General features: G+C 41.4%; 2 protein-coding genes, 1 long non-coding RNA gene and 1 other non-coding gene across 9 annotated transcripts; 3 read left to right on the top strand and 1 right to left on the bottom strand.

Annotated features, from left to right (window-relative positions):
- The first annotated feature begins 18116 nt into the window (after window positions 1–18116).
- MRLN (myoregulin) lies at window positions 18117–31051 on the top strand. Of its 4 annotated transcripts, none has more exons than XM_059395817.1 (5): window positions 18117–18258; window positions 18362–18505; window positions 22519–22649; window positions 29206–29316; window positions 30823–31051. In XM_059395817.1, the coding sequence occupies exon 5, from the start codon at window positions 30843–30845 to the stop codon at window positions 30981–30983; it is 141 nt and encodes a 46-aa protein (XP_059251800.1). In that variant the 5' UTR covers window positions 18117–18258; window positions 18362–18505; window positions 22519–22649; window positions 29206–29316; window positions 30823–30842; the 3' UTR covers window positions 30984–31051. The 4 variants fall into 4 exon arrangements, with proteins under 4 accessions (XP_059251800.1, XP_059251799.1, XP_059251798.1 ...); XM_059395816.1 differs by lacking the exons at window positions 18117–18258; window positions 18362–18505 and adding exons at window positions 18711–18835; window positions 18983–19069; XM_059395815.1 differs by lacking the exons at window positions 18117–18258; window positions 18362–18505 and adding an exon at window positions 18711–18835.
- Window positions 31052–38884: 7833 nt separating this feature from the next.
- LOC132015196 (uncharacterized) lies at window positions 38885–45014 on the bottom strand. Its single transcript, XR_009403580.1, has 3 exons — window positions 44879–45014; window positions 43818–43860; window positions 38885–39475 (listed from the first exon to the last, which is right to left on the bottom strand). It is a non-coding gene; the product is annotated as an uncharacterized LOC132015196 (long non-coding RNA).
- A 2399-nt stretch (window positions 45015–47413) lies between these two features.
- Window positions 47414–101665, top strand: SLC16A9 (solute carrier family 16 member 9). Of its 3 annotated transcripts, none has more exons than XM_059397456.1 (6): window positions 47416–47646; window positions 70682–70915; window positions 82581–82724; window positions 95386–95481; window positions 98192–99109; window positions 99533–101665. In XM_059397456.1, the coding sequence occupies exons 2-6, from the start codon at window positions 70720–70722 to the stop codon at window positions 99709–99711; spliced, it is 1533 nt and encodes a 510-aa protein (XP_059253439.1). In that variant the 5' UTR covers window positions 47416–47646; window positions 70682–70719; the 3' UTR covers window positions 99712–101665. The 3 variants fall into 3 exon arrangements, with proteins under 3 accessions (XP_059253441.1, XP_059253439.1, XP_059253440.1); XM_059397457.1 differs by lacking the exon at window positions 47416–47646 and adding an exon at window positions 76690–76778 and having other exon boundaries at window positions 70834–70915; XM_059397458.1 differs by lacking the exon at window positions 82581–82724 and having other exon boundaries at window positions 47414–47646.
- Window positions 55263–55369, top strand: LOC132016984 (U6 spliceosomal RNA). Its single transcript, XR_009404074.1, has one exon. It is a non-coding gene; the product is annotated as a U6 spliceosomal RNA (small nuclear RNA).
- Window positions 101666–109421: the final 7756 nt, after the last annotated feature.

The following is a 109421-nucleotide window of genomic DNA, read 5'->3' as shown; positions in this document are numbered from 1 at the left end:
GCAGGGCCGCAGGAGGCAAGCCCTGAAGCGGCTGTGGAGAGAGGCCTCCCTGCCAGTAGGTCCCGGCGGCGCTCATCCAGCCCAGAACACTGAAGCGGGACATCAGCACCCGAGGGCCTGCGGTCAGCCGGTCGGTCCGGTGAGCCTCACAGGGAAGGTTGGCCCAAACTGGAGATAGTTAGGATTAAAGCGCTCCTGGGTTCCCTTCGCCGTGGTACTACTATGCCCCTTGCTCTCTTTAAATTCAGTACCCAGTGCGCTTTCCACAAGCTGGGCTGAGGATGTCCCCGGGGGTCTAGAATCCCGGACATCAGTCAGACAGGGGTGTGCTGGTAAGTGTTTAACTTTCTGCTCTCGAGAGACTATAAGCCTTTCTTCTTCTTGTGTGTCAGTTTTTGTTGTGTAAATGCTCCCCAGCAATGTGGTTTTGGGCCCTCCGTGTAAAGTCCCCAAGCTTGGGGGTCATTAGGCTGGCGGGCACCATTTCTGTTGTATTTTCACCGTAGAGACAGGTTTGTTGTAAATAACCTTAGAAGCACAATAATAGTAAAATGTAGTAAATCAACTAAGATATATGATGTTTTCAGTATTTATTAGCTGTTTGTACTATAATCTTTTAAATCATAAATTTATATAATGTAATTTTTAGTAGTGTCAGTGTTCAACAGCCAGCTGACAAAATTCCTGGACATTTAACAGTAATCTGTAGAGAGCCTGCTGATCCTCTGGCTGGGAGAGGGTGCAGTGGGGTGGCAGGAGGTCAGAGGAAGCAAGGGCCTCAGCTGCGTCTGTATCCTGTTGCAAAGGAGGACATAGTGACAGTGGAGAAAGTCATTTACTGGGGGGACCTCAAGCCCCGAGCCCAGCTGCTGGCTGAGAGCAAGTTTGGGTCTGGACTCAGCAGAGGACAAAAGGTGGTGAGGCTCTCTTGGGAATCTCAAGACTAGTGAGGCAGCCTCTCTGGTGGGAAGGCTCCGGTGTGTCAGGTGTAATACCGTGGCTTAGAACTAGCGCGCTCCTTTCAGGAGCCCCAGCACACAGGATCTCTGGCAGCAGGGATCTTCCCCTCCCCTCCCCCCAACTCCACCTTTACCTCTCTTAACACCCCAGTCTACAGCCTTGACAGGGGGCCAGGACTTCCCTCCAGGGAAGCAGACAGATCACTCGGGGTGCAGGGGTTGGTGGTCGACCTGAGGGCTCAGCGGGGAACTCGTGTTCACCCAACTTTTTGGAAATCAGTCCAGACTAGAGGGGCTGTCCCATAGCTCACCCTCCCTTTGTTGGACTATAAACTGACAAGGTTAATGACCTTGGAGCGAATCAAACAGTAAATCCTCGGGCTCCATAACATGGGATCTCTTGATGGAAAAGAAATGTGGGGACAAAAAAAATGTGGGGGCAAAATGAACGGATTGTTGGGAGGCATGCCTCACAGACAAGGAGTTCCAGAAGCTGTGGCCCTTGGAAGCTGCCACAAAATCCTTGGGAAGCTGTTGGGGATATGGTGGCAAAAAATGTGAAGAGCATGGGGCTCAGACTAAAGGGAAGGGAAAGCTGCGAACTTCATTTGGTGAGATCCTTTTTTTTTTCTCTCTCTGTCAAATAAACAAATTTCTAAAAAAACTTAAAAAAAAAAAAGATTTTATTTATTATATGACGGAGAGAGAGAGAGAGCTGGAGAGTGAACACAAGCAGGGGGAGTGGGAGAGGGAGAAGCAGGCTTCCCGCTGAGCAGGGAGCCCGATGGAGGGCTCAATCCCAGGACCCTGGAATCGTGACCTGAGCTGAAGGTTTAACGACTGAGCCACCCATTTGGTGAGCTTCTTAACCTATTTGTGTGTCTGCCAGGAGACTGCTCTCAGAAGCAAGGCCTGTCTCTCTCCAGGCTCAGTCCGGCATCTGAGAGTCCAGGATGCTTGGATCAAAGGGGAAATGGATTGAACTCTCACTGCTTAGTTGTATGAAAGATGTACTGTGAATTTCTTTCCAGCTATGATAATGATACTATGGCTAGTTCCTTTTTTCTTTTCTCTCTCTCTCTCGCTCTCTTTTTTTTTCTTAGTCAGAGGCTATTTCCCTGAGAACTTGGGGCTCCGATCCTTGAGAAATGTCAGGACCCTGGAATGAAGGTGTCAGAGAAGGCCATAGGAACAGAAACCCATCTGGCCAAGATTCCGGGTCTACCATGAGACCTTTCTTGAGGGCTTTAGACAGATTATGTACCCGTGGAGCTTTCTCCTTAAATCTGAGTCCAAAGGCTTACTCTGCAGAGCAACCCCATGGGAAGCACAGGTTCCCAGAGAGGTCACAGAGTACAACTAGAAAGGGCAAAGCCTGAAGCAGCAGAAGATGCAGGTTTGAGGTGAACTAACTCTTGCCTGACTCATGGCTTCACAGAGTTTCTAAATCTCTCCAGTCTTGCTTCGTTATGTTTTCTGACTTCTTACTGATGCATATAACACATTCAGCCTATTTTTTATCTGTAAATAAAAACAATATTTCTAAAAGATCTGCATCTTTGAGAATTAATAAATAAAATATTTACAAATGCAATGATAAGATGTTTTGGGTTTGCTTTTAAAATAATTTAGTGGGGGGCGCCTGGGTGGCTCAGTGGGTTAAGCCGCTGCCTTCGGCTCAGGTCATGATCTCAGGGTCCTGGGATCGAGTCCCACATCGGGCTCTCTGCTCAGCGGGGAGCCTGCTTCCCTCTCTCTCTCTCTGCCTGCGTCTCCATCTGCTTGTGGTATCTCTCTGTCAAATAAATAAATAAAAAATCTAAAATAAATAAATAAATAAATAAAATAAAATAATTTAGTGGGTACCTGGGTGGCTCAGTGGGTTGAGGCCTCTGCCTTCTGCTCAGATCATGATCCCAGGGTCCTGGGATCGAGCCCTGCATCGGGCTCTTTGCTCCGTGGAGAGCCCACTTCCTCCTCTCTCTCTCTCTGCCTGCCTCTCTGACTACTTGTGATCTCTCTCTCTGTCAAATAAATAAATAAATAAAATGTTTAAACAAATAATAATAAAATTTAAAAAATGAAATAATTTAGTGAGGGAGAATGAAGAAGAGGATGTGAGCATAGATAAAAGAAGACGGGCCCTACGCTGACTGCCTAAATTACATGATAGATTATTCTCTACTTGGGTATGTTTAAGATTTTCATAATACATTTTTCAAAAATAAAGGAGGGGGAGGGTATCAAGAGATTTTAAGGATGAAAAGGAAGAAGGGAGTTTTGAGGACAGTGCTGGAGATGTCACCATAGGAAATTCTAATTTTTGCAAGAAGGTTTAAGTATTTCATTCACCACCGCCCAAAATGCGAACCATGGCGAGAAGTTGCTCTGTGGTGAAAACAAGTTTATGGCTTTGTGAACTGTGGACTCCGAGCAAGTGAACTGATAGCCTGGTCAGGTGAAACACAAGGACATGTTCTTTCCTTTATTCCCTTTTTGTTCCCATGTGCACATTTCAGCAGACAATGGGGCTCACCTGGTGGGGTGTCCCCGTGGCTTGGGAAAGGACAGCTTGTAGCTGTCCCAGGGTGTTCAGATTTTTTAGTTGAGATGTGATGTTTGTTGTCATAGTTTAAAATGGCCTTATGGAACTCCGGGACCGTAAGAGGCCTGGGAGTCTTGACCAAGGTCCATCAGTGATGAGGCTTCCGAAGCATCAGTCAAGTATCAAGACACTCACCAAGTATTGAGAGAGACCCCCAAGCTCAAGAATGACACAAGAGAGAGGAAATCACTGGGCTTTGTTTCATTTTGGCTTTTCAATCTCTTTTTTGGAAATATGAGGCTCAACTTTGGGGTGTTTTTAAAATTCCTGGCCTTGCTCTGTGGTGAGTGTTCATGACTCATTGGATAACCCCGACAGGTTATGGAATGTATAACCCCAGGCTGGGTAGCATGATGGGGTGTAAATCAAGGTGTGACGCGCAGAATTCTCTGAGCATCCGGCTCTCAGGTGGGCTTCATACCCAGTTTAACAACAGAAGCTTTGCAGAAGCTTCTGACTTGCTTGTCTCACTAGCCCTAGGTCAGTACTTTTTAGAGGGGAGGGGCATGGGGGGGATGGGTGAGCCTGGTGGTGGGTATTAAGGAGGGCATGTATTGCATGGAGCACTGGGTGTGGTGCATAAACAATGGATCTTGGAACACTGAAGAAATAAAATTAAAAAATTAAATTAAAAAATAAAATAAAAATTAAAAATTAAAAAATTTTTTTAAATGGTAATTTTAAAGAACTTTAAATGGCCACACGGATGTCAGTAGGACATTTCTGATACTCTGAGCTCCAAGGGATCATCACCTATTAGTCTTGGCTGTGAGACCAAATGGTTTATTAAAACTAAATGTAAAGAAATGTGGGGTGTGCTCAGCGGGAAGCCTGCTTTTCCTTCTCCCACTCCCTCGACCTGTGTTCCTGCTCTTGCTGTATCTCTCTCTGTCAAATAAATAAATAGATAAAATCTTAAAAAAAAAAAAAAAAAAAGAAATGTAGGGTGGAGGAAACCTCTCATATTCTCTATTCTCCTCCTAACTTCTCCACAAGGGTAGAATTTTCTAATTTGGCCGGGTTGGAGCCTAGGACAGTGACAACTGAGCCACGAATCAGCAAAAGTTGGATGAGATTCTACTGGCACTCAGACTTCCAGTCATTTTCCTAATCCGAGGATCACCGTCTTCAAGTTCCAGCCCCTCATTTGAAGACATCCTAGGTTTCCTTGGTCCTAAAGAAAATACTTCAGAAACCAGTCTGGCTCACTTATCTGTAGTTGCATTACTGAGATGGGAATTACAACAGCCTGGAGGAAAAGAGGAGTGGTTTTCTTTCTAAAGCATTTAAAACCCAAGTACTTTTTTATGTTACTTATTCTCTGTGTACTTTAGGAAAACAAAGTGCCTTCAAGATGCATTGAGCATCAAGATGTTCAATGATTAAATGGATTTTCCTACCATTTAGACAAAGTGCAGGTTACTCATGTTATTGGCCTTTTTTATGCATTGAGAATCCCTCCAAAGGTGAAGGGGGAAATACCTACATTTCAAACCCTGAGCCAGGTTGAATACCTATGAACCCATACCCTGAGTTGCATTTTTTTTTTTTTTTTTTGCATGGTAAATGGAATTATCTATAAACTTGCATTTCTAAAGGAAAGTTGAGCCCACCTGAAAGAGGGTTCTAGCAACTCATTCATCTTGACCTCTCCAGGTTAATCAGTGTCTGAGAATTTTCCTTCTCAGGGAGGTACCATCTCATCAAATCTGGCAGCAGGGAGACCAGAATAAACAACTCAGTTGATACGAGGTGTGCCTCCTTTTTTTTTTTTTTTCTTTTTGCATCACAACGTACTTTTGTTTCAGCTACTCATGTATATCTTGTGAGCATCTGTGGACACTTAGATCCTTAGATCCTGGGGTGAATTGCCTAACCACTCGGCATCCATTCCCAAGACTTCCTCTTAGAGTGTGTGGGACAGGTATGTTCCTCTATATGCAGCTCTCATGGCAGGGACCTGGCACTTACGACAAGCAAGCCCTCAAGATATGAGAACTGTTATGATGTATTCCTCTGTTCACTTCATCACACCAGGATCATCATGATCCTAAATTCTGATGATAGCTGTCCATCTAGCTTGTCATCTCTCTTCAGTTTTTCCCTCTTTCTGAACATGCAGTTAAAAAAAGACAATGGCTTCCTTCCAAAGCCACTTATTTTCTGTTGGCAATAGCGTCGTCGTGTGAATACCGCATCTGAAATATGTAAGATCCCTTTCAGGATTTTTCTGAGTCATTTATAATCTCCTCCCCTGTGCTTTCTCAACGAATTAGTTAGGTGCTTGATTCTTATGAAGTTCCCGTCTTCAAAATGTGGTGATGTATCAGTTCAGAACACTGAGCAGAACTCTCCATGGCTTGCCTGCTGTATCAGCCACGTCACTCTCCTCCAGTGTGTCCAGAAATTGAAACTGGGCCAAAAAAAAAAAAAAAAAAAGAAAGAAAGAAAGAAAAGAAGAAAGAAAAAAAGAAAAGAAAAGAAACGGGGCCACATGGAACATGGAGCTGACAGGGCAGAGACAATGGGCAAAGGCTTTTGATTACTGTTCTTTGTCACTTCCTCCCCACTGCCCCCCACCATGCCCAGGCCATTCTCATCGCTTTAAAAAATACTGGGCTGATTAAGGACAGGAAGTTAGCTTCCTGACAAATATTATCAAGGACTGAGGGTCAGTTGCAAGTTGCCAGCCACCTTCCCTTTGGATGAAGCTTCCTGCTAGAAGCCGGTCTGCCTTCTTCAAACAAAGCTGTGCTCACATGGGACCCTGCGCATTCTGCCACGTAAAAACACACACAGGCTCTCTGCGACTCTAACGGGATTGTGGAGGGATGTTCGGAACCTGGAGTTGGATGAACTCTTCTGCTGCACTGAGGGGCCATGGGCTTGTGAGAAGGGACACATTGGTTCTTTTTTTTTTTTTTTTTTTTTTTTTTTTATTTTTTTTTTTTTTTTTAGAGAGAGAGGGGAAGGGAGAGTGAGCACAGGCAGACAGAATGGCAGGCAGAGGCAGAGGGAGAAGCAGGCTCCCTGCCGAGCAAGGAGCCCGACGTGGGACTCGATCCCAGGACGCTGGGATCATGACCTGAGCCGAAGGCAGCTGCTTAACCAACTGAGCCACCTAGGCGTCCCTACACATTGGTTCTTGAAGGTTACTGTTCCAGGATTTTTGCTTTTCACTGACTTCTTCGTTCAACACACATTTATCAAGTTGGGTTCTCCTTACTAACAAGAGCCCAAACAGCTTCTTGAGATGAAATTCGGGAAAAGTGCTTGAAAAACTGCTTGAATACATAATTCCAATAGGATTTTTTTTCATTACGTCACCTCAATAGCAGTTTTAAACTATAACCCTTTTTGAAATTTAGAAAACAAACAGTAGAGATCTGATAAAAATGGGAATTAGAGGCAAAGTGTATGTAAAATTTTTCCATCAGAATGAATGGGATAAGAGAAATTTGCCAGAAGGAGGGGGCTAGAGGTCAGGCGCTATTTTTGTTTTGGCATGAACTGCCCTCGCCAGCCCATAGTGCTCCCCGCCCCACCTCCCTCCATGCTGGGGCGTTCCCCGTGGCTCCTCCGGGATGCAGAGCTGTGATGTGCGGGTCAGAAGTCTTATCCGTGGGAAGGACCCATGTCTTGGATTGCATGAGGGTGTGTTGGAAAAGTGCACAACCTGGGAGACTGAACTTCAAGTCTCCTGTGGCCACAGGCTGGCTTGCTGTGTCCCTGGACCAGTTCCTCTGCATCTTTGCTTCCAAGCCCAGCTCTGGGCCTGATACATAGGAAGGGCTCAGAGACTCTTTGAATTTCTGGACCTCACTCACCCAGCTACCTACACCAGGAATCGGGCGCGTGTTCTGGACTTATTGTGGTCTCTCTCCACCCAGTCTGAGCGAGGCACTAAATCTTTCCAACTGTATACCCGCTGCAAGCAACTCAACCCTTCTTCCCTGTTCCACTCCTGTCCCTGGTCAGGTCTGTCCTCAGCGCCCACTGGGCTGTTTTAAGACATGGTTTCCCAGCTCCTTGTCTGGCCTCAGGTCCCAATCCACCAAACTCTCCTCCTTTTGTCTTTCTGGACAAAGCTGACCCTATCTCGCCCTTGCTGAGAAGAGAAGTGTTAGCCTCCTCCTGCCCATGGGGTGATATGCTTTACATAATATAAGACTGGCAAGCATGTCCCTAGTTCTTACTCTGGGCTCTTGTAAGTGTTCCACCCATGTGAGCCCATTCGATCCTTGCAACAACTTTACAGGCAGATGACTACTATGATCTTCAGTTTATGAGGGGGGAACATGATGCATAAAGAGCTTAAATCACTTACTTGGAGTTAAACTGCTAGTACGCAATGAAGCAGAACATGAAGTTTTCTACAGAGCCCTGCTTAGTCCCGTTTTGTAAAAACTTGAGTACCGTTGAGACACAAAGTTGCATTAGTCTCAGGCTTACAACAACTAAGTGCTGTGCTATGCTCCCCATGGGGATGACTACCATGGGTCACCATGCAACGCTAGACGATACCACTGACTCTATTCCCTATGCCGGCCAGTCAGTCGTCCCCATGACTCGTTCATTCCGGAGCTAGAAGCCTGTGCCTCCCACTCCCCTTCACCCATTATGCCCATGCCCCTGGACCCCACACATCTCAGTTCCATCTATGGTCGCCTCTGCCTTGTCCCTTTCCTTCAACAATGCAAGCTGCAGGCCATTCTCATCCTCCCCGTATCCACCCCCTGCCCTCCCCAGGCTTTTGCTCCTCTTCATAGCTCGGCCCCAAATGCCTTCCCCATTGACTCTTGGACAAGGTCCCACCTCTTCTTTTGGACTTGGCCCTGGCACATCTCCTCCATCAGCCAAGTCTTTCTAACACACTTCCCCTCTGTGTTGCACACCTCCATATGTCTGAAGGGCTGCTTAGTGTTAGGAATGAGATAGACAATAGGAACTAAGTCGAGGGGTGTTCTTCAGGAGTTATGATTATTTGGGGCAAAGAGGCTAAAAGATCTGGAGCAGAACAGAATATGCCCTCCAGGAAAGGTGAGCTCAGGGCACTCTGTGGGGGCATATGTGTGTGTTGAGGAGTCTGGGGTGTGGAAAAGTATTCCTAGAGCTAATGCTACAGCGAGGAACTGAGGGGCAAAAGGGAATTCACACTGAGGAATTAGGGAAAGGATAGGTTTTTCAGACATAAGGAATAGCATTTAGGAGCTCAGAGCTGAGGCCGTGCATGGTAGGTCTGGGAATGTGTGTAGTGTGTGTACTCATTAATCTCACCCACTGGCTGAGCTCCTTGAGGACATCTAGTCCCCCCTGCTGCCTCAAGGAGGGCTCAGCAGAATTAGACTAGAACCTAAGCACTGTAATCTCTGGAACTCTCTCTCCCAGCCTGCTAACTATGAGGGCCATGTGAGCAGGCTGCTGAAGTCCTTTGGCTTTTCTGAGATTCTGTGAACCAAGAAGCCATGGAAGGCAAGGAGGTAGGTCTTAGTCTGTGAATTGTCCGAGAACCCTGGAAAGCCAAGATGATGCTCAGGCTCTGATTTTCACCTTTTAATTAAAAAAAAAAAAAAAAAAAAAAGACAATGTGGGGTGGGGGTGAAGACCATTGAAACACACTTAGCCTCTACATGCTTTCTCTGCTCTGCAAGCCTCTTGCTGCCATTTCTGGTGTGAGTGTGGGATCACTAGCGGGGCTGGTGTGAAGGCCTCTTATGAATGCAGAGTCCTTGAGAGACCTGAGAGGATGAATATACAAGGATCAGGCTACTTATAAAAATCGTATTCTGACCTACAACCTGCTGCAATCAGTCCAGAATGCCAACCGGCTACAACAGTAAGCAGTCCTGGAAGCCAGCTCATAACCCCCGTGGCCAACAGCTGCAGACGGCTAGGGCTCTGTACCAACATCTTGCCTCCAGTTTGCACCCACTTCTCATTTAGGACCAACGGGAGGAAGGCCAATATGTATTTCCTTTTTTTTTTTTTTTTTAATATTTTATTTATCCATTTGACAGAGAGAGAGAGATCCCAACTAGGCAGAGCAGCAGACAGAGAGAGAGGGAAGCAGGCTCCCTGCTGAGCAGAGAGTCCGATGCGGGGCCCGACTCCAGGACCCTGAGATCATGACCTGAGCTGAAGGCAGAGGCTTAACCCACTGAGCCACCCAGGCGCCCCCAATATGTATTTCCTAACCAGTTCCATAGGTTTCCCCAACTTTAGTTAGCCTATGTATGGCAGCCCCATGCCTCCAGCCTCCAATCAAGCCACACTTAGGGCCTTCTTTCTTATGCACTGTAAAGTGTTCCCAGTGTTCTGCCTGCCTTTGAGTCTCCACCCAGTGTATGTGAGGGCCAACTCCCTTGCCGGAGCAGCCTCTGAAGAAACAGATTTGGTGGTTCTCATTTGGATGGTTTTCATTCATTTCCATGGATAGAACGAAGTTCTGTTAAGCTGTGGGTATTCTGTTCAATTTTTTTCACTCTTGGATCCATTTCCCTTTTCTTAGAATTCTGGAGAAAGTTTTCGTCAACTACAAATATTGACCAAGATTAGGCACGTTCTTGCTGGAAAGGGCATTGTTTTGTAGGAGATCAGCAATAGCACCCAATTCCTACTCTGTCATGGTGCTGGGACTGTCAGCCTGTTCTTTGGCCTTCTTATAATTCCACCTCCTTACCTAGAAAATGGGATTAAGAAATTATTATCTGGGGTGCCTGGGTGGCTCAGTGGGTTAAACCTCTGCTTTTGGCTCAGGTCATGATCTCAGGGTCCCAGGATTGAGCCCCACATCGGGCTCTCTGCTCAGCAGGGAGCCTGCTTCCCCCTCTCTCTCTCTGCCTGCCTCTTTGCCTACTTGTGATCCCTCTGTCAAATAAATAAATAAAATCTTTAAAAAAAAAAAACTCTAAAAAAAAAAAAAGAATTTATTATCTGCCTAAAGTCTGGGACCACATCCATGGTTCTCAAAGTCTGTGTCTAGCAGTACACCTCTCAACATTTTCTCATTAATCCTGGTCAAATAAAAACAAATCCAGACTAACGTATGGAGAAATTTTATTTGAGAAGACTATTGCAATAGATAGATGGGACTATTGCAATGGTGAGAACATTCTGAACGGAAGATTGATTGGCAAGCATCTCATAAGTTTCTGCAGACTGGGGTAGTGAGGAAAGGCTGTTCTGTGTTCTAATCAAGGGCCTGTGGGAAGGGGAGAAGCTTGACTAAAGTTTAGCCATTATTTAATCCAGATTGGTTGGTAGGAGCGAACAATTCAGCTAATCATTTTATGAGACAAAGAAGGGGAAGTTGGAGAGTGTGTGTCTGGTCTTGTCTTAGATAAGTAGTTGGCCATCCATGGGTCTTATCTAAATCACAAAACAACTGTGGTTCTTTGCAGAAAGCCATTTTGAAGCACAAAAGTGTGAGGGGATTTTTTGACTACTGTTTTCTAGGAACATAAGGCTCAGGTAAAGTTCAACGTTATCATCCACTGATGGATGAATGGATAAACAACACATGGTAAATGCATTTAATAGAATATGATTCAGCCTTGAAAAGGAAGGAAACTCTGACATGCTACAACACCCATGAATCTTGAGGACATTGTGTAAATGAAATAAACCAGTGGCCAAAAGACAAATGCTGTACAAGTCCACTCACACCAGGTCTCTAGAGTGGTCAAAATCATAGAAACAGGGGTGCCTGGGTGGCTCAGTGGGTTAAAGTCTCTGCCTTGGGCTCAGGTCATGATCAGGGCTCAGGGTCCTGGGATGGAACCTGGCATCTCTGCACAGTGGGGAGCCTGCTTTCCCCCACCCCACCCCCGCCCTGCCTGACTCTCCACCTACTTGTGATCTCTGTCAAATAAACAAATAAAATCTTTAAAAAAATCATAGAAACAGAAAGTAGCAGAGTGGTTTACAGTGGTTAGCAGGTTGGGAAGAGAGGAAAATCGGGAGTTATTTTTGAAAGGACAAAAAATTTCAGTTTTGCAAGACAGAAAGAGTTCTGGAGATTGGTTGTCCAACAACGTGGATGCATTTAACACCACTGAACTGTACACCTGAAAATGGTTAAGATGGTAGATTTAATGTTGTGTGTCTTTTACTACACTCAAAAATTTTTAGAAATTCAGCATGGTCAGTCCCTACTTTTTTTTTTTTTTTTAAGATTTTATTTATTTATTTGAGAGAGAGAGAGAGAGGAGAGGAGAAGCACAAGCAAGGAGAAGGTGCAGAGGCAGAGGGAGAGGGAGAAACAAACTCCCCGCTGATCAGGGAGCCCGACTGGGGCCTTGATTCTAGGCCCCTGGGATCAGGACCTGAGCCAAAGACAGATGCTTAACTGACTGAACCATTCAGGTACCCCATGTCCATCCTTCTTTTGTTCAAGATGAATAGATATCATTTATCACTAACAACTCAGAGGCAGTCATAAATCTCCTGAGTGGAAAAACCATCTAAAAAGTAGTCTCCAGAAGACTCTCATTGGTGTTGTTTCTGAAACATCAGTTAAGTCATTTACTGAGAGGTAGTAGATGAGATTGGTTGACTAAGAATCCCACTGATCAGGCCTTTGAAGAGAAAGTTGACTGGAGTAAAATAGAGAAATATCAAAAATAAAGAGTTATTTTAGGTAAAGAGCCAGAAGTTGTCCTGGGGCTGTGTATTCCAGTAAGTTCTGAGAGGCAGGTGGTAATCTAGCACTGGTCATTGCACTTGTCGATGCTAAGATGTCAGTGCTCTTGGAAATGCTGTCTGTGGTCATGGTTGCCTTATATATAAAGGCATACATAACCTGAGCATTTCACCAGGTTTCTTTGCTAGCCCAATCAAGGCCCTTTCCAGGGAGAATTCTGGTCTGTGCATAGGCTGCTGCGGGGAATTCTTTTGAGGTCTATAGAGGTTTTATTTATTTTTTAAAGGAGTTTGTTTCTTTGACAGGGAGAGACACAGCGAGAGAGGGAACACAAGCAAGGGGAGTGGGAGAGGGCCAAGTAGGTTCTCCGCTGAACAGGGAGCCCATGCAGGGCTCGATCCTAGGACTCTGGGATCATGACCTGAGCCAAAGGCAGACACTTAATGACTGGGCCACCCAGGTGCCCCTACAGAGGTTTTAGGTTGCACTGCTGCCTCAGATGCTGGGGATGAAGCCAATGACAAGGCAACCTACAGTCCCAAGGAGGATCTGCTAAGTCATATTTTCGTTCTTGGTGATGCCAAGACAAGGTGGGGAGGGGGAGAAAAATTGGAAATATTAGTTTGGATGGTTGTACACAGATACTGAAGGAAAATAACAGATGTGAAAATTCAACAAGTTTTGACGATGTGTGCAAGATGATAGGATCGAGTTCAGTTTACAGAGGTGCATATTCCTCAGTTACAGGCAATTACAAAGACGCCCAGGCTAGCTCAGAAACAATGAACAGGGCCAGAATCTGATAACCCACAAGTTGTGCTACTGCTTTCCAATGAAACAAAATTCTCTCGAGAGTTATCTCCCTTTTGATCAAAGACAATCACAAGGAAAGATCATTCTCAATCATAAAATAAAGATAGTCTCATTAGATATGACTTGATTATTGGCAGAGGTTCAGCAAGAATGATGATTTAATGTGCAGGCCTTTTTAAGTTTGCTTTGTTGGAAGCTTTCATAAGAAATATCAGAATGGACTTTTAAAAGCTTTCTTGAGCCTCAACTCCAGTCATGATCTCAGGGTTGTGAGATGGAGCCCTGCATCAGGCTCTGTGCTGGGCATGGAGCCTACTTAAGATTCTCTCTCTCTCTCTCTGCCCCTCCCCACCCTGCAAATAAAATAAAAAATAAATAAATAAATAAATAAATATGACATGATCGTAAAGAAACGTTAGCTATTTCCAAAATAGGAAGATTTCATTCATCTAGCAAAGACAAAAGTTTAGTTTTGCATCAGTGTAATATTTGATACTAAAACTCTTCTCCTTTTTTAAGGTTTTACTTATTTATTTGAGAGCGAGAGACAGAGATAATGAGAGAGAGCACAAATGGAGAGGAGAGTGAGAAACAGCCTTCCTGCTGAGCAGGAAGCCCAATGTATGGCTGGATCCCAGCACCCCAGGGTCATGACCTGAGTCGAAGGCAGACACTTAACCGGCTGAGCCACCCAGGTGCCCTGAAACTAACGCTCTATTAAAGATAAACTTATAAATAAGCCCATCAAACTTTCACCAGCATTGACCATGACAAATGAAATTATCTTTCTATGAAACTTCTACACCTTTCTCTATCCATTCAGATTTTGTCCTACATGTTCCTCTTCCTCGGTCTTAAACACCCAGTCATTACTTTAGGACAAATCTACTCTCCTTTCCCTTAACAAGGGTGCATCCTGGTTATCTTGTATTATTTCTTTCTGCAATTGTGTGTCCCAGAGAGTTTCATTCAAGGGTAACATTTTTTTTTTTTTTTTCTTGAGAAAGAGAGAGAGGGAGAGATATGTCATTTTCTGAACTGTGAATAAAATTTTGGACAAAGGGCTGAGAGGGACCAAGTCGCCCGTCTAAGTGTCTTAAATACCCCATCTGTGTCCAGTTCGTTTTTTCAAGTGTCCTTGAACCCCTTGAGGACCCTGACAAGGGGAGGGCCACCTCTAGCTCCAGTGACTATAGAAGCTGATGGGCCAGCCTGGGAAGGGTAGGGTAGAAATAGAGATGGAAGACGGAAGAGTTTTGAAGGGGAACAGATCAAACAATGCAAGGGAATTTAAAGGAAGGTCAGACTTAGTAAAAAGGAGGAAGAAGGAGCCATGAGGGACAGGGAATGACAGGAAGGAAGATTTTAGGTGAGGACCAGACTGAGGAGTTGTCTCGTTTCCTCAAGAAGTCACTCGAGTTCTAAGGGGTCTTCAGGAAAATTTGGCCATTACTGAAGATATTGAACTGAATCAGTGTCATCGGGGCAAAGTAGAGGGAGGGAGAAGAGGAGGGGAGTGCCAGAGAGAGAATTATTGTCCTGGATCAAATTGTGTCCCTTCTAAAGACACGTTGATGTCCTAACTCTGGTACCTATAAATGTGGTTTTACATGGAAATAGGATGTTTATAGGGATAAACAAGTTAGGCAGAGGTCATTGGGGTGGGCCATAATCCAACATGACTGGTGTCCTTATAAGAAGAGAAGATAGAGACACACAGGGAGAAGGTGACTGTGCGGAGCCAGGGAGGGGTAAGGAGGGCTCTTCCCCTATAGCCTCCGGGGGAGGACACCTCCCTCCCTGGCCCCGGACCCTTGATTTCAGACTGGAGGCCTCTAGATCTGTGAGACAACAAAACTCCATTGTTGAAAGCCTCCTCGTTCTGGTATTTTATGATGACAGCCCAGGGAAACTAATATATCCAGTAACCCAGGGGATTAGATGATTTAATCAGGCATAAGACCTTAAAGAAGACAGAAAAGATACTACTTGTTTTATTTCTCTAGTTCTCCTTACACAATCCCAATCACCCTTTGTTCAGACCTCAGTGGAGGAGCTGAGGGTACTTCCTTACAAAACAAATCATTAGAGAAACAGGACAAATGGAAGAAGCCTCGCAGAGGAGACAGAGAAAATTCTCCTTGCATGAAAGAATCAGTGTACCTCCTTAGAGTGTTACAACACACAAATGTCCAGAGCCCTGGATCCACTCACCATCATGGATGCCACACCCCCAGGACGCAAAGAGTCCGAGAAGCCAGCATGAACACCAGGGTGAAGACGGAGGGGTCCGGCGGGGGGGGGGGGGGTCGGCGCACTATGTAAGACACGGCACCAGAAAACCGTCAAAGAAAAACAAATCTAGATTCAGGTAAGGGGAGACTTTATTTGAAAAGACTGTTGCAGGTGGTTGACAGGGTCTGGGGCTGGGGAGAAGGGGGAGGGGAGAGTTGCTGTTTAGGGGGTATGGAGTTTCAGTTTTGCAAGATGAAAAAGTTCTGAACCTCTGTTGCCCAACAGTGTAAATATACTTAACATTGCTGAATGGAAACTTAAAAGTAATTAAGATGCGAGGCACCTGGGTGGCTCATTCAGGTAAGTGTCTGCCTTCAACTCAGATCATGATCCCGGGGTGTTGGGATTGAGTCCGGCTTCGGGCTCCTTGCTCAGCTGGGATCCTGATTCTCCCTCTGCCTGCCACCCACTACTGCTTATATTGTCTCTATCTCTCTGATAAATAAATAAATAAAATCTTTAAAAAAATGATTAAGATGGTAAAGATTATGATATGTGTATTTTACCACAATTAAAGACATTTTAAATTATTAAAAAGAAGAGACATGATATGGCAGGGACCCATTAAAATTCAGAAAACAGTGATCAAAAGATCTACAAGCATCTCAAATTTCAGGCAGAAAATGGCTTTTTCGGGACACCTGGGAGGCTCAGTTGTTAAGCATCTGCCTTCAGCTCAGGTCATGATCTCAGGGTCTTGGGATCCAGCCCCACGTAGGGCTCCCTGCTCAGCGGGGAGTCTGCTTCTCCCCCTGCCTCTGCTGCTTCCCCTGCTTGTGCTCTTTTTCTCGCTGTCTCTCTCTCTTATTCAAAGAAATAAAATCTTTTAAAAAAGGGAAAAGAAAATGGCTTTTTTTTTTTTTTTTAAATAAAGAGGAGTAAACAAAGCTGAAAGGACTGGGTGTCCACAATTAGGTGAATTAGAGAATGTCTGTGGTCAACTTATTTTTAGAAAACATGCTAAGGAAGGGCTGTTCTGTATTCTGATGCAGGGGGGTCAAAGTTCAGGGGACCGTGGAGCAAGAAGCCTGAGTAGAGTTCGGTCAAGACACGTGAGCAGGTATTTTGTTCAGATTAGTCAGTGGGGGCAAAAGGCTCAGCTGACCGTTTCTGAGACAGAGGGCAATGGAGAGGGTTTGTGTCTGGGCTTGCTGCCGTGAACAAGGGAGTGACCCACCAGTCTTGTCGAAGTCATTTGTAGAAGGGTGGTTATTTGTGGTAAACCTCTTCCCGGAACACAAAGTGGTAAGGAATTTCAGGGGAACAGGATTCAGGTAGAGCCCGGCAGTATCACGCCACTGCCCCTTCTCCCCGTCCCCCACCGCCCCCACACGAGTTGCCGAGTGGCGAGTTTTTGAAGGAGTGCTCCACCAAAGTTGGCCAGCCCCGGTCCTTGCTCGTAAGGCTTCCTAAAGTGCAAGCTATTTTTTGAGTGTTCCTGGTGCCATGCTGAGGACAGGGCATGTCTTATGTCACTCATTTCTTGAAACAACCTGATCCCGTTTCGATTGCCATTTTACAGATGAAGAAAGTGAGGCACAAGAAGAATATGTCACATTACTAATGTCGCATTGTTAATATCACATAATTAATATATTCGTTTCCTAGGGCTGCGAGACAAATGACCACAAACTTGGTGGCTTAAAACAACAGAAATGTATTGTCTCCGTTTTGGAAACTGAAAGTCCAAGATCCAAGTGTCCACAAGGCCCTCCTTTCTCTGAAGTCACCAGGGGAGGATTCTTCCTTGTGTTGTCATAGCTGAAGTGGTTGTCAGCAGTGTTCCTGGCTCATGGACCTACCATTCCGTCTCTGTTTCCTTTGTCACATGGTGTCCTCTCTGGGTCCAAATTGCCCTCTCTTCTAAGTACTACCAATCTTAATCCAGTAAGAGCTCATCTTAAATGGATTATATGAGGATTATATAAGATCCTACTTCCAAATAAGGCCACAGTCTCAGGTCCTGGGAGGGAGGACTTGAACATATCTTTTTGAGGGACACAATTCAACCCATAGCAGGTAGTAGGTGAGAGCTAGGGCTTGGAACCACTCCCCAGTCATCTGCAGAGTGGGATCTCGGGCCGCAGTACTGGTCAAAATGTCCCTTGAGGAGGTGTTAAGACGATATCAGAATGTCTATTTTTTAAATTTCATCTTTAAGAAAATTCCATTTGTGTTTTAGATGTACGTCATGTATTCGCAATAGTACATGAATGTGTTCTATAAAGGTATGGATATTCAGTGGGTACTCAAGAATTGTAACTGATCAGTGAATGAAAAAGAAAATTAAGGCCTTGTACCTACTCTGTTCCCTCTTACCCATCTCTTAAACCGGTGGTCACTGGTATATTACTTTCTCTTTTTCACAGTTGCCTCAGCAAAGCAGCACTCCACTATTTGTAGTGAGGGGTTTTGAGTTCCCCTCACCCCCAGGATTTGGTTGAAAAGGGTTTAGTTTGGAAAAAGGACAGTCACCAGGCCTGAGCCAAGGTGACAGGTGGCTAGAACCTTAAGAATGAGGCGATTTGACGAGATTTTTTTTCCCTTCAGTTTGTATCCTTATGTATTTCAGGAACTTTGTCTAATGGTCAGTTTCCTTTTCAACACCCACACAGACAGGGAGAGCTAGTGTTTAATATAATTTAGGTCTGAAGACATGCTGTTAATGATCCAAACAATTTAACATCAGTTGTTGGGGACCGGGGAGGCGTATCTTTTTTGGGCTTTTTGTGAGATGCAGTTTTTCAAAAAGGAGAAACACTACAACCAGTAGCCAGGTTGTGACTCCCCTTCTTCTCGGCTTCAGACTTCAAAGCTGCAGCTTCCCTGTTGTGATACTATCCCGAGGCCTGCTTCCCTCCCCCGACACACTCACATACATACACTTCGCCAGGAATGCTTTCGGGTTCCGGTTCCGTAAGGGGAAGACAGGGATATGCTCACAGGTAACTAGATCTCAAAATGATAATGTGCGTTTGAAAATCCATTTGTTTAGTGTTTCTTTCTTTCTTTTTTGAAAATCCACTTGTTTATATATTTTAAAAACAGGAGGAAGTCAAGGTAAACAAGGCAAAATGGATACATGTGAAAAGATACTCAGCTATCCATGGACAAGGATCGCTCTGAAGAACAAAGGGTAGTATGACGTTGAATGAGTCATGGTGTTCTCCAAGAGAGTAAAACGGTATTCTTGTAAGTTATGGTTTGATTCTTAGAACATCTGACAGAGGGTCTATCGATTACTGGGGCGGGGGAGCGGTTCCCCTCCTCACGGGCTGTTTGAGCTCCTGTGGGGCCAAGCATATTTTTGTTGTAATTTATCCCACCTGTGCCTGTCAGTTCCTTTCCACTTGCCTCCTCCCGTGACAGCCTGGCTCATGTTTCTTCATGAAGCTCTAAGCCAGTTATTAATAACAGCCCAGCGCGTCTCCTGACCCACCTAAGAGCATATGGTGTTTTTCACAAAAGAGAAGAGACATCATTCTCCTTGGCTTTGGACTTCACTTACAGAGCCCCTGAGCAGTAAGTTTGGGTGTTTAAACTATAGGACGTTTTGCAATGTGGACGTGGGAGGGAAGTTTATGCAACTCCCGTTTGCTTCTGGTAGGGGGAGAATGCAGTAAGCCAAAACTTAGACTCCCAAAGCCAATTTCTCTCACTCTGTTTCAGCCTCCCTTCAATGTGGATGAGGCTGTTTGCACGACAGACGAATGCATTAGAATTCGCTTCCTCTCATGTGTTTCTGGCTAAGTAAAGGTAGGAGGAGAAGCAAGGGAGTAATAAATCCTAAATGACTTGCCCACACCTGGTGGTACGCTTGGTCTTCCCGTCGCTCCGGTGACTGCGAAAGGAAGTCTCCCCCAGGGAGAGTGTTCGCATGGAGGGCTGCCCAGGAGCTGTGGGTCTTGTCGTTCCCCCGTCCTGGAGTCTCCATTCAGACACGGCACCTGCCTTGTTCCAGCGATTCATCGCCTTCTTGTTTTCTTTTAGCCGAAGGCTTTGTCTTTGCAGCCTCCTTTATAATGGTTGCTTCTGAGAGTCCTGAAAAGTAGGTCACTGTGTTTTCTGTCTGGAAAACGAGGACCAGCTTGGTCCCCGCGAGCTCAGCTAAAACCAGACAATCCAGTCATTCTTCCGGACCGGGGTCGCATGCAGCTTCCTGCTTTGGTTACGATGTATTCGGTGCTCTTGAACGTGGACATCAGGCTTTTCTAAGTGACATGTGTGAGGGAGGCATTGCAGCGAACTGGAAGGAGGCTGGTGCTGGCCTGCTGTGGAGCCCTGGCCTGGAGCGCTAACCAACTGTGCGAGTTCAAGCAAGTCCTAAGCTCTCTGAGCGGAGTGGGGTTTTCTCATAATGTATATAAGTGGCCAAGTATACTAACGGTATTTATGAAACCCCTCATTTGAATGTCTCCTGAATCTTCTTAATCATCTCTTGTTTGTTTCAGAATCAAATCTAGACACTCCGGGGTGGGTCTTTGACAGAAAGTATTAATCTAAATGGTAGAGACGAAGGAGGCAGGTGGACCGGGGATGAGGTAAATCGGTGACGGACATTAAGGAGGACACGTGTTGTGATGAGCACTGGGTGTCATATGTAAATGATGAATCACTAAATCCTACTTCTAAACCCAAACTACGCTATTTTGTTAGCTAGCTTGAATTTAAATTAAATCTTGGAAGGAAACAACAAGGGGGACGAAGAAAAAAATAAATGGTAGAGACAATAATTGGTTTCCTCTTTAGGATGGGCAAGCCGTGTGGAGGTCGAGGCTGGAGCATACGGTTGGTTGGCAGTTCGGGACGTTAGGCTATAGCTAAGATCAAGGAAGATGCCAAAGCTTCCAAAACAATTTCAAAGTGTAAGCTAGTATTTTCATAAACTTGCCAGGTTTACCCGTATTCTAACATTTGTTTTTCGGTTATGTGTTTCTATGGCTAGAAGGGACTGGTTCCCCCCGCTTGCCAGATCGATTCTGTGCCTGGAGGAAACAGGAGATGAGATTCTTGCTTTCCTCTACAAGCTTTCATCATGCACACATTTATTTAATTCCTACTTTGTGCAAGGTTAGCAAGGCATCAGTGAGCTCTGTATTCAGTAGGAGAAAGAAGTCATTTTGTGAGTAACTCAGGCATAAGTCAGAACGGGCTTTTTCTGTGATACTTGAGAAGTTCAGACAGAAGACAGACAGGGCCCGGATTCCACAGGCCTTCGCATCCAAAACTGACCCACCAAAAACAGGCATTGTTGGTTAGGCTTCCCCTTGGAAGGCTGTAAATTCTTGGAAAATGATTCCGGAATTTTCAGGGTTCCTCCTAAGATTCACCTTCTAAGTAATGAGCTGGTGAGGCATAAAAGGACAGCACCTTAAAACGGCGCCTCATTCTTATCCCTCGACCTCCCACTTCCCCAGTTACTTTTTTAAAAGATTTTATTTACTTATTTGCAAGAGAGCGAGAAAGCCCATGCGTGGGAGAGCACACACGAGCAGGGGGAGGGCCAGCAGGTAAGGGAGAAGCAGACTCCCCACTGAGTGGGGAGCCTGACTTGGGTCCCCAGCTCAGGACTCTGAGATCATGACCTGAGCTGAAGACAGACACTGAAACGACTGAGCCACCCAGGTGCCCCCACTTACTTTGTATTAAACACATAGTTTTCTTCTAGGGCCTGTGCTAAATGCTGGAAGTATAATTCTGCCTTTAAAGACTCACAGATTTTCATTTAACTTAAAATTCTGTTCTCCCCCCAGCCACCTACCTTCTCAGCTAAACTTGACTCCAAAAAACACTTAACTGGTTTCAGAAATCAAATCTGTGCCTTAATGAATCCAAAATTGCCATCACAGAATTTATGCAGTGTGTGTGTTGCAGAAAGTAGTTTGAAAGGTTCTGCCAGATGCTTTTTAGAGCTCCAAAAGACCTCCAGACAGGCCTCCGCTCTCCTGCACTCACCAGCCCCCCAGCCTGGAAGGGCCATTGTGTGGCTGTACGAATTCTGCAGATAAAAAACGCAGACCTCACAAACATCACCCTCTGTCTCACTCCTGCTTCCTCACACCAGGGCAGGACAAATATGTGCTGGGGCTTCCTCCTAAAACCTTGCAGAGCTAATCCCCACCCAGACTCGGGGCAGTTCATCCGGCCTTGTAAGACGACACTATAGCTGTGATTCATGGAGGAGGTCGGGGAACTTGTCAGGGAGAAGATTGATAACATTTTGATTATTGTGGTTCCAGAAGACTTCTTCATGTTAAGTGCCCATTAACTTGGGGGCAAGGCACAATCTTCTATTTGGGGCAGGAATGTGCCAGTGAGATATCTTAACCTTCAGAAGTCTTGGTCATGGATGATTAAGAGACGTTTGTTCATGTGTCGAAAAATAGTTCATTTTAGGGCCGAGATATTTACTTAACAAAAATCTGAGGCATGGTCAGGATGGCCCGGGAAGACCCCAACTGCACAGGATCAACAGAAAGAAAACATGAGAGAGGGAGAGTTGAAGAGAAGTAGAGTAGATCCACCCAGGTTGGGGAGCCCCCTCCCACCAGCTCCCTAAGAGTCAGGGGGACCCTCGGGAGTGCTGCCAGGCAATCCAGCCCACATACCTGCACGCCTGTCTCCACCTCCCCTTTCCATCTCTAGATCCACTTGTTTCCTCTCCTTCATCGGAGTCACTATGCTTTCCACGGTGCTGGGCGGCGGGGAAGTGACCATGTTTCTAATTCCTCAGCTTCACTGCAACAACGACTGTTTGCTCGAGCACCAGGCAGCATGCTGGGCTCCTGGCTTCCCTTCTTCCTGATCCTGAGATACAGCGGCAGCGGCAAAGTCTGTGGGGTCAGACAGACCTTCATTCAGATCCCGGTTTATCCCTGGTGTGTGATGTGAAGTGGTTTATTTAACCTCTCTGCTCTTCAGTTTCTAGAACTAAGGAAATGGGAGTGCTAATTACTCATGGTATCAGGCTTTACGTGATGACAATCAAAGCATTCATAGGCTTTTCCTAATGATAGTGACGAATAAAATCCTTTCAATCCCCTGCAAGACCGATAGCGTCTCTGAGTAGCAGGTGAGGTTAAGGGCAGGGTCTGAGGCTACAGGGTTATACCACCTAGAACCAGGATCTAAAACCAGTTTGGTCTGGCTCTAAAACCTATATTCTCTCCTCGCTGCACTTTGCTGACCGACCATCTGTGACCAAGCGGTTTTTGTCCTCAGCGGAAGTCTACTTTGTCAAGTTGAGACCTGCCAAAAGTGCTCCAGTCTTCGCTTGTAACTTCCTTGGTTTTGGACTCGCTCGTCTGACCCTGGCCGGAATCGGAGAAGTTGGGAGGTGAGGAAGGTAGAGTGTCTCCAAATAGGCGAGTGAAATGCAGAAATGATTTATCTCAAATGTCAAAACATGGCTAAGGCCATCGTGATGGTCTTTGTGAAAGACAGTAGCTGTGGAGGAGCCTCAGACAAGTCTCTGGAATTCCTGTCCTTCTCTGGGCCTCGTTGGTCGGATGGGAAGTGTCAAAATCGCAAATACCTTTTCCAGAGCCAGCATTTCTGTCATATTTCAGACCTTTCACTGCTATTGTTTTTCTTAGCTGGAAAGAGAAAAATCTCTTTGAAATCCTATCTCAAGCAGGAAACAAGGTACAATGATCATGCCACAGTCATTTAAGTGCAAAGCCATATGCCATTTATTATGATTCTCATTCAACAACATTTCTCTCATACAAGACTCATATCATTGATGAATTAATTTTTCAGATGTGTGTTAAATTTCCTTTCTCACATAATTTGGCTTTGGGCAGAATCTAAGGGAGGCTTAGCTAGTTCAAAAAATGCAATTTGAACTCAAATTTTAGAAACTTATGTAACGCACAATACCGTTGAATAGGTCTGAGTTTTTGGTTAACTTCTAAATGACTCAAATTTGAAGGTCTCCTGCCCTGCCACAACCAGTGGCCATTTCTAGAGACCCCAGGGGACAAATCTCCATGATGCCATAGAAACGGTAGCCATCCTAACAGGATGTTCCTATCCTAAAATCCCCTATGGCTGCTGTCAAATTTTAGTTGCCTTCTAGCAACTAGACTCGGTTCCCTAATTACAAATAAAACATAAATACAGAAGCAAAACCACCAACGAGATATAACTCCCCTATGATTTCTGAAGTGTCTAAAAGTAATTTTATTAAACATAAACTTGAAAAGAGACATTTTCCATGTAGAAAGCATCCAACTTTGGGATTTTGGATGCTTTTCAAATATTGGCTAGAAAAGGTAGACTTAATACATGTGTTTTTCTTGTTGCAATTGTCATTTAAACCAAATGGCCTTCCAGTCTTCTGAAAACACTTCTACTTTACATGCAGCTATTAAATCAATATTTGTTGAAAATGGATTGGTGTCAGATACTGTGAGGCACTGGGATCCAGGGTGGGTAAAGCCATCCTCATCGCAGTTTATGCAGTGCTATACGCAAACCAATAATCATAATGGGGTGTAGTGAGTTGAAATGTGGGAGAGACAAGCTGGCTTCAGTTCTGCCCAAGGAAGTCAGGATAGATCACAGAGGAGGTACCATTGGGTTTCAAAGGTGTGTGACAGTTCTGTGTGTTTAGGTGTTTAAAGAGAGCCCGAGAAGAATGACTCATTCAAGGATACCCTCTAGGAGGTAATATGCTAGATTATAATTACAATAATATTTACCATTGCTTATGATGTGTACTTGCCAGGCACAAGAATCATCTCATTTCATGCTCATACTGCCCTAAGAAATAGGTACTTTATTTTCATCCCCATTTTCTAGAAGGGCTAATGAAGGCACAGAGGGATCGTCTAAGGTTTCATGGTAAGTAACAGATCTGAGGGAAACTCTATCAGTCTGATTCTACACCCATCGCTCAACCATCATGTGCAGAAAACATTCTTGTTATTTCTTTGTCTAGTTAAGGTTAAGGAGGTCAAGGGGGAAAAAAAAAAACCTATCAGTCAAAGGTTGATAAGTGGATCAAAAACAAGGTAATAATAAACCAGAATAAAATTGCAAATAAAAAAGCTAATAAATATGTTTTAAAACCTGTACTTTCAGGAAACCTGGCTGCTAGAGTAAGGTCACACTGGTGGTCTGTGACTGTCCCATTCACAAAGAGCAGGCTATTTTGATGTGAGAGAATGGACAGCTGACTGTTGTAGAGATTTTCCAGCAGATTCTGGGTTCTCTCTCCCAGAAGGGCCATTGCAAGACAGTATATAGCATTATTTGATCAACAGTTCACATACACAGAAAGGAGTTGGGACTGAAGAGGAAGAGTGGCCGTTAATAATTACATGCAGGTATTTCCACTTCAGTATGGTCAATTTCCATTGTAAAACAGATCTTTTCAAAAGTAACTTCTTGTTTGAAAACATTAATAAATCTATGTATTTGAAAGATGGTGCCATTTGGAGCCCTGGGCTAGGAGAATCTAGGACCCAGCACAGAATACTGAGTGGCCCTGGGTAGTTGCTCTATGTTCTCATGGCGTGTCGCCACAGCCTGGCACAGGCTAGCTCCTCAATAAATGGGAATTACTGTACTCTACTGGAGTGACCTAAAGGTAAAAATGGACAGATTTCAATTATGTGTCATTTTCAACATGTGTCTTTAGGCAACTTTGCTCAGTATTATTTTGACCATTAGATACTGATGGAAACAGGAGTAGGATGAACAAATTCTTGTCAAAAAAGAAAATATTTTTGAACTATGACTCAAGAGTTTAAGACTATAAGCTTGAATCCAATGAAAATTGTTTTTCTTTTGACTGAAAAGAGACTTTCCAAAGTATGTTCTGTTCTTTGTCTCGACCAAGAATCCATGCCCAGTAAGGGGAAATAGTAGAGGTTAAGAGAAATTGAGAAAATGGTGAGGTCTTACTTGGGGGGGGTGAGGTGCAAGCCATTTAGTAAATCCACTCTTCTTATGGTTGCAGAAGTCAGAGTTGATTTGAGAAGCCTCATTTTATATAAAAACAAATTCATGAAGGTTTTAAAGGCAAGAGCCTAGGGCCACCTGGGTGGTTCAGTCGTTAAGTGTTTGCCTTAGGCTCAGGTCATGATCCAGGGGTCGGGATCGAGCCCCACATGGGGCTCCCTGCTCGGTGGGAAGCTTGATTCTCCTTCTCCCACTCCCCCTGCTTGTGTTCATTCTCTTGTTGTCTCTCTCTCTGTCAAATAAATAAATAAAATCTTAAAAAAAAAAAAAAAAGGCAAGAACCTACAAGCTGATGGCAGGAGGAAAAATAGGGCATACAGTGAAATTCCATTCCCAGAGACCAAAGTTTATTGCTACTTTCTATTTGTCCAACTTTGGGGGATACCACTTTTCAACCACTGATAAACAATGAACAGGTCACTTTGAATTAGATTATTTGGACTCTTTCTGGAGTCAAAAGATAAAATAAATACAAATTTTAAAAAACAGATGAGAGTATTTGCAGTACAACAGTCTATAAAATAATAATTTGATTCCCAGTACCTTCTGAAATAGGGAAAAGAAAGGTAGGTAGAAGCATTGTGAATGAGATGATAAATTATTCGCAATCTTCTGAAATTTCTACACGAAGGTCCAAAATAATCGGGGATGTCTTAGATTAGAAATTGGAGATTATTTTAGTTATGACTTTTAAATACTATATTCAAGATAACCCTGTGGTCTCGAAGTAGTCACACTCAATATGGTCTATCATACTCTTAAAAGTGTCCTAATTTATTTGAAATTTGTTTTTTATTTATTTATTTATTTATTTATTTATTTATTTATTTATTTTAAAGGTTTTATTTATTTATTTGACAGAGAGAAATTACAAGTACACTGAGAGGCAGGCAGAGAGAGAGAGAAGGAAGCAGGCTCCCTGCTGAGCAGAGAGCCCGATGCGGGACTCGATCCCAGGACCCTGAGATCATGACCTGAGCCGAAGGCAGTGGCTTAACCCACTGAACCACCCAGGCGCCCCAAAATTTGTTTTTTTTTTAAAGATTTTATTTATTTGACAGACTGAGATCACTAGTAGGCAGAAAGGCAGGCAGAGAGAAAGAGAGAGAGGGAGAGGAGGAAGCAGGCTCCCCGCTGAGCAGAGAGTCCCAGGATCTTGGGATCATGACCCGAGCTGAAGGCAGAGGCTTTAACCCATTGAACCACCCAGGTGCCCCTGAAATTTGTGATGCGTGTTGTACCCAATAAAAAACACTAGGAATCTTTTTGCTCTGAGTATTGCTGTTGCTAAATAGCTTTCCCCCCAAAAGAATGTCCCTCCAATCCCAAAGAAAAAAACACCTGATTACAAAGCTTCTAGCCATGTAAGAATTAGACAAAACATAAATTAAGGTGCAGTGACACTCATAATTTTAATCCACAGTAAAATCTGAGCACATTAGTAAGCTTGTGATGATACAAGTCTGTGTCCTTCCAGTGACTGAGATCTAAAAGCAGATCTATCATCAAGCAGAAGAGCTAAACAGGAACCACCCATATTCCTATTGATCATGAGTGTTTTGGATGAGACAAGAACATGTTCTTTAGCAAAAAAGACTTACAATGAACTCAAGGAAAGTTAAGTTTATCAGTGAAACATTTTAATTGAAAATATCATTTGTACTGATATGTTTTCAATTAAAATGTTTCATGGATAAATCTAATTTTCCCAAGTTCATACTTGCTTATATGATCGGTTTCACAAAATAAAATTAGTATATGTTACTGTTATATATATGAAGAAAGAAGAAGACTGGCAGTTTTGAAACTATTTTCCAAAGTTATATAAGCAAGCAATGCCCCTTTAAATGAAAATGGGAGAAATGGAAACAGAAGGATAAAAAAAACCACATACTGTCCTTCCTTCCAAAATTGACCACTGTGATCATTTGTAGGTATTTCTTACTGTTCTTTTCTTTCCTTTCTCCACCCCCACCCCCATAGTCCCATTGTAGAGTTTAATATACATACAGAAAAGTGCATAAAACTTACAGGTACAGTTTAACAAATGGTTAAAAAGTGATTGCCAGTGTGGGACGCCTGGGTGGCTCAGTGGATTAAAGCCTCTGCCTTCAGCTCAGGTCATGGTCCTGGGGTCCTGGGTTCGAGCCCCACATCGGGCTCTCAGCGGGGAGTCTGCTTCCTCCCTCTCTCTGCCTGCCTCTCTGCCTACTTGTGATCTCTGTCAAATGAATGAAAAAACTCTTAAAAAAAAAAGTGATTGCCAGTGTCACCACTGCCCAGGACGGGAAATTAAACAGTGTTGGGAGCTCCTCATCCCACTTATCTCTTCCCTTAACCCTCACTGAAGTCACCCATCCTGACATGGTAGCCAATCCCTTGCTTTCCTTGATAAATTTACCTCCTACACAGCTGCCATTCACATTCACCCCTTAATTGTGCACTCTTTAAAAAAGATTTATTATTTATTTGAGAGAGAGAGAGTGTGTGCAGTGGGAGGGGCAGAGAGAGAGAATCTCAAGCAGACTCCATACTGTGTGCAGAGCCTGAGGTGGGGCACGATCTCGTGACCCTGAGATTATGACCTGAGCCAAAACCGGGAGTTGGACGTTTTACCCAACTGTGCGAAGCCAGGAGCCCTTTTGGGGCCTTGCTTTTTAAGACTTTGATATTATGATCATAAAATTTACCCCTGCTTTTGTATGTAGCTATAGCTTAATGTTCATTATTGTGCAGTATTCCGTTCTATGAATTTATCTATTTATCTGCTAATGGTCCTGTGGGTTGTTGCTGAGTGGAGAGTATGATGAACAGCGGGTGCCCTAATGCGGATATTCATGTATCTCGTATGTACTTTGGAGTGTATGGGTGGTCATAAGGTATGGGTTTCAATCATATTTAAATATTAAACATAATTTTCTTTTCTTTTTTTAAGATTTTATTTATTTATTTAACACAGAGAGAGAGAGAGAGATCACAAGCAGGCAGAGCGGCAGGGAGAGAGAGAGGGGGAAGCAGGCTCTCTGCTGAGCAGAGAGCCTGACACGGGGCTCAATCCCAGGACCCTGAGATCATGACTTGAGCCGAAGGCAGAGCCTCAGTCTGCTGAGCCACTCAGGTGCCCCTAAACATAATTTTCTAAGTAGTGTTTTTATTATTTTGTAGTTATAATAACCATCATTTTATTGGATAAATAATCTTCCATTGGTACCTTAATTTTGTAGCCTGGTCTTTTGTAATAAATTTACTCCTGCACTTTTTAATTTGTTCATAAAAGTGGTACAAAGTCCTAAAACTTATAGAATTTATAGCAGACATACAGTCACATGAACTATGGTCTTATGTAGACAGTGGCGTTTTGTTCATTGTCATAGAAGGTATTGAAGCAATTATATTTAAAACAACTCTTAGGGAATTTTTTGGTTGTGTTGTACAGTATGATTGCCGTAGTAGTAGTAGCCAATACCTATATCATACCACATAATTATTATCTCTTCTTGTGTTGAAAACAATTAAAACCTAGTCTTTTAGCAAGTTTAATGTTATAATACAGTTTTATTATCTATAATCACTGTAATGGGAATTAGGTCTTTAGAATTTACTTACTAGTTGCAAATGTATGTATCTTTAAACATTTCTCAGAGAGAGAAATGTTTAATCAGAGAGAGAAATGTTTAAAAGATACAGTGAATGTTTTCCCTGCCAGGAAAACCTTAAAATTCAGCTTAACCTTTCTGTTAAAGTTTTACTGTTTAGCTGCACAAATCTGTGATAAATTAAAATTAAAGTGTCATATTTTCCGAAGTCTGACCTTTGACATCTTCCTGACTTCTTTTAGAAGTTTCTCCAAGCAGGCTCCCTGCCCCTCTACTTTGTACACTACCTCACTATCTACTAAAACCTTTCAATGTGCTTTGACACAGGGACCAAGGTTGCTAAGAGACCACCTGCGCTGAATGCACTTTGTTCAAGCAAGAGCTTGCGGAGTGAACCCCAGGAGTGGGGTTATCTACCATTACCTGGGATCAAGTCAGGTGAGAAATGGGTTTCTACTCACTCATCAGTCCCCACCCGCTACCTGGTCTTTTCCAAACTTCCTATCTCAGTCTCTTGCTGTAGTTGGAGGAAAGTAAAAGTGTCCTTCAGAGCACAGATGAAAGAAACACAAGCTGGAGGCCATAGGAATGAAAAAATCACTTTACAAACTCGTATATTCTTCTCACCCATTGCTTCTGAAACATAGGTGAAAGGAATCTTTGGATGTCAGGGAAATTCTAGGTGTTTACTTTGCCAGTGACTGCTGCGTAGTTTGGGGCATGTCATTCCCTCCTCCAGGATCGGGGCTAGTTATTACAGAACTTAAACCAGATTGCTGAAATGGGAGAAGACAATACCGTAGAAACCTCGTCTAGTCCTCTCTCTTACAACTCAACCTGCCTTTTTGGTTTTTGAGTGAAAATAGCAAAAAGTATTCTTCTACTCCAACATTGCCACTTTTAAAAAGTATTGACACTCCTTTTGAGTGTATAAAAGGAACTCTGATGCAAGTCTTTGAAAACTGCTTGATTTATTTGACCTTGCATTCCTGAAAAAGGAATTCAGAACGGTTCTAAACGCCCTCCCTGACAGGCGTTCATTTGGTAAAATGTTCCAACAGTGTGCTGAACTCACATTAATACCTTTTAAAATTCCGTAATATTTTTTGAAATTGCTCTTGTTTGTAAAAACTATCTGATTAACACAGAAATGTGGAGGAAATTAAATGTTTGATATCTTGTTAAGTGACCAAAATAATGAGAGAGAGGATCTTGAGGAAAGATCAGGACAATGAAAAAGACCTTTTGTTGCTTAATTAAAAAAACATTTTGTCACCTGCCTTTTTCTGTGTCTTCTAATTCTCATTTCCTGGTGATGCCACCCATATAGGTGGGAAGAATGGCAATTTCACTGATGCCAGTAGAAATGATGGTAAATAACTTTGTAGATAAGATTTCATACAAAACTAATTACATGATAACATGACAAGAGAATGGCCATTCTGCTAGTCCCTTGAACTGTTTCTTTTTCTTCCTTTTTTTTTTTTTTTTTTTTAAGATTTTGTACATTTATTTGGCAAAGAGAGATAGAGCAAGAGCACACAAACAGGGGGGATCAGCCGGCAGAGAAAGAAGCAGACTCCCTGCTGAGCAGGGAGCCCTATGCAGGGCTCAATCCCAGGAACCCAGGATCATGACCTGAGTCTAAGGCAGAAGCTTAACCGACTGAGCCACCCAAGTGCCCCAAGCTGTCCCTTTTTAGAAAGAAAGGCATATTTGACATGTAGAAAAATGTCTGATTATGACATAAAGTGGTCAAAATGAGTGTGTAGAAAATGTTTTAATTAATTAGGGGGAAAAGTATTTTAGTTTATTGGTAGGTTACAGATGTGTACAGATGTTCCCTCATCACTATTTTTTACAGTGCAACTATTCCACTGAAGTTAAAAAATCAGGATTATAAATACGTTTATTTCAGGATACTTTTCTCTTTTCCCCCATCAGGGAGCAAGAGCATTCTGGATATGATGTATAAAAACTGGATATTAATGTCTACTACTATTCCTGCAAGTCCAGAAGATGAAATTCTTGGAAGACTTCTAAAAATTTTGTTTGTTATCTTTGTTGACTTTATGTCTATTATATATGTCATTATAACTTCCTAAAGAACTGAATTCCCTTGCTTCACATGTAAATTTCACATTAATTCCACTGAATAAAATTTGTAGTTTAATTTTTTGAGTGATTTTAATTTGCTAATATTCTAGAAGCCAAAAGGACATTACAATCAAAACAATACCGTGTATTGCTTAGTACCTTAAGGTTTATAAAGCATTATAAAAATTCATGTTTTTTTTTTCCCCAGAAATCTACACTACTGACTTATAAAACTTCTTGACTTTTTAATATGATTGTAATTTGGTATATTGACTAAAATTTATAAGTGTAAGTATGGGTGATTTTTTTTCAGGATGCATAACTATGTGAAATTTTATATGGTTCTATTTTTAACACACCAAGCTTAACATATGACAATCTTTCCATACGATATGCCAGTAAGTTATACTCATTTTCTTATACACTTATCTCATCTGTGTGGAGGTAGGTATGTTTTTCCAAACCCTGGACAATTTTATGTTTCTATCAACAAGAACTTAAAGTTAGGAATAGAAATACCATAAAGAGATTCTTTTAAGAAAACAGAAGTTACAAGAGAGGAGAGAAAACAGGAGCAACGTGTCGATTTTCTATTTGGGTCTAAAGGCTCCCCGTATGTCATTTAATGTAAGGCTCACAAAATTCTAGGAGACAGCTTTGTTGCCCTCATTTTACAGAAGGAAAAATGGGATGTTGGGGAGAAATATGCTAGCGTGAGACTAAAAAGAGGAAGTGACCAGAACCAGGTCTTGGGCCTTCGCAATCCAAAGGTAAATAAGAAGACGAGTGTGATTAAAAACCAATCTGCAGAGCTCAGCTTCTTCTCACAATGTTTTAGTTAAGTCTTTAGGGTTGTATTTTTTTTTTTTTTAAGATTTTATTTATTTATTTGGCAAAAAGAGATCACAAGTAGGCAGAGAGAGAGGCAGGCTGAGAGAGAGGGGGAAGCAGGCTCCTTGCTTTAGAGGCTTTACCCTACTGAGCCACCCAGGTGCTCCTTAGGGCTGTACTTTTATATCACCACTATTTATTTTCTTATTCTGCATTTAAAAATCTTTTATGAAAGAGACATCAATTACCCTGCTTGACAATGCATTCTCTTTACTTGTTTTCTTGATTTCCTCATTTTCTGACAGTGTTAAAATATAACTGTTGAACTTCTGCTTTTTAAGCTTCTGAAAAGCAAAGGTCACTCTGTCCTTTAGACTTTCTGACTTTTTACACTGGACACACATGCTTCACCAAATTCTGATTTCCTCCATGTGATGACCATTTTCTCAGATTTGGCCCAGTCATTAATGCAAGCTTTCATAAGAGGCCTAATGAAGTGTGAAAGGAATCTGGGACCTTTGAGACTTATTACTTAACTGACTCTTACTTAACCTTTCAGTGGTGTTGTGTATTTAACCATAAGCCAAGCAGAGTCAAACTCCTTGCACACTTGCTGTAACAGAAAATCCTACTTTTTCTACACTATACATTCACACCCTTCCTTTTGGATATAAGAGTCACGTCCTGGGTGCCTGGGTGGCTCAGTTGGTTGAGCGACTGCCTTGGGCTCAGGTTATGAGCCCGGATTTCCAGGATCGAGTCCCGCATCGAGCTCCCAGCACCTTGAGGAGTCTGCTTCTCCCTCTGACCTTCTCCTCTCTCATGCTCTCTCTCACTCATTCTCTCTCAAATAAATAAATAAAATCTTAAAAAAAAAAATGTCATGTCCTGTTGATGTATAACAGGTTTCTCCCCACTTCCCTGTATTTGGGATTTGTTGGGGCCTATATTATCAGGTTACTGACAGGAGAGCAAAGTCACTCCATCTTCTAGAAATTGTTTTTCTTCCACCCTGTCTGCTTCCAGGCAGTAGACAGTGTGGTTAGAAGCACTGACTATGAAGCCAGATTACGTGTGTCCAAATCTGGGCTATGCCTCCTACAGTTTAATAACCCTGCGTCTCCCCTCCCTGACCTATAAAACAAGTGCCTGTGTCCCAGGTTTTTAGAGAGGATGAAATGAGCATGCAAAACGCTTAGCATAGTTCTTGGTGTATGGAAAACAGAAAACTGTGACAGACTGGTGTTATCAGCATCCTCAGGGAGAAGCACAGGTGACTTGGCTTCCTTCAAGCTGAATGTTAGTGGGTCTCAGTCAACCGCCTGTCCTATATGCCCCCCTTGCTCTCAGAATGACCTCACATTAACCCATTCCCTGCGAGTGTGACTGTTTGCCACTGGGCCCAGCAGAGTTCTGGGCGAGGTGTAGGTCTAAACCTGTTGACAGTGCAGGCCTCCTTTGGGGATGTTATTTTGGGACCTGGCAATTACCGCTAGGTACAGTATGACTTGCGACAACAAAGAAACACTGGTAAATATCTTCTTGCAATAAGTAGAGTCCTGGCTTTATAATCAGAAATATATCTTTTTTTTTTTTTTTCACTCTTCAAAAATACTCATTCAGTTCCTTTTTGCCAGGCATGGTATTGAATAACCTGGGCAAAGTAGTGAACAAAGCATACTTTTCCTGCTCCCAGGGAGCTCAAAGTCCAGTGGGGGTGGAGGTGAATGGATACCCAAAGGGTTCAATTGCCATGGGGTGAGTAGTAGACAGAATATGCCTGGGAGGGTGTGGTGTTGTGGAGGACGTTCTCCAGCAGCAGAGTCCCGGGATCCTGTTAGACATGCAGAACCCTAGCTTCCCCGCAGACCTACTGAATTCAGAAGCTGCACTGTAACCAGATCCCTAGTGATTCATATGCATGCTACAGTTGGAGAAACACTTACGTGGAAGGAAGCTTACTGGACTAAGTGTTCCTACTGTCTGGCTAGTGGACAGATAACGTGACCTCTGGGCAAATTGCTTAACCTCTCTGGGTCTCATACTCCTCCTGCATTAAAATGGAACAGAATGAACAGAATGAAGAAATACCGAAAATGGCATAAATACTACCTGCTTTGCAGAACATGTAGAAATATTGTGAATTTTAAACGAACTGAATGGAAACACACAGAAATGCGTTACAGAAAACAGTTATATAAATCTAAGACTTCATAAACATCAAGAAAACAGGAATAGCTCTGGGAGGTAAGGGACCCATGACTCCTTTTAGGAGAACTGGAAATGGATTGTTCTTCTAAATGGCAACCATATCCACTGCACGGATGCAGGTCTGCAGCCCGGATTAGGTAACGTGTGTTTTCTTGGATGAATTTCTGTGGAGTTTCGTAGAACTTAACATCCACAGGCACTGTTATAGTCAACCCTCCAGCTGAACTGGGTGATGTTTTTTTTTTTAACTTGCCACTAATAGGTATGAATCGTCTGGCCATGCCTGAGCTCATGTGTCTACATGCTGTCAATTTCATAATCTCGGTATCAACTCAAGTGCCCTTGCACCTTTCCCAGTTCTGCAGTCCTTGGAGAACTTCAGAGAGACGTCAGAAGTTACTTGCTAGAATCCTCCTAACTCATCAATGGCAAAACCTGAAGTTGGAATGGGCTGTGCTAAATGTTTTGCATACATTATGCAATTTAATTTGTACTGAGAGATCTATGAGGTATTTCCACTCTGCAGATGAAGAGATGCCAGTTCAGAGGAATTAAGTACGATGGCCAAGTTCGCACAGGACATCCTGACGGTGGTCACACCGCTGAAAGTGAGAGAACCCAGACCCTCGATGCAAAATGATCTGCCTCCAGAACCCTGTTCTTGACCATGCAGTTATCTTCACATCAAGTCATAGAGGTTAATTTCCTCACTGGCTTTTTGCTTGGAAGGGCAAGAAGTTTGCACTAAATGAAGCAGTCTAATCCTACGCTGAGGGAGGCAACCTGTCGCATATAACCTATTGTATTGTGACACCTTGCAATGTGATGACTATTCACCTTACGGGCGCTGGTCTTTCTAAGGCTTCTGTCTATAATAAAAGGGCATATGTACTCTCTGGTCATTGAGTCCCATTGCTGCATGTTATCAAATATGAAGTCAGTCTTTATAAAAAGGAAGTCTTGGATTATTGTGCTGCATTTGGTACACAAAGAAATAGAAGTTGTGTCTATAAAATTATTTCATGTCAATTTCTTAATAATTGAAAAATCTCAAATACTATTTTGAGCAATCTGTCCCCAAAGAACTCACAAGGGACACCTTGGTAAATGTGCCAATTGCCTGGGCTTAGTACTAGCATCTTTTGAGTGATAAGCATTCTACAGTTTACGCATTAACTTCAGTGTTTACTTGACTGAAATGACTTACAAAAAACAATAAGCCAGGTAGCCCCTCTGAGTTAGCGCTCCAGGGTAGGACCGGGGTGGACTACTGCCGTAGAGACTGGGACCGAGGTTTGGGAGAGAATCTTCAACGTGTGGTGTTTGTGTGAGGACGCAGAACAGGTTTTTGTTCTGGGCTGCTCTCCGCGCGATGGTTATTTGCTAACCTGACGAGGAGCAGTCCTACTAACTGAGCAAACTGAGGGCGTGTTGCCATGTAGGCCAGTCTGGGATCAGCCATGAGCACAGACTTATTTATAAACCTACAGGAAAGGCCCCTTGAGTGTGCTCTGCCTTCCGACCGGGAATGATGGTGAGAGATTAGTGAGAGAGCACAGGAAGTCCTTGAGGGCCAACTGGGTTTCCAGCCTGGGCATCTGCCCTTTCAGCCAGGAGCTAGCTACAGACTGTTCTCTGGATGGTCAGTGTCCCTCGACTGGTGTGATCTCAAGGCACAGAGACTGACCTTTGGGTGTTGTTTACGAAGTTGATTATAACTTGCACTATGGAGATCATTTGCTCAATAAATATTTAACAAGCACTCATTGCCTGTCTGGTAGTGCTGTAGGCACGGGGCAAGATTACAGGTTCTGTCCTCGCAGAGCTTGCCTTCTGATGGGGGAGGCAGACAACAGGCTGATAAAGTCATGAGAATTTTGGATAGTTCTAAATGCTGTGAAGGAAATAAAACAAAGCAATGAAAGAGAGAGTTTATGTGGGATAAGACTACTTTAGCTCAGAGGATCTAAGAAATGTTTCCTGAGAAAGCAACATTGGAGCAGAGCCTCGACTGATGAGCAGCCTGAGCGTTAGGACTTCAGGTACAGAGAACAGTATGTACAAAGGCCCTGAGGTAGGCCGAGCTCAGCAAAAACATTACGAAGGCCAGTGTGACTACAGATCAGTGAACAAGTAGGGAGAGTTTTTTTTAGCATTGATAAAAATCAGCTTCTATATGACTTCTTTAATATTTGTTGCATAACCTGGATGGTTACTGAAACTTTCTCATGGCAAACTGGAGAAAGAACGTGAGCATAGCTCATGTTCTGTGTCCTTTGTATTGGCACACTCTCAATAAATATTGAGCAGACAACCAACCCTCTCTGAAGATTGTGATTTTTCCATGGTTACTCCAGGCTGACCATAACTGGCCCCTAACTTGTTGCAATGTGAGGGAGCTTCATTGCTTGACTCGTTAACTTTAAAAGTCACGTTTTTAGGACAGCTTTTTAAAAACCACATGCAGAGCAAAAATTGTATCTGCTGTGGTTTTTTAAATAACAGCTTTATTATTATAATTCATATACCATACAGTTCATCAACAATGTGTACAATTCTGTCATTTTTAGTATATTTACCGAGCTGAGTAACCATCAGCACAATTAATTTTAGAACATGTTCACCACCCTAAAGAGAAACCCCATGAGCACCCATCAGTAGTTATTCCCAGCTGCTCCCAATGACCCCTCCCCCAGCAGCCCCAGGCAACTACTGACCCACTCTCTGTCTCTATAGATCTCCTCTTCTGGGCATTTAATAGAACTAGAATCATCCAATATATAATATTTTGTATTGGCTTCTTTATGGTCATCCATTACATGGATACATCACCATTTAGTTACCTACTCATCAGTTGATGGACGTTTGGATTATTTCCATTTTTTGGCAATGATGAATGGTACTTTTAGGAACACTCATGTATACATTCTTTTGTGTGTGAAAGCATATGTTTTCATTTATTTTGGATATTTACCAGTTTGTGGAATTACTGGGTTGTATGATGACTCTACTTTTAAACTTTTTTTAAATTTTAAACTTTTGAGGAACTGCCAGACTATTTCACAGAGGAGCTGCCCCACATCTAAGTTTTTGAAAAGGTTTTCTTTTGATCTCTAGGGACAGAAAGAACATTTAAAAGATATATATACTTATACATATATATGTATATATATATATATTTTTTTAATTTTATTTATTTATTTTTTAATTCTATTTGAGGGAAAGAGTGTGAGTGGGGTGGAGGGGAGGGAGGTGCAGAGAGAGAGGGGGAGATAATCCAAAGCGTCAGGCTCAATTCCATGACTTTGAGATCATGACCTGAACCAAAATCAAGAGTCAGAGGCTTAACCAACTGAGCCACCCATATGCCCCTAGAGAACACTTTTGTTACCTTGATAATCCGTAGGATTTCAAATATTAAATAGGTGGATCATGAAATAAGGGCTAAAGATGAAAGCATCTGCCCTTTCCTCTAGATTTGAGTTTTAAAACCTTTAATAAATTTCTTTAAATCTCTATTTTATGCTATCTGCAATCACAACTTGTTATCTGTGTTCCTTATTATCCATTTCATTTCAAAAATTAATTACATAAAAAATTCCTGGGGCGCCTGGGTGGCTCAGTGGGTTAAGCCGCTGCCTTCGGCTCAGGTCATGATCTCAGGGTCCTGGGATCGAGTGCCGCATCGGGCTCTCTGCTCAGCAGGGAGCCTGCTTCCCTCTCTCTCTCTCTGTCTGCCTCTCCGACTACTTGTGATTTCTCTCTGTCAAATAAATAAATAAAATCTTTAAAAAAAAAAATTCCTGACATTTTCTTTAAGTACTTTAGGTCCAGTTAAAAAAAACCCAAGTTAGCATGAGATACTTTTTCACTGACGGAGGTTAGATTTATTTGATTACTCTTCATTGGATACCTACTCTAAGCCAGGCATGTTCTAGGTGTTGGATAGTTCCTCTCTGCTTTCTACTTCAGAAGGTTCACTTTATTAGTTATGTGGTTGGAGGAATACTCTGTAGTGTAATTGATTCTTTTTTTTTTAAGGTTTTATTTATTTATTTGAGAGATAGATCGTAGGAGAAAGACAGTGATCATGGGCAGGGAGGAAGAGCAAAGGGAGAAGCAGACTCCCCACTGAGCAGGAAGCTCGAGGTGGGGCTTGATCCCAGGACCCTGGGATGACAACCTGAGCTGAAGGCAGATGCTTAATGACTGAGCCACACAGGCGCTCTATAAATGATTCCTATAGTTCATTTTCCACAAGCAGACCCTTTGCAGATTGAATTTTTGGCTTTTGATATTCATTAGCTTACTTTCTCCAACATATACTATTTGGGCTGCACATAGGGAGTCAGATCTACTGCAGCGTTGTCAGCATGACGAGAATTCCAATAGGTGTTTCTTTATTCACCCCACAGCAATATTAATTTCTTGGCTTATCTGGTGGTATATTGTAACACTATTGGCTAAAGAATCTGTTGAAAAATAATCTTGGCCAGCCAAAGAAAAGTTCACCTAACAGCCTTCCCAAGAATTACACCTAAGCCAGGATTCAGCCCTTGAGTTCATTAAGACCATAGTTGACAGAGCATAGACCCATGTCGACACCGGAGGAAAGATTCAAGTCTTCTTGGTTTTAAGATTATTCTACTCATTTTCAGATGAGGGAACAGGCACAGGAAGGATAAGGAACCTCATCAAGGTTACAAAGCTATCTTCGACCACATTATTCAAACCAAGAATTAGAAAACTTGAATCTGATCAAAGAATTTTGTACCATTTCAAATGGCAAAATAAATCTCGGAGACATATTTTAGATCTGGAGTTTTGGGAAACTTTTCATGTTTTATTGGAGCAATGAATATAATATTTGAAATTTGGCCTATTACATGAGGGTCTTTCAGGGTGTCCCTTTATTTTCCTATTAGTGTCCCTAATTTTCCAACAATTCCCTATAAAGCTCTTAGGGGAAAACTGGAGGCCACAATAGCCTTTCCTTTTACCAATCCTCATGTGGTACTTCTTAATCTCTCAAATTGGTCCCCTTCTCCTTTCATAATCTCATAGGTTTTACAACTTCCTAAGTTTTTTTCCTCAACTGTTTAATCAGCCTCCTAACTAGTCTCTCTCTCTCAGTCTACCCTTCAGTGGTTTCAAAGATTGATCATGTTGAAACACAAATCTAACCATGTCACCCTTCTGTTTAGAATCCTTCAGTGCTTCCTCTTTATTTCCCAGATAAAGCCTTCATATGGAGACAAGAACTCGCATGGTCTAACCCATTGGAGAAGACATTTGTTGTGTTTTGGCTAGTCAGCAATCCAATTTGCTTTTGGAGAATCTTCTGCTGTGGGTACTCCATGGAGTGCTTCTCTATGTGCCCCTAGTTGAGAGATGGTTATCTTGCCCAAGCCAATGTCCATTTTACCTTTCCTCTGGAACTCTGAATCTTGAATAGAATCTGGCAAGGAGGGAGAAAATAGAGCCCATTCATTTGCTGATGAGACTATGAGTCCCTGCCAACTAGATCTCTAAGTGGACTCATGTCCACTTGGGTTCTCCATTTATGCAATCCTGCCAAGAGATGGGAACTACTGCTTGCAGTTAAAAGCTCTGTTGCTGTTTACTTTCTACTTCCCACAAATATGCTTACCCTTAATCCTTTGTAATTATCCACTGTAGTTCTCAGTGTAGTCCTTAACAGAGGAAGCTTTCATGCCATTAAGACTTTGTAAACGTAAAGACCTTTTAAATGCTCTTACCTCTGTCTTGGGATGCCTCCTTCTCTACCCAAGCTGTGTTTCTGTTTCTGTATTCCCTTAATGCAGCATGGGTACCTTAACGGAGGTACTTAGCACATTCTCCTTACTATTTACCTGTCAGTATTCCCTCCTAGATAGTAGGACCCTTTGTTTTGTGAAATGCCTGGCGCAAAATAAATGATTAAGAATTTTTGATGAGTGAGTAAATAAGAATAAATAAGAATTGACAATATATTTTGTAGTTCATGCATGAGGTTTTGTGTTATGGACAACAGATTTCAGAAAACAGATTGCAAGTTGTAGATCATAGAATCGACATAAATTGCAAGAGACTAACCATCAGGTAAATTGCTGATGAGATTAAGATAAATTTATCAGAATAAGGGTGGTGATCACTAAGTCTTACAACAAATAGATAGCATTTGTTTTACTGTTAAGCTTTTATTTTTTTTAAATAGATAGTAATTTTAAAACATTATTTTAAATACAGCTTAGTTAAAGAGTGTAGCAGTTAAGAGCACAGAATGCCAGAGTTAGACAGTCTGGATTTAAACTTCACTACTTCTTTTTTTCCATCTATAAAATAGGAGAAATAATATTCTTAAGTGCTTAGCACAGCCCCTAGTAGTTCTGGTCATCTCCATTTGCCAGTTTCTCCCATTCAATTCAGTTTCTGCCCTTCTTTGTCCTGCTCTGGACCCAGGAGGCTGACCACTTGTGGGGTTCTTGGTGCATGGCTTCACCTTGGCTTTGGCCAATGGTGAGCACCATTGAGAGGCGTGCAAGCAGAGAGTGGCAGGGGTATTCTCTCCACACTCGTCTTGGCACTTTGTCTCTGACACTCAGACTATGTCTCCTCTCAATTCCAGCTCCCTTTGGTGGGGGGGGGGGTGTCAGGGGGTGGGGTCCATCCTTTGCAAGCTCTGCTTTCCTAGGTACTGGTAACACTAGGTCTTCTTTTTGTTACTTAAGGCCCAGCAGCAGCAATCACGTCCCACTGTCTGGTCTTTGGATGCCTCTTGTTTATGCCTTTAACCCTGCCCACAGTGCTAAAATTATTTCCCTTAAGATTTCTTCACTTAATTATCTGAGATGTCTTCTGTTTCCTGCCTGGATCTTGACTAATACACTCTTATATATAAATTGCTTAAAAATGTGAACTATTTTTGTATTTAATTATTAATATTAAATGTTCAATTATTCGATTTTAAAATGAATATTAAACACCATTAATGGAACATAGGTAAGTTGCCATAAATAGATTATTGTAAATATTAAATATTGTTATGATATTAAAACATTTACGGCTATTGAGTAGAAAATAGGATTCACACCTTTAAAATAAAGCAGAGGACTTCAAGCACATTTCAGCTGTACAGTTGGCTGTTTTGCCTGTGGTTTGGAACAACTGCCAAGTACTCAGATGGAAAGTTGAAGAAGCTGTCCAGGGTGTGGGTAGGAGGGCGAGAGCCGAGCACACCTTCCCACGTGAGCACGCCTGGGGTGGTGGGAACAGTCTGCTCGCGCTGTTGGGCTGATCCCACCCGCACTTTTCCCGCCTATGCCCAAACTCTTACAGAACTTGGTTGACTGTACACTTTCGTCCCTCAAGGGTGTATTTTTTTCTTTATAACTTCGAGTTTCATAGGTTAGCTACCATGTTTGAAATCAGGCTCAACAAGCCAAAAGAGGTGACCATTTTTCAAACCCCAAAACCCCGAATGTTTACTCACTGAGACCATGTGGTAAACTGGTTGGATTGTCCACGGTCTTGGACCACATAGACCCTGTGCACAGAGTAGAGGTCAGGCATTCTCACCTCTATCATGTGGTGAGGAAGGGAAGACTAAAACTTCCCACCTGGGGGCGGAAACTTTGTTCCCAGCTGTCTGAAACACACAGCACGTAAGTCAGATATCAAGGCAGAGCCCCATGAACAAAATAGGCTCTGTTTCACAAAAAGGTTCAGTTCAGTGGCCTTAGGTTTATTTTAAAACAACATTAATCAATTCCACCTGTGTTTTCAAAAAAAGACATTGAATTCATTGGTACATTTGAACCTGACAGCCTGCCTTTGGGATTAAAGCCTTTTCTGGTGATCTATTATCCAATAAGATTACATCATAAATCATACAACCTGAATTTGTAACAGACACGATTCTGTGAGTCAATTAAAATGTAAGAAATAGTCTGAAACTGTCCCGGACACATGAGGGAGTTCTCTCCTTCCCTCCTTCAGTATAGTTCTGGAGACTCTCCTACGCACAAGCGCGGTGCTGGATCCTGAGCTAGTGCTGTGAACAGGAGAAAGGCAGAAGCCATACAGTCTCATCTCACAAGCGTGGTCTCTGCATTCCCGCTGCCTGTCTGCTTCCATCTCTGCTGCTTTGTTGCCTTCTGACTTTGGGAGTTCACTGAACCTAATGGGGCCTTAGTTTCCCATCTATAAAATGGAAACTCTAATTTAAAAAGAAATATCTATCTATTGATATCCCTGTGTTCACCACAGTATTATTTACAATAGCCAAGATATAGCAGTAACCTAAGTGTCCATCAATAGGTGAATGGATCAAGAAGACGTGGCATGTGGGCGCCTGGGTGGCTCAGTGGGTTAAGCCGCTGCCTTCGGCTCAGGTCATGATCTCAGGGTCCTGGGATCGAGTGCCGCATCGGGCTCTCTGCTCAGCAGGGAGCCTGCTTCCCTCTCTCTCTCTCTGCCTGCCTCTCCATCTACTTGTGATTTCTCTCTGTCAAATAAATAAATAAAATCTTAAAAAAAAAAAAAAGAAGACGTGGCATGTATATACACAATGGAATATTACCAAGCCATAAAAAAGAATGAGGTCTTGCCATTTGCGACCACATGGAAGAAACTAGAGGGTAGCATGCTAAGTGAAAGAAGTTATACAGAAAAAAACAAATACCATATGACTTCACTTACATGTATAATCTAAAAACAAAACAGACAAAAAAAAAAAATAAAACAGTAACAGACTCATAGATCCAGAGAACAAACTGATGGTTGCCAGAGGGGAGGGAGGTGGTGGATGAAATCGGTAAGGGGGTTCAGAGGTACAATCTTCCAGTTATAAAATAAATAAGACATGGAGATTTAAGGTATAGTATAGTTGTTACAATATTGTAACAACTTCATATAGTGTCAGATGGTAACTAGACTTATTATGGTGACCCTCTCATACTTGTATGTAAATACTGAATCATTATGTTGTACACCTGAAGCTAACATAATATTGCATGTCGATCATTCTTCAGTTAAAAAAAGTAATAGAATAGAGCTTGGCAGAGTACGGGCACTGTTGCAGCAAAAAAGCCACCAACAGTTTGAGCATGTATTCATGCATTCACGGCTCATTTGGCCACTCACTCATCAGCAAAAGTTCATTAAGCAAAGTGCTTCCCTACTGCTGTCACTGTGCCCTAGGGAGCAGTGATGAACAGGACAGACCAGGTACCTGCCTTCAGGATTTTATTGTTGCCCTGTGCAAACAATGAGTACATCATAGATGTCTGGAGTCCCATATGTGGATATAAACTGGGTGCTCTGGAAACTGGTACCTATAAAAATGTAATTTTTTTTTTATGGCCTTGAAACCAGGCAAAGCAGGTCAGAAGGCTGTAGAGTGGAACGTGTACACACACACACACACACACACACACACACACAGAGAGAAGGACACACATTCTATGTAGTTTTACATTTCTGATTTCCACTTCCATGAAGATAGAGAGTAGTGGTTCAGAGCATGGATGCCTAGATTAAAACTCCAGCCCTACTGTCATTCACTGTGTGATTAGAGGCAAATTATTTAACTTCTCTCTGGTTCATTTTCATTAGCAGCCAACGTGGATGATTATAATAGCGCGTACTTCGGTCCACTGTGGATTGTAGTGAGTTTAGTGAGCTGACGGTCCACAATGTCAGCTCTTACCAGCCTTGGATCATTTTCATAAGGTAGAGTGGGAAAGGCACAGGTTTAATAACCAGCCAGACCAGGGCCTGAGTCCTACTTCATCACTTACCAACCAAGCCAGTAACTCAGCTTCTGAATTCCAGTTTTCTCACCTGTAAAACAAAGATAGCAATACGTAACTCTATGAGATTGCATAGTTCTTGGCAATTACCAGGCACTCAAAGAACAGCATTCATCCCTCTTTATCCCTCCCCTAAGATTAAAAACCATTTGAGCCCAATAATGGGATGAAAGTAAAGGCAAGAAACAGAAGAAACAATATTTTGGAGAATTACAAGTAAAAATATGATGCAGTATGTTTTTTAAGGTCATTTTTAACATTTGAAAATGTGTCTTTAAAAACAAATCTCTGTAAGTATGTGAGAGAATGGCTTATCCACTTCTAGTTTTGTTTTTCATCTTTTGTCTGTTAGAGTGTGAGTGAATGAAATGGAATTCATAGAATGATCTCTAGATCTGAGCTAACTGCTGTAAAAAACTCTATTTTCTTTATTTTTATTTTCAAATGTAGTGTCTATGTAGCTATGCCATCATTCATAAACAGGGGAAGAGCAGCATGTACAAAAGAAGAGAAGCATGTCCTGCTGTAGTAAGTCAGGAAAGAAAGGCTGCTCAGCTGGGCAGGCTCTGGACGGATGACTCAGGTGTTGTGCAAGTGTCCCACCCTCCCCTGACCCCTGATGCGTCCATCCACCCTCCGCATTTCTGGCTTCCTGGCTGGTGTGAGGTCTGCACAGCAATTTTGGGTTAATTTCTCTGTCTTTTCTCTAAATGATTAAATCAGCAAATGGTCTACGTGGGGGGTGGGCCTTAGGCTGTCTCACAAATCACCAACTTCTTAGTAAGTGCTCCGAACAATAATAATAATGCAAGACAAAGGACCAACTTCTCAGTCCAGGGTACTGCCTTTATATCAATTTTTCTTTAAATGCACATTCAGGTTTTTGTTCTTCCCAAGGGAGTTTTATTAAATCCAGCTTATTTGATGACCTGTCTTTTTCTCTTACTCTGTCTTGCAAGTACATATGCTTCTGGGCCGAAGAGAGGCCCGAAGGGCAAGGCCTGCACACAGCTATAAAGCCAGAATACTGAAACTCATCTGACCCTTACCTCGCTAGCAAATCTTGCTTCTTCCAGTCAATGGGGACGAAAATTCTGGATGATAAGGAGGTGGTTTTGGTCTTGTCTTTGCCAACCTGCTCTCCACTTCCTCTGCACTGTGAGAGCAGTGTGGGAGCATGTGAGATCAGAACATCCCCAGCTTCTCTGGGTCAAATTCCACTCATGGGTAAAGTGTCAGGGTTGGGCTAGATTTCTGAGCTCTCTTGCATGTCTAATTGCTCTGCTGAGGTGTGACTGAACAATGAACCTTCACAAGCGGGTAGGGGCAATTCTTACATTCTAGTAATGGCAGCAATTCCCTAAGCCAGCATCCACTGCTCCCAGAGCCACCTTCCTAACTCCTGAAGTCCTCTGGGCTTCTTCTGCCCACTCTGTTCATTGCAGTAGAAGCCTGGACCCCCAGCCATGCGAGTTTTGGACCCAGTCTTTGGGATCCAGTCTTACACTAAAGTTGGGACCATGCTCCCGTGTGTAAGAATGAACTCATTTTCAGTTCTTACTTGATAGGTATGGACTGGCCTGAGCAGACATGGGAGTACTGGTCATACACTCTCCTTTAAAAAAATCTGGGAGGGGCCCCTGGAGAGTGCAGTCTGGCTAAGTGACCACCTCTTGGTTTCGACTCAGGTGGTGATCTCAGGGTCTTGGGATCAAGCCTCGCATGGGGCTCCATGCTCAGCACGGGGTCTGCTTGGAATTCTCTCCCTCTGCCCCTCCTGCTGGGGCTTGTTCTCTCTAGAAATAAAGGATTAAATCTTAGGGAAAAAAAATTCTGGGAAAACTTGGTGGAGATGAGAACAGGGACAGGCACCTTCAGAAACCAACTGGTGAACAAATATTTTCAAGAACACAAATATTTTTCCTTGTCCTCAAAATATAATTTTATATACATGGATTTCTTCAACCAACTAACTACCAAGATGACACTTTTTTTGGTGGTTAGAAGGTATTTGAATCAAAGATAAAACTTTCTAAAATATCTTTTATCAAAACATATGGAGAAAAAGACACATGCGATCAATGTGCAGGTCAATACATTCTTATAAAGTGAACCATTGAGTAACCAAAACCAACTCAAAAGTAGAACATAGTGAGAAGTCCTTATTCTATCTTCTCTCCTTCTCAGGAATATGTTTATGATCTTATTGACAGCATCACCTCTCTGTGTTCCCTTCCAGAACCATTCCTGGGGCCACCCCCCTCTCATTCTCACGGTTACTTCATTCCCCGCCCCCCATCTTCCGCCCTCTTAGGACAAAACAAAACACCCTGTATCAACTAGCACTGGCCATTCTCTTCCTCATAACCTGAAAGTCAGTAAATTGGGTCCAAAAGGAATGGTGGGGCGCAAAGGGGATGAACCACTGTTTTCCTATCAGTAAGAAAACTGGATATGTGCTGTCAGGGTCCTCAGGATTTCGGGGAGACCGTACCATGCAGCCAAGATGAGAAAAGAGAGGCTCAGGAAGGTGAGGCAGCTTAATCTCGATTTCAGAAAAGAAACCTTTGCAAAGTGTGGAGTCTTGGCCTAGGTCAGAACCAGAGGCTTCAGGGTATAAGGAGAACTCTCACCTCGGTAATGAATAGTGGCCCTAGGCCTCTTTGAGAAGCTGGTGGAAGGCATGGTGCTTTTTCCCAGAAAAATGTATACACCGAAAGCACCTATCAATTTAGGGGTTCCCCTCACCAGTGAGCCCCTGGTACTTAGGAACTGTCCCCCATCTGCTGCAGTGCCTCTCTGTGGGGATTCAGCACACATCCAGTTCAGCTCCCATGACCATTACCTTTCAGCCACAGACAGGTGTACTGTTAATGCAGTGCGCCTGCCCCACAGACGGAACTGTACTTAGATGCACCCTCTCTCCCAGCAGCCGTGCGCACTGCAGGGTCGCCCTCCTTTCCCATGGAGCTGTCACAAAGGACAGCACTTGGCATCCTCACTCCTCACTGCCCAGGAGCACCGACTCCACAAAGTTCTGGTGCCCGGTTCTCTGGGATCGCTGCCAGCTGGGTATACAGCTCTGGCCAGGAGGGCGCCCAGCGGCCCCAGGAGACTAGGAGACCGGAGGCGGCTTGCCCTCATCTCGGCTAGACCCCGGCTTCCGCAAATACACTGGGTCTTTGGCGAGCCGGTGCGGGCACGCGGTGGGCGGCAAGGGCGCAGAGGCGCGGGGGGGCGCGCGCGTGTGCGCACCGATAGGGCGCCTGGCCGGCGGTGCCCCGCTCTCCCGAGGCCTTGGTGGCCCGGGGCCGGGCGGGGGCCGGAGCCGCGAGAGCAGGAGCAGCGCCCCTACCGCCCGCTTTTCCGCCTCCATCTCCTCCGCCTCCTCCTCCTTCCCCCAGCCACCCGCGCAGTCACAACCGGTTCAGACTGGCCAGGGTGCCCCGCAAAGGAAAGAGGCAGGGGGCAAACTGCGGGGAAGAACTTCCCGGGAAGGAGTAGGAGGAGGAGGAAGAGAAGGTGGAGCCCCGAGGAGGGGGCCGGCTCCCTCTCTCCCTGCACGCGGCCGCCGCCGGCGCGGGGCTCGGCGGGGGCAGAGGGCGGCGGCTCCCGGGGCCGCGCGTAGCGGGACCGATTGCCCAATACTCCGGCAGGGGCCGGGGCCGGGCCCGGGCCCCCGGATAAATACCTCCTGCAGGCCGCGAGCAGCAGGGGAGAGCAGCGGCCGCGGTTCTCACCGCACCACCCGCCCGGCTCGCCCGGGGCTCTGCGCCCGCAGCTGCGCCCCGGAGCCCCGGCCGAGGCCGCTACCCAGGTAAAGGGCTGGAGCTCGCGGGAGGGCGCCAAGGCTCGGCGGGCGCCCGCGCTGCCTCGCCTCCCAGAGGCGAGAAGTACTCCTCTGGCTCGGAGCGGGAGGCGGCGGCGGCGACGCTGTCACCCGCGCGGTCAAGCACTTTGGAACAGGTTTCTGGTTTAGGGTGTGTACCGGGGGGCTGAGCGTCCTCCGTGTGCCCAGCCCTGGATACCCGCCCCTATGGAAAGGTGCTTCTCCGCGGTGGGCAAGTTTTCCCAGCAATCTCAGGGGGCATTTTGCGCGGAGGTGGAAGAGGGAGACACAGATATAAAGAAAGGGGTCCTGGAGGAAGGACCGTGCTCAGGTCCGGCTCAGAACTCCCGAGACAGCAGCTGGTGGCAGAGAGGGGCTTGGGGGGCAATGCGACCGGGTGGTCCCCTCTTTCTCAGAGAGCAGAGAGGACTCCAGGTACCTCGCTGGTGCACGCTGCCGCCCCCGGGAGGGTCGCGGCCGGGGCCCCCGGGTACTCCAGGGCTTGCGGGGGCGGGCGGGGGGCAGCGCGCGGGGCTAGCTGCTTCTACGCCGCCGCGCCAGGTTCAGCACCACCGGGTCAGTCCGGGCGACCGCCGCGGGAGGCACAGCACCTCTGCCTCCCGGACACGGGCGGGAATTGGGAGGACTTGGAGATTACCGCTCCATCTGTGGTTCGCGGCGGGTAACCTGCTCAGCTGTCCGCGGCGCCGGAGGCTCTGGAAAGTGCTGAAACCATTTAAAAACTTGGTCATCAAAAGCAAATCAATGCTTCTTTGGTTGCCAGGTCTAATTCATTCAGCACAGGTCAATCCATCCGGGCTGTTTAGGGGGGATTTACACTAAACAATATACTTAAACAATAAGTTATTTCATATAACATTTTGGGGACCAATTTCCTGGGTCACAATTAGTTTCGGTGTATTTTTTTTTTTTTTTAAATCTCCAATTATCTGGGTAGTAGTTCAGAACGCAGATGGATTCTTCCTTCCCCCCAGTAGGATATTTAGTTGTTCCATCAAATTGTGTTAATTTAGTATGTTCTGATAGTTTCTTAGATTCAGGTTGGCTTTAGCTCTGAGAAATTGTTCTGACCGCAAGAGTACTTATATTTTGAGCTAGTTGGCCTTTTCTTTGGGAGAGGCTTTGCAGATACCGGCATATTTCTTGTAGCTAATGAGATTGAGCAAGTATTTAACAACCGAGTTTAAGCAAAGAACACATGGTCCCTGCCTTCAAAGAGTTTAGTCTAGTGCGAAATGGGTATGTTTACAAATATCTACAATACAAGATAGTACAAATGGAGTCAGATGGCAGCAACATCATTAGTGTGCTGTTGATGGCAGAGAAAAGGGAAGGTTCATTCAAGGTTAAGAACTAAAAAAAGTTACATAGCAGGTGTAGTGTTTGAGCTGGTATTTGAAGAAGGAAGAGGATTTCCTCCATTGAAGGGAGCCTTGCTGGAACAAGTGAATGGCACAGAGTTCTGGAAGTCCAATGTGTCCAAAGGAAGCAGGGTAGTTTGGAGTGGCTGGAGCCTGGAATTTCAGATAGATAAGGCTGGGAGGTAGGATGGGCTAGATTGGGGAGAATATGACCAGCCATGTGAAGAAATTAAAAATGTGATTGAACATCATTATTATTGTTATTATTATTATTTATACCAGCAATGTTAGCATCCTTAACTATAATTTATACCTTGAAGTTCATTTTTGTTTATTTTTTATTTTTTAAAAGATTTTACTTATTTATTTGACACAGAGAGAGAGATCACAAGTAGGCAGAGAGGCAAGCAGGGGGGTGAGGGGAGGCAGGCTCCTTACTGAACAGAGAGCCTGATGTGGGGCTAGATCCCAGGATCCTGAGATCCTGAGCCAAAAGCAGAGGCTTTTGCCCACTGAACCACCCAGGCGCCCTCAGTTTTGTATATATCCTAAAATAAATAAAGGGATATAATCTCAATGGTATTTGCTTCCTATAAACATTACTGTAAAAGAGTAATATATTTCAAGTAGCCTTTAATGCTTTATATAAATCCAATAGTTTTCCCTCCAAGTCTGCAGTCTTATGGTATACCGACTCTTAGTTTGATGAAAATTCCGGATAGGAAGACACGTCCACTTTCCTGAGCAATATGCAGAGTAGAGCCACTGTCTGTTCTGTGTTTCCACTGCCAATAATAATAATTATTATTAATGTTTATTAAAGATGATATGTCATGTGAGCCACATGCCTTATTTTGTCAAGGAAGAAGGCATAATTTTGATCTTAAGCTGATAATGTTAATAAGATCACTCAGCTAAGTAGATGATGGGACCAGAATTTGAAGCCCAGAAATGTCTCTCAAAAGCCCATCCTTTGAACTTGAATCCTATTGTTGAACTGTCACGCAACAAGGGCATAATACATGATAGCTAGTTAAAAGAAATTAGAAATTGAGCCTGCTACCAGTAGAAGTGTTTCTGTATTTTTTTAAATTTGCATCCTCATTCACATCATTCTGATTTTATTATTTTAATTGTTATAAAGACGTATAGCATTGTATTACATTTACATGTACAGCATAATGATTCGATATATGTATATATTGTGAAGTGATTACGACTGTAAGCTTAGTTAACGCCCATCATCACACATACAGTTTTTTGGGTGATGAGAACTTTTAAGATCCATTCTTTCAAATATATGATATACTAGGTCATCATATTGTACATTACTCATCATTCTGATTAATTTCACTTTATAAATTAATGATGCGACATTAAAAAATTTTTTTTAAAGATTTTGTTTATTTGTTTGACAGAGAGAGACAGTGAGAGAGGGAACACAAGCAGGGGGATTGGGAGAGGGAGAAGCAGGCTTCCGGCTGAGCGGGGGCTCCGTGTGGGACCCCATCCAGGACTCTGGGATCATGATCTGAGCTGAAGGCAGACGCTTAACGACTGAGCCATCCAGGTGCCCGAGACATTTAAATGTTTTAACACATCTTCAAACTATTCTATGATCTTGTGTTTTTATGACACACCCAAAAGAAACTCTTTAGCACTTTGAGAAGAGAGAGATAGGTTATGGATGGGTAAAACATTAGCAAATATGACACAAAGACCAGATCTGCCAGATTCTCTGGAAGAGTGTTAATTTCAAATATCCTTCTCATTATTCCCAATAACCCTCCCGAATGCACCAGATATTTTTGTGTTTCAACATCCCATATAGGTTGCCTTGTGTCTTGAGTTTTTATTCTGAAAGTGATACAGCAAATATACTGGTTTATACATGACATACTCAATTGTGTGCTCAGACAACAGATTGGACTCTACATAATCATGTACAAATTATGCAAAACATATACTAAGCAAAAGAATACACCGGTGTAGATACTATCATCACGCGAACCATATCACTCAAAGCATGGCCCAAATAGTAGCTACCACTCCAGGGAAAAGCTAAAACAAGAGCCCAGTAGCATAGGACACATGATAAGAGTATGGGATGCTGCGAAATGATTATACCAAATTTAAGCATCTGTCTCTCACTTGCTTGTTCTTAACTCTGTTAAATCTAGATCTTTCCATCTTTTCTCAGACTCTGCGTGGTTTACAAATTTGGCCATTTTCTCTTCTGAGCCTGAGAGCGGTACTGGAAGTAGGTGACTGTTACTGGATTAGTCAGTGAGGGACCTGGGTACTGGCCTCTCCTCTAACCACACACCCCCAGATTGGTGGAAGCAAGTTCACAGGGTTCAGCCAGGGGAGACAGGCAAGGCAGATGATGGGTAGAGTGGGGAGAGCACAGGTGAAACTCTCAATGCAGGTCAACCTTGGTCTTGTGTCAGGGAGCTCTTAGAGAGTGGAAGGAACTGGAGAGAACATGGCCATTCCGTGACGATGAAAGCAACTCAGTTCCAGCCAACTGTTATGTGGGAATAAGGACCCAGTGTTGCTGGGTCTTCTGATGGATTTTCAAGAGAAAATGTGAAATCTTCCAGTTTTAAATTCATTCAGAATTTGCAAAAGTAAAATAAAAATAAAATAAAAAAATAAAAAATTGTGCAGGCCAACAAAATACCTTTGGAGATCTAGAGATCAGATCTGGTTTAAAGGCTGTCACTTTGCTAGATGATTCCTAAGGCTCCTTCTGGCTTCAGGCTTCCATGATCCTATACTCAATCCGTGTTATCTCTAACCTATTTCTTCCATTTTGGTGAAACATAACACCATATCTAAGTCATGCTTTGGAGGATAATTTAGCTTTGGAGGAGCTCTTTGCTAAGTGCTGGACTGTGATCGATTTGTAAGGCCTTAAAGAGAAAGAATGTCCTTTTTTGATGGCCAAGCTGTTTTCATAATTCATAGGTTCCAGCAGTTAATTACTTGTGTTAATTATCTCTTTTGGGGATGGTTAATGTGATTTAATTCGAGGGCCCAGAGTTATTTCTCTAAACATTTTCCTTCTCACTCCAACCTGAGATAATAACCCATCAGGAAATTGATCCTGGCTCCCCCTTGGGCAACTTGTACTCGTGGTCTGACTTATGGCCCTTGGACAAAGAAATCTTCATCGTCTTTACCCTGGCAAAGTTTCACTGTGTAGTCTGTCTCTCCTTTTAAACTTGGAAGTATTTGGGAATGTTCTTGAATTGCATACTGAATTAAGAGTTTAGCTTTTGAGTTGTGTTAATTCAGCAGTATAGGGCCTTTTTTTTTTTTTTTTAACATTCTTATATGGACCCCAAAGTAAAAATGAAAACAAAAAGTAATGCATTTATGTCTGATTCCAATTCCAAATTACCTTTAATAACTCTGGTTCCTCTGCAGTGAAAACTCTTTAATATAAATTTTTTTTAAAGCTCAGTGTATTGGATTTAACTGGCTAAGATGTGTTCCTCACTTTATGTCAATGAGCCATTTTACAAACAAAAGAGTCTGATTCTAACTGAAAAGTTCAGAGCAGATGTTGACAATGAGACGGAAGCATTTGAATAAATAACACAAGAATGGCATGTTTAGAGAAACTACATATCTTCTTGTGACGGAGCTGATTTCAAGAGGACAGAGGACAAACAGAAGGCTCTGGATGACAGTTGTGAGCCACAGTTTGTCCTTGTTCTGGCTCCAGGAATGTGTCGCCCACCCCCACCTCCCAAAGTGCCCCCTGCCCTTGCCCCCCTACCATGTTGCCCTTCAGTGTGTCAATCATGTTTAACATTTAAAACCAAATCTAGAATCAGGTAACTGTCTGGCCGTTAAAGACATAGCATTTGATATTATATTGGTAAAAAAGTTTGAATTAGAAAAAACCCTACAATTTCTTTATTTTTACCCACGTGTTTGGCTAGTCCTTCAGATTCAATGATGGAAGCAACCTCTAATCTCCATGGATGCAGGGACCAGGCCGTCTTGGTTCCACCGTGCCTTCTAATTCATTTTCTTCTAAATAAAGGCATGTTATCTTCTAAATGCACGTAATTCATTTTGTTGAATGAGAGATGTTTGATTCATCATTTTAATAGAGTTAGGTAAGTAGGTTTTTTTTTTTTTTTTAGCATTCATTAATTTCATAAAGATTTATTGAGCTTTTACTATGTGTCCAACACAATTCTTAGTGCTTGGGATGTGGGACAGGCTTGTAAGTTAACAAATAGTAACAAACAATAACAGTTTATTGGGATGAATGTTGTAATAGCAAGATTGTCCAAATTGGTGTGAGATATTAGGGGAGGATAGATTGACTGTTGAAGAGTCAGGATGGCATTAAGTAGAAAGAGACATTTTAGGCTAAGTCTTAGAGGAAAAGCAGGAGCTTGTCAGTAGGCAGGTTGGAGATAGGCATTACAGCCCCTCTCTAAAGGACGGAAGGAGCGGGGCTCATGTGCTGAACTGCGACAATGGCTTGGGGACCACAGGCTTGTGGGACATCCTAAAGGGGTATAGTTGGGAGTTGGATTGTTGCAGATTTTTAGAGGAAAACAAAAGGCATCTAGTAACTCGCTGGATATTTAAAGATGTAAATACCTAATGTATGAACAAAACATGGATTTCTAGAACAAATTTTTCATTTTTATAAGTTTTGAATACTCATTCATTGATGGGGGACTGTCAGCTCCATGAGGGCAGGAAAAATCTTATATTTTCTTATATGCTTTTACTAATGAATTAAACAGAGAGCTTGTGCCCTACTAGTGGATACACTGTGGGTGGTGAGGGATGGCTGAGAGATCTGAGAAGTTGGAGGCGGAATTTGAGATGAGGAGAAGCCTGGTTTGGCCGCAGCCTGCAGGTGCATTGCTGCAGGGAGAGAGCAGAAGCAGAAGGGTCTGTGAGCAGGCAGCTGTACGGATTTGCAAAGATGTAGAGGGAGGGTCCGACCCCAGAGCTCCTGCTTGGTAGGCCCAGTCCTGGCTGACCTGGGACCCAGGGGAGGAGGATCAGGGACGGGCTGCAGACGGCGCTTTCTGCTTGGTCCAATGAAAGCCTGGCTGTGTTGGTTTTCCAGATGAAATTCCAGATGAATTTGGGAGGAGGAGGTTGATGGCTGCATGGGGTGGGAGGGGCCTGAACCCAGCCAGAGGGGCATCTTGACATAGAAAATGATAAGAAATGGGGTAGACCTGTGGGTTTGGAGTTCTGGAGAGAGGTCAGGCCTGCGGATGGAGACTTGGGACTCCATCCTTTGCAGACATGCGGTCCCCCAGTGAGGCTAGAGAGCTTGTGGGGTCGGGTGGGTGCGGAAGACCAGGGGGGCGCTGGTTTGCAGAGAAGATTGGGGAGGGGGGCGGTGGTTGGGCACTGTCAGGAGGACGGTGGAAGGCAAGCCCGACCTGGCTCCGCGCTGAGGCGGTGGGGGCTCCACAGCCGGAGCATTTCTCTTGTGTGGACGCGTGGGAGCTAGACCACAGTTGCGGAATCATCAGGGGGTGAGAAAGTGAAGCCAGGGAGCGTGTTCTTTCGCGTTTTTCTCAGAAAACCTGTGAAAGGCGCAAGGACCGCGAGGAGAACGGTGCGCACTCACTCTGCCAAGCCCCGGGCTTTGGGTTGCGTGGATTGTGTCCTGTGTTTCTCCTAAAAGTCCCGAGACGTTGGAGTTCTTGCTCTTTCTATTCTGTAGATGAAGAAACTGGGAAGATCGTGAACTTGCGGTGAGTCTCGGGGCTAAGGGCCCGGTGCAACCACGAACCCCAGAGAAATGACTCCAGGGTCCATGTTCTAGCGCAGGGACTTGTGGCAATTTGACAGTGACCCGCAGTGCGATATGTTTGTGCGCCCTGCACACACACACACACACACACACACACACACACTCACACACCCCGAAGCGCAGTTTCCCAGACTGCCAGGGAGCCCTCACCACCCTGCAGGAGCTGTTCTTACATTTTTGATTCTTACCTGTTTTGTTCCAATTAAAAAAAAAAAAAAATGTACTCACAATCCACACTTGATTTCATGACCTGCGATGTATTGCAGAGTTTGGACAACACTGCTCTAGCCCACAGCTTGGTGGGCTTCCCAAACTGCTGCTTAATACTCTTTTCTGTTACACTCCACGAACATTGTTTGAGTGCCTATTGTATGCATAGATGCAGAAAGAACGTAAAGAAGATAAGTTGTGTGCTCGCTTCGGCAGCACATATACTAAAATTGGAACGATACAGAGAAGATTAGCATGGCCCCTGCGCAAGGATGACACGCAAATTTCTGAAGCGTTCCATATTTTTAAAAAAATTAAAAATCAAAATAAATAAATAAATAAAAATAAAAAACAAAAACAAAAACAAAAGAATATAAGTTGTGCCCTTTGCCCAGGAATTTTTGTTAGTGAAGAGGAAGGGAAGAAGATGAGTAAATGGCACACCAGAATGAAGTAAGAAGAAAAGAGTGATGTAAGCCACATCGCATGGAAGCCCAGGGCGCTTAATGCTGGCTCTAAATGTGTATGGATTTGACTAGTAGTGTCTGTTGTTTCCTGTGCTATGAAAATATTTAAAAAAAACTTTTATGAAATGAATACAAATGTCTCTGGTAAAGACTTTTAAGAGTAGAGGCCAAAGGAGATTTGAAGACCATGATATTCTGTGTATTTTTCTCAAAGCTCCTGAAGTGGTCAAAATATTATTTTTATCTAGACATCTGTTTGTTCAGTGTAAACCCCCTGGATGATGTTAGCAAATTCAGTCATATTAAAGAAATCCATTAAAGGGGCGCCTGGGTGGCTCAGTCGGTTAAACATTCAACTCTTGGCTCTGGCTCAGGTCATGATCTCAGGGTCATGAGACTGAGACTATGTCAGGTTCCACACTCAGCATGGAGTGGGCATGAGTTCCTCTCCCTCTGCCTCTCTCCCTCAGCTCTCTCTCTCTCTCTCTCTAAGTAAATAAAATCTTAAAAAAATAATAAAGTACATCCACTGAAACATTTTAAAATCCAAGAGCATCCGTTAAAAAAAGTTTACCATCAACTTCCCGAAGTAAAAGAATGCAACCATGCATTCTTCATGAACCTGCATTAGGCAACAGCTCCTCAGGTGGAATGGAGAAGCTTCAAATAGAATTTGACAGAAAACCTATGGATGCTGGGGTAGAATGGGAATTATTAATAACTACCTAAGTTTTATGTAGGGTTGTATGCAGATTAAAAAGATAACGTTTGAATGGCGCCTGGGTGGCTTAGTCAGTTAAACCTGTGCCTTCAGCTCAGGTCCTGATCCCAGGGTCCTGGGATAGAGACCCCAGCAAGGGTGACAGGGTTCCTGCTCAGTGGGAAGTCTGCTCCCCACCCCCGTACCCCTTCCCCACCCCTGCTCATGCTCTCGTGCTCATGCTCTCTCTCCTTCTCCTCCTTTCTCAAATAAATAAATAAAATCTTTTTTAAAAAAGATAATATTTGAAAGACCTTGACACTGTGTCTGACGTACAGGAGGTGTCAATAGAAAATGGCAATTAGAAGTTATTCCATGATATGGCTAAGTAGTAGTACATTTAAACCTTAGAAAACTTTCTTCAGTCTACTGTTTAGGGACTTTTTAGCAAAGTATGATATCATTTTTGGGATTAAGGACATTTTGAAATATTTTTCCATAGCTGTGATTGAAGTGGGGAAAAAAAAAGAAAGAAAATCTATTTAAATAACTAAAAGCAGCCATGCCTTTCATTTTATGATTGTACGTTAGGATGTTATTTAAGATGGCTTGTAGTGCTGTTGTCCCCTTCTTTTGCTCAGAATCACATGGTAAAATCACCCAGAGCTCTCTAACAACCTGGTCTCCCCTCCAGAGGTCCTGTTTTCGTTGCTGGAGGGTGGGCCCAGACATGGGTCATTCTTAAGCTCCCAAGGTGATTCTGCCAGGTAGTCATATTTGCAATATCCTGCAGGTCTTAGTGTGCTAAGTGCTTAGTATGTAGGTATGTGTTTCTTACTAAGTGTGCTTAGGATGGTTCCATCAAACCATTAGAAGCAAGCTCAAGTGCAGATATAACCTCAAAATAGGATTCTGCCTTTTTGCTCCTCGATTGCATGTAGATTCACCACCTTTCCTTGAGAACTGATTTAGAAAGGAAGATCTTAGGAGTCTTTGGAATAGGAAAGGGGGTTTTGAACTGGGACGATTAGAAAACTGGGGTGTGAAGAGTACAAAGAGGAGCTCGAGTTCTTGCAGTTCTTTGAGAGGCAAAGGAGCTGAGTTTAAAAGTTTCTGGCCCGCTCTGGTGATCAGTGCTTTCCTCCACTCTACCAGGTGCAGCAGCGGCTGGAAAAGGTGCTGGAAAGTTGTGTGGCTTCCTGAGTTGGGAAGAAAAGGAAGGGAGAAAATGAAAGGGAGAAAGAGAACAAAAGAAAGGAGATGAAAGCAAACCTTGTTTGGATTTCAGCACCTCCTCGTTCTGTCTTTTCTTGACTCTTGGTGACTGTCCTTTTCATTGTGTTCTTCCCTCACGGAGACTTCCTTCTTTCCATTTGCTGAATTTTTCTTACTGCCAGGAAATTATCCATGATGTGTCATTTCCATATCTTTTTTTTTTTTTTTTTTCCTGGAGGGAGGAATTTGGAAGTGGAGTGAGTGAGTGTGTGTGTGTGTGTGTGTGCTTGTACGCATGCACTATTGCGGCAGGGAAGGAGAGGTAGCTGTGGTTGTTCTGGTCAGCGGTATTTGTGGGTATAGTACTTTCAGATTTTGAGAGGATCTCTGCCAAGATAAAAAAAGAACGTTTTTATGACAGATGATTATATTCAAAAGGATAAGAAATAATAATGTACATTAAAATTGCTACGTGGGGCGCCTGGGTGGCTCAGTGGGTTAAGGCCTCTGCCTTCAGCTCGGGTCGTGATCCCAGGGTCCTGGGATCGAGCCCCGCCATCAGGCTCTCTGCTCAGTAGGGAGCTTCCTCTCTCTGCTTCCTTCCTCTCTCTCTGCCTACTTGTGATCTCTGTCCATCGAATAAAAAAACAAAAAAACAACAAAAAAAAAACAACCTTAAAATTGCTACGTGCCAGGCACTGTGCTGAGTGCTTTATGTAAAGTAACTCATGTCATCATCATAGTAGTCTGGCGAAGTAAATACTATCATCCCCTCCTCTATGGATGGAAAAAGTGAGGCACAGAGGAACTTGCTAAAAGTCACACTCTTGGCTGGTATCAGAGATGGGATGTGCAAACAAGCCACATTCTTATCCTTTATGCTAAAACTTCTAGAATATAGATCTTCCTGTATTTTTAGATATAAATATCTGTGTATGTACTTGTATGAAGCTGTAGCTTTTTTTTTTAAAGAAGTGTTTATTTACTGAACTTGGGGCAGATTAGATACACAACCAATTTTAAATGTACATCTTTTAATTCAATTTTGAAGTGTTTTCACACCCCCCCCCAAAAAAAATTGGCATTGCAACTGTTGTCTTAAGGTAAAATACAGTCACCTTAAACTGTTGCAAGTATTTTCACCAAAGGTTGAAAAACTGTTTATCCTGAACATGAAAACCTGTAACAAATTTAAATTAATTATACAAAACTCGTTACTTGTAGCTTTCCCCTTGTAAAGATCCGGAAAAAATGTACAAGTAACTAATATACATCAGTCACAACATAATCCTGGATCACCCCCACACCACGACCAGATGCTCCTTTAATTTTAAACCCATCATCAAAGACCAAAAAAAAAAAGTCATTTCATTTTATACAAAACAAAATCCACATGTGCCAAGAAAGACCCAAAAAACAAAAACAAAATCCTAGCTAACCAAAATCCCACTAACCACATTTGGGGACCTCACAATACCATTCCTAGAAGATCCCAGCTTCTCTCCCACTACCGTCCTCAAATGGAGAGGTTCCTTGACGAATGTGAACAAATCACTAGGTGACGCCATCATTCTGCGGGCAGATTATTAGAATTATCACCGTCTAGCATCATCATCATCATCATTAGAATCTGCTCAGAGTTTCACCTGCCAACCGCAGGCCTGCTCTGCTGGGGACTATCGAGGCTGGGGACTGCAGATGCCCTCTGTTGGGGCATGTGACTTGGACCCAGAGAGGTGGGGTGACCATTTTTGCACCGACTGCCTGGAGGTTTTTGGAGCTACTTCTCCTCAGGTTTTGGCTGGGCTGCTGTGCTAGAGAAGCGTGGCATTATGGGTGATTGAGTGTTCTCTACAAGGAGTGTGCCCGGGCTTGGCCATTTGGGTCAGAGGAAGAAAGAGAGGAAAAATTTTCTCTCTTCTGGCTGGCAATGGGTGCTTGCTTTCTCGGGAGCCACAAGGGTGGAACTCTGCTCATTCTCCAGCCGGAAAGCAGCCAACAGATTTTGGGGAGTTGCCACATCAAAGTGTGGGGTTAGTAGCATGGCCACCACCAGTGGGGACAGAGCCAAGTGTCACAAATGAAGAGAGAGCAGGCAACTGTCCATTCCTTTGTTCTCCCTCTGCACGCTGGGGTAGTTAAAAAATAAAAGCCGTGCTCTCCTGAGAAGGTCCAATTATTCTGCTCTTTTGTTTTGTCAAGTTAGGATTCTTTGGAGAGGGATGCTTACTTGTCTCTAGCCTTCGAATTCACTAGGGCACATTAACATGTTGGAGGTTGTTTTTTGAGTCGATACACTCTCTGACGCTATGTTCTCCTGTTTTCATTAAAAAAAAAAACAAACAACAAAACTTTTGCAAGCCTTCAGATAAATGGATGTAATCATCTTTTAAATTTTGTATCATAGATAATGATCCCCTTTTGCGCCTTCTCAAACATTTTATAGAAAATCAAGAAAATACCTTTGTCGTGGCCATCACTTCTATAGCAATTTTTGCTTTGGGTCAATGGAGCTTTGGGGGTAAATAAGCTTTGTCCTTGGCCATGTTATAGATGATAGGGCTGAGCCGAAAGAGCAGAAAAGTACTGGCGCTGCACTGGGACCAGCAGGCTCAGGTAAGAGTTTGCATGTGTTCCTGTCTCCCACTTCGTCCCTAGCTCTCAATCTTTTCTCTCCCTCGCCTGTATTCCTTCTCTGCTGGGAAAGAAGATGTGATGTTTGGTCAAAGGTTGTTCTCCCTTGTAGGACAGTGGTTCTCAACTCTGACTGCACAATGGAAGACAGAAAAGGTCAGGCCCTATCCCAGAGCAGTGTGTGTGGGGCCATCCATCACAGATGGATGATTAAACTCTCCAGATGATTCCAGTCAAGGACCCCAGTGGTTGGGCAGCCGTTTTCAGAGTGTGTCTGTGGATGACCTCCGTTAGAGTCACAGGGTGATTTTTTAAAAATGCAATTTCTGAGGTTCTAACACACTAAAAATGCTTAGGCCTTGAACCTGCAATAAAAGGAAACTAAATCTGGTAGGAAACACAATTTTTGAATGATTCAAGTTGGAATCTGGTAATATCCGGATCTTGGTATAACTATTATTCTAAATATTAAGAGATAACTGAGATTAAAAAGTCTTAGAGGGGCACCTGGGTGGCTCAGTGGGTTAAAGCCTCTGCCTTCAGCTCAGGTCATGATCCCAGGGTCCTGGGATCGAGCCCCTCATTGGGCTCTCTGCTCAGCAGGGAGCCTGCTTCCCTTCCTCTCTCTCTGCCTGCCTCTCTGCCTACTTGTGATCTCTGTTTGTCAAATAAATAATTAAAATCTTTTTTTAAAAATTAAAAAATTAAAAGTCATAGAAACCCTAGATTTAAATATGATTCAGTAAGTAGTTGCTATGAAACTCTTACATGAGTAACTAGTAACTACTTCTTGAAGAGGCTATCAAGTGATCAGGAATCCTTTATGGTTTTTAAAATAATGGCTAACATTTATTAAACCTTTTTACTGCGTGCTAGGCACTAGGTTTGCACTTGAAGTTCACTGTTATCCCATTTTAAGATGAGAAAAGTGGGGCCTAGAGATAGTAAGTAATTGGCTCAAAAACACATGGTAAGTAGCATAGACTAGGTTAGAAGCCAAATGTATATGTGTAATAACAAAGCTCCTGAAATTCTGGAACTACATATTGGAAAAATTTCCCTCTTCCTCTCTACCCCATCTTTATGGTAAAATTAAGAGGAATAAAGAGAAGCTATTATGCAATTGAAAATGTTAACTTGCTTCATACCATTTTCTTTACATCCTCCTTGTGTGTAGACATAAAACATCCAGACACCATGATGTACTCCAGAAACCCTGAATTTACGTTTCATTTTCATCGCTTAGATTCTTCTTTTATGATATGTGGTCACTCCTGCACCTGAACAGAAAGCAGCTTTGCTTTCTGTTATTCCTTTGTTCGAGGAGCTACATGTTGAAATAAGCAACACATCATCTCCTGATTTCATTTCCTTAGTATAACCTGTTTTCTAGGTTAAAAGTCTGGGCATGTGTGTTGGGGGAGTGTGTGTGGGGAGAAGGACTATATTGGCCCCGGGGAATTCCTCCCCTGGGTGGAAGACCTTCTACAAAGATTGTCGATTTTACCTCCAGATCAGATCATATATCTGGCGATTGTAACTGTGTGTGTGTTTATAGAATTATTTTTTTCCTTCATAAAGTCAGCTTTATTGAGGTATAATTTACCTATAGTAAAATTCGATGGTTATTAGTGTGTAATATAACGAATTTTGGCAAATATATACAGTTGGAGTTTACATTAAGTTTTTGATAAAGCTTTATCAAAAATGTAACCCACATACCCTATAATGCATATTTAAAGTTTGTTTGATTGTTTTCAGTATATTCACAGACTTGTGCAACCATCAGCAGAATTTTTTTTTTTTAAGATTTTATTTATTTATTTGACAAGCAGAGAGGAAGGGAAGCAGGCTCCCTGCTGAGTAGGGAGCCCAACTCGGGGCTCAATCGCAGGACCCTGGGATCATGACCTGAGCCAAAGGCAGAGGCTTTAACCCACTGAGCCACCCAGGTGCCCCAGGATTAATTCTAAAACATTTTCTTCACCCCAGAGAGAAACTTCATACATATTAGCAGTTACTTCCTGTCCCCCCTACCAAACCTCCTAAACCTAAGCAACCCCTAATCTACTTCCTGTCTCTAGATTCCCTATACTGAAGTTTCATATAAATGAGAATCCTGTAATAGGTGGTCTTTCGTGTTTGGCTCCTTTCATTTAGCATCATGTTTTTAAGGTTCATGATGTGGAAGCATGAACCAGCGCTTCTCCCCTTTAGACCACATTTCAGTCATCCAGTCATCAGTGGATGGACATTGGGGTTGTTCACCCTTTTTTAGCTGATAGCATTAATTTTTAAAGTGCAAACTTTTAACAGATAATCTTGATTTCTCTAACCTCATTTTGGCTTTTTTTTCTTCTGTATTTAATATACCAGAAGTCTGAAATGGCTTATTTCTTTTAACTTCTGAGACCGTCCGATTAAGGCCACCACAATTGATTTCACAGTAGTATTAAAGTTGTTATTTGGAGTTGACTTCCTTTTATAGCTCTGCCATTTTGTAGAAAATGCTTACAGAATTGTAAATATAGAAATCTGTGTGTATGTCTGTGTGTGTATAAAATAAGGCTATCTCAATATGACTTTACAAAGTGTTCTAATAGTTTTCTAGAAGGACAACAAGGTGGATTCTTTTCCTTTAAAAACGACCTTGATCTGGGACAAATAATACATTACATGTTTATTAAAAAAATGTTTATATATGTTAAAAAAAAGACCTTGATATATAACTAAGTTTATTTTACTTCAGAAGAGAAATCGTAAGCTGTACTGATTATGACATGTCATTGGAAAATGACAAAATTCATCCACTGACTATAACATTTAAAGGACTAACATTGGTGTTAATGTGTCTGTGTTCACTAACACATGAATCGCCAAGTGGAGTAGACTCACTTCAAAGTTTATATTATTGGCTCAGAGGGAATTTCTACTATTTTAAATCTTTATGCTACTCCCAAGTAACCAAAAATCAGTCATAAGTGTGTTGCAAGTGATGAGTACACATGCTACACTTTTCACTCCTCAAACACTGTAGAACGAAGCTACTTGAGAATAGGAAAGTGAAAGAGGTGGCGTCATAGGCGAGCTGGAGGCGGGCTCGAGCGCTGGCCACAGGCACAATTACTTGTACCTCTGAACTGCCTCTCTTTTGCTCGTGTCCCACTAAATGGAATTTAATTAACTTATAGTTGAATTATGAGCCTCAATATATGTTAAAGGGTATTTTTTTTTACCTATATATTTTTAGAATTCCCAAATAATTATTTCCTTGTCTTCATTTTTATTAAAACAAAGAATGATTTGTTTACTCACTTTTTTTATGAGAATTCCCCCCATTTTTTCCCCCTCAATTTCCAGCATCCCTGGACCCAGACTGCAGTGGTGGAGGATCTATGATGGATGTTTGGGAAAGCAGAAGTCACCGTTGTGCAAGTGCGGTGTCAGTGCTAGAACTGCTTCCCACAGAGCAGTAGTTTATGAAGCTTGTTACTTGCATTGGAGTCAGAACCAAAACCTAATATCCAGTAGCTTTCGAATGTGTTTTACTCTAAGAGCTTTGTGATAAAGCTCACCTACTTAATGTGTTCAGGTCTGTTGATTCTAACCAGGAGTTGTGCAAAGTGTATCATAATCTATTTTTAAAATACTTCAAAATAATTTGAAAACATTTCCATTACCCCAGAAAGAAATCTTGTGCCCTTGACAGTCCACGCTCATGCCCACTTTCAAACGCTTCTCAGTAGTGGCTGCCGTGTTTTCATCCCCAACAGTGACGTGCTAGGGTTTCAGGTTGCCTCATCCTGGCCTCTGGTTTAGAGCCTTTCATTTAACAAGAGTAGCATCAATGTAACTGAGGAAAGTCACAAAGCCCAGGTTGACTTAGACTTTTGACACAGCTGATGGATGACCAGGTCAAGACAAAACCAACCTGGAATCAACCATTTCCTCCACCAGGATGTAGTCATGTGATCCTATGCTCCTAATTAAAAAAAAAAAAAAAAGTGTTTCAGCATCAGGTAATTTGGCAGTGATTGAGATTGAACAAAAGAAAAAAAAAGTTCTCTTTTACCTCCTAAGATTTGAGCGAAAAATGTATCTAGGACTCTTTACTGACATATAGGTAACACTCAAAAGGGGTAGGGTGATTGGGTTATGGACATGGGGGAGCATATGTGCTGTGGTGAGTGTTGTGTATTGTGTAAGACTAATGATTCACAGACGTGTACCCCTGAAGCAAATAATATATTATATGTTAATAAAAATGAATGAATGAATGGTAAAATGCTTTCTGGTATAAAAACTTAAAAATGGACTATTAAAAATTATTATCGTGGGGGGAACAAAGGCAAGAGGGACCATCAACTGAAAGTAAGATCAATTGTAAATCACTCCCAATTTGGCAAAAAGTAGTATAGTATGTGTGTATACATTTCAGGGACAAAAAGCTTCTATGTCAACAGTGAATATTCATAAATGTCAAATATGCAGTTCTGGGATCCTATATGTGGAGAATAGGCATTTTCAGCCAGTGGATGCTTAAGGAAATAGCAAAGAATTGGCATTACTTGAACAGAACTAAATGCAGTCTAAGGTATTAGAGCTTAATCACCATGAGTGAAATGTAGACTTTCATCAACAGTTGGCATTTGCCTTTGACAAAACAAATTCTAGAGTTAAGAGATACACTGTCCTTTATACTATGATAATCTGATTTTCTTGAGTAATAATATGTTGCCATGGTAAGTTTTATTTCATGCTGTTTTCTCTCCACTCCAAACAAGGTTTATAATATGTAGAACATATTTACTGTTTAAATTAAAAATAAGAAGTGCACTTAAATGATAAGTTAACATTAATTTTGTGATGTTCCCTTAGACTGTAGTGTGACAAAGAATGGTCTTCTCAAAATGGCTTGTAATTTTGAGTTTTATAAGGTGTCTTGTTATGCAAAGTCTTGGTGTGTGAACACTCCGATTAAAAAAGATTCCAAATTTTCAAAGAATGTACTAGAATATGCTACAATGTGTGTTTCCTAGAAGCATACTTTCCTACAGTTATATGCGTAAGAGCCCCAAACTTTGAATATACTCATGGAACTCTAGTCCAAATAAAACAACATTCTCTGATGTTACAGAGCTTGTTATTTTTTAGTACAAAAAAAAATCCATCATTTAGGTAATATAAGTGGGTTATTAATGCCAGCATACATTATGTAAAATATGAAAAAAAATCCTATCTTAGGATTATAGGTATAGGCTTCCTGAGATACTTTCTTCTTCAGTTTCAACTGAGAGTGCTACCTTTCTAATCTTGTTTTCCTCTGTGAGTCCTCTAAGAACTGCCTTCTTTACCTTCCCCCAAATGTAGCAGGCCTGTCCTGATTCCACACCCAGGTGCATGTTGTTTTTCTTGCCAGAGCCACGCTTTCCCGAATCTCTCCATTGTTCTTTAGAAACCTACTTCCTAAGGCCTTCCACTCCTGATTTCATTTTCCTCTGACTCCCAAACATTTAATAGCCGGACACCTCTTTGGAACTCAGAGATCACACGCTATCTTAAGGCCATGTCATATTTCTTCTGAGTTCACTTGCTGTCTAGGGCAATATAATTTAATTTGTAAGTGATCGAGAAACTTATTGTGTAAAAACCCCTTTTATAAAGCTGCATTTCTGTAGATATTAGTGTAAGTGTGCTTAGTGGAAATTTCAGTTAATTTGAAGTTTTTATTTAAATAATGCCAGAGAAGAGATTGTTATCATATATGGAATCATAAGATATGAAGAAGGAAGGATAATTAATTTCAGAAAAAAATATGACATATCTATATTTCCTATATTATGTGGCCATAGACTATATCCCTAAACTTGCCCTTTGACCCAAATGGAACCAAGTAGGGCATAGAAAGTTAAAATAATCAATTTGAAATTATGGTGTACTCAAATTTATTTAGTCTGTTCTAAGTAAAAGAAACAAACACCAGCTAACTTCACAAATAATCTTTTGAGTTAGCTCATGGAGTGAAATGAAAGCCTGGAGAAACCAATCTTGGGTATCCCCTAGGTAGTCAAGGTAGTAGGAACTGACAGAAGGTCTCTTCAGTGTACTATCTTTGAAATCAATAAACTTCAAATGTCTGGTTTTTTCCTTATGGCATTTCACCTAAGATTCAGAAACCTGATAGAGAGGTCCTGTTGCCCTTGCTTGGGTTAGATACTGTCCTATGGGTCAAGATCAAGGAATCTTAATCAGCAGTGTTACCAACTGTCTACCTATAGAGAAGATCCAAGTCTTCCACAGGAAATTGGGAGCCATTACAGAAGGGGGGGGAGGGAAATAAAGATTAGTTTATTTGTGAAATCAACTTGCAGAATATATAATGTCAGAGAAATAGCAGGTGAGAAACACCTAAGGAATAGAGAGACCTGTAGGAGGAAGTTATTCATTACCCTGACAAGAAATCACGAAATGGTATTTTCCAGCATGTTCTAATGAGACTACATGTATATCAAACTATGAGACAATTAAAGATTAGAAACTGTTAGCCAACTCGTTGTAAAAACTTGTCTTTCTAGTCAGAGTTGATATACATGGGAGCTTTGTATTTCAAAGGTTGTTCTCCCAAATATTTATGGTGAGAAGAATTCTCTGGCTCTTGTCCTATGTGTTGAAATGTCACCCTAGGCAAAGCAAAGTAAAGCAAGGCCAAGGTATTTTGTGTATAAAGGCATTTCTGTCTCCTGAAGTGTGCACACTGGCAAGGGAGATTCTCCTCACCCCTTCACTTTCCCCACCCTCCAGAAAATACTGGGGCTTTCTTTGCAATTCTGGTGTTCTGCCTATGTAATTGTATACTTTTCCTGAAGTTCTGTAATTTGAAGATTTAAATAAACAACAGTCTCATATGCATTTGTTCTTATATAGCTTTTTAGTCTCGCTAGCTGTTTGGCTATTGCTATCATAATATCTAGTTTAGGGAATCAAGACTATATTTTCTTTAAAAGGAATTTTGACCAAGAAAAATGGCAGAGTACCCAATTGTCATTAGAAGGACCAGCATTATATTATTTGCTTTTATAGTAGAGTAGGTACTAGAAAGAGCTAGTTTCTGATGGTTATTTCAAAGGATTTAGATATTTGGAAGTTTGCAGTATTCTGTCTGCTAACACAATCATTTGGTCTGAGAGGCTGGCCTTTAGACTCTGCAATTTTGTGTACAAATTGTAACCTCTTCCAGTTTTCAGTTATGAAATACTGAAAGTTAATTTATACAAAGGCCTGTGGCAGGTGGGGATGTGATTTTTGCCTAGTGTTCTGAATGTCAAAGTGAATACATTCACTGAAGCGCAGATAAATTGGTGGTTGTAACCATGACTCTCTTAAGATAGCCAAATGCTCCACCATCTAATTAGGGGCATGCATGAATGGCTGAATGATATTTTCCACTGTCTTTAGCTATTATCTGATGAAACAACAGCCAAGGGAATGGCTTAGAAAGACCTGTGGTCAAAGAAGACTCTGTTGAAACTGTAAACCTGACATGGTACAGGGACATAGGAAGTGTAGATTAAGTGGGAAGCCTTGCGGGGGCAGGGAGGTGGAGATTTGGCCCTCCAAATCCATTGCCATGTAAACTGTTTTAGAACTTTGGAAGAAGTAATATTTTCAAATTCTTTGAAAATATTACTTTGATTAAAAAAATTTAGTAAAAATTAAAAACAAAAAGAAAAATCTCACTTGTCAATTTAAAAATCCTTCCCCTGTCCCCCAAATAGGCAGATATAATCAAAATAGTGCATGAACCAAGGATGATTTAATCCAATAATGCAAGGGTGGTTCAAGGTAGAAAAATAGAGTTTTAGGGGTGCCTGGGTGGCTCAATTGCCTTAAGCCTCTGCCTTCGGCTCAGGTCATGATCCTGGGGTCCTGGAATTGAACTTCACATCTGCCTTCCTGCTCAGTGGGGAACCTGCTTTTCCCTCTGCCTGCTGCTCACCCCTGCTTGTGCTTTCTCTCTCTTTCTGACGAATAAAGAAAGGAAAAGAAAAGAAAAGAAAGTACAGATTTTATTACATTTAAAGTTCTATGGAAGAGATCATAATCATCTCCCTGTGCACCAGAAATGCCTTTGATAAAACATAGTAAGCATTCTCTATAAGAACACTCAAAATTAGGGAAATAGATATATTTTCTTAATTTTGTGGAATAAATTGATTTAAGCCCCAGAGGCAGCACCTTGGCATTTGAAGGTGTTCTAAGTTAGGAGCCAGAGACATACACCCTCATTATTTGACATTATCCTGTATACCCTGTTTGATGCAAAGGCAAAAGAAGGAAATCTGAAGTGTAAAAATTACAAGGTAAAAATGTAAAACTATTACTGTTAGTAGATGACTGTGGAACTTTATTGTATTATATATTGTATATACCCAAGAGAATTGTCCAAGCATCTAAGGCAAATGAGAGAATTTAGTAAGGTAGTGGGACACAAAATTAACATACAGACATCAATAACTTTTACGCACAAAAGCCAAAGAAATAACCCCAATTATAATATTAGCAAAAAGAATAGAGTACTTAAAATTACCTTAAACTTAATAATTAAACTAATGTGGTAATGGTGAGTGAATAGGCACAGAATGGAAAATCCCGAAACACACCCGGATATACATACCCAAGAACTAGGTAGGAATTACAGATAGCTTTTCATCTATGAGATGACATACAACATTCAGGGAAAGCTGAAAAATGCAAGTGAAGTCTATAATGAAATACTGTTCTACAGTTACCATATTGGCAAAAATCCAAAAGTTTATGACACACGGCAAATTGCCGGGCATGACGTAAATTGGTTTAATCCCTTGAAGCCAATTTTGTAATATTAGTTACAATTACAGTGTACATAGCTTTTGACTCTGCAATTCCTCTTTTAGGTTTTACCTAACAGATACGCATATATGCAAAAAGATATATGTATATGTAAGGTTATTCACTGCGGTGTTGTTTTCATTGTAAATCACAGGGAACTAAGAGAATTAGTTAAGAATTAAGAGAAAGCCCTATACTGAAACACAGGGCAGCACAAAGAAGAGAATGAGGAAGGTCGCTATGCATTGATGGGAAAGATCTTTAGGATATTTTCCAAGTGAAAAAAAGCAAGACATATACAGATACATATGTATATATGTACATATATATCATGCTATTTCTCTGTGTAAAAAATAGAGGAAAGCTATATTTGAGTTAGCAATATATGCATAAACAAACTCTAAAGAAGGATATAAAAGAAACAAGAAGCACTGGTTTCCTGTGGAGGATATGGGAGTTAGGTGAGAAATAGGTAGGTGTGGATTATATACCTTTGGTCCCTCTTTTTCATTCTTGAACTAGATAATAATCTAGGTAATAAACAATAATATATGATAACAATAGCCAAACACCTCAAGAGACTAAAAGGCTGTGTAATGTTTTGCTTATTTGGTAACTAAATAAACAGTGTGCAACCATATGGTGAGATACTTTGTGCTTAATTAAGAAAAAAATGACTAGGGATGCTGTCTATGTATTGATAGGGAAAAATCTTGGGGATGTTAAGGGCATGAGACAAGGTTTGGAATAGAATGTACAATATGCTATTTTTTGTCAAAAAAGAGGAAATTTCCTGTACATTCGTGGAGAAAGTCTGGGAGGATACTCAAGTTGGTGGGTGTTATGATGTACTACCAGTTCCCCTCCAGACTCCCTTTGGGACTGAGAGATTCCTTGCCCTAGCTGCACACAGTGCTGTTGGCAGGGTGCCTTCAGCTGACACCCCTACAGAAATGATTGCCTCATTTGAAGGGAGCCCCCTCACCTATGGTCATGCCCACTCCCTGGATGGCCTGAACCCGGTGAATGACCAACATGGGAGTGTGATGGGCCAACTCTCCGTGCTAACTCTTCAGAGCAACTCTGAAGGGCATCCCAGCTTTAGAAGTCCCCTTCCTTGACACTACATGGCTGCTTATCTTTTTTCCTCTCCGGCCTATTACCTTCCAATGGAAAAGAATAGTTCTAAAAAACTTTCTTCTTACTAAGAACCTTCTTCCTGGGGAAGCTAACATGTGGCAAGAAACCAAACCTGGTGAATGGGGACAAGGTGTTCAAACTGTGCCTTTTTGCAATTAAAAATTTTCTTTTGAAGCATGTGGATGTATTCTTTACTCAAATCAAGAGTAAACATTTTAAAGTTAGGGCACCTGGATGGCTCAGTGGATTAAAGCCTCTGCCTTCGGTTCAGGTCATGATCTCAGGGTCCTGGGATAGAGCCCCGAATCGTGCTCTCTGCTCAGCAGGGAGACTGTTTCCTCCTCTCTCTCTGCCTGCCTCTCTGCCTGCCTCTCTGCCTGCTTGTGATCTCTGTCTGTCAAATAGATAAGTAAAATTAAAAAAAAAATTTTTTTTAAGTTAACTTGATATGTCAGTGATATTTTATGCTTTTCCATGTGTATTTTTAAAGAAGACTTTTATGACTTAATTTAGGAGGAGATATTTTTAATCCAAAATACTGTGCCCTACCACACTCTAAATATGTTTTTCTCCTTTTTTTTTTTTTTCCACTTAGGACCTACAGAAGAATACTTCCTTGATCTCTTACCTACGATGGAATTTAAAAAGTCACCTGATGGTGGATGGGGCTGGGTGATTGTGCTTGTCTCCTTTTTTACTCAGTTTTTGTGTTATGGATCACCGTTGGCTGTTGGAGTCTTGTACATAGAATGGCTGGACATCTTTGGTGAAGGAAAAGGAAAAACAGCCTGGGTCGGATCCCTTGCAAGTGGAGTTGGCTTGCTTGCAAGTAAGTGGATAAATGCATGCTTCTCCTCTGTCCCCTATCGTTGAATTAAATTTGCGACCTCACTAACACTGTGCAAGCCATAGAAATATATATATATATATATATATTTTAAGTATAACATATTCCCTGCTTTCATTGAAATTTTAGTACCTTTTCACTATAATAAATCTATGTGAAAATACAGGGATCTGGAAGATTGTCATTCATCTCTTTATCCATTTATTTGCTGTTATATGCCAGTCAGTGTGCTAGATTCTGGATATAAAAAGATGAACAGTAAACACACTGTTCCTGCCCTTAAGAGACTCACAGGGAGATGAGGGCACAGATCCAGGCATGTCCAGTGAATGCTGGTAACCAGAGGACCACGTGATGTTGGGCAGTACTAAGCAGATCCTGTATAATTCAAAGTTAGTTCTCTGCCATTTAGGCACACTGTGATCAAATTGTATGAACATCATTTGTGTCCCCTTTATAAGAGAAGTGTGACATAGCAAGGGGTTGTCCCATCTCACAATGGTGATGCTATTCAGAATTCTAATGCAGTGTTATGCATGATGTGATGTAATATATTTGTCTTCAAAGGCTTTTTATAATGTCTCCAAGAGTAATGTTCTTCATAAACATTTATATATGATATAATGTGATTCCTGTCATCTTTAGAAAGAACAATAGAGGGTTTTAATTTACCTTTAAAGGATGAAAATCATATGACCCTTCTATTTCTGAAGTAATAGTTTGAACTCTGCAGCAGTGTTTAATGATCATGTAATTTACTTGGAACTATCTAAGCACAGGTGTGCTAGGATGGTTTGGGGTCAGTTGCCCCGGAGTCTCTTCCTATTGCTATGAAGTTGACGTGGTTCGTTGAACAAATCACAATCTCTGTTCTGTGGGAACATAGGGAGAAAATAAGGACATTGGATGTGGTGATTTGTAAGGTAATTTTCAGCTCTGAAATGATTTCATGAAAACAAAATAAACTAGCTGTACCTTCTTTTGAGTATGTTGTCTTTCCTGATCTCTAAAAGGGATTTTTTAAAAGATTTTATTTATTTATTTGAGAGAGAGAGAGAGAATGAGAGAGAGAGAGAGCATGAGAGGGGAGAGGTTGGAGGGAGAAGCAGACTCCCTGCTGAGCAAGAAGCCCAGTGCGGGACTCGATCCTAAGACTCCAGGATCATGACCTGAGCTGAAGGCAGTTGCTTAATCAACTGAGCCACCCAGGTACCCCTAAAAGGGATTTCTCAAAACAAAACAAAAACATTTGCTTCCAATTAATGTATTACCTTGTTAAACTAAAAGCAGGACTTGAAAAACAATCCTGGATCATCTGGTCATGTCAGATAAGATAACTAAACATAACTAAACAAATGAAAATAATACTGTCATTATGAACTCAAGAAAAACAGGAAGAGTTTGCTCAAGATTTGTTTGAAAGAGTTTTTTAAAACGCGGATTGTTTGCAAAGCTGTCAAAGTACAAAAGGATGATAACTGATATGTTAATATACGGGTTTGCAAGTACTGATTTCTTGAAAATGATCAGGTATGAAGAGGAAATAGTTTTTTTTTAATTTAATTTAATTTATTTTTTCAGTGTTCCAAGATTTATCGTTTATGCACCACACCTAGTGCTCCATGCAATACGTGCCCTCCTTAATACCCACCACCAGGCCTTCCTTCCACCCCTGTCCATCCTTCCACCCCCGTCCCCTCCAAAACCCTCAGTTTGTTTCTCAGAGTCCACAGCCTCTCATGCTTTGTCTCCCCCTCCTATTTGCCCCAATTCACTTTTCCTATCCTTCTCCTAATGTCCTCCATGATATTCCTTATGCTCCACAAGTAAGTGAAACCGTATGATAATTGACGCTCTCTGCTTGACTTATTTTACTCAGCATAATCTCCTCCAGTCCCAGCCACGTGATACAAAAGTTGGGTATTCATCCCTTCTGATGGAGGCATAATACTCCATTGTATATATGGACCCTATCTTCTTTATCCATTCGTCTGGTGAAGGGCATCTTGGCTCTTTCCACAGTTTGGAGACAATGACCATTGCTGCTGTGAACCCTGGGGTACAGATGGCCCTTCTTTTCACTAGATCTATATCGTTGGGGTAAATACCCAGTAGTGCAATTGCTGGGTCATAGGGTAGCTCTATTTTTAATTTTTTGAGGAATCTCAACACTATTTTCCAAAGTGGCTGCACCAACTTGCTTTCCCACCAACATTGCAAGAGGGTTCCCCTTTCTCCACATCCTCTCCAACACTTGTTGTTTCCTGTCTTATTATTTTGGCCATTCTAACTGGTGTAAGGTGGTATCTCAATGTGGTTTTGATCAATTTCCCTGATGGCTAATGATGAACATTTTTTCATGTGTCTATTAGCCATTTGTATGTCTTCTTTGGAGAAGTGTCTTCTGTCTGTCTTCATGTCTTCTGCCCATTTTTTGACATGATTATCTGTTTTTTGGGTGTTGAGTTTGAGGATTTCTTTATAGATCTTGGGTATCAGCCCTTTGTCTGTGGTAGGACAGAATTTTTTAATGTTCTCCGATTAGTCACCATTTTTATTAGCAAATACTAAGTTAAACAGAAATGTCATTACTTCATCTTCCAGCAAGGGTCAGGGATGATGAAAATGATATATACCTCAGTTAGCACATACTCAGAAAACAAATTTTTTCACAAAGTCTGTCCAGGTAGGAGTTGAGGGTTCAGAGGAGCTGAGAGCTCCTTAGGGATGGATGGGGCCCTGGTTGTCAGAACTCAGGCTGAGACTCAAAGTGAACTGCAGCTCTGCACTTACTCCAACTTCCCTCTGCTTCAAGGGCACCCCGTTAATCTGTAGGCAGGACCAGCTACATAATTTGCAGGCCCCATTGCAAAATAAAAATGCAAGGCCCCTTGTTAAAAATTAAGAATTTTGAGACAACAACAGCAGAGGAGTCAATCAAGTTTACTCTCTTCAACCCTCAGACATTCTAATTCAGTCAATCTATGATGGGGCCCACATACATGAATTTTTGTAAGCCTGAAAAGTGATTTTCAATTGAGAGCTACCATTGGCTTAGACCCTCTTGACTTAGATTTCAATCTTGCCCTTCTTGAGAATTCTCCAATGTATGATTTGCTTTGACTTATTTGTAAATGGAGCTACTGTAGGTTTCTGCTTGGTTGTAGCACCATTCATGCTATATAAAACATGAAAAATAATGTCCACTGACTCTGATTCTGGTGAAAAGAAACCCCACAAAAATGGATGACCTTGCATCTTTTTGATAAAATATAATGTATACATATGTATATATATATATATTTACATTCATACGTTTTTTGGTAAAGATGGGATTTATACACATACATATGTGTATGTGTGTGTGTATTTGCTTTTAAATTCAGGAGTGTATGTAAATTACTCAAGCTTGTCTAAAAAGGCAATTTCCTACCTATCAGTGCAGTGGGGTGGGGGGAGGAGGGGTCGTCCTGGGCGTCTTCATTTTAACTAGCTCCCCAGATGACTATGATGCAGGCGGGCCATATTATATCTGAGAAACATGAGTCATTGCCTTTACCCAGTTTTGTCCAGAGAAAACATAGAAGATGTCATCCTCAGTTCTGTGATCCAATGTCTGAAGCTTTATAACTGAGCAAGGCACAGAAGAGTAAGTACTTTTGCCAAGCAACATCTAAATTCTGAGGTTCTTGTGCTTGTCCTTTAACGTTCACTAAGCACCCTTTTATGTGCTTGGCTCAGTATCAGCCGCTTTCACTTACTTGATCTTAGTTGATCCTCCGAACAATGCACCGATATAGGCATTATTGTCCTTAAGATATAGAGCCTAAGATGCCCACACAAAGATGACGCCCAAGGCAAAGCACATTCTCTAGGAGGAATAGTGGTCCCCCAGGCTCCAGTTTTCCTAACGTGTTCAACCCATTTCTTCATCTTTAAATTGGGGACAATAAAGTATTACCTTCTATGATTGTTGTGTAGAATAATGGAGATGGTGCTTGGTATGACTGAGATGCAGGTGCTCAACAAATATTAGCTATTAGACGACAAGAATCAGCCACAAATAAAATTACTTTAACAAGCAATTCAGACCAAACTGTGGAAGCCGCAAAAGAAAGGGACCCTTCAGAATGAGAGACAAAGATATTTCTGGGCTATGGACTGGAGGGAGACTGGAACTTTGGTAAGATTGTACCTGAGCATCTCAAATGTAAAGGCCCACCCCTTTTCTCTGGCAAACCTAGACTTGGACAGTAGCTAACAGTAGAATATTCGAACCATGCAAGACATGCACTCCTTTACTTCACACTCTTCATCATCTTAATTCTTCATTCCTTCTCTTTGAAACTCGAGCAGTTGAGGGGAAAATACTTCTTCCTCTCGTCTGAATTACTTGCTTATCCAGATGATCCTTGCGTTAAAAAAAGCTGGGAATTGGGGTTATATTGTAAACGAGCTCACCTCCGTTACACATCTCCTCCGTGCTCAGGATTCAAAAGCTTATCCTCTGTGCTTATCCGGGATTTTAGTTTCAGGGAAGAGATAGAAAAAAGGCTTACTGATAATTTCAGACTTCGAAAATGCAAAGGCAAAGCAATGTCTGGAGTTTTATAGAGATGGGTTGTTAGATGGAAGGCTGTGCATTGTGGGCTGACAGGGAGAAGGCCATCCACACTGACTCCCTCTATGCAAATGTCTGCAGCCTGCACTGCAGGTACGCCAGGTAGAGTAAATCCGGCAGAAGGAGGCCTTGCATTGGGAGATGTGATGGTCAGCATCCACCTGGGTAGCCTGTATTCCCCAGTTAGTCAAACACCAGTGTAGGTGTTATTTTAAAGGTATTTTACAGATGTGCTTCAAGTTCACCATCAACTGACTTTAAGTAAGAGAGATTATCCTCAATAATTTGGGTGAACTTGACTCAGTACATTTAAAAAGACTTAAGAGCAGAAATGAACTTTCCCAGAAGAAATTCCGTCTTCAGGCTGTAGCTTCCGCCTGTGCCAGAGAGTGTCAAGCCGCCCCTCCTGGTGGCCTGCCCTATGGGTTTTGTACTTGCCTCGCCGGGTCTCACAATCGCATAAGCCCGTTTTTTGCAATAAATTTCCCAACACACATCTTCTGGTTCTGTTTCTCTGGTTGAAATGTGACGGATACAGGAGGGAAGGAACTTAACTGAAATCAGGGGCTCTCACGGCCCTGCATTGTTTTCAGATGAGCTCAAACACTTTTCCTTTAGACGTCATTCTTCAAATTCAAGAAGGGTGGGGCCGTTTTTCAGGCAACAGTGTTGCTGAAACAGCAGGGAGACCTTTTGTTCTCTATTTTTGTGCTCTAAGCAGATTTAACAGTCTCTCCCCTCCCTTTTCTCCTTAATTTCTCCAAAGGCCTGCAAACTGATAATAAGTCAATAAATCTATGCTCAGCTTAATAGTGACTCAGCATAGCCAGTTGGGCTTGCTGAATGAGTTGTGAGTGCAGGCAGAGTGGTGTTAGAGGATATCTGGACGATTTTACTCTCAGGCACTGTTACTCCTTCAAGTAGGACTGAATTTCTGCCTCCTGCAAGGGTTCTGTTGCATCGGCCAGTTCCCAGGATGCTAGGCATTTCCAGGATTGGTGAGAATAACTCCAGGTTTTGCTTAAGCTTTCCGTGCTCTTTATAGATCAGCAAACCAACCAGCAAGCAAAGCAGCTGTATGCATGATCAAGAATTTGAGTGGGTTTGGCTCCTTAGTGCCTTTCTCTTCCTTTAGGGAGATGAACTTGAAATTCTGGTCTCAGCAGGAACCAGGGATGAGAACCTACAAGAGTTTGCTGGGCTCCCTGCATTGTGGGTATCGGGGTAAGACTTTCCTGGCTCAGTCATCTGCTCTCTTAGGAAATGCTTGCTCTGCTGCCAGCATACAACCTGGTTACAGCTCTGGTTTTTTTTTGTTTGTTTGTTTGTTTTGTTTTGTTTTGTTTTGTTTTTCCCTCACTGTGCTGTCAGCCTACTTACGGCTTCAGTGCAGTAGGCCTCACCATCTGACCACTCTTGGGATTCTGAAACTTTTTAGGAGAAATAAGTGCATGGAAGTGATTTGTTTCCCAAAAGGCATGCTTTCTTTCCCAAAGCTATCTTATAATAATGACAAATTTGAAAACCACATTATGTTTCAGTCTTCCTCCATTTAGAATTTTCATCCCTTTGTTGATATAAGCACATTTTAGGGCCCAGTTCAAGGCTTTTTTTTTTTTTTTCCCATGGCGGTCTCCCTTTTCTGAAATCCCTAAACACATGATTTGAGCCTTTCTTTCGGTGCCTCTTATCTGTGACCTTGGTTTTATTTTATTTTATTTATTTGACAGACAGAGATCACAAGCAGGCAGAGAGGCAGGCAGAGAGAGAGGAGGAAGCAGGCTCCCCGCTGAGCAGAGAGCCCGATGCGGGACTCGATCCCAGGAACCTGGGACCATGACCTGAGCCGAAAGCAGAGGCTTTAACCCACTGAGCCACCCAGGTGCCCCATGACCTTGGATTTTAATTGAACACTTGTGTGTTTATTTTCTCTTCTGGGGTAGGTCTTATATTGTGTGTCCTCCTCTCTGTGCTTCTGCCATGATAGGAGACTCCAGGGCTGGGCTGTCCAGCACAGCTGCCACCCACCACATGTGGCTACTGAGCACTTGAAATGCAGCAAGCTCAAGTTGAGAAGTACTCTAAGTGTAAAAAATTCACACTGGATTTCAAAACCTTACTACAAAACAAAAGAATTTCAAATGTCTCCTTAATGATATTGCAGTGTTGAAATGATAAGGTTTTAGATGTATTGAGTGAGATAAAATGTATTACTTAAATTAATTTTACCTCTTTTACTTTTTCTTTTTTTTTTTTTAAAAGATTTTATTTATTTATTTGACAGAGAGAAATTACAAGTACACTGAGAGGCAGGCAGAGAGAGAAGGAAGCAGGCTCCCCGCTGAGCAGAGAGCCCGATGCGGGACTCGATTCCAGGACCCTGAGATCATGACCTGAGCCGAAGGCAGCGGCTTAACCCACTGAGCCACCCAGGCGCCCCTCTTTTTATTTTTCTAATGTTCCTACGAGGGAGTTTAGAGTTCCATATGTGGCTCACGTGTCCGCGTCCTTGTATTTCTATTGTGTAGCGTTGCTCGAGAAGACACTTGGTAAATAGTGAAGGGATGACAGTGAGCAAATATTTAGTTTTTCGTTTAATGAATGCAGACCTAAATATAATGTTACCAACGTATTTTAAAATTTTAAGAAATATATTCTTCCTCCATGCTAATTTGAACAGCCAGCAAAAATGTAGCTCTGTTGTTTCTTCCTAAATTACCCTGAGGGCTGAAGGAAACAATTTCACCACTCACTTGTAGATCGTTCCGACTTCCTTATAATAATTCATTCTTCTCATTTTCTTAATTCACCCGTGATCATAACAAAACGCTTTTTCAGTTAGAATTTTCACTTTCACTTCCTTTTTTATTCCCTTCATTGGCTGAAAATTACCTCAATCAGTCTGATTTGCAGATGACTAGTAACAAATTATTTTATGTTTTTAGTTTCATTTTGTACTGACGAGGTTGCAGGGCTCAAAATCCCATCCTTATCTTGCTCACTTTCTTTGCTCCTTTCCTCAGTTTGTAGGGTTATTTCCTAACATACAGGTTCTTACTTTTTTTGAGTGAATGTGTCCCCACTGTGCCAAAAATGTTGCTAGAAGAATAGAATATCTTTAAGAGCCCTGACTACTGTACGCTAGGAAGGAGAGAGCTGTTCCCCTCTTAGTGCCCTGCACCGCCGTCTACCATCCTGAGACCATTCTGTGCTGACTGGCGGCTCCGCCACTTAACATTTAGCCAAGGACTAAAGGACTTTCAGTTCTCCCAACTTGTCAACATTAATCTCCCAGACAGAATGTAGTAATAGTAATAATGTCTCCCAAACACCAGTATACACACAGTTGTAGTTTCGAGAAACATTTTCACTGAAGGCAAACTGAATATGAAGGCATTGATCCTTGGTGTGTATTAGCTTCCCACTATCTTCTCACGCTTTTCCATTTTATTTGCAAATGATATATTCTCACGATTTCCTTATTAAAAGATTCCTTCTTTCTCTTAAATGAAATGGCAGAGATAATAGACGGCTGTTGCATTTTAAAAACTGACTTTGCTTGTTAAAAACTGGCACACAGACGATGAAGCTTCCTTCTTCCTTTTTTCTAAAATTTTACAACTTTCCATAGATGGAAGCACTGGCTCATATTATGAGTTAACTAACTTTTGTTCCAGAGGCGCCTTCTGTAAAGTACAAGACCTGAAGCGTTAAAAGTAATCTCCCCTGAGAGTTGTCCTTCCATTGTATTTATCTCTTGAAACTCGTCCAGCACTGAGGAGTACTCTATGGTTTCTCATCTTGGGAAACTTGCCTGCTATTACTGAGAGCTAAACACATAAGTGTGCCATGTCTTGCAGCTGTGACTTAATGGTCAATTCCAGTTATACTTTGCCCTGATTGTTATTGATGAAATACGGGACTGCTGTGGTTTAAATCCATATAAACAGAATCTAGAAATACTGTGGTTCTAGAATGAGAATAAAATAATTTGCTCTGAACTTTTAAACACCAAAACAAGCATGGATGTTACATTTTCATCTGCCATAAATTCATAGGAACTCTTAAGCTGTAAGATATTAACAAATGTACATTGGCGTTTTTATTAATATTTTGATTTTTAGGTGTCAGTTGAAATGCTTCTCAGTTGGGAAGAATGCTAAGCTGACTTTGGCCTTAGCCCTCTCTTGGTCAAATTGAAGGATCTTTCTGAGTTCCAGTTTTATCATTCTAAAAATGTGGTGTTTGGACTCTATCCAAGGCCTCTTTCAGCTCTAAAATTCTGTTTTAAATCTCTGAGACCAAGATATTTTTCTAAGTAAACAGCAGATGGCAGTATGAAAGTAGAGAAATTTTTAAAAACGAGTTTTCAATTTGCTCTTTTCATCAAAGAAATTCTGCTCATGTCTTCCCTGAGCTTTTTTTTTTTTCAAAGATTCAAGTATTTAGACCCACATGGTTTATGAACTTATCACATAACTGATAATAATTATGTACTTTTTAGCATGTAATAGTCACAGTGTAATTGTACATGCTATTAAATTATTACCCTTCATCCACACCCCTAGTTTCCCATACTTTGCATCTCCTCGTGGAGTTATCATGCTTCAAAGAGCATAGATTTAAAGTCTCACTTTGAGGATGGAACTTGAAACTTTCCAGGTATGCCAATAATAATAATCTCTGTGTTTTAGTTCCTTTGTGTTGTTGAATTTGTTGACACTAACTCTCAGTGTCAACGAGGCTGGTAAACAACTCGGAAGGATCATGCTTTTATGATGTCACCCATCCATTTACGAAATTTGACCCTTAAAATCATTTCTATTTTTGAAGTGTCTAAGTATTTCTCATTGGGTATACAGAGAGCTCAACTATTGGATAAGTTTGGTCTTTCAAGTGGGTTTTCCTTTTAAAACAGTGGCACGGAGTATTCTCTTCTGTGTGGCGTATAACTGTATCAGTCTGCCCTTCCGTAGTGGCTTTCACAGAAGGCCTGAAAAGTCAGGGGCCAGTTCATGACCAGGGAGAAATTTGGGAGAGCTGTGTGTTTTGAGAGCTCTGTGGTATCTCAATGGTCATATCCTGGTCTTAAGTATGCACTTGAGAGATTCTCTGGTATTAGCAGGAATGTTGGACTTGGGGTGGCTGGATCCTGGCTCTGTCACTTATGAAAGATATATATACAGAAAAGTGTGCATATCATGAGTATAGCTTGGTGAAATTTTCACAAAACAAATTATACTCATGTAATAAGCACATTCACATCAAGAAACAGAACGTTGGTAGTACCCTGGAAGTGGGGCTATGCCCCCTTCTGGTTAAACTTCCTACCCATTACCAAAGATAACCATTATCCTGACTTCTAAGCATAGAGTAATTTCACCTATTTTTGCAAATTATGCAATTATACAAGGTATTCTTTCTTGTGTTGACTGTCTTTCTCTCTCCATATGTTTATGAGATACTTCTGTTTGTGTAGCTACAGATCATTCGTTCTCATTGCCATATAATAGTCCATTGTATGACTATACCAGAATTCACTTCTGTGTTCTCTTGCTGATGAACATCTGGGTTTCTAGGCAACTCTGAATTGTTCTGCTATGAACATTACATACTTTGGTACAGGAATTTCTTTTGAGTATATACATAGAAGCAGAATTTCTGGGCTATACAATATGCTATATTCAGCTTCAGGAGACAATACCAGCAGTTTTTAAGAGTTCTGATCCTTTCCTATCCTTGCTAACACTTACTGTTGTCTGTCCTTAGCCATCCTGGTGACTATATTTTTTAAAAATTGGGAATAATAATTTGTATTTTGAAAGGCTGTTGTCAACTTAATTAAGATGTATTTCTCTTTGTTTTTAAATCCTGGGCTCTCTCTTCTGCTATGGGCTTAGACAACCTCTCTGAGGCTTGGTTTCCTTCCATGTAAATGAGACTAATGGGCTGAATAATCCTTAATGTCCTTTCATTTCTGATAAGCTCAGCTCTGTAGTTGTAGGTGCTTTCTAGGTACACTTCTAGTGGGAGAGAATTTTACTATCACTTAAATCCCATTACTTACCATGGTTATCCATGTCACCCACTTTTCCATAGAACAGATCCAGGTAGTGTCACCGTTACCTGTCACTCAACAGTGTACTTCCTCTCACAAATTCCAGGTTACACATAGACTGTAGGACAGTGGTACTGATGGACTCTTACTGGAATGGGGGGGGTGCTTCTCCATTTAGCCTCACCTGCCAGAATATTCTCTAGGAAATGAATAATCACCCCTGCATCCCTCTATAGGGTCATGATTGGTTGTGTTCAGCCAGTCATCAAGCTTGTTTTCCTCATCAGTGTATGATGAGGGAAGTTTAACCAGGGGGCAAATGCAGGGGGCAAATGCAGGAGGCAAAATCCTCAGCATAATATGATGGATAAGATGCTGGACTCAGGAATCAGACTGCCTGGGTTTTTACGTCTTCTTCTGTTACTATTCTGGTGGCTGCTGCTGTTCTCATCACTGAAGAGCTGGCAGTGACTGGGGACATCCTTGGGTCAGGCCTCGGGATCAGCTTGACATCTATGCTCTCATTGGTCATCATGGTAACCCTATGAGGTGGTACTGCCATTACAGTCATTACAGTCATCAGATGAGGAAGCTGAGGCACAGAGAGATCAGAACAGTTGCCTGAGATCATATTGCCAGCAAATATTAGAACTCGAATTTGAAGAAGGTCTGACTCCAGAACGCCCATTTCTTAACTCTGTGGCCTTACTATCCGGAAACTTTAATTTCCTTATCAAAAAATGAGGTAGTATCTACCTTCCTGGGCTGCAGTGAGATTATAATGAAATGTGATTGTTTATATGAAGTATCTCGCAGAGTGTCTGGCGTGTAGTAAACACACGGTAGCTGTTTACTTTAGTGTTATTGTGTGATGGAAGGAATCATTTTGAATTTATGATGGGATGGAACTTATGATTGTGGGAAGGAGGTTATTGTTAAATAAGTGAAGGTTTCATTTATTATTTTAGGTCCTGTCTGCAGCCTCTGTGTCTCCTCCTTTGGAGCAAGACCTGTGACAATCTTCAGTGGCTTCATGGTAGCTGGAGGCCTGATGTTGAGCAGTTTTGCCCCCAATATCTACTTTCTGTTTTTTTCCTATGGCATTGTTGTAGGTAAGAAACCTGGTCACTATAATTTTTCTAAGATTCAAGAGTTCAACATCATTTTACCAGGTTTATGCAGGAGGCTTAACCTGGTTTATTATTCAGTTAATATGCAGCATGAAAATGATGGAAAATAATTTACTTTCAGTGACATGTCACCAAAAATTACTGCCTTAGTAACATGGTCTGCCCAGTGAATCAAAATATTTGAAAGCATAAACATGTTTTATCAATGCACATTATGTTCTCTTGCAAGGCACAAGAAGGTTTTTCATTTCAGCACAGCACAAAAAAGGCAAGGGGCGGGAGCAGGAGACTAACAGCGCTTCTCACTGACTTAGGGAGTGGTCCGTTTCATATTGGCCGGTTCAGCAGGGCTCTGTTGAGTTGTTTGTGTTCCAAACATCCTGTGCTTCCAGGGCCCATATCGCAAAGTTACCACAGAAGTAAAAAGTGGTTTTTAAAACATATTATTATTATTATTATTACTATTACTATTATTATCATTATTATTATTAATTTTTTAAAAAGATAAGACAAGAGTGAAGAGAAACTGAATGGTGGGGAAAAGTGATGATGATCCTGGTTACAGGAGAGGAAAAACAGAGGGCTCGGGAGCCTGCGAGGACATTTTTGGGGCAGACGCCTTTGGGATGTATTATACTAATTGTATTCAATGTTCAACCTCATCAGATTATTCCTAGGGGCTGTCGTAGGGAATTTGGAAAGATGATGCCAGCTGCCGAAGTTTTTCTTAGTGTCTGAAAGAACCTAATTTTGTTGACGAGTGATACTCCTCTTTTTCACTTGGGACTGTTTCCTGAATAATACATAATAGAAATAAGAGCAGCTAATATGCACGGAGTACTTCCTATGTGCCTGGCTCTGTGCTGAATTCTTTCTCTGACCTCAGTTAATCTTCACAAGAACTCACATTACAGAGAGGGAAAGTGAAGCTCAGAGAAGGGAAATTACTAACTGAAGCTATGTAACTAGGAGATTTGGGGTTGAATCCACTCAGTTTGACACCAGATACCAATCTCTTTCACATTTTTGTAACTATTTTTGGTGCTTTTCCAGTCCTTGAAGTCTATTTTAAATTTAACTACATACTCTAATACTGCTGAGACCTGAATTCCATGTTAGTTCTTTGAAAGCATGCAGTACATTTTTGGTATTTTATATTTCCTGGTGGTTAATATAGTTTTGGACTGTGGGTACAAGTACATTAGTCTCTTGTGTAAAATCTGAGAGTTCCACTGAATAATCATTTTGCTTTATTGTCTAAAGTCATAAAAATAAAAATGGAGGTATCTGTGTTTACACATGAATATTGGATTATTCTTTTTAGGATAAATCCCTTTTTACGTAGAAAATTGAATGATGATGCCATTAATATGATTTGGGCTTTTTCCCCAAACTCTGGACTCCACACTTAAATTTTCTTGGGATTTTCCTCCTCCACATGGTTTCAAGGTTAATCTAGGCATACGAAGGTGTTACAGACTTAAAACTGATGAGCAGTGAGTGATACCATAGTATTTGCATTACCTATAGATAAAAATAAATTTCTAAGAAGAAAAAATCTGTTTACATGTCTAAGAGTTATATACATTTGATTGTTTTGGAAGAATATCTAATGATACATAGAAAGAAAAAGACAATATTAACTAACTCCCATAACTAAGATATATAGAAAGAAAAAGACAATATTGACTAACTTCCATAACTAAATTTCAATTTCTCTAGCAATGGAGGGAGCTTTATCACCTGTGAAGTTATTTTTGGTTTGGCATATGTTGTTGGAACCTTTTGAGAGCTAACTGTGCCCCCCACCCCCACCTCCATGAGACCATGATTTTCAATTAATTAGATAGGACTTGAGATTTGTCTTGGCTGGTGATGATGTTATAGGTCTCTTGGCTTTCTCTACTATGATAACTCTTACCCCGTTGGCCAAGGAACATTGTAGAGGGTTATACCCATCACCATGATTGGGTGAGCCAATGAGGAACTTGGATGGGTCCATGGACTCAGTGGATCCATTGTGAGCCAGACCCGGGCCATGATCCTAAGGCCATGTAAATGCTTGAGGACCCTGGTTAATATTGCCAGCTCATGTTCTGTGTCCAACCATGGTCAAAAGGTATCCCACTTTCACTAGTGTACAATTACCTAAATAAGAAGTATTTGCAGTACCATTACCTACATACTTGTCATAGCATTTACTGTAATGTCTTTCCTCCTGGAATGCTGGTCTCTCTTTCACTTAATGATTCTGGGTCAGAAAACAGGCTCATGTCTGAAGACTCTGATTTGGCAATAGGTTCTGAATCCCTGAAACTAAGAAGCAATTGTTAGCTCTTGGAGGGAGTACTGGGTTTAGGGTTAGGAGACAGAGATTCCGTAAGCCTGAGCAAGCTAAATGACAAATGGCCATCCCTTCATCTGTGAAGGCGGGCTGGGAAACCTAACTCACACAGGTTTTGTGAGGACTAAATAAAGTCAAGTGAAATATAAATACAAATAAAACAAATAAAAGAATTGGGTTGGATTTCAGTTAATAAAGAGATGGCTTCCACTGGTAATTACTGGGGCCCTGTGAATTACTCCTAGCCAGCAGATAATTAATACTTAATGCCATGGTCAACATCTTTGTGTCTCTTTCTTTCCTTTTTTCATCGGTATGCTCATAATCCATGGCTCATTGAATATTTCTGGGATAAATAAATGAGATAAAACTGAATAATACTTCCACTGTATCATCATTTAGAATCTCCAGTTAAAAAGGAAGTGACAGGAAATTATTATGTTCTAAAGGCATTTTCCTTTTTGTATTGAGTTTCTTAGAAAAAATAAAAAGATTCACTTTAAATATTTTATTTATTTATTTGGCAGACAGAGATCACAAGTAGGCAGTGAGGCAGGCAGAGAGAGAGGGAGAAGCAGGCTCCCTGCAGAACAGAGGGCCCGATACGGGGCTAGATCCCAGTATTCTGGGATCATGACCTGAGACAAAGGCAGAGGCTTTAACCCACTGAGCCACCAAGGTGCCCAGAAAGATTCACTTTAATTATATTATTCATTGAGCACCAGTTCTATGCAGAATTGTATACTAAGCATTTTCATTTGCCTAGGATGAACTAGATGGTCTCTTAAGAGCGAGAGTATGGGGAGGGAAGGAGCCAACACCAAGAGGCAGTCTCTGGGCTCCAATCATGTGGGTTAAACTTATCTTACTCACTTGCCAGCTGTGTGACTCCAGACAAGTTACTTAACTTCTATTTTCTTTCTTTCTTTCTTTTTTTTTATTTTTAAGATTTTATTTATTTATTTGACACAGAGAGAAAGAGATCACAATTAGGCAGAGAGGCAGGCAGAGAGAGATGGGGAAGCAGGCTTCCTGCTGAGCAGACAGCCTGATGCAGGGCTTGATCCCAGAACTCTGAGATCATGACCTGTGCCGAAGGTAGAGGCTTAACCCACTGAGCCACCCAGGATTCCCCTATTTTCTTATTGTTTTATTTTTAAAACAATGTAATAATGACATCCACCTTCAGGTTTTGTGAATTGAGGATGTAATTCAATAAATATTAGTTAGCATAACCGTTATTAATAGTTTGTGACCTTGGAAAGTTATTTGATCTCTCTGAGCTTTTCTTTTAATTTTTATTGGATGACTTCATGAAGCTATTGTGCCTTTTCATGAGATAATGTATATAGAAAAGCACGAGGAGGTGTTTCATACATCCCTTCCCTTAAATTCCTTTCTGAACACTTAGTTCAAGACCACAGCATCAGTTTTTTGCTACTGAGGAAGCTTTTTGAATCAGCAATATTTGTATGACAGATTTAAGAAGATAGAAAAAGAAATTAAACCTTTTTAGTATGTTTAATTATAATACACAATATCAAAAAAGATACTAAAGTGTATTAACGGGTACAATTCTGTTTTACCACTTAACTGATGTTTTAAAAAGTATCATCTTGTTCAGATTTTCTTTTTCTTTTCTTTTTTTTTTTTTTAAGATTTTATTTATTTATTTGACAGAGACAGTGAGAGAGGAAATACAAGCAGGGAAGCAGACTCTCTGCTGAGCAGGAAGCCTGATGCAGGGCTCGATCCCAGGACCCTGGGATCAGGACCTGAGCCGAAGGCAGATGCTTAACAACTGAGCCACCCAGGAACCCCCAGTTTTTAATAGCTACCATGGAATGACCATTTCCCCTTTTTCAAGTGACTGCAGACCACACTGCCAAACCTGGGAATTCAGGCTTCTGTTTTCTCAATTACTTTATTAAATCAGGAAAAATGAAGTCGGGTGTGGGGTGCGGGGTGGGAAATGTGTGCTGAATGAGTTGTTCAAGTGTCTCCCCAATAATTTCTTTTGGCTTTTCTGAGTTGTTCACGTGTCTCCCCAATAATTTCTTTTGGCTTTTCTGAAAAGCACAACTCAAAATCCATGTCTTCTGTCTCTTTTCTTCAGAGTGTATTGTTATTTAGCTACCTGGGTAGTGTTTTCTTACTATTTCTTCTCAGTTTTTGGAAAAATTCATGTGTTCATGGTAATATCTGCATATGTCCTGAATCTGCTCAGGTTATTGAGATTGAGGAGGGAAAAGACCACGTTTGCTCAGTTATGGCAAATGTAATGAAGGTCATTTCCTGAGGTTCATTTTAGCCATTAGAGTTTTAATAAGTCATTTTGTTTTGTTTTGTTTTTCATGGTTATTTCATTAATGATAGTTCTTTTTTGTCTCCCAGATGCTTAGTTGTAATAAGGAACTATGATTTTCTAATTAGTTTGAGGCTGTTATTGATATAATGCCATAATACTCAGTGAAAAGTGAAAACATATTATCAATACAATGGTTATTTTTTAGTACTTATTATATTCCAGGCACAGATACTAAATCTTTTACATTTTTTATGTTTCCTAATCTTTACAGCTATCTTGTGAGATTGTTTTAAAGATAAAGGCACTAAGAATTAGAGATTAAGGAAACTCTCAAGTCCTCAAGTCACCCAGCCAGCAAAGTTAGAGCTGGGATTTGAATCCAAGCCTGCCTGATTGCCAAGCCTGTGCTCATAACTAGTCAATGTCATGTTAAGGGTATTCATGCTAAGCTACAAAAATCAGAGCCAGTTTATTAAAAATGCTAGCCAACTGCTTGCACTTTTAAGCTCTCCATGCAGATGTTTAAAGCTAGTTGCATAAAAGTACCTGCATTGGGGGACACCTGGGTGGTTCAGTGGGTTAAGCCTCTGCCTTCGGCTCAGGTCATGATCTCAGGGTCCTGGGATCGAGCCCTGCATCGGGCTCTCTGCTTGGTGGGGAGCCTGCTTCCTCTCCCCACCTCGCCTGCTGCTCTGCCTACTTGGGATCTCTCTCTCTGTCAAATAAATAAATAAAATATTTTTTTTAAAAGGGGCTGCACTTGGATATATGCTAAATTTATTTATCTTTTTTGGTTCTTTAAGTTACCTTCCCACAGTTTCATTTCTAGAAGTAGATTTTTCTGGAACACTATATGCAATTGTCTCTCCTAACCTTTGGTCAGGATAATAAATCATCTTGGCTCAACTATTCTAAGAAGTGGTTCAAATACTTGCTTTAAAACATACAGAAGGGGACTATTGGGTTTTCCAGGATAGGAGACTTCTAGTAGCCAAACAGGGAATGTCCTGGGCACTGGCCCTTCCCCTGACTACATACAGTTTCGGATTCTGTAGCTTCACCCATGTTGTTTCTTAAGATTGCCATGTTAAAGTGCACTGTTACTAAAATGTTTCCTTCTCATTAAAGTAATACTGCAGGGAAAAGTTTTCATATATAAATGTAGGGGTTTGATAGATATCCACTCAGTTACATGCAAAAATATATATATATAATAGCAGGATATTTAAAACAAATTCATGGACATTTTCAAAAATACATATTTGATTTCAGATGTTCTATTGCCTGTCTTCCTAAAATAGATCAGACTTCCACTTTGCATGCTTTCATTCACATACTAGTTCTTTAGAGATGCTTGCTTTAGTTATTCTAAATTTGAAGTGTTTTATAATATCAGAGCGTTTTACTTCAGTTATATTTTCTCCTCATAGCTCTCTTATTAGTTTAATTGATGTAGGTGTTTTGTTTTTGTTTTTTTAGTTTATATGTAAGGATTGAGGAAAATGAGAAAATGAGGAAGTTTAGTGTGATTTGCCCAAAGCATCATCATCCTTTAATGCATAGAAGTAGCAAATTAGTTGTATTTTTCTTCAAACCATGTAATTCTAATTCTGTCTTTCTAATGAGGCTATCCTAATGAATTAATTAATGTAAAAGAAAAAATCTTTAATATTTTTTAAGCTAAGATTTAGTTTTTGGCTAAAATAAAAAGTAAAAAAAAATCAGCATCATTGAAATGGGGAACAGATATAAGAAGTTATTTAAAAAATACATATGGTGCGCCTGGGTGGTTCAGTGGGTTAAGCCTCTGCCTTCGTCTCAGGTCATGATCCCAGGGTCCTGGGGTCAAACCCCGCATCAGGCTCTCTGCTCAGTGGGGAGCCTGCTTCTCCCTCTTTCTGCCTGCCTCTCTGCCTACTTGTGAACTCTGTCTGTCAAATAAATAAATAAAATCTTTTAAAAAAATTAAATAAAAAGTACATATAATACACATGTATATACATATAGAGTGATTGTGTTTGTTATATGTATAGAGACACAGACAGGAAGAGAAAAATGTAAGAACGCAAATGAGGTTTATGGGTAAAGGTAGTAGACTAACTTCTATGGGGAGTTCATTCAACAGATTTTATTTAATTTTTATATGTATTTTTTAAATATTTATTTATTTATTTATTTGACAGAGAGAGAGAGAGAGAGAGATCACAAGTAGGCAAGCAGAGAGAGAGGGGGAAGCAGACTCCCCGCTGAGCAGAGCGCCCGATGTGGGGCTCGATCACAGGACACTGAGATCCTGACCTGAGCTGAAGGCAGAGGCTTAACCCACTGAGCCACCCAGGCGCCCCCATTCATCAGATTTTAGAAATACTCTGTGCCAGGCTTGGACCTGGAACCAAAATACTTGGATGAATAAGACACAGCCTACCATCAGATAGCCCATTGTCTAGTTGGGGGGATAAACTTGTAGTTTTGCCACTTGTGGATGAAACCAATATTCCATGCGGGTGTCATATGTACCTGTAGGGGAGGGGGTGCTGAAGCAGGCTTCATGCAGGAGTTGATGCGTGAGCTGGGTGTGGAAAGACAAGTAGGATGCAGTCAGGTGGGCATGGGTTTCGAATGGGGAGTGAGGGGGGTGGAATCAGCAAATGCTCAGAGGTGTGATACAGGGTGGATAAGAGTGTTCTTACAGATACTTGTTTAAGGACTACATTAGAAGTCATGTGGATATAGCAAGTACCTCAACGCCTGGTATGCACCAAAGGACGACAAAATGTTTTTATACAGACTTGACTGTAGGAGTGTGACGTAATGATAATTGTATAACAGCAGCTTAGAAGACAGATTGTTGGAAAAAGAAAAAAAAAGAAGACAGATTGGTGGAAAAAGTACTGGACGTTTGAGACAGCGATGAGGAAGCCGGGATTCAGCTCAGAAAAGATGAGGAGGTGAATGGAAGCAGTGGTGGGGCCCAGAGGGAGGCTGATAACTTAGGCAGTGAGCGTGATAAAGAGCACGGGTCTGGTTTGATGGGAGGAGATGAGGGAAAAGAGGCCTCAGAAGTTGTGGTCTTGCCCAGAGGTGTGTGAAATGGAACAGAAGGTGTGGAAAGCAAATGTCAGAACATGTAAGTACATTTCGTTTTTACCTCCTTAAGTAAAGGGAAACAATAATATTTCACTAACGTTCATGCTTTGAATTGCTAATATAGGTATTTAGTTTAAAAATTATACTGCAGGCGGATGCTTAAGATAGTCTTCACTGAGAGGAGTCTGACCAAAAATGATGGGAGACTAAGGGATGCTTTAAGACACTGATTTCCAAACTTTATATTCTTGGGACCCTTTACATTCCTTTTGTAGGACCCCATGGAGCTTTTGAATATACAGATTATACTTGTAGATATATATTCTGTTAAAATTAACTGTATTAAATGCTGAGGAATTTGAAAATATTTGGTTAGTAATTCATTTAAAGATAATAACAAATCCAGTACATGATAACATAAATAATGTACTTATTATGAAAAATACCCCTATTTTCTCCAAAAAAAACCAGAATTTAGTGAAAAGAGCTACATTATTTTATAGTTTTGCAAATCTCTTTTTAATGTTTGGCTTCTTAGAAGACTTCTGGATTCTCATATTGGCTCCATACACAATCTGTTGCAATCTGTTTTTTTGATTGAAGTGTATGAAGTAAATCTAGTCACAAACAAAGATGTATGTAGAAAAGGGAGTATTTTTTAATAGCCTTTTCAGGTAATTATAGATATCCTTCTTTGGTACTATATCAAAACTTGATGAGGGATGGTTTTTCAATGTTAATTGTAATGTGGAACCTGGTACCACATCAGCATACTTTTCATACTCTGTTATATTAAGCCCATTTATTTATAATGCATTTCTCTTTTTCTTTTTTCATTTCTTCAGTGATTCATCACTTACATGCAACACCCAGTGCTCATCACAAGTGCCCTCCTTAATAATCATCCATTAACCCATCCTGCACCCACATCCTTCCATCAACCCTCAGTTTTTTCTATAGAATTAAGAGTCTCTCATGGCTTATTTTCCTCTCTCCATTTTTTTCTTTTACCCCTTCCCATATGTTCATCTGTTTACTTTCTTGAATTCCACATATGATAGAGATCATATGGTATTTGTCTTTCTCTGACTGACTTACTTCACTTAGCAGAATACTCTGTAGCTCCATCTATATCGTTGCAAATGACATGTTTCTGCACTTTTTAAACAATTTTTTTTTAGATTTTATTTATTTATGTGACACACAGAGATCACAAGTAGGCCGAGAGACAGGCAGAGAGAGAGAAGGGGAAGCAGGCTTCCCACCAAGCAGAGAGCCCCATGTAGGGCTCGATCTCAGAACTCTGGGATCATGACCTGAGCCAAAGGCAGAGGTTTTAACCCACTGAGCCATCCAGGCGCCCCATGTTCTGTCCTTTTTTTTTTTTTTTTTTAATTTTTTTATTTTTTATAAACATATATATTTATCCCCAGGGGTACAGGTCTGTGAATCACCAGGTTTACACACTTCACAGCACTCACCAAATCACATACCCTCCCCAATGTCCATAATCCCACCCCCTTCTCCCAAACCCCCTCCCCCCGGCAACCCTCAGTTTGTTTTGTGAGATTAAGAGTCACTTATGGTTGACAGATCTTCATTCAAGCTTCATTTTATAATAACATGAATTGGTTATTTGAAAAATATTGGTTCACTGAGTTATGAAAGAACTTTTAAATGTTGACAAATTTCATTATACAACATCAAGAATCACTTTTGTTACTATCACCAACAAACTCATCAGAAAACTTTATATATTGGGAAGCTGTCCAAATTCAAGCTGTCAAAATACAAATTTTCTAAAATTCTATTTTTTTCCCCTGGAATGTTTGGATTTTATTATTGGTAACAGTTAGTGCCAGTTGTCTCCCTTCTTAGTTTGTTTTCAAAAAGATGTCTGCCAAATACCCAAGTCTGAGTAACCATAGTTTTTCTGTTAGACATTCTTTCAAATACAAATGGTTACACTGGAGAAGAGGGGCTATTTGAGCTGGCAACTGAAACAATTGCATATGGGCTTTCCCTTGTAACAATTGTCATCCAATTGCATTTTTAAAAATTTTTGTTTGTTTTTATTGTGAGTATGTAGTTAGGTAGCATAACCTGATACAAAATTTTGGTACCAATACCTTGATTTGTGCTAAGGCCCTTGTGGTTATACTCACCCTCTATTTTTCCTCCCTCAGCATAAATGTAAACACAGTGAAAAAAAAAAGCAGAGATCATGTTAGTATTACAGTTGTCACCCCTTATCCATGGGAGATACAGTCTAAGACCACCAACAAATGTCTGAAAACATGCATAGAAATGAGCCCTATGTTTTCTCCTATATGTACATACACACCTATGATAAAGTTGAATTTATAAATTAGGCACAGTAAGAGATTAACAATAACTAATAATAAAATAAAACAATTATAACAATATACTGTAATGAAAGTTATGTGAAGTGGTCTCTCTCTCAAAATACCTTACTGAACTGTACTCACCCTTCTTCTGATGATGTGAGATGATAAAATGCCTGTGTGATGAGAGGAAGTGAGGTGAATGAGATAGACACCACGACGTAGTGTTAGGCTACTACTCACCTTCGGATGGTATGGGAGGAGGATCACATGCTCCTGGACTGCAGTTGACTGTAGGTAACTGAAACAATGGAAAGCAAAACTGCGGTTAAGTGGGAGACTAGTTATGACTATGATGAAAATAGTTTTGACTTTATGGACTCTGGGAAAGATCTTAGAGGTTCTAGGGACCTCTCTTCAATAATTTCCAGTTTAAGGTCAGCCTGATTCAGGTGTAGGAAAGCATCATGCTACCTTTTTTTTTTTTTTTTTCAGATTTTATTATTTATTTGACAGACAGAGATCACAAGTGAGCAGAGAGGCAGGCAGAGAGAAAGAGGAAGCAGGCTCCCTGCTGAGCAGAGAGACCGATTCAGGGCTCTATCCCAAGACTCTGGGATCATGACCAGAGCCGAAGGCAGAGGCTTTAACCCACTGAGCCACCCAGGTGCCTATCATGCTACCTTTTTGAAAAGTTTAAGGAGAAAGCATTTCAAATTTCTGCGACATTAAAAAAATAAATAAATAAACTTAACTGAAACCCATGGCTGTGACATAATTTTTAAAAATGGCTTTTTTTGTCTCGGGCTAAAAGTTTAAAAGTTGCTGCTTCAACTTTTCTGACATTGACATTTAGCAATCAGAAATGTCTTTTTTTCCCCTTGTCTCTAATGCCTAACATTTGACAGAGCCCTGACAAGCAAATCACAGAAAAGTAAATTCATTCGCCCTCCCTAGGCTTTCTGACATATAGTCTCAGTTAAGAGTGATATTTTTTGGTTTTGAAATTGGTTGTTTGGAAACATTTATTTTGTTTATTTTATTTATTATTATTTATAAAATAAATAAATACATTTATTATATAAACCTTTATTATTATTTATTTCATATCGCAAAGTGTCCCATATATACGTAGTAACTGTGTAAATCAATCCAACTCATATTTTAGTTGATATTTTTTCCCTTAAATCATATAAAAAGGGCACATTGTTATAAAAAGCTTACTTAAAGTGTAATTGTTTTAGTTTATTTCATTTCTTTAAGAAGACTTTTTATGGAATCCCAGACGATCCTCAAGGTCTTAGGTTGTTTAAAGTCTTAATTTCCTAAAACTTACAGTATATTTGTGAAGCCCATGTAGTCTTTCTAATCATAGTTTAGGTACCAATTAAAAGTACTGAAAATGATCTAACTCATTAAATGGGCAATGGTTAAAATCCAGTTTTTAAACTATGGCTTATGTGTTTTTTATAGAATGATCTCCAAGAGCAGATAATGTTGCGGAAGAAAGGAAAAAAGTCGTAAGTTAGAAGCCAGAGGAAAATTTTGTGAAAGACAAATTGGGTTTATCAGGTGCTTAATAGGGAAGAAAAGATTAAGTTAATAAACAAAAGCCTTGGAGAAGATCTAGAGATAAGTATTGTCCTTTGATTTCAAGAAAGGGAAATTTGGTAAGGTATTTTTTTTTTAATTATAAAAGAATTTCAAATCTACAGAAAAGTAGAGAATCATACAGCAAACAACTGTATGTTCCACTTAAATTTGACAGTTGTTAATATTTTATTTTATTTGCTTCCTTTTTTTTTTTTTCAAAGGTATCTTAAACTAAAGACATTTTATTCCACATCGGGCTCTCTGCTCGGCAGGGAGCCTGCTTCCTCCTCTCTCTCTGCCTGCCTACTTGTGATCTCTCTCTGTCAAATAAATAAATAAAATCTCTTAAAAAAAAAAAAGACATTTTACTCCCAAATAAGGTAGTTTGCATCTCTGCAAGGAAAAAACTCACAAACACATATTTTACTGTGTTGGGATGATCTGAGAACCCTAGAGGACCTGCAGGGGGGCCTTTGTTTTGTAGACTGGGGTGTGCAAACTATAAGCCCTCCTAAAATAGCTTGCACCGGTGAAGGGAAATTTCTCAAATTGTTTAGAGCTCTTTGAGGAGGAAGGGACGCTGAGCTCAGGGCGAGGATTTGGAAGAGAGACAGAAGGAAGCATGTTGGATAAAATTTTATTATTTGGTAATGTAACCATTTTCTCTCTCTGCCCATAATGTCTTGATTTAAATTTGCATTATTCATTCATGCTTTAGCAATTGGACTTTTTATTTTTATTTTTTTTAATTTGAACCCAACCTTATGATGGGTATAGAATGAGAACTGAGCCTACCCAAATATATTCATTAAGTGTAAAGGATCCAGGAGTCCATGCTCCGAAGAGTTTTAGTCAGTCACAAACAGAACGACCTACAGGACATACTTAATTACTCTTGTTGGTTTTTGTTTTTTCAGTGAAGAACTGTAGTCCATCTGAATTTATGCATTGTCTTCTTATGTTTAGGACTCGGATGTGGATTATTATACACAGCAACAGTGACCATTACATGCCAGTATTTTGACAGCCATCGAGGCCTTGCCCTTGGCCTGATTTCAACAGGTACGTTTTCAAAATAAGTATAGCTTTATCACCATCCATCCTTCTAATCAAAGTCAAAAGTTACCAAACACAGATGTTTAACCAGCCCCTTCCCAGATCCCACTTAGGAAGCACCATTTTTTTACTCTAGTCCAAGAAGGAAATGTTATTTTCTCCTGTAAATAAGGGTACAGCTTCCAGAAAATCTTAGGATACATATACAAAAAATCTGGGGAATTTGATGACCAATATAATGAAGGAAAGAAAAGCTGATGGGCTTAGTCAACGGAGAGACACAAGCTGGTGAGAGCTTTACTCAGAGAAGCAGAGGGCACTTAGGAGAGGCCCCTTCTGTCCGAGAGGGGTAGGAGAAATGCCAGGAACGTGGAGACCCCCGGGCTCTGTCAGGAAGCCTGATGCCGCTGTCTCGCCATCTCCACTTACTGCAGAGTGTATAGTTTTTTCAAGAGTCCTGATTAGTGAATGCATCTCTCTGGCCATGTGCATATCCTCAGGACAGACTGTTGACTCTTGTTCTTTAATAATCAAGAGATGATCACTGGGGCGGTGGCGGGGCACGTAAATATAACAGCCTTCCGGAGTTCCTCTGATGCTTTAAAGTCATGTTGTACTATTCAGATGGACTTTTTCCTACACTGTTTAGGGAACTTACCAAATCTTCTGTGGCCAAAAACTTTATGAGTCTGCTTCGGAGACAGAGCTGCCAAGTTTGGTAAAAGTTGTACATTTACATATGCTACTTACTCGTTAATGAGCATGTAGTCCTGGGAGGTCAGATTTCCAGAGAAACCGAGTAAGTTCAATGATCTTTCTGGCAACAGAATCCAAACGAATGTTTTATTCCTGAGGCTAACCCAGTGGCAACAAAGTGATTCCAGATTGAATTAAATGGAGCGGGATATTTACTGAAGGTGGTTAAAGGAAGCATTGCCAGGTGAGAAATGTGAATCATGGTTTAAGAGGAGACAGGGCCAGAGTCTGAGGACACAGTTAAGGTTAAGGCAGGACTGGGAGAAGAAATAGCAAAAACAGAAGACGGAGAACCCAAAGCAGTTGGAATGCAGTTCAAAGAACCTTACAGGCTGTTGCACAGGGGTGGGAGGGAGTGTGAGGGCAGGCATAAGCCTGAAGGACAATAGGGCTTATCTGCTGTTTTTGTTTTTTGTTTTTTAAGATTTTTATTTATTTATTTGACAGACAGAGATCAAAAGCAGGCAGGGAGAGAGGAGGAATCAGGCTCCCCACTGAGCAGAGAGCCCGATGCAGGGCAGGGAGAGAGAGGAGGAATCAGGCTCCCCACTGAGCAGAGAGCCCGATGCAGGGCTCGATCCCACGACCCTGGGATCATGACCTGAGCTGAAGGCAGAGGCTTTAACCCACTGAGCCACGCAGGCGCCCCTGCTGTCTTTGTAGGGGCATAGAGCGTAGCAACGAGCACAGACCCCAGACCCAGACCACCTGGTTTTGAATCCTGCCTGTGTCACTCACTTGCTGTCTGGTGACAGACAAGTTCTCTAACCATTCTGTCCAGTTAACTGCTGAGTTAAGCTCAGTTTTCTGAACTGTAAAATGGGGATAATAGTACTCATCACATCAAGTTATTGGGAATATTAAAGGAGCATCCGTGTAAGGGACACAGCAAGGGCTCTAACACAGGGAGTTTTATGATTATGATCTAGGTTTCCCTTAATGTCCAAATTTATGTGTCCCGACCATGGCAGAAATTGTATGCTGTATGCTCTCACTCAGTCTAGAAAGGAGGGCCTAAGGGCTTCGGCCACGGAACACTGAAGTAAAAGTGGTTCAACTCTGGACACCTAAATTGGCAGAATCAAGGAGTTTTTAGCTTCAACTCACAGGGAGCCCAGTGAGGCAAAATTAGGGAGAAATCATGGATCTACTTAGTGTGATAACAAGTCCCATGGATTAAAACACAAATGTATTTCTCCATTCTGGAGGCTGGGAATCTGACATCAGAATACCAGCATGGTGGGGTTCTGGTGACAGACCTTTTCCAGGCTGCAGAGTGCCATTTTTTTGCTGTTTCCCCACATGGTGGAAAGGGAGTGGTCTCTCAGGGGTCTCTCTGCTGTGGATGCTAATCCCGTTCATGAGTGCTCCCTGGGCTCATGACCTCATAACCTCCCAAAGACCCCACTTCCTAATACCACCATGTTGGAGGTTAGGATTTCAACATAGGAACTGGGATGGGGACAAGGACATTTAACCTACAGTATCCGCATTCAGTGAAAGAGGACAAGCAAAGCAGAAATCACAGCAGAATTTTTTAAACATCGAAAAGAAACCAAAAATAAAAGTATGTGAAATATTGTGACCTCATCGACAAAAAGGAACATGGTGCGCATGAAACAAAGATTTGAGGGACGCAATCTTGTCCCGTGGTGCACAGGAGTTGGTAACGAATGTCCACAGTCCAGAGCTGGTCTTCTGCCTGTTTTTGGAGAGCTCATGGGCAAAGAATGATTTTTACATTTTTTATGATTAATAAAAAAAATCAGAATAAGGATATTTCAGGGCATATGAAAATTATGTGCAATTAAAATTTCAATGTCCATAGATAAAGGTTTATTGGAATATAAAACCATGTTCCTCCCTTTACCACTCTTATTTGGCCAGTATTAATAATGGTTGTTCTGAGAGTCTCAAATTGTAAGAGATTAAGACTGAACAGCTCCCATTTCCTTTTTAGGTTCAAGTGTCGGACTTTTTATATATGCTGCTCTGCAGAGGTTGCTGATTGAGTTCTATGGGCTGGATGGATGCCTGCTGATTGTAGGTGCCCTAGCTTTAAATATATTAGCCTGTGGCAGCCTGATGAGACCCCTCCAGTCCTCTGATTGTCCTTTGCCTGAAAAAACAGCTCTGGAAAGTGTACCAGATCAATACTCCATTTACAGCGAGAAAGAAAAGGACCTGGAAGAAAACACAAACATTCCTGGAAGGAGCTACGGTGCTGAGGAAACTTGCAAGAGTGCCTTAGCCAGTGGTGGCCAGAAGCAGGAGAGCCTACTTCATAAAAACCCAACAACAGGGGCGCATACAAAAGAGGCCGAGACGTACAAAAAGAAAGTTGCAGAACAGACATACTTTTGCAAACAGCTTGCCAAGAGGAAGTGGCAATTATATAAAAACTACTGTGGAGAAACTGTGGCTCTTTTTAAAAACAAAGTGTTTTCAGCGCTCTTCATTGCAATCTTTCTTTTTGACATCGGAGGATTCCCACCTTCATTGCTTATGGAAGATGTGGCAAGAAGTTCAAATGTGAAAGAAGAAGAGCTTATTATGCCTCTTATTTCCATTATTGGCATTATGACAGCAGTGGGTAAACTCCTCTTGGGGATACTGGCTGACTTCAAGTGGATTAATACCTTATATCTTTACGTAGCTACCTTAATAAGCATGGGCCTGGCCTTGTGTGCAATTCCATTTGCCAAAAGTTATGTCACATTGGCAATACTTTCTGGGATTCTAGGGTTTCTGACTGGTAATTGGTCCATCTTCCCATATGTGACCACAAAGACTGTGGGAATTGAAAAATTAGCCCATGCCTATGGGATATTAATGTTCTTTGCTGGACTTGGAAATAGCCTTGGACCACCAATTGTTGGTAAGATATTTCTCAAAGTCAACCTGTTTTACTGCTCTTCTTTATAACATCCCTGGATATAGAAATCCAGATTGTAAGAGTAGCACAGACGAGCAAAAAATAAACCTGCATAGATGTCTCATGGTAATGATTTATTCACAATCACTTTGATATAGTTGAAAAGGCCAGCATACTTGCTCAGGGATTTGTGTTCTTTTTTTTATTTGGGAGAAACTAAACATACCTGTTTATCCTTGTCCAAATTTTTCAGGAGGTTCTGCTCTGCTAACTCCTAATAGTCCTTTAGAGAGTACATGGGGTACTATGTAACCTGGTCCTTACCGTAGCTAAGACTGTAGGTAAGACTGATGAAATTAGCGGAGGAAGAGGCTTCCTCTTCATACACTTTCTATCCAATTCACTTTTTTCTTGCTCTCTTTTCAGGTTGGTTTTATGACTGGACCCAGACCTATGACACTGCGTTTTATTTCAGTGGCTTCTGCGTCCTGCTGGGAGGCTGCGTCCTGCTGCTGGCCGCCCTGCCCTCCTGGGACACGTGCAACAAGCTGCTGCCCAAGCCGGCTCCAACAACCTTTCTGTACAAAGTTACCTCTAATGTTTAGAGGAATGCTGGAAGGCACTACAGACTTTTCTCACAGCAAGATTTCACTGTGGCTGACTCTGAATGAAAAAAAAAAATTTTTTTTTAAACAAATCCTATGTACTCTATGTACTGTATATGTAGCTTCTATCTCTTGTATATATTTTTTCCCTTTTTTTTCTTTTTGCAAGAAATGGGACTATTCTGTTTTACTATGACTCATGGATTCTTGATGTTGTAAAAATTTGGGCCTGTCTCGGAAGGCTTTCTCTGCGTAAAGAAATATAATTTCTCTGTAGGCTACATTAGTTCCCCTGCAAGGAATCCAGAGGGGGCTCTTCTGTTTTAAACCTGATGCAGGCAACGTGATGAGATCTATGTGAATGAAGGCCATTAGGGACTAAATCATTCTCCTCTCTATGTTACACCGGCTAGCACATGAAAACAGTTACTTCAATGGCATTAAGAATTGTGGTGGAGCAAGCCGATCTTTTTTTTTTTTTTTTTCCAAAGATATTTTAAATTACAGTCACTAGTTTTCACTGTTTGATTTTATTTACCTTGAGGCGGCATCCCCTGTTTGGACCCACTGCGCTTAAATCGTTTCAATTCCCAAGGTGTTTCCTGAGAGGCAGGCAGTCTCGAAACAGGGACCCTCCCCACAGCCTTGTGTCATGGTTGGCTGCTAGAACCACGCTCACTCTTCCCTGTCAGCATCCATGGGACGGATGTTTCCCAGGAAGTGTTTCCCAGGAAGTGCTCATTTTACCTGTTTCCCAATGGGGAATGCGTAAACCATTCCGTTCTGGCAAAGGGTCAACATCCATTTGCTTCGGGCACAGTGGGAATGAACTGCAAATCCTTGCATAACTTCTCAATGAAGCATTTATTTGCCACTATCAGATTTTACCACTATCAAATTTTAATTCAAGGCCAGAACTAAAACGTGCGGCGCGTGCGCGCGCGCGTGTGTGTGTGTGTGTGTACTCCAAGTCTGTGTGGGACATGGGAAGAGAAAAAAGGCAGTAAGAAATTGATACCCTGATCCAACATTATTCAGTCTTATAAAAACTTTTTGGAAGAAAATCAATGTTTAATAAATAGACATTTTTCTAAAGAAATATATTTTTAACCTTGCTATAAGTTGGAATCCTCTAGATGGTTTAAAAAAATATAGTTACCTGAGTACTACTCTTAGAGATTTTAATTCTGTAGGTGTAGGCTGTGGGCCAAGCATCAATATTTGTAGTGAACTCTTCAAGGAATTCTAACAACACAGCCGGGTCGACAATGGGTGTTATAAGACTGGCAATAGAGAAACAGTCATTCTCTTAAATGAAACACAAAAAAGCAATAAACCATTGAGGTGAGGGATTTTTACAAATAGCCAACTGTGGTTCTTTAAATAGGACTCTTCCTATTGTGCCAAAATTGTCTTTTCATTTCTTTTGAAATATGTAAGATTTTATACTTCTATGTTGCCTTTCTTGGAAGGCGCCTAAAGCACTTTATAATCATGAAGCCCCACCACACCTCAGTGAGGTAGGTAAATAGTACTTTTCTATGCAGTAAACCTGAAGTGTGGGGGAATTTCATAACTGAGTTAATCCTACTCAATAATGCAATAATGGGGCTCCAAAGTGCCTTTGGACTTCTACTCCATACTCAAACTTCTGGAAAGTTTTCTGTACCTCATTCTTTAGTCACTGTCAAGGTTAGTAAATAAAACAAGTGACATTTTAAAAAGTTGAACTGAACGTTTTAGTGTTGAAAGTTCCTCTTTGCCAACACTGTCTTCAGGAAATCGTATAACCTGAAAAAATTTAACTTTCATGACATCCTCGCATTCATCAATGTTGATAATTGTCCAAATGCATCTTCCCTTTGTCTACTAATGTCATCCAGTGTGTGTGTTTTCCATTGTCTAGGGAATGAATTTTATGTTAAAATAAAATATTTTTTTGGCTTGTTTTGCATTGGTTTGGTTGCTTTTTCTCTTCTTGGCCATCCTCCTCCCCCAAATTGCAGTGACATTTCACTGAATGTAGAAAAATTAATTACCACATGTTCACTTCAGACCCCAGAACTGGGTGATTGGGCCTCAACATTTTCAAGTCAATCTGCTAAACTATTTTGACCATTGCCTTCCAGAAAGCTAACATGTCAATACTACAGAATCTTTTTGAGGGAAAGGGGATAGATTTCTCTTCGAGATTCTTAATAATGATCTTGGCAATCATTAATGGATTTCTTAATAAGTTCTAGGCACATTATATTATTTATCTTTCATTATAGCCCTGTGAGGTGGGGATTTTATAGTCTTCATTGTATGCTACAAAACATAATTATCATGATATGGAAACATGTATAAGTAGCTTCCAAAAGCAAAATGAAGAAAGTTTCCACTAAACCCAATGATTTCCAACACGGCTAGGAAATGGGACTTCAGTGGGAGGGTTACTATAAAGCCAATCCTTTAATGAATAGTAAAGTCATGTTTATGTGAATAATTATTCAAGATTTGCCCATTTCTTAAAAATTAGCATTTTTTAAAAAGTTTATGTATCTGTTTGTGTTAGGGGCTGAACTCATGACCCTGGGATCTTTGGACTGAGCCTGCCAGGCACCCCAAGAATTAACATTTTAAAAACACATTTAATGAATAAGAAGAAGAAGAAGAAGAAGAAGAAGAAGAAGAAGGAGAAGAAGGAGAAGAAGGAGAAGAAGAAGAAGAAGAAAACACAGTGAAATTACATTGATTAGAATATGATCTTTCTTTTGTGACTCAAATGGTATTTTTTAAACTTGAAAGTGCCTGGAGCTGTGCTGGGATCATTGCAGAGCCCCTCCTCCTGTCAGCCTCTGCTTCACTGTCTCTGAGAAGCCTGCCGGGAGCCAGTTGCCTATCCAATTTTCTCTAGGGTGACCATGTCATCAAGAGAGAGGTTTCAGCCACCAACTTTTAAAAGCCCCACGAGGAACCGTTCCCAGGAACCAGGAGTTGACGCTGCGGGAGGTCATGACCTGGGGGGCTGTCAGCTGTGTCCTGCTGGCTGGAAAAGTCCACTGACCTCAGAAAACCTCCACTTCTAGCAATCAATCTGGGATTATCTTAACTCGAAATGTTCTGGGAAATAAAGGAGAGCCCCTTTTTGAGGGAAAGAATGCCTCATTTTTTCTCTTACTTAGGAGTATTATTTTAAACACATCAAGGACACAGTTTACATGAGCAGGGCCATACAATTTCTCCCTCATTAATAACTAGATCTTGGGACCTTTTGCTCTGCAGTCAATTGTGGCTGAAGGATGGCAGTTAATAAAATGCCTCTTTGAGTCAAGAGTCCAACGACAATCAGTTAAAATGATCAGAGATGTATGAGTACATGGATAATATTCACAGATGCAGTACACATATTTGTTAAGGTTATGGTTTCTGGGTTCTAATCCCAGCCCAGGTCCTGTGCTAGGTGATTTGTGAGTGTATCATTTAACCTCTCAAAGCCTCAGTTTCCTTATCTATGGGCCATGTCCTAGGGCTGTTAGGGGAATTGAATAACATAACTAATATACATTAGCTAATAATAGCTAATGTACATTAGCTATTATTATTTTTGTTGCTATCGGTATCCCTTAGTGTGTGGCCTCTCAGTATCTGAGGGAGGTGTCAAGTGTTCCTGGGCACAGGTGTGGGGTAAATGCTTGTCTCCTAGGGCCTCATTTGGTGGAAGAATGAGCCTTCTGTTATCCCTAACTGGTAACAGCTCTCACAATATTGCCCTCCCCCACGCTTGTTCTTGTCAAAATCTTTTACCCTTAGGGATTCATGACTCAGCACATTTTTTCTGGAATTGCCATTCAGAGGCCCCGACACAAAACAAAACACAAGCTGTTCCTCCACAAATCAAACAGCATTCACTTTGTAAATTGAATTGCTATGGGAATTTGAACTTTTATTTATTTCCTTAAGAACTCATCATCTGAGCTGTTTGGAAGGCCGGCCTGAAATTCGGCAGAAAGTGCAATGCTCTCATTTGTTTATTGAACACTAACTGGCTTCAGCTCCCGGCTCTCATCTCCCTCTGCCTTCCCCCGACCTCTTTCAGATTTACTCTTGGGGGAGGATAATTCCTTGCCAGGTGTTCTGGGAATCTATTCCTAGCAGGTTTGTCACATTAGTTCCTTCTTTCCATATGAATTCTTTGTCCTAAAGAGTCATTTACTTTTTTTCTTTCTTTGCAAAAATTAAAAAAAATATATATATGTATATATATGTATATGTATATATGTATATATATATTATATATATATAATATATATATTTAGAATTTAATAAATTTTTCTAAGTGATAGTCTATAAACACTGGTAAACAGCACATTTTCTTTCTTTTTTTTTAAAGCAAATTTTTTAAGTCAGGGGAGGGGCAGAGGGCGTGGGAGAGAGAATCTCCAGCAGGCTCCACATTCAGCCCAGCATAAAGCCCAGTGTGGGGCTTCTTCTTATGACCCTGACTTACCACCTGAACCAAAATCTGCGAGTTGGACACTTAATCGACTGAGCCACTCAGGTGCCCCAGCAGCATATTTTCTATAACAAATAATTAATTGTGGTCAAGTAGGTCGTCTTAAACTTACAAACCCATGGAGACATGCATGTTTTTCCTTCCTGGAAAATGCCTAATGTGATAATACAAGCTGTTATTCCTCCAGCTTACATCTGAAAGCCCCTCAATATCTACAGCTTTAATAGGGCATCTCTAAGTGTAGTCCAAAGGACCCTAGGACATCACAAAAAAGAAGAACAGATGGAACTGGTTATATTAACCGCTAAAAGATGAGGGGCCGGGCTCAACTGTCCAGTTTCATATAGTGTCCATGGTTGCTGGGAGGGTGCCATTTTGAGAACTCCTGGGCAGGATCATGTCTTGAAGGAAGTTCTCTCTGAAGGCAGAATGAGCTAAGGTTTCTGGATGCAACTATAGAGTGGCAGTTTGTCTGATAAAATGGGATAATATATGAGGACCCCCCTTTGCTCAAGATTAAAAACAGCTGTGACTTCCAAGGGGCATTTTATGAGTCTGACTTAGGACCTTCCTCCATGTGGCATTTGCTGTCACTAGCAGAGATAAGAGCTGTCTCTGTGCTTTTTTCTTAAAGCCCTGGGAAGTGGTGTGAACCAAGGAAAGGGGTCAACAGAAGCATCAAGGATCCTTGTCAGACAGCTCTGACGGAACCGGGAATCAATGTTGCAAAGAAATCTGAGAGTAAGTGTGTTGTGTGTGTGTGAGAGAGAGAGAGAGAAAGAGAGAGAGCTGTAAAGCTGTGGGTGTTCAAGAGAGGGATTCTCCTCATTACCTTAGCCTAAGTCCACTGAGGCGACAGTTATGCAATATCTCAGAGGATGACCTTGTTTCAGGACCTGAGGCATCTTGGTCTTTCCAGAAAGACCTGAAAATTGAAAATCCCCAGGTTGTTTTTAGGCAACAGGAAGCCTCCTCTCAGTTGGACTTCTTGGGGAAGTTTGAGGTCAACTTCCTTTGTGGATTATTGGCTTTGCCTTAGGAGAATTTTCTCTCCTCTCCCACCCCTCCTCAAGAAATCTTTGGGAAGGGTGGGGGCTCTCAGTGAAGGAGAGGGCAGCTTAGTGAATAGTTAGCCAGGACCGTTCTATGAATAGGAACGTGCCCCAAGAAGTCCATGGAGCACCAAGGGCCTGGTAAGTTGAACACTGGGGATAGATGTTAACAAGAAAATAGACCAGAATATAGGAGAAAGCATGGGATCTGGAGTCCAACAGAGCAGGCTTGACCTTCTGGTTCCTCCAACTACCATCTTACTAGGTGAGTAAACTTAGTTGCATTTGTTAAACTCTCTTAGCTTCACTTTTGTTATTGGTGAACTGTATTGTTGGAAGATTTAGAAATAATAGTTGCAAAATGTCCAGTGTGTAGTAGTTTCTTAAAAAAAAATGGAGATTATTTTTAACCTCTGTTCCCATAAAGTGAATCCCAGTATTATAAAAAAGTAGGAAGTATATAGTAAAATGTTGGATATACAATGTATGTGGTAGATTAGATTCTTACCACACTGCTGTTATGATGTGGGCATGTAATCAAACTATTCTGCTAACAATGTTTGTTTAGTGGTGGTATGGTGGGGGGCAGGGGTGTATCACTCTCAGGGGCGGTCCTAGATTCTAGAAATACAGAAACAAATAAGAAAGGCTCTTGCTCTGAGAAGTTCATGGTTCAGTAGGACCAACTGATATCCAATTAAGTATAAATTCAGAAACCACTTTTAAGAATTTTCTTGTTAATTTATGTATTCACTCAACTAATTTTTATGTAGCACACACCATGTGGCAGGTACCCTGGCATTGAGGTGATGGCGATAAGCAGACAAATGGGGTCCCTGTGTTGACAAAGATTTTTTAAAGTAAAAATTAGATCCCACAGTATTCTAACTAGTAATTGTGCTTTAAGGCCATTTCTCTCTCTAAGATTGTCCTAGGGAGAGGGAAACGTACGCATGTATGGTTGCTATCATAGTAGATGCTGTAGTGTGCCACCCAGACCCCTTCAGGACCTGAGCACTCATTCCCCTGGGGACTGGGATTGGCTGCTGAGAGCTCACAGCTGAGTCTGGCTCTGGGAGGCTTGTCTGGGCCCCAGAGCTGGTTCCAACAGACACCTCAGCTCCTATGGGAAGCTCTGGAGCTGAGATGGCCCCTTAGCATTGTCCCAATGGAGTTGTCACCTCTGACTCATGCTAAAGTTCCCAAAAGAATGGATATAGGAGCCAAAATGCAAATACTGATTTGTATGATGAGCAATAAAACAGCCAAGAGGACTGAACGCGCCAGCTTGCCTGGTAGTCTTCCTTTCCAAACCATAGCTAAGTCCAACGCGAAGCCACATACCACTAATTGGAAGGTGTTTGAGGTTCCTGGGATTGGCACCATGTTAGTTCACTGAGTAATATGAGTGTTTAATAGCATCGTGAGAAGACAGCCTGGTTCAAACTTTGCCACTCTAAGGAACTGCCTCTAGACAGTGCGGACTTGGGCACAGACAGTATTTATCTCCATGACAATCTTCTTGTAAATGGATTACGGCTGACCAGCCCCTGTTCTCTCCCCAGTGTGTTAACTGTCTTTGATCAGGTTACAGCTTAGTGCTACCCGTCAAAGCCTCTGGGCAATACCTGCTCACTCGCGACTGCTATTTTACTGCTCGGAAGGCAGTCTAGGTGGACGGTGCTTTTGCGGAGGGAGCCACCATCAATCACACTCAAATGAGCCATGCAATGTACTCAAAGTCACCTAGCCCGTGTCTCAGACACAGGCCCAGGTCCTGCCTCTTTATGGAGGTGGAGAAGTGAATGTGCATATGGAAATGATCTGATGCAACCCCATGACTTCACAGAAGAAAACAATGTGGGCCAGAAGGAGACAGGTTCAGAACAGAACTCTCCTGCATCATTATTTATATCTAGAAATTCATGGCATCACTTCTGCCCCTTGAAAACAGGCATTTAATATGTAAGCAGAACTTTATTTTTAGCAAAACCGTCCTTTTTTATTTCCCCCCAACAGGGTAGGCACTAGAAATTGTAGCTATTGAGCACTTGAAATTTGACTAATTTCATTTGAGCTGTGTTTTAAGTATAAAATGTACAATACCCTGGATTTCAAAGGCTTAGTACAAGAAGTAAAATAACTGAATAATTTTAAATTTTGATCATATACCTCATGATCATTTAATGATTAGAAGATACTATGGACATATTAGATCAAATATATTATTAAAATTAACTTCTCTTTCTTTTTCTTTTTTGATGTGGCTATGAGAAAATTTAAGGTTCTACATATGGTTTCCATTATATACTTACTGGATAGTGCAATTGTAGATATTGTTATCCAAAAATATATTTTAAAATTCTTACACGCATTATATTTGGTTGATAGGAATCTCAGTCCTCTTTTAGGATTTTCCTTTGATTTATTTGTTAAAGAAATCAGATTTGTATCCTATATCCTCTCTTGCTGATTGTAACTCCCTGGTATTATTTAATATATTCCTTTGTACCCTGTATTACCTGGAAACACATAGTTATACCTAGAGCTTGATCACAGTCAGGTGTGATTATTTTGGTAAGAAAAAATTCATTGGTTGTGTGCACTTCCATCAAGATGCATTAAATGTCTGGTTGTCTGATTTATTTTGTGTTAAGATTGAAGAGTAGGTCCAGTATGATTATCCATTATAATTTCCCCATAATATTTTCTTCACCTGATGTTTTTTTGTAGCTAGTTATTAGCATTACCTATGCTCATTATTACATTAGAGGGTGCAAAATGGTGATATTCTAATTCTATCGTTCCTTCACATAGACATACTTCTATAAAGAGAAATTTCCTTCTGTCAACTATCACTTTCCCCCAAGGAACAGAAAAGCAAGACACTTATTTTCTTATTTAATTGTTTATCAGTTTCAGAAAAAAAGTTGGTTTTTCTGGCATCCTCCAGATGTCACCAATGAGTCGCCCTCCTCTGCACCCCGCCCCCGCCGCCCCCCTCCCCACCCAGGCCTCTGGAGAAGATACCGTCATGAAGTCATGGATTTTAAGCAGGGGGCATGGAGGGGGTGGTTTCAGCATTTTCAGGTATTTTCTGATGCCCAAATTTTCCCTCAAGTTGACTCTTAAGTACTAATGACACAAGTTCATAGTCTTTGCTGGTTTATTTACTTATGACAAAAAGTTTTAGCCTGACTCATTTTGTACATTCTCTGCCCCAGATCTGGAATTGGCTATTCCTCCAAGAAGCACAAGGGGATGGTTTTTAGACCACAATCTGGGCACTTGGGATTGTTTCTACAAAACAGATACTTTTAGGGGTGCCTGGGTGGCTCAGCGGGGTTAAGCCTCTGCCTTTGGCTCAGGTTATGATCTCAGGGTCCTGGGATCCAGCCCCCCCCCCCCCCCCAAATCTGGATCTCTGCTCAGCAGGGTGCCTGCTTCCCCCTCTCTCTCTGTCTCTTTGTTTACATGTGATCTTTCTCTCTCTCAAAGAAATAAATAAAATCTTAAAAAAAACCCATACAGATATTTTTATTTTTTCAACAGAAAATGCATCATGTGCTAATATTGATAATTCAATTTAGTTTAAATAATTGAGGATCACATTTTAAACCTAATTTCATCGATTTTATATTTAAACTCTTTTCTTTGATGTTGGAAATCCTGATTTGATAATGACAGCATTTGCTCTATCATGTCCTGTGTTTAACATTTTCAAAATAATGATATTACTATTATTATTGGTAATACATTTACTGAAACACTACTTTGCAGTTCTTCTCATCTGAAGGTAACTTATTCAGAATGTGTACTTAGATTATTGTATTTTAGCCCACTGAAATAGTACCTCTCTGTGTGATTAAGTCACCTACTTGCAACTCACTGAGCCTTATTTGTACAGTTCTAATTTGCTTTCTCTTACTGTGTGTGAGCTTAAACATCTTTTCATATATTTAAGGGACATTTGAATTTAATTCTTTGTAAACTGTTTTTCTCTAGGGTTATTGGTGTTTTTATTCTTTATTTTTTAGAAACTCTTTATATATTAGGGATATCTGCCCCTTGTACTATAAGTTTAAAGAGGGACATTTGAATTTAATTCTTTGTAAACTGTTTTTCTCTAGGGTTATTGGTGTTTTTATTCTTTATTTTTT

The sequence above is a fragment of the Mustela nigripes genome, chromosome 4 (assembly GCF_022355385.1).
Source record: "Mustela nigripes isolate SB6536 chromosome 4, MUSNIG.SB6536, whole genome shotgun sequence".
In the NCBI taxonomy this organism is placed as follows: domain Eukaryota; kingdom Metazoa; phylum Chordata; class Mammalia; order Carnivora; family Mustelidae; genus Mustela; species Mustela nigripes.
This window is presented reverse-complemented; position numbering and strand designations above follow the sequence as displayed.

Coding starts and splice junctions, on each gene's coding strand:
- MRLN (XM_059395814.1), top strand. CDS start 29,190: ATGTGCTTTGACACAGGGACCAAGGTTGCTAAGAGACCACCTGCGCTG. Junction 29,317..30,822: donor ATTACCTGGGATCAAGTCAG/GTGAGAAATGGG, acceptor TTCCCCCATCAG/GGAGCAAGAGCATTCTGGAT.
- SLC16A9 (XM_059397456.1), top strand. CDS start 70,720: ATGGAATTTAAAAAGTCACCTGATGGTGGATGGGGCTGGGTGATTGTG. Junction 95,482..98,191: donor CCTTGGCCTGATTTCAACAG/GTACGTTTTCAA, acceptor TTTCCTTTTTAG/GTTCAAGTGTCGGACTTTTT. Junction 99,110..99,532: donor CCTTGGACCACCAATTGTTG/GTAAGATATTTC, acceptor CTCTCTTTTCAG/GTTGGTTTTATGACTGGACC.